This window comes from Callorhinchus milii, unplaced genomic scaffold (assembly GCF_018977255.1).
Source record: "Callorhinchus milii isolate IMCB2004 unplaced genomic scaffold, IMCB_Cmil_1.0 Scaffold16, whole genome shotgun sequence".
Taxonomy (NCBI): Eukaryota; Metazoa; Chordata; class Chondrichthyes; order Chimaeriformes; family Callorhinchidae; genus Callorhinchus; species Callorhinchus milii.
The window spans coordinates 10,927,580-11,052,519 of record NW_024704757.1 but is presented as its reverse complement, the minus strand read 5'-3'; the positions used below and the strand labels follow the sequence as shown (position 1 = coordinate 11,052,519).

Sequence of the window (124,940 nt, the reverse complement as noted above, 5' to 3'; positions counted from 1 at the left end):
AAGGAATCACATTAAAATTCTAATCCAAAGTGTAGGATTATTTATTTTTTACTTTGGGATTGGGGAAATGGAGAACAACAACATTATATTTGTATAGCGCCTTTCACGTCGGGAGGACGTCCCAAGGCGCTAACGAGTGAGCTTTGTAGAAGGGTGAGCTTAAAATAGAGGTGTACGATGTGATTGTCTCCAGTAAGTGATCGGGTTTTTAGACTGTACATGGAGGCTGAGTAAGTAAGAAAATGTAATCTTAGCAGGCCTCATTTCTGCTGCTGGCAAACATATAAATAGTGTTGAATAAATGCTGTACTTCATTCTTTACTGCTACTCAGCATGTGCTCCATTTTTCAGTTAGAGGGGCACACAAACCTCTGCTGCACTCTACTGGTTAAATTACTTCCATTGTAGACATAAACACAAAGTACACAGCAATAGACCATGGGCAGCAATCGTAAAACACGACATTTATGCAAATGAGCAGGAGTTGAAATAAGTAACGGACGGTAAAGCACAAGGAAAAAAAACACGAGTATCTAACAGCAACTTATACAACAAAACAAGATTTGATAATGGGGTTGAATCTGAGACTGTCAAAAACTGGATTTGTTGAGTTAATTACAACTTTGTGAATATCACAACACGGTTGATCTCAAATCCCAACAAAGTTCTACAAAAAAGACTGGCAAGGAATCAACTTTTGGATTTTCAGTTGGAAGATTTATCTGAGACTCTTGTTTTATAGCTTATTATGGAGTTTGTGCTCCACATATTCCTTCTGCCCTTGCTCTTAATTTAACTGCTCTTGCATAACTTGAATAAAAGGTGTCCTAAAAGCTAGAATAACTTTACTAATAATTTAGAAATTCTATATCTTTTTAAGGCTTGATTTTTGAGTTAATCCGCTAGATTCTGCACTGCTGTAGTGTTTATTTGAACATACCAATGTGCTCCGTGAAGTTCTCCGCATTCGGTACAGGTGGACGCTCGAACACTTTTCCCTACAAAAAAAAAGGCTGGAGATTATGCTTTGATTTATTGCAGAACAAGCTTTGAAATTCACAGCACTTCAATTACCATCCAGTAGAGAAAATAGGCTGACAATTCAGGTGTATAAGTTCTGATAAGTGTCAGAACTGAAATGGTGGGTATATTTTCCCATTCCCTGCTATAGATTTCCACATTTGTTATGGTTCAGCTCTGAACAGTTATTACTTCAATTGGTGAACACTGAGGAGTATAGACCAGTTGCAGGGCTGATTTGCTTGTTATGTTCAGGCTTAATGGGTTTGACAAGATAATAAGCAACCTTTTCCCCTAGTGGATCAAACAGTGCTAAAGGTTATGACCTTAATGCTAAACTGATTAGGACTGAGGCAAGGGTGATTTTTTTCTTGCAGAGAATTTGGCCCAGAAAGCCATTGTTGAGACACTGATTGAGGGATACAAGGAGATAGCTAGATATTTGGAAAGTACAACTATTAAATGAGGTGGGAAAAAGGGACAGAGGGGTTGGAGGAAGGTATAGTTTGTAGTGCCATGAAATGTACAATGCAGAACAGAATCAATGGGCCAAATGGTCTTCCCTTCCTAATTTTTTTATGTGCCCTATTTTAAATGCCCTACATCATACAGAAATACATAGTTCAAGTTTTCTACTAACAGAATATACTAAATTTTAATCGCTGCATTCATTCCATCTCTCTCCCCAATCTGAATATTTCAAGCTCTCCTCACACCATAATAAAACTCCATTACAGGTGGTACAGTCATCATAGACACAGAAGGCTATTCAGCCTGTCAAGCCTGTTTAATCATTCGATTACAGATCTTTTAATCAGAGTGCATAGTTCTATATGAAAATCTAAAAACAAACCTCAGACTGGTATATATCCTGAAGAGAAATCTTATATTACAGCCATTAGCTGATTTGATTGGAGTGATTGAAGGGATACAATTTCCGCTCTATTGAACTACTCCAATCATGTCTGTACATCAGTTACTATTTATGAAATAAGATTAGTTCTTCAAGGGAGATTATGAAACCATATTTGTATCTGACAGGAAGAGATGGAGGAGCAGCACCTTGTATTGGACAAACATTGCCCTTCTACTCAGCTCTTCTCATCACACAATCTGTGAGGTAACATGAAGCTTCCAAACATGTTTTCAATACTAAAGCTAGACCAGGCACATTTTCAAAACTAAAACACAGGAAAGTTATTCACAGAAGGGAACTGCTGGCCCATCATATCTGGACCACTACTGCCTGTTTTACTAAATCACTTTTTTTTCTAATCCCACTGTGAAGAATTTCCCCATACTTAATGTTTTAATAAACGTAACTCCTTTTGAGATACTTTAATTGTTAATGTCCTGCCTTGCCCAAACTTGGTTTGAAGTGGTTCGTTGTGACAGCTAATTACAGGGTTTGGCCTTTGGTACAACCGTTGCTTGATACTGACATGATCGCCTGGAGTTGGCCAATATCCTGAGCTTGCTAGGGTTTCAAAATCAGTTTAGTCATCACAGAAAATAGGTCTGCATTCCTGTGGGAGCTTAACTGTAACCGAAAACCTTCTATCCAGAAATGGACATGAAGCATACTTGCAACCCAGAGAAGTTAATCAAACACAGCTAAGTGAAGCTAAGTCACCCCAACACAATGGAGCTGCACACTGGGATAAACAGCACAGAGTGGGAGAAAATATCCCGAGTATTTAAAATACTACAGCTTCAGTACATCCCTGTACCAATTTTTAAACAGAAAATGCAAGAAAATCACACAATGGTTGATAGCATAATAGACAAATGTTCAACACCATGAGCCAAAGGTCTTACAGTTTGTTCTAGGTTTAAAGGTTGTGGCATAATCAACAATTTCCTCAGCTAGCAAGAAGACCCTCGTGTTTATCATACAGACTGTCCCAGAGCGTTAGTCAAAGGATTCAGTGAACATACGAATTCAGGAAAGAACAGGGAAGTAGGACTAGAGCAAATAGGTCCAGTAAGGATTACCAGAACCCAGATACGATGAACTGAATGGCTTCCTTCAGTGCTGTGAGTAGCTTGGTAATGAGGCAACCTACTACCCAAGGCCACTTATTCTTTTCCATTCGAATCTGATGGTGACCTCAGACTGCTAATACAGGCAAAGGCTACTTTTTTAGAAACAATATAAGAGCTAGGGAGAGGGTATAGCACAGATTTACGAGAAAGTGTGAACACACGTTCATATATCCATAGTTTGCTTTATACCTGATTGGCATGCAGAGAAGGAAGACCAGTCAGCCTGGCTCAACAATAGGACTTGGAGGGGCAGACCAGTCACTGGGTAGGTCAGAGTTTCTTCCCACTTTGCTCTTTCCCACTTTGCTCTATTAATCCTGAAAGCCAAAGGCCTAATGGGTAGGGTGTGTGACAAATGTGAACCATGAGTATCCAAATCAGAGTATCCAAATCAAATTGAGGGTTCCACATATGCAATCTATCTGTCAGCTGGTAAATTTTCCTACAATTGGTTGTCATACAGAAGAAATACACTAGAATTTACCTGCTCAAATTCTGGCAAAGGTTGTTGGACTGATCTTGTCTGCCACACAGTGACATCCTGCAGCTTCTGAGGGCTCTCACTGTCTGAGGGATTAGCAGAAATCCCACTGTTTAATGGTTTCCATCCATGCATGTTGTCCAACTTTCTCTTCACAGGCTCACCACTTTCTTCTAGATTCTCTACACTGTTCCTCTTATATAATAGATTTACTAAAATATTTCTGCTGGGATGCAGCTGCCCTTTATTATGAAACTCTGCATCATAAAAACGATTTCTCTCTCTAGATGCTCTAGATGAGGAAAGTGTAGGTGACCCACTCATAATGGGCAAGTTTCCATCAGGCTCCATTAAACGGTTCTGGGAATTCCCTCCTGCAACTTCCCTGCTGCTATCCAGCATTCTCAAAGTATGTTGACTGTTCAGAGCAGAAAGCAATGTATCAGGTTTGAGGTTTGTATTTACTAAACCCGTAGTCATTCTTGCAATATAAGTGGAATTGACAGAGTCTCTTTCTTCTCTATCTTTACAACTGGATTCACTCGAACTGGAGTCATTGAGAAAGGAAAGGACACTCTCATCGCTGCCTGAAAATTCTTCACCTGATGTAAATCTGCTGCTCTGAGTGAGGAATGAAGGTGTTGAGCTAAGCTCATCTGTACCTGAGGAAGTATCATCTTGCTCTGTGCATTGGCTGGAACATAAAGGCATTGTTGAGCATTTAATGGTCCTCTGGGGTGTTAATATACAAGTGTTATCCATTGAAGTTTCTAAATCACTAACTCTTTGCCTGATCTGATCCTCAGAATGCTTAAGGTTGTCAAAACACAAACTTCCATTACCATCTGGGCTTATGCCAATCGAAGAGATGACTTGGCGCCCACTTCCACACTGTTTTTCTTTGTCTGAGGATAAAGACAACTTCAGATCTATGTTGGTTTCACTAGCTTTACTCCCACTGGCTGAATCAGGGGACGTTGACAATTTAGAGAATTGTGGCAGCTGAGTGGTGGAGTGAATTCCCTTTGTAGTGTTGCTTTCTAATTTGTCACTGTCCAGCTGATTGATTTGCTGAAATCTTTGCACTGAACTATCTGACTGGCTCCCATCAGATTCCTGTAGGCACAGGGAGCTGCTACTTGACTGCAGTGCTGAGTAAGGCTCCCCTCTTTCTGGGCTGTCCATAATGTGAGCTAGCTGTAAAAGTGAGTCAGATTCATTAGCAAATCAGTGGTTACAACACTTGCACTGAGCTAAACCTCCAGCCTCTAATCAATCCTATTTTACAAGACAGATTACCTGCATTGTAAAGTATTTATTGTACAAAATGAGGCAATCTCTACAACCACTAAGACAAGCATTTCTATAAAGAAGGTAATCAAGCTTTATTCTTCATTTCAGCATCCTCAAATCCATAAAATAAGCTCACAAAGTCATGTTGTTCCAATCCTTGCAATGTATTGAGGCTGCCAAAATGAAAATTGCTATAATTGGGAAGTCCAGAGGGAATGCTTTCCATTCTTCCTTGTAAGACACAACAACACTGGACTGGATCAGCAGTGAGGAGCCACGTCGCAGACTGCCAGCAACATGAGGATTCCTTGCCATGGGTAAAATATTAAATGTTATTTTTTCCTCTTTGGAAAATTCACACGAAGATCTTGTATTTGTATAGCTTAAAGGTGCTAACCCTCTGTAAACTATACAAACACAAGCATCTTCAGTATAGAGCACATCGATTCAGAAGACATCTACAATAGTATTACTGGATTCCTAATGGGATGCTAAAGGCATTGAATATCTTCCAGTTAAATCATTGACATTTACTCAACTTTTTCCCTGATAGTTTGTACAGTATGTGAAAAATGTGAATCCCTCCCACTCATAGGCTAAACTTTAAGGTCACCACTGAGTCTATGAGGATTTTCAAGACTCTGGTGTTATCTAGAAAATTATTAAGAATTTGGAATGGAAGCATGCAAGGTTGGAATTGGATTAGATTAGGTGGCACATAACACCAGCAGAGACTTCATGAGCTAAATTGGCCGTTTCTTTATTGTAACGTTCTATGTATGATTTTATGAAATGAACATCTACTAGACAACTGGGCAATAGGGGATAGACCAAGAATCCTTCAAGAAATAGATGACACTTTGACTGATATACAGAATCAAAGAACGTAACAGTACAGAAATTGGTGAACAACATCTTGCATCAATTCAGAAGCTCAGCATGAAATACCAGTGTTGAAGCTCCATTTCTCAGTGCTCTTCTTACAAAACATCTTACCAGAAAGTATAATTGTTTAAAACTCAACCTTTTATATGCTAAAGTTGGAAAGTATAATTGAAGCCAATTTGCTGAAGGAGGATATAAGACCATGCACTAGGTATGGGAAGACTTGGTCTTTCCTTTCCCCCTCCCTAGTTATAATTTTTCCTAGCTATTAGAAGGATCAAATTCATAAGACAATACAGTTCCCTCCAAACGACCGCTGTCTACTAATTTGAGAGAAGGAAAAATTAATGATGGAAATACTATTAATGGTCCCTAGAGCACTTCTAGTGATCAACCCCTTTCTCCTCACTAATATTGTATTTCCAATGAGCTTCAAATATGATCCGGGTGTCAGGTCAAAACTCTGATACCGGTTTGGAAGTGATCACTTTTTCGCTAAATAAGTTTAGCTGTGCTGAGTTAGATTCCCTGATGTTCAAGGCAAGCTTCCTTTTTATACTTTTATAATAATAATAATCCTTGCATTTGATATAGCACCTTTCACGTCGGGAGGACGTCCCAAAGCGCTTCACAGAACACACTGTAAAGTGAATTGACTGTATATTTGTGGGCGAACGAGGCAGCCAATTGCGCACAGCAATGTCCCACAAACAGTCGTAGATTGAAAATGACCAATTTATTATTGTTTTTGGTTTTGGAGGATTATTATTAGGCTCTGTGTGGAGTAAGGAAACTTGCCCAAGGTTTCGCCCTCTGCCTGGAATTGAACTCAGGTCTCTCACTTGCAAAGCGAGTGCTCTAACCACTGAGCTATAGGACTCCACAATAGTTATAGTTGCAACTCCAGTAGCAAAACACATACACAAGCAATTTGACTCCAATTCAATTCCAACCTGAGCTGTTCAAAGTCATTGGGAATGTAGAAATGCAAGTCTCATACATTTCCCTCCTCCCCTGCAGTTTCTCAATAGTCTTTGCTCATCTTAATGGCTGGTTTACTTAACGCTTCCTGTTTACCTTTCTCTTATTTAAATCAGTTCTTTCTAAAACGGAATTGTTGGACCTGTCAGTTAAACTTTCTTCATCCCAGTAGAGGTGATAGTACTGCTTGTCTGCTCCCTCACACTGAAGTGAACCGAGTTCCTCATCCTCCACCTCAAAATCCCAGTCCTCTGTGACTCGGGTCTGATTCATTATCTCAGCTTTCGTCAATGGAAGAATCATAAGTGTAACGGCAACATTCTTATCCTGCAAACAGATGAAGCTACACATTTAGAATTGAAGCAAATATACTGTATTGTTCTAACTTATGCTAACTGATACTATCCCCACTCTTCATTCACTCTCTTCTTACACAGTGATGTACTAATTTATCTTTTTACATTGAAGATTTGTCCATTTCCAAGCATAATAAGTCTAAGAACAGAGGTTATTTTAAATTGGGCTACAATGTTCACAGCTGGTGGAAAAAGAGTGGCCAAACTGGAAGTCAGTGGAAGAAATCCCTGGGAGTGCCATACATTTCAATTCCCTGTGTCAGACAGTGTCACATGGAGCAACAGAAAAGATTTTCATTAAAAACACAAAAGATTGGGAATCAGATTTTGGATAAAAGCTTGATGTATGAAATGGCTTATTTGGACCACCGAGTTCTCTCCCACACACTCATTACTCCCACACCTCACAAAACTTTAACTTCCAGTACCTCTGAAAATCAAGTTTAAGATTTTGTCCTGGTCGTTGGAGCTCTTTCCCCAAATCTCTTTGTATTGCTCTTACTTTATCTGGCTTTAAAACATATCGCTAATACCTGTGCTTTGGTCAACATTTTCAAATTCCTCTTTCTTTCCTCCCTTTTGAGGATCTCCACCATCTTTGAGAAGTGCTTTAAGAGGTTCATCCTTAGCGAAAGGGCTCTATATAAGCGAAAGTTATTTTCTTCAATTCCCTCCATGATCTTCCTCCATCCTACTTGTGTAATATTCTCTAGCCATCAATTCCAGCTCTGCTCTTCCAACTGGCCTATTGCTCATTATTATTATTCCCTACTCCCTTCGCTCTACCAGTAACTGAGACTTCAACTACCATGCATGCCCCTGTCCTCATTTGTCAATCACTTTGAAATATTCTTTTCTATTTCTTTTACATGAAAGTCTCCACATAAGCCTTAGTTGTATATGATAAACGGCTGATTAAGAGCATGTGAAGACTGTAACATAATCTTTTGGTTGTAGTTCTTGTCGTCTGCACTTCAAAATCCCTTGATTATGTTACAGTCTCACAACATTCACAACCAACTGCAACTCTAAGTTTAGCACAGTGGGGTCTGTTTCAATACTTAGTTTTTACCCTGTGCCAAATCAGACTCTGGTATTTTGAAGCTCACAATACAATAACAGCTTACATTTATATAGCACTACTCACGCTGGGTTGCATCCCAGAGCGCTCCAGAAACGCCATCATAGACCATTTCAGTAATGCATTCAGTCCATCATTCCCAAGCCATTTTGTTTCCCCACTGAAGCTTTATAACTTTTTTCTAATATAACAGTCAAATCAAATACAACACATGGAACTGTTTTAAATGGCATTCTGGATGATTCAATTTTGAATCAAAGGAATAATTTCCCCTATCTTGACTTTTTCAGGATTGGAAGTCCACTGTCCAGATGTTTTACGGAGAGAAAATTAAATTTGACTGATCAGCAGTCAGCCACTCAAGTAATCATCACTCCATACAACAACACAACTGCAAATTTCTTTGCAATGGCTAGCACTATTACAAAACATACATTTGGTAGCCACTTATAATTCCTACTCTAGAATGTCAAGCAGCATCAATGATGACAGATATGGGAAAGCAGGTGTACTAAGCTATCAAAATAATCTAATGGAATCCTAAGAGGAATCTGGGAACCCTTGCAATATTATGGGTACATTTGGAAGAATTACCTGCATCACATCTACTGCATCATATTATATTGATCTTACCTTCGACCTGGCCATAAGCTCTTTAAATGCCCTCCTCACCTGAAAGCAGGGCATTTTGAAGGCACCGACACCATTAATCTGCTGTCACCTAGAGTCAGGTCCTCTATCTTCAGCGACACTGTGCAATGTGTCGTTGCCCCCAAAGATATGGCAGTAGAAATTTGCTTTGTTTATTGCTGCTTCACACTTAAGGTGTGCGCTGAGTCAATTAACACCTCTAATTCTGATTCAGGTTCCCGCTTGGGAAATTGTATCCATTCTACAGCGTACTTGTGTTTCATATTCTTACTTCCTATATATAGAAGCTTGCATTCATCTGCATCGATACCATCTCTTTGGGGAAATGACACATCACCTCTCCAATGTCACATGAAGTGGACTTTGTCATGAACCAGGTAACCCTCACTAAATCCACTGGTCTGAACTGTAAAGTCCAAATATTGCATTTGAATTCACTGGAATAGACTGTAGTTGCAAGAGATGAAGTGAGAGGGAAAGAGATGGAAGTACCCTTCCCATTTAGTCAGGCTCTAACACTGCTGAAACGCTCCCCTACGTGGAGGGCCCTACATAAGTGCAAGTTGTTGTCGTTAGTATTCAGTTTACACAAAAAAAGTGTTGCTTTCCTGACTGAAGACATTTTACTGGCAGATGTCTGGTAAGTGCTGCAAATAGAAGAGTCCAACTCTTGGCATAGGCTGCAGTTAATCCAGTGCGATCACTTATAGCAACTACTCACTTACTGCATGAGTCAATAAGTTTTTTTTTAAAAAAAAGACTAATGTCGGATACCAAGACTGTGTAACGCGAGTACAGGACGGGATTGGAATAAGGTGTGTGAAACACAATTGTTTTAACTTAAGTTTAACCCATAGTAATTTTGTCGCCGCCTTGTCTGGGCGCCCATGACCTCACCGAGTGCATCAAACCTCAGAGGAAATAACTTTTTTTTTTAAACAGTTCGACGACCGATGCGTTTGGCCAACGAAACCCGGTCCAGGGCAGCCCTTAAAAAGTCATATCAAATCAGTCCTCTCTCCCTCCATCGTCAGTTGTGTTCCCAAAGTGAAAGCAGTAACAACACGCCAGAACAGATCTCAATTTCAACGACCGTTCGCACTTCATCACTTCCTCCAAAGGAGAAGAGGCGAAGGTGAACTCAAATAAATTCAGGTCCAATTAAACGGATTTATTTCACGAATCGCCACGTTTCGACAGTCGGTTCGTACAACTGCGCCTTTGCGCCCACCGGCCGTGTGGCTGCACTGTGGACCACCAGAGGATCCCCAGTCATATCCGAAAGCAAATCAACGGGGTCACAGAACATGAGGGCTCTCCCCCCGCCATACCCACCCCACTCAGCGCGGCCTTGCCGACAGGCCAGACCGCGCCCGGTACCTGGGCTCTGGGGTGGCTCCTGGGGTTGGCCTCCCCCCTCCTGTCACGCTGGGGTTGCTCCTCAGAGGCCGAGCACGACGCTGGACTGTCGGACGTGGGTGTCTCGGAGCTCAACACGGCTCCCAGCCTCTCCAGCGACTTCTCGATGTCTTCCAGGGTCAGCTCCAGATAGCGGGCGGCCGTTTGGGGCTCGGCGCGGCTGGGGCTCGAGGGCTCCTGGCTCCGCTCACTGACCTTACCGATGCTCTGGCATTCCGGGTCAGGCTTCCTGAGAGACAGGATGGCCACCATGATAGCGAGGAGGGTGAAGCACAAGGAGACCACCCATACCTCGTCCATCGCTACCGAAGGCAGCGCAGTGCGCGGGCTCTCTGCCCGCACCACGTGCCTCCCAACCTGCAGCACCTGACTCCACTCGCCCCACCCACACACGCCGCGGCAGCCAACCAATCACACTCACCTGACCCCGTCCGCAGCCAATCATGTGCCAGTACCTCGACGTCCGCCTCGCCATCGCCTGGCGTCCGCTCAGGAGGCGGCGCGCGCCGCGTGCACTGGCCAACCGCCGAGCCTCGCGCTGCCTTCAAACTGCGCGCAGGCGCACTCGGTCCCCGGTCGGCGTTCACACCCGGCGTGGCGGAGGGGCTTCCGGGGGTGTGACGCCGTGTTCTCGGGGCTCTCTGCAGCAGTGACATAAGTGAGCTGCCCCCAACGACAACAACAACAACAACCACGACGACGCTCTCGGGCCTCTCCGTGTCGGGAGGACGTCCCAATGCACAGATGTAGGTGGGTGGGTGGGGAGCAAGAACAACATGGAGGGCTTTGAAGGTGAGGACCAGGACCTTGAGCTGTATCCTGTGTGTGAAGTCAGGCGAGGGCGGGGGTGATAGGGCCGCAGAGCCTGGCGCCGGAGAGGACACGGGCTGCACCATTCTGGATGAGGAGGCCAACGAGCAAAGGGGTTCGCAAAAGTCAAGCCGCCAATGTTATGGATTTTGGTGGCCTGCGGTGTGAGGCAGCGGCGGAGCCGGGAGATGCCGCGGAGGTGGGGGGAAAGGCAGAGTGGGTAATGGCATGGATGTGGGGTAGAAAAGGGGGATCAGGGGAGCTTTGGTCTTGTTGACTTTCAACTGATGAAGATTAGCTCTCATCCAGGCCTTGGTGTCTGATAGACATTCTGTCAGTGGTCCTGGAGTCAAGGGTGGAGGAGGCAGAGAGTTACAGTTGGATGTCATCATGTGGACATGTGGAAGTTGACCCCCTATCTGGAGATGATGTCACCAAGAGGGAGCATATAGATATCGAAGAGGAGGTGACCAAGGACAGAGTCATGAGGAATGCCACAGGAGGTGGTGCGGTGGCTAGAGGAGAAACCGTTTTGGAGATGACGTGGAAGCAATGTGAGAGGGAAGATCTGAACCAGTCAAGGACAGAGCCGTTGCAGGTTGAGGTGAGAGGAGAGGCGATGGATGAGGATAGAGTGGTCAATGGTGTCGAAGGCAGCAGAGAGGACGAGGAGGCAGTGGGAGCCCTGGTCGCAGATGGACAGAATGTAATTTGTCATTTTGACCAGGGCTGTTTCTGTGCTGTGGGCGGCACGGAACCCGATTGGAAGGGTTCGTGAAGGGAGTGGCGGGAGAGGAAGGAGCGAAGCTGGGAATCAACAACTTGTTTCAGACCTTGGAAAGGAAAGGGAGTTTGGATATGGGGTGAATAGTTTGAGAGCAGTGATGGGTCCAGGGAGGGTATTTTAAGGATAGGAGTGATGACGGACGTTTTTAATGGGGTGGAAACATTACCAGTGGACAGGGAGAGGTTTATGATGTCTGTGAGTAGAGGGGCAAGGAGGTGGAGCTGAGAGGTAAGGAGAGGGGTAGGAATGGGGTCGAGGGAGCAAGTGGTCAGTTTTATGCGGGTATAGTGGTGGTGAGAGAGGAGTGGGAGACAGGTTCGAAGGTGTGGAAGGAGGGTTGGTTAGGAGCCAGGGTGAGAAGGAGAGATGGGAAAGGGACAGTAGACGGATGGGCAGAGGCAGCTGAGCAGACCCCCCAACTTTGGATTCGAGGAAGTCCAGCATCGCCTCACAGTTGGCATTGGAGGTGAGGATGGCGAGGCGTGAGAGGGTGGGTGGAGGAGCCGGTTGGTGATGGAGAAGAGGAGCCTGGGGCTGTCCTTGGCCTCCAAGATTGTCTTGGAGTAAAATGACGATTTAGCAGAGGCGAGGGTGGAGTGGTGGGTTTTGATAAGGTCCAGCCAGATCTGCCGATTGGACCGTTAAGTTCGTTTTAAGCCAGGTGTGTTCAGCAGCACGCATTTGTGCTTTAAGGGAGAGGAGGTGGCTGGTGTACCATGGTGACTTACGTGAGTAGGTGATGATTCGGGAAGTGAGGGGAGCAAAGGAATCGAGAGTGGAGGAGAGGGTGCTGTGGAGAAGATTGACTGAGGAGGATAGGTCATTGCGGGAGGGAGCCTAGAGAGTAAGAAGTCCAGATTATTCCAAGGCAGCCGAGAGGGAGGGGTGGGAAATTTTTTTCCTGGGGCGGTAGGAGATGGAGGTGGGTTGGGTGGTGTTGGGGAGGGGGATTGAGGAGTTAAGGGAAATGAAGTGATGGTCTGAGATCGCTTTGTTGATGACAGCGAGATAATAATAATATAATCCTTGCATTTGACATAGCGCTTTTCACGTCTTCTCGACGTCTCAAAGCACTTCACAGAATATGCTGTAAAGTGAATTGACCGTATATTTGTGGGCGAAACGCGGCAGCCAGTTGCGCACAGCAGTGTCCCACAAACAATCGTGGATTGAAAATGACAGATTTTTTATTGTTTTGTTTTGGAGGGATTATTATTACGTGTGTGGAGTAAGGAACCTTGCCCAAGGTTTCGCCCTCTGCCTGGAATTGAACCCAGGTGTCTCGCCTACAAGGCGAGTGCTCTAACCACTGAGCTACAGGACTCCACAGAGATCCGAGACGGTGAGGTCCTGAATGATCACCAGGTCGAGGAGGTGACCGCGGACGTGAGTGGCGGAGTGGATGTGGAGGGAGCGGTTGAGGGACGAGATAAGGGAGGAGAAGTCAGCAGAGGTAGAGCAGGAGAGGGTGGTGAAGGTTGAAGTCACCTAGGATGAGGCGTTCAGAGCAGAGGGGGAGAGAAGATAGGAAGGTGGAGATGCCAGGGAGGAAGGTGGGGGAGGACTTGGGGGCGGCGATATATAAGGAAAATTTTGAGGAAAGGTTGGAGTGGTGATAAAGGGTAAAGTGCTCAAAGGAGGGGAAGGTTCCAGAGGAGTAAGCGGATAGGCCGAACGGGGATCGGGAGATGAGAGCCACCCTGCCACCACGGTGGTTAGGTCGTGGGGTATGATGGAAGGTGTAGCCGGTTAGTGTGGCCTCTGTCAGGGGCAAGGTGTCACCTGGAATGATCCAGGTTTCAGTGACGGTGAGAATGTTCATGTTTTCGTCGACAATGAGATCTTGGATAGTGAGTGTCTTATTGTAGAGGGAGCGGACATTTTGTCCGCAATGAGGTCTGGGATAGTGAGTGCCTTATTGGAGAGGGAGCGCCGATGCGGACAGGACAGTTAGTGGCGGAATTTCAGGGCGAGAGTGGGGCAGTGGAGGACTGACAGGGAGGGTGGGGATGTAGATGAGGGAGGAGAGGTTGGTCCCCGTGGTCAGGGACTGATGGGCCTTGCAGTGAGAATGGGGGATAGGGCTGTCAGAGTGGCTGTTGTTGGACAGCCAGCAGCGTCTGCCACGGAGGGCCTGATGAAGGAGTCGCAGGCTAGAGCAGAGGGAGGCTGTGGGACAGTCGAGCAGGGATAGGAGTCGGGGAGGGTGGTGGGAGAGGAGGACCGAGTGAGAGTAATGGAGGGTAGAGGACAGGGGTGGGAGCAGGAGTTGTTTAAACTTTCCATTGCAATTGATTGAAGAGGATCTTAACACCAGAGGGCAGCATCAACCCATCTTTGAGGGTTGCAGCTATTTGTCCCTCATTTGTCAGTGTTCCAAAAAATACACTTCCTCAATTAGATTAAAAAATTACATTTCTTCACCATTGTTTTTAGCACTGAACAGTCTACAAATTAGTGGCAAGTTGATCTCAGGTGATAAGTGCATAATAATTGGTTTCAAGAGGGAAAACTCAGTCAGGATTCCCCTCCTGGAATCATAGAATATGTTAGTAAGAACAAAAAGTGGTAACTCAGCCCATAGCTACCCAGTGATATACCCCCACCAACCCCTGCAAAACTAGGTGTGAATGGGCTTTGGGTAAAGATAGAATCAGTCTCATCTGTGTTATCCTCACAGTCGAATATCCAGTCTTATGTATGAATGTGGGCCACTAGGATGAAATACTAGGATGAAATACTCATGGCTACCTTACACTTAGGGAACAAGAAGAGGATGGAAGAGATTTGGAAGTGAAAACATTATTTAATGATTTAACACCATTCAAATAAATACCAGATCTAAATACCAGTATTAATATTAAAATTGGTCATTCACTTCATGGCTATTTGTGAGGTGTTGCTGTGTATAAACTGGCTGCTAAGTTACACAGTCAGTACACTTTACAGAAACTTTGTGAAGTGCTTTGAGACATTTTCCATGTTGCAGGCGCTGCATCAAATGCAACAATTTCTATCATCATTACACTAAGATACACTTCTAGATACAGGGTTGTGAGAATTTGCACGATGGGAGTGTGTCCCAACATCTTGGGATGTCCTCCTGATGTGAAAGGTGCTACATATGTTATATATGTATATGTTATATGTATATATATATGCAATTTGTTGTTGTTGATGGCATTGTAAGGGCATTAAGGAGTCTGCCAATAATCGAACAAACTGGTGGAAGATGTTGACTAACCTCCTCTTGTTCCTATGAAACATTTGTGATAATGGCAGAAATTCATCTTTGGGTAGACATGAGAGTGGAATAATCAATATTGCTCTCAGAGTAAAATGTGCCTCATGATCCTGACCCGAATGTGTGCAATAGGCACACACAGCAAGATACACAGCTCAAGGGCACACAAGAAGTCTCTGAAGAAAGGTGAACTGTGGGTGTCCGCAATTCTTTTACTGATGTATTGATTAATGCCCTGTCAAACGTGGAACTGTTGTGACAAGATGCATTTATGAATCATGATCAGGGAGGAATTGATAATTGAACAGAACCTCACGCTTTAATGTAGAATAGTTTTAGAAGTCCCATGCTGCTATTTCTGTCTCTGCTTCGCTTCCTTTTTATTTTTATTTCATCTTCTGATGCTTAATTTCTTCTTTCAGTCTCTTGATTTTCTTATCATCCTTCTCTCTCTTTTGTTTCTTTGACTCTCTTAATTCCTTCCCCCTTTCACTTTCTTTGAGTAGCCTGGCTCTGACTCTCTTCCTCTCTTCCAGTCTCTCTATTGCTTTCAGTGCCTGGTTCTGATATTGGATATAGCCTCTAGATTGAATTCTGACCTCCTAGTGTAGGTCTCTCATAAATTTATTTTATCAACGATCCACAGCTATATCTGAGTTGGTAATAAAATTACTGGGCAGCAAGACAGAACCTTGAAGACCACAAACCTATAAAAATCTACAACCCATCAGGATTCATACCACCCCTGACAAATCATTCCATATTCTGATTAACATGTAAGAGAAAAAAAATCTAACTTATCGTTTCCCACTCCCAATTTTAGTCTTCATGCCCTGATCTCATATCACACGCCAGCATCAATAGTTCCTCACAATTTATCCTCTCAAACCTTCTCAATATCTCAAAAAATCTCTCTCACATCATTGCTAGACTTTCTTTGCTCCAATGGAGAAGTTTTAATCTATTCACCTTTTTCTTGAGACACAGTCTGACAGTGTGTTCCCCAAACTGTGAACATTTAAACCCTTATCTAGTTTTGATGGCCTCATGTTGAATTTTCCTCAATCTTGATTTGGAAGCCAGTTTCTGTAGTTCTGAAAGGTTGTTGCTCAATGCAACCAACTGAATGAATGAGATTGGTTCAAATCATCCTTTCAATATGGGTGTAGTATGAAGATTTTTCCTACTGTGAATTAAACCATGGAATTCAGTGTTAAAAAGCGTTTGGAGCCTGGATCAGCCACATCTGCTGTTCATGACCATGCTCCAATGGACCTGTGAGCTGCTGTGATAGTGTAAACCACAAAGTGATGTTGGTTAGAGACAACAACACAGTTACATTTGTATAGCGCCTTTCATGTTGGGAGGACGTCCCAAGGCACTGGACAGTCAGTATTTCGGACATCCATTACAGCCTTCTGCTCAACCAAAATAACCTTCCCAATGCTCATATCTGCAATATGTTAATCAAATTAAACCCCATGAAATTCTGTACACAAATTACAGAAAAGTCAATTATTTTTAAAATCATATTATTCTCTCTTCTGCCCCAATCACTGCATTCAAATCATGCTCCAATTAGAAACAAAATTAATAAATGGGTAATAAATCTATAAAATCTGACAATAATATGGGAAGCAAAATGCCTTGCCTTAATCATAATCCTGGCATTTGGCTTCTGGTCACATTTTGTTTGTAGCACTGTTTATTTCAATCATTGACTGATTGTTTGCTTATCCAGCTGTCTTTTCTTCTGTCTCTACATGTCCCTATCTGTCTGAAGCTTGTATCTGTGTCTCTCTGTATCTGTCTCCTCTGCCTTTCTACCAATCTGACTCTTCCTCTCTCTGTCTCTTGTTTATCAGTCTCTGTGTTACTGACTCCTTGTCTCTAGCTGTCACTGTATCTGCCTCTCTGTAGGTCTTTGTATGTTGTCTCTACCTGTCTCTGTGTCTCTTTAGGTCTATGTGTCTCTTCCTCTCTATTTTTCTCTTATTTGCCCCTAACAGGACTTTGTGTTCTCTCTATTGTTTTCCTTTGTGTCTCTATCTATAAATCTTTGATTACCATCTGTCTATCTAGCGTTTCGCCCACAAAATATACAGCCAATTCACTGTACAGTATATTCTGTGATTGCTTTGAGACATCTTGAAGAAGTGATAAGGCGCTATATCAAATGCAAGGTTATTATTATTTATTATCTCGTCGTGATAAGTGTCAGGTACCTGAAGAACTAGGATTAGCTTCAGACCTGACAGTGGTCTGAGGTCTGAAGGCGATCTATTTGTCAGGCACAGCCATGACCTAGGATTTGTGCAGATTTGCAACCGTGCGTCATGGGGTGAACATGACGACAGCTCAGATTCTCGCAATGAACGGTGACTCTAGTTTGCCATCAATGGATCCAAACCATGGATTCCTTGATACCGGAACAGTTCATAGCAACAGCATCTGTCAAAGAGCCATAAGGATGTCCTAAACATGATCTGCACTCACTGCATCATAACAATCTACAGTGAAGCCATCTTGTGTTTGAGCAGAGATCTATATGTTACAGTAAAGTTGTGAAACCAGGGATTTTCAGTCCAGGGATTTCTTCCGGGATTTTGAGAGCGATATTATAATAATAATAATAATCCTTGTATTTGATATAGCGCTTTTCACGTCGGGAGGACGTCCCAAAGCGCTTCAAATTGGATAGTGTCTATATATTAAATGAGTATCAGAAAGTGTATTCAGAGTTTGTTTGTGTATTAATAAAGCTGGATATCAGGGAATATCCATGTATTAATGCAACTGGATATCAGGAAGTGTTCGTTTATTAATAGAATTGGATATCAGGGAATGTCTGTGTATTAATGCAACTGGATAAGGGATGTGTTCTTGTGAAGGGTTGGTCACATCTAACCAATTTGATAGAATTATTTTAAAGGCTACATAGATGATAGATCGAAGAGTATCCATGGGGATGTCATTTACGCATAGTTAAAGTAAATTTGATAAAGTCCTGCACAAGTGGTTACTGGCTAAAATTAAGGCACTTCATGAATTCTGGAAGGATGAGGTTAAATGGGCTGAATAGCCTTCCTCAACCAATCTCTCTTATGATCCTGTTGCATGGAATTGTAATTCGCCCACAAAATACACAGTCAATTCATTTTACAATATATTCCGTGAAGTGCTTCAAGAAGTCTCAATAACGTGAAAAGACGCTCTATCAAAATGCAAGGATTATTATTGAATTGGAAATTGGGATGCAGAAGGCACAGGGTTGCAATAAAAGGGACTATCCCTGATTGGCCAGCTTTGACAAGGGGGTTGCTTGTGCTGGGGACCCAGCTGCTCATCCTATAAATAAATGACCTGGATATAGAAATACAGGGGAGTTTTTCCAAGTTTGCAGATGATGCTAAGCTAGGAAAAATACTGAACAGTGAAGAAGAGAGAAGTAATCTGCAAAAAGGTATAGATAGATTTAACAGATACGCAGAATTATATCATGTAGCAGATATAGTTCAAGTTGGCAAAGTGAAGAGGCACCTGGCAAAGCAGATTAGCAGTTTTGCTATTGCAATAGTACTGTTTTTTTGCCCCACAGAATACCCTCTCACTTGGACTCTGCCTTTGACTCTCCCCATCTTCGACTCTTGGTTTTTGATTTTCTCTCTCGCTCTGATTCTTTCCACCTGTCTCTAACTCTTTCTCTTTCTCCCTTTCTCTGACTCTATTTAATTCAGCGCTTCATTTGATTGCTAAATTGTATAACTAAACTCCACCTCAGTTTTTAAAAAAATGGTCACTTCAATCCATGACTGTTTGTGGGACACTGCTGTGAGCTATCGGCTCTGCATTTCACCCACAAAATATACAGTCAATTCACTTTACAATATATTCTGTGAAGCACTTTGAGATGTCTTGAAGACATGATAAAGCACTATATCAAATACAAGGATTATTATTATAGATGTACTATGGAAAATTCCTGTCTGGTTACTTGCTGAAGTTCAGGAGATTGAGGGGTGATCTGATTGAGGGAATAAAGTAAATAGAGAACAATTCCACTCTAGTTGGTGAATGCAGGACAACAAAGACATAACATTAAAAGATGAGCTACACCAGTCAAAAGGGAGTCCAGAAAGATGTCTTTACACCGTGCATGATAATAATGTGAAGCAGAGTCTCAGAGGCCATAAATACTGAGGCGATTGTAGGATGTTAAAGATTATGGAGAAAAGACTGGCGGGTTTGATATGTTGAATGTCTACTTTTCCTATGTTTTAATAGAACTGAGACAGAAGAAGGAGGCTCAAATCCATGCTGGAGACAGATGGAGGCAGGAAGTACAAGTGACTTTGATGGGCAGACAGACCAACCAGTGTTACCACTCCCACAGGTACAGGGATCACCCCGGCAGTAAGATAGAGACGTCTTGTGGCTGTGTCACAGGTGGCAATGGCATGAAGCCATCATGTAACATGTTGCCTCTGTGGAATAGAGTAAGGGCTGGAGGAGGCACACAGTCACAGGTTACTAGTGAGTAAAGCACTGAGGGTCTGTGAGGTTTTGGGGAGAGTTCTCTGTGCCACAGGAGTTCAGTGTAAGTGAAGGCTGTAGAGTTGGTTGTGAAAGATCAATGCCAATAGATGGTCATGGCGCTATAGTGTTCCCAAGTAAAAGCTAGCACCACTCTCCAGGGAGCACCTATGACCCCTCTCAAAGAAACACGTGACCTATTATTAACATTTCATTGGAAATTCAACAAAAAATCCATACAGTCATTAAAGTATAACACAGCTTGCAGGCTAGTGAAGAAGAGAGGCAGGAAATTGGCTGGAGAGGGAGAGAATAGTTGACTGCACCCGATGAGTGGAGGTAACACAGGCCTACAGTTAGCAAGTTACCATCACCTGCTAGATCTGGGCAGGACAGGGATCAGCTCTCTCCCCATCACTGTGCATTATCTGTCCTCCTACAATGGGCACTGCCATGCTGTTACTTTAATAACAGGTCAGATTACACTTCAGTTAATGTATATAAGAGGATATTCGGAAAAGAAAAAAACAAATGATAATTTTTTTGTTCGTGATTTTACAGACTATTTTGCATGGGTGGATTGTACAGTGCAGGGATGACCTTTACCATGTTAAAAATCAGATCAAACAGCTGTGCAGAACATGGTGGATTCTAATCTATTTTTTCTGTGTGTGTTGATTTTTAATATAGGTTTACAGATAGAGTGAGGGGAGCCTGATAGAAGTGAAAGATAATTGTATATAAATGAGTGAGAGGACGACTCTACACGGTGCTCCACATAGAATAGATTCGGGTCCAGGTGAGGGAAGATTAACATTCATATTTGGCCCTGGAGGGGGTGCAGCACAAGTTCACCAGAATGTTACTAGGCCTAAAAGGGTTAAGTTATGGGGAAAGGCTGTGTAAACTTGGATTGTATTCCCTTGAGTTTAGAAGGTTGTGGGGTGATTTGATTGAGGTATTTAAGATGATAAAGGGATTTGATAGGGTAGAAACAGAGAAGCTATTTCCTCCAGTGGGAGAATCCAAAACAAGGGGACAGAGTCTTAAAATTAGAACCAGGCTATTTAAGAGTGAAATCAGGAAGCATTTTTTCACTCAAAGGGTGGTAGAAATCTGGAATTTTCTCCCCCAAAAGGCCGTGGATGCTGGATCCATCCATACTTTCAAGAGGGAGGTTGATAGATTTTTGGTAAATCAGGGTATTAAGGGATGTGGGAAGAAAGCGGGAAATTGGAACTGAAAGGATTAGTTGAGGTACAGATCAGCCATGATCTAATTAAATGGCGGAGCAGGCTCAAAGGGCTGAATGGCCTACTCCTGTTCCTATGTTCCTATCATTGAAATGACAAAATAGGAGTAGCCCTTTGAACCCATCAAATATAAACTGATGCTAGTTCATCCACTGGAACTAACGACAGCACTCTAATCCTAAAATGTCATCTTGGCTCAGTTGGTCATGCTGTCCTCTGGGTCAGAAGGTCGTGAGTTCAGGCCCCATGTTTGGACTCTGATCTGAGACTAGGCTGACACTCAACTTCGGCACTGGAGGAACTGTTGCATTTAATATTTCATCCAAAGAAGCTGCTGTCTTTGGATGAAATATGAAATCAATGCACTGTCTAATTGTTGAAGATCCTATGACACTATTTAAAAAGAGAAGGGAGTTTCTCCTGATGTCTTGGCCAACAATCCATAAAAGTCGGTCATTCATTTCATGGCTGCTTGTGAGACTGGGATATGTGCAAATTTCCTGCTGTATTTGACGACAAATATACAGTCACTACACTTGATAGAAATTTCCTATAAATTGTATTGAACATGTTTTAACATTATAGGTCCTATATCAAATGCAAAATTTATTATTAATCGCTCTGTACAAAGCAGTTAGTGTGTGATCATAAGTGCTCCGGGTTGCTCCCCCGTGTGAAGGGCGCTATATAAATACACGTTGTTGTTGATATTGAATACCCAGGGAGATGGTGGAGGCAGACTGTGTCAGTAAACGCAAGAGGCAGTTAAACTTCTGTTTGGTGATTGATACTGGATTAGAAAACAGTGGGTTCAAACTTCATGTTGGGTCTGAGCTCCAAATTTTCTTTCTCAGTCACCAGAACCACCTCAATCTAACCTCCAAAATCTTTTTAAGGTTTAATAACAATTTCTTGGAAGTTGTTAAAATTTCTAACTGTGCCTCACTGAAGTTCTGAACACCAGAAGGTTCCTGATAATCGCCAATGGTTGCAGAAACCATCCGCTGGTAACATTCTGCCTCAGTTCTTGTCTAATTTTAGAACTTTCACATTCTTCTACTAAGTGGGACAGCAGGAAACTGCCCCAGTGACAAATTCCTGCCGCATGCTGTGGTCTTGAAGGTATAACTCACGTCCCAGGATTGAGCTAAGATCTGGGTCCCCGCAGTGAATACATTACACAAACGAGATCCCATTGAACAGAGCACAGGTTCAATATTCCCTGTCCCCCGAGCTCTGTAACACTTCCCATTCTCGCTGCTGTGATGAATGAAATGTCTCCGACTGAAAGTACAAAAGATGCTATTTGCAGACTGCGGGTCAGTTTTAGTTGCCTCAGTGTAATGCAGTGAAACGAGTCCAGGTGTGTCACACAAGCTGCTTTTCACTGGTGCCATTAATGATTTTTCCTTAATTCTTCTGGCAGCACTGAATGTCCCGGGGAACACTTCCATAGACTTCACACAGTCTGCAACACCTCACCTGAGTGCCACTGTTCAATTGTAATTCTGGTAATGAATGTAAGCTTATTCGACTGTGGGCATGTTTGTATATGGTTGGGGGGAGAGAGAAAGATAGCCTGGATCTGTCTCACCTAATGTCGAAATGCCACCTTCCTGTGAAGTGAGATGGGTTGGATAGTTATCAGGATAGTTTGGAGCTGGAATAGAGGAGGAATATGATAGTGGTATTTAAGATAGTGAAGGAGCATGACAGGATAGATAAAAGTAAATCCTTTATTTGGGTAATTGGGGACAAAGGAGCATAATAATAATAAATAATAATCCTTGCATTTGATATAGCCTCTTATCATGTCAGAAGGATGTCTCAAAGCAGGAATTACTGCGAAATGGAGAGACTGTGTATTTGTCAGCATTAATTTGCGGACAGCAACGTTGCACTGACAAATTTTATTTGGGGGATTTTTTGGCTGGGACACCAGGAGGAACTCCCTTCTCTTTTAGAATAGTGCTGTGGTATCTGACATCCACCTGAACAATCTGAGGTAGAAGATGGGAAATCGGTTTTATGTCTCATCTGATGGACAGAACACAGTCGCTGGGATGTTAACCAAAACATTAGGGGAGAGGTTAGGATTGTTTTTCCATTAAAAAGGTTGTAAGGGTGAGGAATTCATTCCCACAAGCGACCATTGCGATTGGATCAATAACATTGTTCAAGAGGGAACCAGTGAAGCACCTCAGCAGTAAAATCAGTTAAGGATGTGGGAAGAGAGGTGGAAAGTGGGATGAATAAACCTGGCAGCAATTTAGAAAAACAAAGAGCAGTGGCCCAGATAGGATGAGCTGTTTCTGTGCTAAAATATACTATGATCTTAGGCTGATCGTTTCTCCTTCCTAAATTCCATTCCAAACCAGGCTTAAATTCTCAGTCTGTCTTCTACCTGTGGAGCTACCAGTGTTTATCTGACATGTAATTTAATGTGACAGTGACATTGTCAGTAACTTAATGTGGACAGTGACCGATGTTGATATGAAATGAATTGTCTCTCTCCCACATGCACTGCAAGTGAGTTCCTCCATTGACACTCTGTCCCCATGTACAGTGGCCAGGGTACAGTCATACTCCCCGATCACATTACGGCTGTTTCATCAGCAGCTGCCTCTCCTCACATTACAGGACTGAGGCAGGGATGTGAGTGATAGGGAGGGTGGGTTTCTCCCTGTGCTGTTACCGGATACATGTTTAAAATAATAAAGGGATTCGATAGGTGTAGCTACAGAGAAACTATTTCCTCTGGTGGGGAATCCAGAGCAAAAGGGCGTAATCGTAAAATTAGAGCTAGGCCATTTAGGAATGTAGTCAGGAAGCATTTTTTCACACAAAAGGTAGTGGAAATCTGGAACTTTCTCCCCAAAATTCTGTGGGTATTGGATCCATTCAAAATGTTCAAGACTGAGGTGGATATATTTTCGTTAGATAAGGGTATCAAGGGATCCGGGGTAAAGACGGGTAATTGGAGTTGAGGTACAGATCTAATAGAATGGTGGAACAGGCTTGAGAGGCTAAATCGTCTACTCCTGTTCCTATGTTCTTCCTAAATACATTCTCCATCAGAAGTGCTCTGTCCTAACAGGAACAACAACTTGAATTCATACAGGCCCCTTCACGTGTAGCGACTCAAGAGTGCTGAAGCAGTAAGAGGCTTCTAAGACAGCAGGAGGATGGGAATCAACCTTTGTCTCCCAGTGAGGGGATGGGTAGTGAGACTTACCATCTTCCTTAGTTGCCTCTTTTTATATTTCCTCCAGTGCTGGGTTGTATTATAAGTACATTGAATGGACATCCTCCCGACGTGAAAGGCGCTATACAAAATGTAATCTTGTTGTTGTTGGAGTGAGCAGTATTGTGTGATAGTTTTGTGAACCGTGCTGGGGAACAGATCAAAGTTATTTGGTGGGTTGTTACAGCTCGTTTCAGAGATACAAGGAGAATTGGTTTGCTACAGCAGCAAAGGTGCCATGCATTGAGCCTTTGAACAGCAGGAGCTGGAGAGAAAGCACATGTAGGATCCACAGACATTGACAGGCTGGACAGCAGGAAGACACAGCAAAGTTACACACAGCGGGGAATTAGAACCAATTGGCAGCAACTGTTCTCCAATAACAAGCTCCTTATAAATAATTCTAAGATGGTTAATGTGAGCCAAATCTGTACAGGCAAACAGCAAACAGGCATCACACGGCAACGTCAATTACGCACAATTATACGCATCTGACTTTAAACAGTGTTAATAAGCCAGTGAATTAGTCGGTGGGGGGTGGGGGGGAAATGCATCAGCACATTGTGTGCAGCCTGGTACATATGGATATAATGTGTCTCCACGTGTGAGTATATCTGTACATGTGACAGTGTATATGCTTGCCAGTGAGTCTTTATGTCACTGTACTTGCATTCTTTATGTGTGTGTGTGCGTGTGTGCACGCATGCGTGTAAGTATATGTTTGCATTTTGGCATGTGTGTGCCTGTCAAGGTGTGTAGATGTCAGGGTGTGCATCAGTGTGCGTGCATGTCAGTGTGCATCTGTCAGCATGCGTGAGAGTCAAAAGTATATGCATGCCAACCTGTCCGTACATCAAGATGTATCTGTCAGTAGGTTTGCATGTCAGTGCGTCTCCGTGGAACTGTAGTAAGGGCAGCTTCCAAATTAAAACTGAATTTACGAATTTTGGAAAATTCTCCACTAACTTAAATTTGAAGACAACGGTCTTGCAGGTAAATTTTGAGCAATCTGTGAGGTGAGATTGAGTGAGTCTGGGTCATTGCTGGGACAGAGCTGAGAGTGGCCTGATTTCATGAATAGTTAGCTAGACACGGTAATAAACAGCTTCTCTCTGCACATCCATCTCTGTCACAACATAGAATAAACTACAGAGAAATGACTTCCTGCAGAGCAGCTGAACACATAAATGCAAAGTTGCTCATGTGATACAGCAATGTCCCGCTCACTACTCCCAGCACCGCCTGACCCCCCCACTTGAGAAGCACTTTTCTGGGGGTCTCTGTTTAAGTGAAAGAATGAAGGCTCGGAGCCTTGAGAAAGATGTCACTGCAACCTCTCCCCATCTGTGCCCTTCGTTGAAGGACAAAACTGAAAGCTCTGGAAGTGACTCTGACTGAACTGGGTCATATGTTCTCTCGCTGCTTGAAAGTTTATAAAGCAGAACATAACGCATCTGTAGAGAGCACCAGCCTCGACTCCAGTGCAGGGTCTGGACAAGCTGCCTACACACACACACACATCATGCAATGGAAGTTGGCGAGCCTCCACTTCTAGATGGAGAGTTCACAGCACAGAAGAAGGAGGCCATTCAGTCCATGGTAGTTATTTTCTTACCCCACCCATTCCCACTGGAGCGATTTAGTCTAGTCACATTCCCTTTGCTCTTGCACTGATCCAGCAAGGAAGTATGGCTCAGCATTTTCCCACTGGCACACAGGGGCGGATATGCTTTGCATCTTTAATGTATTATTTTATGGTAATAATAACCCTTGCATTTAATAAAGCGCCTTATCACGTCGACGAGACGTCTCAAAGCGCTTCACAGAATATACTGTAAAGTGGATTGACTGTATTTCACGGGCGAAAATCATTTGCTGAATCGCTGGTACAGTGAGAAGCTGGGTATGTTTGTATCACAGAATACCCAAGGCTGTTTGTGTACTCAAACATTTATTGTTTTTTGCTATCCGCATGAAGCTTTGGCCCTTTTCAGACTGACATTCGAGTGACCTTTATGTGGAAACAGCCTGGAATCCTTTCACGTGAAGTCCTCCCCCAGGATCCCGGTTGTTGCCTTCTCTCTCCGGAAGCTCCCTCTCTGCTGCAGGCCGTGTTCATCCTTGTTCTGACGAGACCCAATGTCAGATTCCGCTGACAGGAGCGATCACTCCTCCCCTTCATACACCATCACTGGAAACTCAAACACAGGGGCAGCTGAGTTCATCCAACTGGGAGGTAATACAGCCTGTGGCTGAGCTGCCGCACGTGTGGTCAGATAATGAAAACACACTCTGACACCACCCCCCCACACACACACACACACACTCACCCTGTAGTTCTGTAAAATAAAATTAAGTTTATCTATAACATTTCAGTTTTAATTTGCAGTAATGAGCTTTAATCTTTTCAAATGTTATGATCGTCCTTTCACAGCCTTTTAACGATCAATTCCCAAGCTCCCTCCGGGTCATCGCTGAGCACAACAGGTCACTGCTGAGGAGGTCTGGTTCGCTCACGCTCTAAAAAAATCCCTATGTTTGATATAACGGCCGTATAATGTTGAAACGTCTCAAAGTGCTTTACAAGTACTGTAGTCACTATCAAGTTAGACTGGACAATGCACTTGTAGGCAAATTTAGCAGCACACAGAACAGTCCTGCAATGAGGTGGGTGTCATATTAATCTGGAGGACTGCTGGGCAGAATACTAAAATGCTCATTTTTAATAGCGTCACAGAATCTGTAACATCCATCAGAAGAGGCAGATAGGCCCTCGGTTTAACGTCTGTTCTGAAGTACAGCATTTAAGTATCTGCATCTCAGCAAAGAAGCATTGGTACAGTATTATTGTACAGCACTCAGCTTTGTCACACACACAGTGCACTGAACCAAACTCCATTGGTTCCTAACAACTCAGAGGATTCATCTTAAGATCCTCATCCTAGTTTTCAAATCTCTTCACAATCTCACCTCACCTTACATATGCCATCTCCTCCTGCAGGACTGTATTCCAACCCATGCCCCTGCTCTTTCAATTCTGGTTTATTCCTCTCTCCTCATTCTCTTCATCCCACCATCGGTCTCTGATCTGCACTCACCCTGTCCTTGCTTCCAGAACCACATTGCTTTGCTGCTTCTTTCTCTGCCTTTAAAAATCTCTTCACTACAAATCTCTGACCAGGGCTTTCTCAACATCTTTAAATCTCTTATTGCCTTGCTCTGTATGCATTGCTCCACTTAGCAAGCACTTTGAGATGTTATTTTACACGAAAGCCTCTATATAAATGCAAATTGGTATTATAGCTCATTCATGTAACACCAGAGACCTTCCTTGTTACTCTCCTTTGCACTGCCTCAAGGGCTTAGTTAGAACCCTTATTCTGTGGTGACCATAACTATGCACAGTATTCAGGTACGGCCTGACGAGATACCTTGTACAGCTTGAGCATGCTTTCCAGGGATCTGAACAAAGTTGATTTGGCATCCTATTTGTCTTGGATGCCTTGTACGTTTCACTTGTTTAATGTTAATTACACAATGTTTGTAAATTATTTGAAAATTCTACCAGTAAGCTACTGGGTGAAGCAGTGGGTTCGTCATTGCCTATTCGATCTGAATTGCAATCCAGTCCAGTGCAGACTGAGGGCTGAAAGCCTTCTCTTGTTTGTTGGATGTAACAACCTCTGTAATGTGAGTCTGGACAGTCACAGCTCGTTCCGAGAGTTCTTTGTGTACAACAGTCAGTAGTAGCCTTGATCAGAGCGGCCACAGGCAGCTGATCTCACAAATGGCAATGTCACTGCAGTTCAGCAGCGGAGCGCTCTTCTGATACATTGGGGATAGAGTGAGATATTGGGCTGACCCGTGTCCTTAGTGCTGACCCTGGAGAGGGGAATTCGATCAGCTGGTAAATATAGTGACAATCAGAGACTGACTGACCCCAGGCCTAACACAGGAACGTCTCCTCACTAGCAGGAACACTTGTTTAATGAGCACAAAAATTCATCAAAAGAGGAGCTGCATCGGGCACAGCTGTAGCCTGAGTCAAGGTCAGCCTGCCTTTGCTCAGTTAGCATCTCAGGAGGCTGCTGTCTGTGTGACAGTCAGACCATTAATACAATAGAAGGAATTGTCTCCTTCAAGCACTTGAACTGGCAATTCAGTATAACATTTAGACTGGAGCAGGGAGAGAGAGAGGCAGCGATAAGCCTTTTTACAAGCCCTTGTGACAAATATTGCGGCAAATGGGGCACTGGAGCCAGGTTCCTCTGCTCCGCTTCTGATGCTCCAGCATTAGTGATGTCAGTGGTTGCATAGGCTAATTTACGGTATTTCTTAACGGGATTCTTTAACAAGGAATTTGAGTCATGCAAATGGGGCGGAGGGGGGGAGTTTGTTTGTTTCCCTGTAACCAGAACTGCTTTACTCAGGTCGTGGAATTTTGAAGAGATTACCTATTAAGCAAATCCTGTTAAGAAATACAGCAAATGATAGGACCACAAACGTGATCAAGGAGGATCAATGGATGTATCATTTAAATGGATCAGAAGACATATGATAAGGTGCCACAAAAGAGGTTTCTAGATCAAATTAAGGCAATTTCATGTAAACTTGTGTTATGGATAGAAAATTGGGTAGAAGGTGGGGCAGAAAGTTGGAATAAATTGGTGAGCGATGACAAACGATGTCCCCATGTTGCTAGGCCCTAGCATTTCACCCTATGTATAAGTGACGTGGATATAGGAATAGAGGTAGGGATATTGTATTTCCAAGTTTATTGATGGCACTAAGCTCGGAAATGTCATAATTGTGAAGAGAACACTGTTGAAATTGTACACTTAAAGATTAAGCGAGTGGGTGGAAATCTAGCATGTAGCGTTTGATATTACAAAGTGTGAGGAGTAAACTTTGGTTTGAATGGGAAACATTCTGACTTTGAAAGCAAAAGAGGGAAGGGCTGATGAGCAACATGGTTCAACTACATAAAGTGATATGCACGGAAATAGGTTATTTTGGCCAACAAGTCACTAGTGATTTATGCACATATTGACATAAATCATTAAAAACTGAATTGCTGGTGCAGTGAGCAAGAACATAGAAGCAAGGAAGCTCTAATGCAGGTTTTTAGATGGTAATATTTTGCCTCTGGATCAGAAGTTGTGGGTTTCATGTCGGGGTCTGAGTTCACACTCTCTAGGCTGACATTCCAATGCAGCATTGATGGAGAGCTACATTGTCGGTGGTGCCATCCTTCAAATGAGATGTTAAACTGAGGTGCTTTCCCATGGCTCTTTAACATCCACATACACAGCTGTAAGAAAGTCCGGGGTTTTGGTCCAAAAGCTTGTTAAAGTTGCGGTTTTGAGCAACACATTTCAACATCCTGTTTCTTCTCTTCACGGCTGGGACGCACAGAGCTGATAGTTTCAGTGATCTATCCACTAATAACCTCAAATACCTCTCCTGTGTTGGGTTCCGTAGACATATTATTTAGTTTATATTCCCACTCTCATCACTCAGCATTTGTCCACATTAAATGATATTTATTATCTCCTAATCTACCAACATCCCTCCCAGTTTGCCCAATGTACTTAAAGAAAACCTGTTGTACACATGAGTGACAAGGGAGAAGAGGGGTTTGGAGGAGAGGAATAGGAAGCAATGGAGTTTTGCATGGAGTATAAATACTGGCACACGTCAGCTGGGTCAAATGACCTATTTCCATGCCGAATCACTCTCTGTAACTCCCCAGTGTGGTGTCATCAGCAAATGGCGATCACTGTGTTTCTGTCCCCACTTCCAAACCCACCTTTTACAGAGAACAACACAATTTATTTCAGGGAAGCATATAACCCAGGAAGTAGCGAGTACAGATCAGCTCGGCCCACAAAGTGCCCATTGAATGGATCAGATTCCAGTCTCAAGTAGTGTGTTAGGGTATGGGGGTACTTTCTCCACTCACTCCGTATAGATTTAATGGCAGGAGTCAGACTAGTGTTAAGCTGTAATAAAAAATGGACACTGAGTAGCTCCCATTTCAAACAATCTTTAATGTAGTTTCACAAACACAGATAATTGTACACACACAAAGACACACACACTCACCCTGCACCCAGACTAGGAGGTTCATGGTACTGCAGGCCTGTGCAGTGAGGGTAACTGAATTGAACGATAGCAGTCCAAATGGGGGAGCTTTGCCACCAGCAATGGTGCCTCATAAAGACGGACCACAGCGCTCGTCCCTTAACCCGATACAGGCCCTGCCACTGCTCAGGTCTCTTCCAGTCTAAAGCTTTGTCCCGAACGTGGACAAACACAGCTCACGTCACATACCCTGACAGCACTACGGTACACACAGTTAAATCCAGAATTAATGCATAACGTACACCTGCAATATTTGCCTTATCCTCACTAATAGTCTAGATCTCTACACAAAGTGCTATAAAGTAATTATTCGTTATTCACATCATCACCCATACCCAACACTGCCCCCTCCACATCATCCAACCCCCCCCCCCCAACGCCCATCACTCACTCCCCACATCTCCCCAGTCTGGGAAACTCAGCCTCCCTTTATTTAGTATGCGCTAACCTCACACGTGTAAGAATATAAATCTATTTGTAATATTTTAAATGTACAATTTCTACAATGCTCCTAAAAGCTCCACAAAGCGCACACTCGTCCCGCAAACCCATTGTTAAATATAATTCTACTGCACAAGAATAAACTATTTAAATTTCCCGCTCAGGGCCAATCGGCAGAGAGACAGATCAACCTCCAAATGTGGCTGTACTTTTACTGCAACCGGCACCAGCACTGGTTACAGCACCACAGCTCCTGGGGAAGGTCCCACAGTGAAGTCAGCCACTCACGTGGGCAGCTACACCTGAAACTGACCCACATAACCAACCGGCACCAAGTGAACCGGGAATCATCACCACAATTTCTGGCAGTGCCACTGAAACCGAGAGTTATTCATAATAATAAATAATAATCCTTGTTTGATATATCGCCTTATCACATACTTGAGACATCTCAAAGCACTTCACAGAATATACTGTAAAATGAATTGACTGTATATTTTGTAGGCGAAACGCGCACAGCAGTGTCCCACAAACAGTTGTGGATTGTGGGACCAAATTATTATTATTTATTTTTTGGAGGAATTATTACTCCCAGAAAAGCGATCTGCCAATCGACTAACAACTGGGTTCATACTTACTGCTAGGTAAACAGGCGTGTGGAGGAAAGGAAACTTGCCCAACATTTCGCTCGGCAGAGGAATCCTCTCGCTTGTGAGGCGAGTGCTCTAACCACTAAGCTACAGACCTCCACATTAATACTAGCTAAATACCTTATTAATATCAAGGCTTACCATATTTGTCTAGTTAAGCCTGCCTGCCTCTCCGAGTAAGGTGTTGTTGCAGTGTAATGAGCCCAATAGGCTGGAGGACTGCCTGGCTTTGCTGTGTCAATCCCAGGGAGACTGATACTTATTACAATATTAAGTATTATTCTCCATGAGATCGATCTGGCAAAACCTCAATAATACGTGATAGTATAGATACTAAAGAACATTACTATTGAGCGTTATTGATAACTGGGTGTTATTAATGCTGAACGATTTTGATGTTATTTTTGTCAGGTGCTATTTACAGGGAGGCTGTAACTTGCAGGGAGCACAGTTATTTTCCAGGTCACTGATGCTCAGCATTACGCAGGGCCAGAAATGGTTATTTTGCCACTGACAACCAACAGAAAGATCTCTTAATCTGAACTAAAGGTGCCTTGGTCCCCTCCTTCCCACACCCAGTATGTGTGTTTACCATTAACCAGAACTATAATGGCACCTGGTAACCAGAACGAAAGTGTACGTGGTAACCAGTAATTATCACTAAACCAGCATGTGGTAACCAATACCCAGCATCAAACTAAGTGTAACTGGTACCAACTAGTTCCAGCACAACAAGGAGTATGTTAGCCAGAACCCAGCCGTGTTGTAGCCATTGGTATCAAACTGGCTTTTGGTAACCGGAACTAAACCAGTAATCATTCTGGCTTGTGGTACCTAATCATCAGCACTAACTTGACAAATGGTAATCACTAACCAGGATAAAACAGGAGTCTGTGATCCAGCTTCTAAATGACATGTAAGAACCAGTAATCGCCACAAGGCCAGCATGTGGTAACCAGTAACTACACTAAAATGGTGTCATCGATAACCTGCTATAAAGTGATGTGTGGTAACTAGTGACCACCACCGAGCCAATGCGTAGTAACTATCATACTGTCACCCATCTGGCATGTAGTAATCAGTAACCGACTTATGGTAATCAGTAACAGACATATGTTAACTAGTATCAATCCAGAGAGTGGTACCAGCACAAAAGTAGCATGTGTAACTAATAATTTATACTAAACAAGTTTCTGATAACCAACAACCAGCGACATACTGGCAAATGGTAACTAGTAATAACCTCGCATTTGGTAACCAGTCACCAGCACCAAACTGACGTCCAGCAATTAATAATCAGCAACAACCTGATGTTTGGGACCCAGTAACCAGCACAACATGGTATGTGGTTAATAAGTAACCAATATCAAGCAGATGAATCAGTAACTAGTATCAACCTAGCATGTGGTCACTAATATCCAGCACCAAACCATGTACTGGATCTTCCACCCAGGGCTCCTCCGCCAGGGAGTAACTGAGTAGTAACTGGTTACCAGGCCCAGCGCTGGACATTGCTGGTTACTGGCCTGATCAGGTTACCAGGTTAATCTGCTGCGGTGCAGTGACCTCACATGGCCCGACAGTGCCCGGTCATGGACAGGCCACAGCTGCTTCAGACACAGATCTCTATGGCCGTGGTGACCATCATTCGACCTTTGCCCTTGTCCTTCCTGCTCTCCAATCTGCCCGTGGAGGAAGAGGTGGAGTGTGTGGGGGGCTCAGGGCTGGGGGGCACTGGCCGGACCCCTGAGGATGCGGCCTCGGAGAAGACACTGCGTTTCAGCGGCGTGGCCGCACGTGAGCCCTCGGGCCTGTGAGGAGCGGAGCCCGCGTGGGGTTTACAGCGATAGGAAGGCCGCCTCCTCAACTCCACCATCAAGTCACACTTGAGGAAGTAAAAGACCTCTTTGACTGAGCACCTTTTGTCGGGGTCCAAGGCCAACAGCCTCTGGAACATGCGCAGCGCCATGTCAGTGAAGCGTTTCCACTGGGATGGGAAGCCATTCAGTCGGCCCCGCTGCCAGCGCACAAACTCCTCGTAGAAGGAGTCGGAGGGCAGGGCGGCCTCCCAGGGGAAGTTCCCGGTCAGCATGCAGAAGACCAGCACCCCGAAGGCCCACACGTCGATGCTGCAGTCCACGAGGAAGCCCTCTGCCCTGCTGGCCTGACACACCTCGGGGGCTGTGTAGGGGATGGTGCCGCTGATGCGTTTAACCCGGCAGCCAACCTTCCTGGTCATCCCAAAGTCCGACAGCTTGACTCGCCGACACTCGCGATCGAACAGCAGCACGTTCTCGGGCTTTATGTCCCTGTGCACCAGGCTCTTGCCATGCATGTAGTCAATGGCCAGTCCCAGCTGCTGCACACAGCGCTTGACGGTATCCTCGGGCAACCCCACCTGCATCAACACCAACAACCGTTATTAGCTCTAACCTCGCCCAGCGTGGCTCGCACACTCGCTTCCTCGCGAGCCTTTCTCCACGAGCTGTGTCGCTCACACTCATGGAGCAGTCCTCACATAAGAATCACTAGAGGAAAGAAGATCAAGGTCTATCCAGTTTGCCTTCCACCATCCCACCAGTTGCAGCAGGCAATGTCATGTCCAAAACTATATACTGTGTCCTAAGAAATCTATCTAATTTGCTTTTTGAAAGAATTGACAATTTCTGCTTCCACCGCCTCCCTAAGAACCTGTTCCTTACATTTACCACTCGCTCACTCAAACAATGTTTCCGCAGACACTTCGAATTTACCCCCCTTTAATCGCAGGCCGTGCCCTCATTGTGCAGTGCTCACACCCGCAGCTCAGGCTCACAGTGCCAGTCGTTCCCGCGCCCCTGCCCTCCGCCTTACCTGAGGGGGGATGATATCAAACAGGTCGCCTGCGGGTGCATATTCCTGGGCAAAGGCGTAGCAATCCTCTGTCTCGAAGACCATGTCGAACACCTTGATGATGAAGGGACTGGAGAGGGAGCTGGTCACACTGAACTCTCGTAGGAAACTTTTGAGCTTGGTCTTATTCTTATTCAAGAACTTCAGTGCCATCTTGGTGCCTGTGGACACAGCGACTGTCACAAATTTCATGTCTGATTTCAGCTTAATGAGCCCTCTGGAGCAACTTTGCTTTCCGAACAAATCTGCATCCTCCAGCTGCGCTCACACCTACCTTCTCTCGAGCCCACACAGTGCGCTCTGCACTTCTTTTCAGCGTAATAAACTACCTTGATTACTTTCCGTTGTGAACCCAATTTGCTGAGACGACCCAGACAAAGATGTGCATTGCATTATCTGCTGTGTTTTTTTTCTCCCTCTTTTAGTTGTAGGAAAATTGGTATTTGAATTTAAAATTTAAAAACTGTCACAGTGATTACCCAGGGTGTGTTCCCTCTCCTCCTCCTGTTGTGTGTGACACCCTCACTCTCGAGCAACTATCCTTGGCACATCAACCCCCCAATCACCCACCCACCCCCATTCAAGGCAAACTCCATTCCCATTTGCTGGGGTAATGTGGCTAATGGAGAAACGTGCACTCTAGCTGTTATGGGGTTAATGCTACCGAGATTCATCTTTAGCTGTTACGGGATGAATGCTGTTCAGCTCCAGCTATTACATGGTTAATACCATCAAGCTCTGGCTCTCGCTGTTATTAGTTAATGCTGCCTGACTGGCTACGGCTTCTACAGGGTTAATACCACCCGCCTCCAATGGAGGAATCTTTGACCTACTTTTAGTGTCCAATTCACATCAGGGAAAAACTAGGCTAATTAAGGAGGTGAATTGTGGATCTGATGAATGAGGCAGAGAAAGCGCTGTTTGTGACAGCTGCCCCCCCCCCCCCCCCCACACACACACACACACACACACACTGTGTCTCACATAAGCAGATCATTCGCTGACACCTTCTTTGTTCTGCTTTCAGCCTGTGCTGGAGCGGGCCTGGGGAACAGGCGCCAAGGGGCGGTGTGCTCTCACACACCACTTGCACAATTCTCACACAGCTCTCAAACACACACACACATTGCGCACACAACACATGGACACATACACGTAACACACGTACACACAACACACGCTTCTGATTCTCGGTTACCAGAACACAACAGGAACACTGCCCGCTGTACAGTACTGGGTCAACCTGTAACACTACAGTACAGCTCTGTGTCACACAGCAACCCTGCACAATACAGCACTGGGATCCTGTTGGTTTCTATTAAATTTGCTGCATTATAAGCAGTGGCAAATCTAATTCACTACATTTTTTTGTTGGATCTCAAGAGTATTTGATTAGAAACTAACTTGTTTTTGGTGAGGGGAAACTTGGGATGAAACGTTAAAAACTGAGGTCCCGTCTACCTGTTCAGGTGGATGTTAAAGATCCCATGGAACTATTTGAAAAGAGTTTCTCCCGGTGGCCAACTGACCTGGCCAACAAATTCCCCGAATAAAATTGGTCTTCACACCAAGGCTGTTTGTGGAACCATTCGTACTGTGCACAACTGGCTGCCGTGTTTGCCCACAAAATACACAGTCAAACCACTTTACAGTAAAATGCTGTGAAGTGCTTTGAGTGGTTCAAGTGCTTATTAATCACATTAATGACAAGAACTGTTATTACCTTAAGGTGAGAGTTAGGAGGATAAGAAATGGGATCTGTAAACATTTCTTCACACGAGAATGTGGAATTCAATGTCCCCGGAAACCATGCAGATAGAATCAATTGGGATGTTCAATATGCTTGGAAAATTAGGATATTAAGAATTATGGACCATGTGGAGAAATGGGAAGAAGAAATCTGCCATGATCTAGTAAACTGGGGAGCAGGCTTGACAGGCTGAGTTGTCTTTTCCTGTGTTCCTACCTGCACTTTTATGAATGACCAGCTCCACTCTGCCGTATGTCCCTTTGCCGAGCTCACGGATGAAGTCATAGTGTTTATGAATGTCGGCAGCAGAGAGGCTTCGGACCGCCATCGCCTGCGTCTCCTCCGAGATCCCCGCCCCTCCGCAAGGGCCCCGCTCCGGCAAACACACATTCGTCTTTCCACTGAAACAAACCACAGAGAAGCCATGACCCACATCTCCCATGTCTCAGTCCCACCATCACCCCGTGTCTCAGTCCCACCCTTACCCACCATTTCACTCCTATCGTTAACCTGTTTGTCATTCCTACCATCACCTCACTGTTGCTTATGGGTGCCAGAGTGACTGTAAGCTTTCACTGACCCTCACAACCCAGATTACAGCCTGCCAGTGGCTGGGTTGCACTGGGAGTGAGTGCCACCAATATATTTCCCTCCTCGCATTGTTGAGTTCGCTGCGTTCTGTCTGCACGATCACAGAATCTTCAAACAACTATTTATGACCACTTAAGGAATCATCACGAACAATGTGCATTTATACTGTGCCTTTCGCATAAAAGAAATCTCAAAGCCACAGTCAAGTGTAATGTTGGACACTGAACAGGAAAATAAGGGTTTTAAAGAAGTTGCTCAAAGCATATATTTTTAGGAGGTCTTATAGAATTATAGAAATTTCCATCGCAGAATGAGGCCACTTGGCCTACCTAGCCTGTGCTGACCGTGAAAGGGTTCTTCATTTGGTCCCACTTCTCTGCCTTTCCTTCCATAAACTCTTTATACTTTATTCTACTTATTTTGGATTCTGGCTCAACCACTAGTTTTAATAGGGCATTCCAAATCCCATTGCCCACAACTCTCTGGATATAAAATAAGACTGAAAGATAGTACGGCAAAATGGGGTTTGAAGAGAGTTCCAGAGTCCTGAACCCTCTATTTTCTCTCCTTACAGTTGAATGTCAACCTCTTTTCCTGTTCTCTTCCCTTCTCTCTTTCCCCATATTCTCTTTCCTCTGTCTCTCTCCCTCTCTCGTCCTCTGTGCTTTCCATTGTAAGAACAGTGGCAGCAGCTCTGGTTTGAGGTATCCTACGTGATAAAGTGCTGTATATAAACCACAATCTTTATTGATGTATTTTATAGTGAGCACTGGCTGTGTCCTCCCTACGGCCCGAAATGACGCAGATTTTACGACTGGAGAACTCTTTTAAGCTCAGGTAAAGTTCAAAGTAGTTTGATACATCCTACATACGTAATTCCTAAAAATAACAGAGATTCAGCCAAGATATCAGTGCATGGAAAGGTGGGTTGTGATACTAATAATAACAATCCTTGCATTTGATATAGCTCCTTATCACATCTTCGAGATGTTTTAAAGCACTTCACAGAATATACTGTAAAGTGAATTGACTGTATATTTTGCGGGCAAAACGTGGCAGCCAATTGCTCACAGCAGCGTCCCACAAACAGTCGTGGATTGACTGACCAAATTTTTTTTTTTGAGGGACTATTACCCCCAGAAAAGCAAACTGCCAATCAACTAACAACTAGGTTCCTACTTACTGCTGGGTAAACAGACGTGTGGATTAAGAAAATTTGCCTAAGGGTTCGCCTGGGCTGGGAGGTACTCTCACTTGCGAGGTGAGTGATCTAGCCAATAGGCTACAGGACTCCCTAGTTATACTAGCTAGCAGTTCAGGATGCTAAGCCTGCATGTTATGGAGAGACTGAGTTTAGAGAGGGAACAAGTGAAAGGTCTCAGTGGGTTAACACTGGCGCAGGGTAAACCGCCAGTTGTTTGATAAATGTGCTGAATTTTAGATGCTCCCAGTATAAGCTCGATGACGAAGGAACAGAAGAGAACTGTGCCATCTCCCAAGGGATGGCTCGTCTGAAGCAAAGCCAGGGAGAGTCCACGTCACCCCATTGGTCACCTGACTTGCCTCATTTATTCCTGAAGGATTTTGTGTAGTAAGTGGTTAATGTGGCACCGCCATTTCTCTCTCTCCTCACTGGCCCAATTACACGTCATTGTGAATGTCTGCACATGCTTTACCTAAGAGACTCAGATGGAGGAGCCGAGACCACAGAAACAATGCAGCAAATCAACGGGTCTGGAAACAGTAGGCAGGGAGACAAAGTACGGTGGAAATTATACCCAAATATCGGTGAAATCAAGAGAGAATAGATGGAGAGTGGCAAGGAGAGATGGAGGATCAGATGTCAGTCACTAAATCTTGTATCCAGATCAGGAGTGGGAGGGAAGGAACCTTTTCCTGTGTTTGTAAACACATTTCTCGTGCACAGCTCTCCGGAGACGAGGGAGATTATCCAACTACAGGGCTCCATGCTTTGTAGCAAATGAGGCACAGCATTGTCTATGGCTGGGTCTGGGCGGCTGCTCATTGTGTTATTGCCCACGATAGTGAGAAGCTCGGATAAGGCTCAGGTTGCACAGGTCAGATGTCACTTTTTTCCTGAAGGCTGATTGGTGCTGGCCCCACACACAGAATAGATACGGAGCACATGCACTTTTCCAACCCATAAAGCGAAGTAACCATGGAAACACCCACTCGTCTAGCCCATGAACCGCAATCCTGTTAATCCGGTTTGGATGATTTGGTAACCATGGGAACGGCAGCTAATCCCATGCTTGGACCACAGTCACTGCAGGAACAACCACCGATCAGCCCATGGACTGGTGAGCATGGAAATGGCCACTAATAATAACAATAAGTTACTTACATTTGGTATAGTGTGTCTTTCATGTCAGTGGGTCATCGCAAAGCGCTTCACGGGATAGTTTCCGTGAAGTGTGTTTTGTGGGTATACATGACAGTCAATTTGCACCTAGCAGTGTCCCACAAATAGCCATTTCCATTTTTATGGGGGGGTGCTCTCTTTTCAAATAGCGCCATTAGATATTTAACATCCATCTGAACAGGCAGGTGGTACTTTAGTTTAACATCTTATCCGAAGGACAGCACTTCCAACAATGCAGCACGCCCCCAGCACTGCACTGGAGCATCAGCGTAGCCTATATGAATTCCAACTCCCGATATGGCCTTGAGCCAACAACCTTCTGACTCAGAGACAAGAGTCAGGCTGACACACGCAGTGGAGTGGGAGTGTTAGAAGCTGGTGGAAGAAGTCAAGTTCTGCGAGTGGGATTCTTTAATGAGACACCAGCTTCTAACAATGGGCAGTTTAGGTGCAGCAAACATGAGGTCGTGTATTCACTTTCCTTCAGCTGCAAGCTTCATTCATCAGAAACCGTCTCCATTCTGACCAGAACCGACTCCGCAACTCTGCCATTACACTCAGGCAATAACATTGCAGACGGTGGGAAAAGGAACAGCACCAGCTACGTGGTCCTAGCTAGACAAGCAGTGGGAAGCTTGTCAGACAGTACTTTCAATAGCGGTTTTATCTAGTTAGACTCTAGCAGTATCCCAATGCACGCTCTGGGTCCCCAAGCCTTGGCTCTTGCCTACCTGCGCCTAACACTCTCCGAAATTAGGAAATCAGGATGGATCCCTCCAGGGAGAAAATGTGCATTACATTCCACCAATCTATCTCTGGAATTTCCATGAGTGGGTGGGTGGGATGCATGGAATTCTCGGTTTGGTTTGGATACTCTTAGGCATAGTGATGCATGTGTCAGAGACCTGGCTGACAAAAACAAAACTCAGTTTCACCTCTCACCCTAAGGATGGCATCAAGGTAAGGCTGCCCCTGCACTACAGTGTCGGTCTAGAGGTCAAAGTCCCAACATGCGATTTCAACCCACAACTTTCTAATCCAGAGATGAGTGTTGCCAACTCTGCCAAACTGAGACTGAAGTTTACATTTACATTTACTTTGACTGCATTTCATTTGATCTCAGTGTTTAATACAGAATTAAATACTGCGGGTCAGTGCTTGAATCTTAGTTTTGCCCATTATATATACAGTGAATTCATTGACAGTAATAATAATAATCCTTGTATTTGACGTAGGGCCTTATCACCTCTTCGAGACGTCTCAAAGCACTTCACAGGATATAGTGTAAAGCGCAGTGACTGTGTTTTATGGGAGAAACGTAGCAGCCAATTGCGCAAAGCAGTGTCCTACAAATAGTCATGGATTGAGTGACCAAATTATTTTTTTTTGAAGGAATTATTACCCCCGGAAAAGCGATCCGCCAATCGACTAACAACCGGGTTCCTACATACTGCTAGGTAAGCAGAGGCATGTTAGAGTAAGGAAACTTACAGAATGTTTTGCCCTGCGGGAATCAACCCCAGGTCTCTCGCTTGCGAGGCAACTGCTCTAACCACTGAGCTACAGGACTCTGTGAAGCGCTTTGAGACATCTCAATGATGTGATAAGGCACTATACAAATGCAAACTTTATTATTAGTAGTTTTAGTACCAGAGTCAGTGGGTCATTATGGCCTCAGTCCAGGGTCACAGTCTAGATTGTCAGACCATTCAGTCTCTTTAGTTGGTAGTAATTTGTACATTTGACTGAAGTCCCAGCTCTGGCTCCTGATAACCGTGCACTGACAGGCAGGCAGCGCAACCCACCACTGACGGGGTCTTTACCGTCCTTGGCTGAGCGCTGTTCAGATTCTGAGCCCAGCATCGTTTGAGATGCTCACTGCCAAGGTCGGCACATGCACCAGTAACACAAAGTGTCCGTTCCCACGCTCTGGGAATAATACTGTCCCCAAGACATGCATCCACACGCATTTCTGCCCTGGCAGAAACCCTGCATCGGGCGGGCGCGATCCGCACACAGACTCCAAACTACAGGCTGGGACTGAGCTTCTGCACAGACAAAGACTGAGACTAACAAAGGACTCTCTCTGTCAGACGCCTCTTTGTGTACATCAGCCGCTTCAACTCTCAGCCACTGTGAATGCACAGAGAGGTACAGACAGAACCAACATTAACAGCACCTCCTTTCTGATCGGCTGTTAACACTTCAATGTCAGTCAGTGAGAGACAATGCATTTGATACAGCGTCTTAGCACGTTGTTGAGACGTCTCAAAGCACTTCGCAGAATATCCTGCAAAGTGAATTGACTGCCTGCTTTGTGAGCGAAGCGCGGCGGAGGCCAATTGCGCGCAGCAGTGTCCCACAGACAGTGGGTTGTGAAGCAAATGAATGTGTGAATTAATGCAAAAGAGCGGAATCCAAGAGAGAAGCTTCATGGAATTACAATAATTCCTGTGGGAGGGGGTTGTGCTCCCTGAATCACCGAGTTCAACATCTCTGCCTTTCACTGTATCCAGGGCTCAGTCTCCCCCTCCCCATCACCCCCCCCCCCCCCGGCTGGAGCTCTGAACTGAACCCCAGTCACACACTCACCTGCACGGCTTGGGCACCTGAGCCTCTCCCACCTGCTCCCTTGTCCTCGGAGTCTCTGCCACATGGTCCCTCTCCCTCGCCTCGTCCAGTCTTTCCACTTTATTTCCCAGTTGGAATGTGGGGAGTTTCTTCCCTCTGTTGTTGTTGCTGTGCTGGGGATGGGGGGGTGAGGGGATGGGGGGTGAGGGGATGGGGGGTGAGGGGATGGGGGGTGAGGGGTGAGGGGCTGACAGGACACTTGGCTCCGGCGTGGGTTCAATTTTGCGGAGTCCCAGTATCACATGTCGCTCGGTGTCAGTGGTCAGTCTGTCACTTTCTCTCAGTCTCTGTGTTTCTCTCTCTCTGTGGCTGGTGGTTGTGCAGAGTTCGGACTCTTTGCTCTGGTTACAGTTGCAGAGCCCTTGCAATTGCTGTTCTGTGCTGAGCTGTGCTGGGCTGGGCTGGGCTGGGGGTGCTGGGCTGGGCTGAGCTGTGGGTGCTGAGCTGTGCTGGGCTGAGCTGTGCTGGGCTAAGCTGTGGGTGCTGTGCTGGGCTGGGCTGTGCTGGGCTGGGCTGGGCTGGGCTGGGGGTGCTGTGCTGGGCTGATCTGTGCTGTGCTGAGCTAAGCTGTGGGTGCTGGGCTGGGCTGAGCTGTGCTGGGCTGAGCTGTGCTGTGCTGGGCTAAGCTGTGGGTGCTGAGCTGTGCTGGGCTGTGCTGGGCTGGGCTGAGCTGTGCTGGGCTGTGCTGGTATGACCAGCTTTGCCCTGTGCTGCGCTCACTCTGTGTCTCCGCTCAGTCCCTGTCCAGCGCTTTCAGCTCAAACACACAGTGATCCGAGCGCCGCATCGCTGAGTCCCAGTGCCGCTGCACATTGTGAGCTGCTGATTAATCCCCGCTGGGTCCTAGAGCCCGTGAACTCTCTCTCTCACACACACACTCACACACACACACCCGGGTTCAGCTCTGGAGCCACGTGACAGGTAACTTCAGGCTGAGGACAGAGCTCCCCATTGCTACACCAGTGTCGTCAAGTCGATCAGACATAAAGTCTGTCAGACTGATACCTCTCGTTTTATAATACACGTCCGAGACGCTGTCCGGCGCGTAGAGCCCTATATAAATGCAACTTGTTGTTGTAATAATAATCTCTGCATTTAATATAGTGCCAACAACCTCAAAATTTCTCAAAGCACTTCACAGTGGGGTTTGCTTGAAGTGTAGCAACTATATTCGTAGGCAACTATGGCAGCCGTTTGCACATAGCAAAGCCCTGCAAACAAGCAAGAAGTGAATGATCATTTTCTAAGAAGGATTGCTGGCCAGGACACAGGGAGAAGCACCTGTCTCTTTTTGAATAGCGACACGGAACCTTTAATGCCCATCCTAAAAAGAAGAAAGGACCTCGGTTTAATGTTCCATCTGAAGAACTGCATCTCTGTCAATATAGCGCTACCCCAGTACTGCACTGAAGTGTGAATTTGAAGCGCTGGCTGTCGGAGCATGTCTGCTTCACACTAGTGGGCACATTATTGAGCACAGCACTGACACTGTGTCGGACATGGTATCAAATAATGATAATAATAATAATAATCTTTGCATTTGATATAGTGCCATATCAAGTCGTTGAAACTTCTCAAGGTGCTTCACAGAATATATTGTAAATGGATTGGTGAAACACCCATAACATACACAGTACAGTGCTGGGAGAGTGTTGGGTACAGTATATGGCGTCCTACCCTTAAAGGGACAAGCAATTTACAAATACAAGTTTACATTTTTATAGCGCCTTTGGTGTCAGGAGGACATCCCGAGGCACGTTTTTAGAGGTGATTCAGTGGAAGGGAAAGATGATGATTTCAGGAGTTGAAATCTGATTGATGTAAAGACTCCCGGATGTAAGTGATTTTAATGGAGAGTAAATTGAGGAAGGCATAATCCAAGTTTTTTACACTCTGTTTGATATGGTGGGTGAGCCCAGAAAGGGAGGACACAGAAATGGAATTAGCAAGGCTCGCAAAACCAGAGTGTAGATGAAACATACAGATTTTCAGCATAGATGGAGGCCGTTGTACCTATGCCACTACGGCCCCTGATTTAATAAATTGCCTTTAATTACTAATCCTACTTCCAACTCTTTCCCCATATCATATCCTTTACCATCTCCCCCAATTCCATGTGCGTTCATATTTTTACTGCCTGGGTATCTTATCCAGTTACTTTTGAACAATTTGACCGAACCAGCCTCAAAAGTCTGGGACCGCCCTTGGTATAACTGCATTGGCTCTTGAATCATAAATGGTAATAAAATCCTTGTATTTGATGTCACTGTACGGAAACCGGACAGAAATGTTCAGTCCATCCAATCCGTGCCGGTGTTGTTCTCCGCATGCTGAGCCTAATCCAAATCTCCTGCTTGCTCCCCAAAACCATATCTTTTTTAATTAAGCGTTTGACACAAAATATTCTCTTTTTTTGGGATCAGCCGGGTGTATGACACATGCGGAAACCTTTCACCGTTGCTTAAGAGTATCCAAACCAAACTGAGAATTCCATGCATCCCACCTACACATGGAAATCCTAGAGATAGATTGTTGGAATGGAATGCGCTCTCTCTTCCTGGGGGGTTGCATCCTGCTTACCTAAATCCTTAGGGTTCCCATTGCTGATCACTATCTAGTCAGCCCGGCTGGAAAGTGCACATGGCGTTTTGGACAAAGGCTGCACTGGGGCTGTACCAAAGTTCACACGAGGAGAGCAATTTAGCATCAGTCGACTCTCAGGCGAGCAGGGGGAGGGAATTGCGACAACACAGTATTTACATATTAAAACACGAGTTGTGTTCACACGCTACATCATACGGGGAGATATGCTTGCCGTCCAGAGCACTCTTCATTCACTCTGGATGCACGAGCCACGACGGTAAATCTTGATTGTTCAGACTGCAAGGAAAACAAACTCTCCCCATAGAACGGGCAAGAGGCTGCACATCTTCGCCACTTTGCAGACACCGACCGTAGAGGGCAGTGACCATTGTATGCCAATAACAGGCTCGGTGGCCCGGTATGGTGCACCCTCTGGTGGTGTAATAATCCCACTACGTGTACCAGACCCGTCTGCCTCACAAACTGACCGGCAAGCAAGGACATCTGAATAGATAGAAAAGCCAGGTATTTTTATTCAATGCGTTTAATTTGCTCAAATAAACAAATGTCCTCGATACGGTGACCAGATCTAATCGTTTTGGGAAAAGTCTATCTAGTTATATATTGGAACGTCCTCCTGATGCGAAAGGCGCTAAACGAATGTAATTTTGTATTGGACATCACTTCCACAAGTAGCTATTGAAGCTGGATCAATGGAATCGTTCAGAAGGGTAAAGGAACACCCATTATCTGTTCAAAGGATAAAGACACGAGCAGTAAAACTTTTAAAGGATATGGAGATAGAGCTGGAAAAAGACTATTCAGAAAATCAGGTCAGAGTGGCACAGACATGATGGGCCAAATGGTCCCCTACAATAACCAGGAATATAACATAGCTGCATGGCGTTATTTGACCTGAGGCAGATTTTCAAGATTAAGGGTTATCAAATGGGGTAAACAGTCATCGCTGGCCTGTGTGCTTGGTGCTGTTATTCCAATAACAGCTCACTTCATGTCTGCAGGATCCATTCACTCATTGTGTTTCAGCCTTACTACGTCCCTTCCTCCAAGTAATCCAGAGTATATGGCAAGATACTGACTCTTAGGTCTTTGAATTTCCCCCCTTCTCTAACATCGAGTCTACCTCTGATATCGAATCCTCCTTCTCCACTGCAAAGACTGAAGAAAAATATTCATTTAACAGTTTGTATCCTCCAGCAGAGCAAAATAAAAAAATTGTCATCCATTTCATGCGTTTGTGGGGTATTGCTGCGTGCAATTGTGCTGCCACATTTTCCTACAAATTCAGTCACTCCATTTCACAGTAAATCCTGTGAAGTGCTTTGAGATCTCCTTCTGACGGGATAAGACGTTATACCTAACAATGATTATTATTATTATATATAGGTCTATTTTTAATTTGCCCATCCTTCACCACTTGAAGGAGATATAGTTGAATCAATTTGTAAAGTTTTTTTTAATATTCCCGCTTGGCCTCCATAATTATTTTCTTTGTCTCTTTTTGTTGCTTTCTATAATCTTCCCACCACTCTTTCAAGTTACAAAAGCCTTTTCTTTTTGAAACCGGTTTTCATATGAATCCACATTTGCAGACAATGGTTGGAGACCCTGGTTTTGTTCTGAAGTAAGAGTGACGGTAGTCAAGCAGAAAAAGCAATACATTCATACACTGTAAGTAACAGAAAGGGACTAATATATTGTGTAAGAGCAGTAGGTGGGCTGTGTTCAATACCTGAATGGAATTACTCGTAAACCTGAGACGATTTGTGTAATGCTCGTCTGTAATGTAACATTAATCGTTCGGTGAGCTGCTAGGCATGGATTTCCATTCATTTAGGCTAGTTTTCCAATGGAGCACTCAAAGAGTAATGCTTTTAATTTGGACAGTAAATTTGTGATGCTGTGCAGGTTTGATCCATCAATTAGCCTTTTATGTAGTAAATAAAATCTCACTGGCACTGCAGCAGAGAGGGCAACTCCCTCATTATTAATAATAATCGTTGTATTTGATAGAGTGCCTTATAACATTTTCGAGACGTCTCAAAGTGTAGATAGAGGGATAGAGTTTCAGACTGTGGGGGCAGAGATGCTGAATGCCAATGGTGAGGCGGGGGACCTGAAGGGGGCCGGTGTCCGCCGAGCGGACAGGCTAAATTGGGGTTATGAGGACGGAGAGGTAGTGGGGGAGCAAGACCATGGAGGGCCTTGAAAGTAAGAACAACGGTTTTGTACTCGATTCTCTGAGGAATGGGGAGCCAGTGAAGTCAACATGTTCCAGACTTGTTGCTAGACATTGTAACTGGTTTCTCCCCCTTCAACCCCAACTGAGCATGTCCATGATATTACCCTGTGGACATTCCCTACTCTGTTTGATATTTTGGCTCCCCGGTTGGCTGGCCCTATTCTCCTTTGTTCGGCAATCACTGCTAAATGGCTTGTTAGCTTCCCTAACTACATCCTTGTGGGGATCTGAATTCTCATGTCCCCATCATCTCCCCAGATGGAGCTAGCAACGTGTTGGACCCTGCGTTCAGTAGTAATAATAATAATAAACCTTGCATTTGATATAGCGCCCTATCGCGTTCTTGAGCTGTCTCGAAGCACTTCACAGAATATACTGTAAAGTAGATTGACTGCGTAATTTGTGGGTGAAGCATGGCAGCCAATTGCGCAGAGCAGTGTTCCACAAGCAGTCGTGGGTTTAGCATCCAAATTTTTTTTTTTGGAGATTATTACTTCCGGAAAGCGATCCATAAAATCAGTAAACACAACCCTGGCCATGAAATACGGCTGCACTTAATCTACATTGCAGAAAACAGTCTATCCAGATCCTTACATTCCCAGCTCTCTGAATTTCACACCTTTACTGGATAGAATGCTAGCGGTTCTTCGGTTGTGGATTAATGGATCCCATGTGGAACACTGGTGTTTGAGGGTCTTTTAGCGACTTCTTTTCACTATCATTTAATAACAAGAGTTCAGAGGTTAAGCGCTGCCTGTAGCACTCCCTTGGCCACTTTGCTGTGTGTTGATGGCTCCCAGTTACCTAATAAAGACCACTCTTGGTGGAAACATGATCCAGTCACTTCTTGTTTTTCCTGCCTATTGATTGCAGAGTTCGATCCCTGAGCTCATTCTCTTTGAAATAATGCTTCTTCACTTTATTGATTACAGTGTCTCTGCTCCGCTAATGGAGATGTAAAGTGCACAGCCCCAGCTCCACATTGACTCAACTTAGACTCTTGTTTACTGTGAGTGTGGCTTCAAGCAAAAACTCTGCCTCCTACAGCCTGAAATTCCATCTTGTCTTAGCCCATAAGATCATTTTGTCTCCAAGTTTGAGAGCGCTCAAGATTGTGGGAAATCCTTCAATTCAGTCTCACTTTGTACGCCAGTTTGATAAAGTGCCACACAAGAGACTTGTAAGCAAAATACAAACCCACGGTATTAAAGGGACAGTGGCAGCATGGATACAGAACTGTCTGGGAGACAGAAAGCAGAGAGTGCGGTGGTGAACGGTTGTTATTCTGACTGGAGGGAAGTGCTCAGTAGTAGCCCCCATGGGGTCACTATTGGGACCACTGCTGTTTTTGATCTATATAAGTGACCTGGACTTGGGTACAGGGAGTACAACTACCAAGTTTGCAGATGATTCTAAGCTAGGAAAAGTAGTAAACAGTGAGGAGGATAGTAACGGACTGCAAATGGAAATAGACAGACTGGTAACATGGGCAGACACGGGGCAGATGAAGTTTAATGTGGATAAATGCCAAGTGATGCATTTTGGGAGGAAGAATGAGGAGAGGCGATATAAGCTGATGGTACAATCTTAAAAGGGGGTGAAGGAACAGAGAGACCTGGGGGTTCATTTTAAGTAAATTTTTGAAGGTGGCAGGACAGGTAGATAAAGCTGTTAAAAAAGCATACGGGATACTAGGCTTTATAAAATAGGGGCATAGAATACAAAAGTCAGGAAGTTATAATGAACCTTTATAGAACTGGTTAGACCTCAGCGAGAGACTGTGTTCAGTTCTGGGCACCACATTTCAGGAACGATGTCAAGACATTTGGGAGAATGCAAAGGAGATTTACCAGGAGGGCACCAGGAATGAGGGACGTCAGTTATGAGGAGAGGCTGGAGAAGCCAGGATTATTCTCCTTGGAGCAGAGAAAGTTGAGAGGAGACTTAATAGAAGTTTTCAAAATTATGAGGGGATTCAATAGAGTGAACAAGGAGAAACTATTTCCACTGGCGGGTGGGTCGGTAACCCAAGGACACTGATTTAAAATAGTTTTTGAAAGGAAGAGGGGAGGTGAGGAGAAATTTTTTCACCCAACGAGTGTTCTGATCTGGAATACATTGTCTGAAAGGATGGTGGAAGCTGATTCGATAATAACCTTTAAGAGAGAGTGTGGATAATCATTTGGGGAGGACAAGTTTGTCCTCAGCGGTGACACACTCAGTGTGAACAGCCGTGACACACTCAATGAACACTTCTTCCACCCCGTCCCGCCATATCTCCCCCACTGTAGAGACCCGGCTCCTGTTCTGTGGATGGCCTCACACAATGGGATACCTGCCAGTAGAGATAACTCAGCTGCTTCTGTGCATCTGTTAGCAGCAACTTCACAGCAGCCTGGGACCAGCCCCAACCCTGTGAGGGGATGGCTGGGTCGGTGGTTAGGTAGTGGGAAGATTGAACAAGGGGAGAAAATGGACATTTGAGTTCTTGTGCTAAGTTTCTCGTTGACTGCTGCAAGCACAGCTCTTCCAGCAGAAATCAAGATTAGAACAGAGAACATTTCTCACCACAGAAAACAATCAATCAAATAATAAGATTATTTTTAGATGCTAAAGTGCCTTCTGGAGCCTTAAACCCTGATAGTAAGAACCACAACTAGAACATCTTAGATATTGTGTAATTCTTCCCTTCCAGCACTCCCTGGTCAGGTGCAATGTGGATTAGTACTTAACCAAGAAGTGCCTCCTTGTCTCTGACTTTAACTCTATTGACATCCCCAGTTGCTCCATTCCAGTTCACATAATAATAAAAATAATAATCCTTGCATTTGATATAGTGCCTTATCACATCGTCAAGATGTCTCAAAGCGCCTCACAGAATATACTGTAAAGTGTAGTGACTGTATATTTTGTGAGCAAAACGCGGCAACGAATTGCACACAGCAGTGTCCCACACGCAGTCGTGGATTAAGTGACCAAATCATTATTATTTTTGGAGGAATTATTACCCCCGGAAAGTGAGCCACCAATCGACTATATGATTTATAATTTATTATGATTTATAATTGTATTATGTGGAGTCCTGTAGCTTAGTGGGTAGAGCGCTCGCCTTACAAGCGAGAGACCCGGGTTCAATTCTAGGCAGGGTGAAACCTTGGGCAAGTTTCTTTACTCCACAATGATAATCCCTCAAAAAAAACAATAATAAATTGATTATTTCAATCCATGACTGCTGTGCGCAATTGGCTGCTGCGTTTCGCCCACACATATCCAATCAATTCACTTTACAGTATGTTCAATGAAGCGCTTTGAGACGTCTAAAAGATGTGAAAAGCGCTATATCAAGTGCAAGAATTATTATTATTATCATTACTAGCAAATGGGTTCCTACTTACTAATAGGTAAGCAGAGGCGTTCATGTGTGGAGTATGGAAACTTGCCTAAGGTTTCGCGCCGCCCACAGAACCACAAATGTTGGCTTTGTAAATGGAATGAGTCATTGAGGGGAAGAGAAGTGTTTGACACAGAGGAAGAACTAAGTTTCTTAGAGACAACTGTAGAATGGAAGAATTTTTTTTATGGTCAGCTGGGTGAGCTGAAGATTTGGCAATTTCATGATTGGCTCATTTCACTGAAAGGTGGACATTTTGTGCTTAGATCCAATGCTCCACAAAAGAGGCCCTTGATCATCCTTGCAGGGTTCATGAGGGCACTGGTGATCTCTATTATAGCATGATATTGTGACAAGTATAAGGTCAGACAGATGTATGTTTCACACACAAGGTTTCAGAGCAGTAATGCTCTCCTGCACTTCCTTGTTTCCACAATGCTTCTTGTCTCCTGCAGCAGAATTGGATGAAGATGGCTCCTATGAGGAGATAATGAGGACAGTGTGCAATTTTCAGACTAAAGTACAAAGGTATTGAAGAAGAGCAGAGAGGAGAACTGTATACCCAGCCCACACCAATATTTGCTGAGGACTCAGAAGATTGCTTTTATATGAGGAGATGAATATTTACAGACACTGAATTACATTGGCCTTGAAGCTTCCTCCTCTCTGTCGTTTCGGCAGCCAGTGAGAGTGTAGTCTGCAGACATTCTTAGTCATGTTGGAAACTGAAGTATCTGAAAGCTGTGACTGGCGCTGTTCCCTATTGACTCGATTTAACTCACGGAGACTGAATGTGACTGGAATTGTGGGAAACTCCCACTGCCAGTTTCCCCGAATTTCAGGGGAGGCACATTCCTGGCTTTCCTACCCCACGTGCTGGCACTGACTGATGCCAAGCAGCTCCTTGCCTATCAGACCTGTCACTAGTAACAGGTCCCAGGAATCCCAATGAGCTAATCCGCTGTCAATATTAACGATGATGAGAGTTAATCTCTCATCACCTAATGCATTTTACTCCTCCTGGCTGATTGGCCTGATGGTTGCAATATCTTATTTACTGACCACATCACCACACGGTGTTATTCATCAGGGCTGTATCCTCTCACACTGTAATCCATTTAAAATCATGCAGAAAGTCTTAAAATTCTTAAATTCAGTCTTAATTTAGAAACTGGTTTCCACAGATTTTTTTTAAGAACCGATTTGCTGAGTGAGATTTAATTTAGGGATATTCCAGCATTCTGCACAATCTAAAATTTAAGACCACCAAATTTGAAACTGAAACTGAGATGGTCTAACAATGAGAGGACTAATCTAATGGTTTACCTACCTGCCCGTACCCACCGTTCCTCTGGCTCCGGTCTGCTCCACATCCCCTGCCCCAACCGCCCTACCATCGGTGGCCGGGCCTTCAGCCTCTCAGCCCCGAGGCTCTGGAACTCTATCCCCCAGTGCCTTCGCCGCTTCCTCCCTTTCCTCCTTCAAGACCGGTCTCAAGACCTTTCTCTTTGACCGTGCCTTCAGCTCCCCTCTCGACTCTCTACCCCCTCCTCGCTCCCTCCCTTCCCTCCCCTCACCCTGACCATTTCCCCCCAATGCTCGGGTCCTGACCCAACTGTACAGCGCCGTGGGACGTCCTCCCGACGTGAAAGGCGCTCAATAAATGGAATCTTGTTGTTGTTGTTGTTGTTTGATGAGTCTGAACAGATCATAGAATTAAGGAACACTGTGTGAACTGAATTGTTCATTGGAGAAGAATCAGAGAGGAATATTTGTAATTCAGATCTTCAAAGTGCATGTAAAATGATTATGAGAATATACTTTTATAAGAAAAACTGAAAATCTCCCAAGAGCTCAGTTGCAAAAGTGAATGCCAGCTATGCTATAGACACATAGAGACCCAAAGATCCTAAATTAATTTGCAGGCTGTATATGAGTTAACTGATTACGGCCAGGGTCACAAAGAAATGCTATAATCAGGCCCAGGATTAAGTGGCTCGGTGACATTTTGGATGGTTGATATGATACATTGGAGAGAAGGTAGAATAAACTGAGATTACTCTGAGCCAATAAACCTTTAAGAAAATCTTAGGTGAATCAAAGAATGGTCTGGCACAGAAACTGACCATTCAGCTCAATGAGTTTCCACGTGAGCCAATCTTTTTCCTGCATCTCCAAGTGCTGTAGCTCAGAAATCTCTACACAAAGTGCAGATACTGAATGGGACATGGCAAGGTGAGGGGGAGCGGTTAGATCCATCCATCCTTCTCAATGCCAAATACAGGTCCAGCACATAGGACACTTGTATATGATGGACGTAGTGTAGTGGGTTTCCACGCACAGCTTGACATGGCACACACAAAGGTAGCCATGGGAAATCAGAGCTACGTTGGAGATGCTCCTACTTCCCTTAGCTGAAGACTTGCTTATAAAACGCTGGCGGAGGTGACGTGGAGACGGTGTGAGCGGTAGGATCTGAACCAGTCAGGAACAGAACCACGAAGCTTGAGGTCAGAGGAGCGGCGGCGGCGGCGGCGGAGGAGGATCGAGAGCGTTCATCGGTGTCGGAGGCAGCAGAGACGTCTGAAAGCGCTTCACGGAATAGACCGTATAGTGAACTGACCGGGTACTTTGTGGAGAAAACCCGACAGCCATTGGCGGACGGCGGCGTCTCACAAACAGGTGTGGGTTGAGCGACCAAATCATTATTGTTGTTGTTGTTGTTTGACTTTGGGGCAACAGAATGGGCGCAGACAATGCTGAGCCTCCAAACCCTCACTGTGTTTGTCCTTTTAAGAGGTTTGACTGCAGCAGCCCGACACCACGTGACCTGCCAGGCACCGGGCGGAAGGCGGAGCCTCCAGCCAGTGGCCAATAGAAGCGTAGATTGGGAGCCGGCCAATCGGAGAGCGTGCTCGGAGCCAGCCAATCGGAAGACGGGCTGGGAGCCGGCCAATAGGAGAGTGGGGTGGGAGGGCGGGGTGGGGGGGGCGGTGGCCAATTGGAGAGCGCGCTGGGAGCCGGCCAATGGGCGGGCTGGGATCCGGCGCGATCCGGTCTGATCCGGCTGCTGTCAGCGCGAGGGCGGGGCCGAGCCCCAAGTGCGAACCCGAACCGGAAATGGTGAGCAGGAGCTGGAGGCCCGGCTGCTGAGGCCCGGAGAGCGCCCCGCACACCGGCAGCCGCCCCGCGTCGTCAAAGGGACTGCGCCCGTAGAGTATGCGGAGGACGTTGCAGCGCAGTCATGGTGAGTGTCGCGGGCGGTGCAGCGCAGAGCAGCGCAGCGCAGAGCAGAGACGCGGGGCGGGGGCAGCCGAGGCCTTCTCACCTCCCCGGGCCCTGACCCCTATCACACCCCCTCCCTCCCTCCCCAGGGGCTCCTCAGCACAACCACCGCCCTCCCCCCCCACCCCCCCCGCTGCCCCCCTGCAGCCGGAGCAGCCGCAGCTTTGGGGCTGACTCGCAGCTCCTTTATTTATGTCGAACCAATTCCTGTGGTTCACGTTGGGTGGGGAGGGAGGGAGGAGGGGGCGGCGGCGGCTCTGAGCTGTGTGGCTGTGCCGCGTTCCCCAGGGCACCGCACTCCCCCGAGACCGCAGCGTGTGGGGGGCACCATAGCTCCCGGCGACTGTGTGTGTGTTGGTGTGTGTGTTGGTGTGTGTCTGTCTCACTTCTCGGACTGGATGTTTTCTAATACAAATTTTAAAACCAATCTCTTCCTCACGCACTGCTCCGCCCGAGTTCCACTTTTACTGTTGATGAGAGACCAGATTTCGAAACCTTCATCAGCTCCGCGGACTGCTCCGTGAACCGAGCTTCCCCACCGCTCCAATCCTTTTGAAATCTCCGCCGAGTCTCTTCACAGTCTTATTTTTCCAGTGATCAGAAGGACCCAAATTCATTAAAGTTTTTTTTTTAAAAAAAAACTGGACCTGCCGTTCCCTGGTTGCCCAAAGCCCTCTTTGATGGCCACAAGAAATACTTTCCCTCCGGTGTGGCTGCACACCAAACACTTGCGGCATAATCTTCGTTTATGTCCTATCCCAGCGTTGATTTATTAAAGACTTGTCCTGAGGAAATTGCCTCAATGATTTTTAAATGCGACTCACTCCGCCGCGCCCCCCCCCCTCCCTGTTATTTTGCGATGTATAATTGTTCCATTCAACCACCATGGATTTTATTCCTTGATCACAAACTGCTACAGGTTTACGCGGTGCTGCTCTTGACATTCCATTGCTCAGTTTACTGAAATATCCATTTTTTTTCCCCCCTCTGAATCTGGTTGCGCTCTTGCTCATTATTTGCTCCGTCTTCATTATTAACATCAACTGCAGTGTTTTAAGATCTTGCTTTAAACACCCCTTCCAAATACCCTAAGTGATTGGGTCTCAAGGCCTATACTGGAATGCACTGCACCAAACCCCTGGGACATTAAATATCTTTGGAAATCGGGAAGTTCAAAAAAAAAACTTCCGAAGCCCATGCTGTTGTCCAACACAAAATAAAATAATACACTTGGATTTATGTAATGACCTTCACATAAGAACGCCTCAAGGCACGTATTAGAGATGGAGTAGGGAAGCCAGGAGAAACTCCCTTCACTTTGCAAATAATGGCATGACAACGTTAATGTTCACCTGAACAGACGGGCAGGACCTCATTTCAACAGCTTAACCAAAGACTGGCACCTCCAGCAATGCAGTGTTCCCCCAGCACTGCATTGGAGTGTTAGCCTCAACTTTGAGTTCAGTGTCTGTCCTGGGCTACCTCAGAAAAGCAAGGGTGGAAACTCGGGCTTTCCAGGTTTGTGTGGTTCAGGTTCATCGTTGGAGCTAGTTTTTTATTTTACTAAGTGTTGCCGAGGATGGCCTGACGTTGTGCACAGTGAGCACAAATGTGCACTTTTGTACAGTTCTGTAGAATTGATCCGACACCAATCCTGAGCCGTGGCCATTAATCATATTGATTCAGGCTTTGCAGCAACCAATCTGATTGTTACATTTAACGGCTGGTGCACAATTCACTCATATCAGCTTGTGAAACTGACGCTAATTGAAACCCTCCCCCACGATTTGGGTTTGGTGTTTTCACAGGATTCATTCTATGACCTTTGAAGGGATGTAGACTGCCGTATTTTCATGGCCGCTTTGAAGCAGATAATCTGCTATCCAACTTTCTGCAGTAATTGAATTTTTTTTTATCTCAAAAGATTTCTGTATTTTTCATGCAGTCATTCCAGCAAAAGTATATTTTTCGATAAAGCTGTCCAGTGCTTCAGGTCTGTGCAGTGTGTCCTAAATGTTCTGGCGTTGTTCTTGATATAGGGAAGTGGGGTCAGGCTGAGCATGTCTAGAAGTGGCCTTGAAAATAAGCCAGACCTTGGCCTACTCCACTTGCTGTGATTCATGCAGTGTTTTCACTGTTGCTAACCGTCTGTCCTATTCAGTGCCTAAGATGGTTAGTGGTGTTAGTTATTTCCAAACAGATGGAAAATGTATTTTCTGGTATTTCTGAGGCAAGTCGCCTTTTAATCAAATTTCTTGCTCGGATGTGAAACACGTACCCAGGTCACTCCTAGCCTTAGTTATTGGGGATGTTGCTGTTTGACTGACCAGTGACAATCTTCCTTTAAGAAGGAAAAAGGTAAGAGTAGCCTCTTTGGCCTGAGCTGGCTCCAAAGTGATGCATTTGTCTGGCAATAGAATATCACAATCAAGTCAATCCTCTGTGGCTGTCTCAGAGCTCTGATTTCTGAGCCGGGCTATGGTACTCCCAAGGCATTGATGATGATGAACCAGCAGCCTACCTCATTGGCAGAACTTTCAGGACAGACCTGAGTGTCTTCCCACGTTACTTATAAGCCCAAATTCCTGCTGGTAAGAAGTTCAATGTTTGCAATGGCAAAGTCAGCAATTTTATCTGGTTAAATGTCAGCTGCACCCAAATTCACACTGGGGTTTTCCAGCCTTGGCTTTTGCCAACCTGTGCTTTCCGGGATTTTAGGTACGCAGGGTGCTACCTTGCGATACAAACAGAAACTTCCATCCCTATGTGTAACTCCATCTGATTGGTTTTTGTGTGTGTCAGACACCCAGCTGACCAAAACAAAACTTTATTGTCACCATTGGCTTCATACCTCCCAAGTTACAGTTGTTCTGCTGAGTGTACAGCGGGAGAGAGAAATGATTTTGCATTAATGTTGTATAAAGTAGCTGATTGGAAAGAGAGCATTCATGAGAAATACGCTGGCATGTCACTCCGGAATCTGCTGGTACAGAGGCATCCATACTGTTTTAAGGCATAAGGTGTACTCTTAATAGTCATATTGGTAAGAACAAATATCACTTTCTGAAGGGATTTTTCCCACAGCTGAAATACACCCCATGCAGTGCTCCCTTCACGAGCACATCACTGCAAATTCCAGATGTGTGAGAACCAGGTCAGAACTCAACACAGTGTCCACCACGTTTTATTGTATTGAAGCGTGTGCAGAGAGCAGAAGGTGGCATCCTACACTTTGCGACATTTTCAGTGATGCAGCCTCAACCATTCCATTGATTTATGTGAGATTGCTGTAGGTGACAAAGACCTTAGCAGTGTGGGTTAGTAGTGTCTTGGCTTCCAGCCCAAGGGCAAAACGCCACGTCCCGGGCTCTGAATCCCAGCTCAGTGGCTTAACAGCACGTCAACATGCTGTCAAGACTCACAATAGTGACTTGGATGAGGTTCTGGTGGGGGGGGAAGTTGCTGTGGGCAATGCCGCGAGTAAAAAGGGGTCAGACCTCTTAAGAATTGGAGAAAGGGAAGAAATATATAATGTGGGCGTTTTTCTTGAAAAAGTTACAAAGAACTTAACTACAGTCGCAAACTACAAACTGACCTGATATAGTGGGGTCAGGTGACCAGTAACGATTTGGAAACGAGCAGACTGACTGTTCTGTAATGTTTATTGTAGGAAGCTGTACAGACCTTGAAACAAATTCCCAGCTATATACAGACAAGTGCTGGTGGGGGGGGGAGGGTAATCCTGGTTTGACTAATGCTAGCAAATTTACTTAGGGGTGAGGGGTCGGTTTCCTTGTTAACGAAGTAGAATTATTTCCCTGTTCTTTGTCAAAACTTCTGCCAGCATTGTGCAATCAGAGTTGAAACACAGTGAGCAAGAAAATACACTCAAGCAGTCGAGGACACTGAAATAAACAACACCCAGAGCTGGGAGGGGAGATGTGGTGGACGCAGTGCAGGAATGGGTGGTGGGGGGAAAGGATTGTGATGGCCAGTACTTGGAGGAGTGGGGATGTGCAATCGTAGTGTGTGTTTTTTTGGATTGAAGTGTGGGCAGAGGGTGAAATGCTGTGCTTTGTCATATATGCAGTGATGCAACCTCATCCATTCCATTGATTTACATGAGACTGCTCTAGATGACAAATAGGAAAATGAGAGTAGCTTATGAGGACACTGAAATGTGTAAGAGGTGAGTTTTTTTTCCGAGGGTTCCTATTATAGACTATAATAATAATATTTTTTGATGGACATTTTAAGCACTATAATCCAAATTTGTGGGTAACCCCAATGGAGGTGGAAACCAGTCTGACTCAAGGATTTGGATCTTTTGGGTAGATGAGCCAAAGGTGACAGAGACAGTATCACTGTGGAGAATTAATATATATATTAATCCTTGCATTTGATGTAGCATTTTTTCTCGTCTTTGAGATGTCTCAAAGCGCTTCACAGAATGTACTGTAAAGTGAATTGACTGTATATTTGTGGGCAAAACGCAGCAGCCAATTGCGCTCAGCAGCGACCCACAAACATTTGTGGATTGAGTGACCAAATTATTATTGTGTGTTTCTTTTTTTTCCTTGAGGTATTATCAGACTTGTGGAGTAAGGAGACTTGCCCAAGGTTTCGCCCTGCCGGGAATCAAACCCAGGTCTCTCACTTGCGAGGCGAGTGCTCTGACCACTGAACTACAGGACTCCAATTAACTGGTTCAAGTGGAAGAAAGAAACCAGTAGAGACCAGTGTATGATCTGAACAGCTGTATAGCATTAGTTAGGAGGGAGGTCCAGCTGTTGTGAGTAAACCAAAGGGATAGAGGTTGCTGTTTGGTGTTGGTGAGACTTTTTGGAATTCCCCATCTAGTGTGCACGTCACACAACTTTAGAGATGAGCAACCACAGTGAATCCTTGAACTTTCAGGACGCGAGCGTGTTTGTCCCCTCAAGGTTTCTGATTATTAGGAACCTTAGGTTCTGTGAAAAGTTCAGTAAGTTGTGTTTGTTCCTTTTTGAAAAGAAGAGGCTGCAAAGTGAACTGGTAAAAATTTTCAAGGTTATGTTAACAAATTGAATACATTTCACTGTGGGGAAGGCAGTGTCCTTTGTGCCTGCTGATCAACATATCATCTGCATATCAGAGCTCATCTCCAAGGTTTTCATGTTTTCTGTTAACTTTGTGGAGTCCTCAAGTACATCCAAATCCTGAGTCAGACTGGTTTCCACCCCCATTGGGGTTACCCACAAATTTGGCATGTGTGCCCACATTAGTCTTATCTTGCTTTCCTGATTGGTATGGCTTGAACTGTATCACTTAGCATAATTTGTCACACAAGCTGTGACTTTTTTGTGTGAAAGATATTATGAAAGTTGAATTTTGCTATGATTTTTCACACAATCTGCAGTTTCCCATTGAAAAAAGGGGATAAAAGAGCTTCAGTCTATCCTGTCAATTTTCTCTGATGCTTTGAAGACGTCTGCCTGGACCAACAGCCTTCCTATTAAATTCTTCCAACTGTGGATTGCATTCTTGGTGGGGGGGAGAAATACTTCCCGGTTGTCTGTCCAAAAGTGTCCTTCAAACCTCTGAAACTGTGTCCTTTTGTCCCGCTACCTCAGAGTATCAAAGCCTTGTTCTGGGTTCTCAATTCCATTTGGTAACTTGCATACAGTAGACCTCCACTTATCTTTTCAAAGCTTAATAGTCATAACTTATCTAGTAGTCCTTCCTCATATTTGACCCCTCTACCACTGGGGGCAGCCTCCTTTCCTCATCTCCACTGTCTCTGAGGGTCTGGATGGCCCACTTGTGTAGCTGTGACCTAGACCTTGTGCGTTCAGAAGAGCAGCATTAAAGAATGGTCAATAAATAAAATAAATAAAAATGAGCGCAAAAGCAACTTGCATTGTAATGCCAGTAGTTCTGCATAATAGAGCTGGCTTTGGATGCCCTGTTTCAAAAGCAGTTTGCTGGCTGTGAAGAATTTAGTTCCTTTTTGCGAGTTCTCTATTCTAATAATATTATTAATATACATTATAATAAATATAATTATAATATTCTAATTCTATAGCAATATTCTAGACATTATTTTTCACTTTTAATCTTCAATCTATACATATTCCAATTATTTTCCCGAGTTCTAATTCTTTCATCCCCAGTTACCATAACATGCCGAACTGTGCGGTATTTTCTGCATGAGTGGAAATGGGCACTTTAATTAAATGGATAATGTGTTTTTTCCTTTACTCAAACCCAATATTTAGGGCTACATTCTTCATGTGCTCACCCTGTGCTTGGGTTGTGTTGATATTCATTTCTGCTTGTTCCTGCTCTGTATATTTAAGCTAAGCTTTGAGAGCTGGTGAAGGAAGTGTGCTGGGAACCTTTTCTGATGAGTGCAAGTGTGCTGGGGGCCTGACTGGTGCTGGGGAAAGGGGTTTGCTCGATTAACAGATGGAAAGCTAGAGCACATTCCAATGTGGTGACACTATAGAAATGTCATGAAAGCGTTGTGATGATTCCTGCATTTGGTAAGAGTTTAGTCTGTTTACACATTTCTACACAAATTCCTCTCTTGACATTGTTCAGGCTATTACATGTTTTTATGTAAATTCCTTCCCATTGCTCCCAACTTGGCTGAGATGGGTCAAATAGCACTATTCTGTAGAAAGGGAGAGAATCTGGGAGTACTTTGACTAAAATTTCGTGAATTGCCCCTCGTGTTAATTTGTATGTTGCTTTCTTCGGAGGTTGCCATAATCTGACCCCATGTGTGCTGCTGTGATAAGCATCTGAAATATTAGGTGCATATCTGGTACAACCAGAACAGGCTTGAACAACAGGTTAATACATCTGTAATGTTTTTCACAGGCATCTGAGGAGAGCTCCCTGCAAGCATTGGATAGTCTAATGACAGAGTTTTTCCACAATTGCACAACCAATGAACGGAAAAGGGAGATCGGTGAGTGAGCAGCACCAGTTGGCTGCTTAGTTTTTTAGCCTTTTGGGTCAATGTATTATATACAGTGACGCCGGGGAGTGAATGTCTGAGTCTCTGATATTGCCATGATGAGGAGACCAAGTTCGGTTCTCTCCTGCTGGCCACTGCAAGTCCCCACCCCAGTGGGCCAGCTGAGGACAAGAGCTTGCCAGGGCAACTGCAGGTTGAACTGACTTACAGTTTTATACTTCTGCTGTTAATTGGCTGTTCTGAACTGAAACCACATCCTCATGTAATGTGTGCATTTCTGTTGGACAGTACATAGCTATATTGTCCAAAAAACAGAAAAATTGGAAATCTGCAATAATTCAATCCGTACCTGAGAGAAGTGAAGGTTACGATTTCACACAGACACAATGCAGACTTGTGTGTTGGTTGGTCATGCATTTGTGCTTTCTTGTGACAGACGTTGCCAGTCCCAATCCTCTAGTCTGTGTTCTGTGTGCGCTGCTATTTGAAGTGTAAAAGTCTGTTAATATTTGTGAACCTTTATTCCCAGAGGAGCTGTTAAATAACTTTGCCCAGCAGATCGGAGCATGGCGGCACTGCCTCTACTTCCTTTCCAACACGCGCAACGAATACGTGATGATGTACAGCCTGACCGTGTTCGAGGTGAGTCTGGGACAAGAGGAACTGGTGTTTCCTGAACATGACCGCAGCAATCAGCCAATCCTGGGCAACACTGCATTGGAGTTGTGGGGTGCAGTTGTCCAATCTCGCACATTTAGTTTTACAACAGGAAAAACTCATTGAGGATTGTAACCCATTTCCATTCATCAAAAAGATTCCTAGTGACCGGGTGGTCAGCAGAAAATTGATGAGAGGGAATCTGAGCTGAGTGGTGATGTATACATAGGAGAGAAGCAACATTGGAGCTGAAACTTGGCTGAGATGCATCAAATATATTTTTAAAAATTGCATTTTATATAGTGCCTGTAATGCTGAAATGTCTCAAACTACTTCACAGGTAATTGCTGCCTGTGCCCACTGCTTGTGATAAATTGAAACATGCTACGAGGTGTATATGCAACTCTGAGATCTTTGTTTAGGATTATTTGGTCGGCACTTTATAATCATGGCTTTTTATGTCCATCCAGAACCTCATCAACAAGATGTGGCTGGGTCTCCCGAGCCAGGATAAGATGGAGATCCGCAGCTGCCTGCCCAAGTTGCTCCTGGTACACCACAAGTCCATACCGTATTTCATCCGTAACAAGTTGTGTAAAGTGATCGTGGACATTGGTAGACAGGACTGGCCCATGTTCTATCATGACTTTTTCACGAGCACCCTGCAGGTAAGTCAGCAAAGTGCTCCATTGTTGACTGGTATAAGGACAGCTCTTTTAGCAGTTTTGAGAGTGCAAATAGCTTTTCGCCATTTTTTTGGTCAACTGAGAGTCTGACGGAAGCGGAAACCATCACTATGCTTAAGGATATCCTAACGAGACCCATTACATTTGATATAGCGCCTTTCACACTGAGTTGATGTCTTTTAAAGTGCAGTGACTGTAATTTGTAAGTAAATGCAGCAGCCAGTCTGCACCCAGCAACATTCCACAAACAGCCATGAAGCTCTGCATTTTTCCTGGTATCTGGTCTACAATCCCTTGGATAAAATAGGTCATTCACTTCATGCCTACAAATACAAAAAGTCACTTTACAATAAATCCTGAATCAAATGCAAGGATTATTTTCTAATCATTTGGTGAATTTCCAGCATTTTGGGACATCCTCCCGACGTGAAAGGCGCAAAACAAATGTAATTTTGTTGTTATAATATTGCATCCATTCCAGTTAATTCAGGCGCCTTCTACAACTTCTCTGGGTCTGATTATGTTGAAAACCACTTCAGAGGAGCTGGCCTGCCCGCGGGAGGACCTCAGCGTGGCGCGCAAGGAGGAACTCCGTAAACTGCTGCTGGATCAGGTGCCAACAGTACTGGGGCTTCTCACAGGTCAGTAATTGAAGGGAGGAGATGCCGCCAAGTTTATACCTGTTTGAAACTCTGGACACAGATTGCAGCGGGACTGTGACTGTATGACAGATGAAATATGTTCCATATATATAGACGTGGGTATATATGATACCTGTTACCAAGTAGAGCAGGTCTGCAATATTTAGGGCGCTCAGGAACCTGTCCTGCTGTTGGTGATAGTGATTAATGGGCTGCAATTCCTGTTCAGGTTATGGGGTGTACTGTGTAACGAGAGAGGCTGCCTGTTTATGAGCAAAGTTCCAGTGGAATGAACCTGTGCTCTGAACCTTTGCCCCTAACCTTGAGCCTCTGTCTGGGGTGGAGGCAAAATGTTAGAGCCAAGAAGTTGCTTTCAGGGTAAGGGACTGGTGGTTGGAGCCACAGTTCCTCGGTTCTGGACTGTTGATTGGAGCTGTGCTGGCTTAGTGGCTAGAGTTCTCAGGGATAAGTTTCATTTTATATTTATTTTTGCAGGTATTTTAGAGACCATTTGGGATAAAAACAGTGTTATGGCTGCTACTCCACCTCCCTCCCCAACGTCAGGAGATAGTGGTAGGTACCGCTGGTGTCATTGTAATACTGTGTTGTAAACATGATAATCTTAGGCCGATAGGTTCAAGATGTAGTCCTCTTAACATACTGCTTTGTTATCAAAGATGTAGCTGGTTAAGTGAAGTTATTTAAAATTAAAGGCAGTTTCGTGACATGGAGAGAAATTGGTTGGAAAGAAGGAAGAAAATAGTTGGGATAAAAGGGACATTCTCTGATTGGTCGACAGTGTCAAGTAATGTCCCCCGGGAATCAGGACCGAGCCCCAGCTTTTCACCCTAAATATAAATGACCTGAATATAGGAATAGAAGAGAGTAATTCTAATTGTTGACACAAAGCTGGAAAGTGTAAATTGTGAAGAGCAGAGCAGAAAACTTCAAAGGGACACAGTTACATTAGGTGAGTGGGCAGATGAAGTTTAACATTACAAAAGTTGGAGTACACTTTGGATAGTGGATGGGAATATGATCTTGATCTAAATGGGGATTCAGGGTAGATGAGCAAAGGGATCTCAAAGTTCTAAGTCCATAAATCATTAAAATCTGGTTTGAGGACTGGCTAAATGCTTTGACCGAAGCAAAGGATACTGAAAGGAGATATGATAGACCTTTAATGCAGAAAAGGACATCTTTCCTTTTATTGGAGAAACGGTGACAAGAGGGCACAGTCTCTGGGTACAGAAAAATTGGGGGAAGAGTTTAGAAGGCATTTATTTTGCTCAAGAGAGTTGTCATGATTTGGGATTCTTTACTGCGGGTAACTGATAAACGCTTGAGCCGGAAAAACATTAAGAGATATAGGGAAAGAGCTGAAAAGTGGGATTAATATTAAAAAAGTGATTAGAAAAGCAAGTAGTGAAGGCACAGGGTCGAGATTTCTTTATTTTTTTTCCAATTTGAGGTTTTGAATGATGAAAGGAATGGATGAGCTAGGTCGTGGGCAACGTTTTCCTCTGGCAGAGGAATCCAAAGATAGAGGGCACACTGAATTGTTCCAAACATGAGACACTGGGGGAAAAAATCAATTGTGCACATATATGAGAATTGTGAAATTGTGTGCATGCGTGTGAAGTCACAAGAGACATTGTATGTGTGTGAGAGAAAGAGAGAAAAATGAAGGAAGAAGAGAATCCAAGGAGAATTGCAGAGAAGGGCAAGCACAGTATGGTATCATAACGGCTTTGGAGAATAGTTAAAATTGCTGGCATGTTTTTTTTAAAAAAGGAAATGTGTTATCGTTGTTAGGGTAATTTAATGTACTGTAATCTAAAGTTATACAAGATGTTTTGACTAATACTGACTAATTCAAATGTATCTAGGAAAATTGGGAGGGGTCACCTTACGATTAAGTTTGTCTGATAGTTGGCAAAATAATATAATCTTAAAATGAGCAGGCTTGATGGGCTGAATGACTTCCTCCCTAATCTTTTTAATTAACATACTCGGGATTTACATGCAGGATAAAGTTTTCTGCACACTATCCAATCCAGAATTCCCAGGTGGGGAAGGGGAATTATCTCTTTGTAAATCAGCACTGGTAGAGGAGCAGTCCGCAATCTCACTGGCTCATGGAGGTAGGGATTAATTGGCAGGACATCATAGAAAGGGGATTTTACAAATATCAAGGTTCAAAGTAACAATTGTGCAAAACCAACTACTGGATTCATTATTGTGGCCTGAAAGATCATGGGAGCTGAAAGGACAAATAACCTGACTGTCAAACAGTGGATTTAAATGCACCTCAGATAAATTCCTTTTAATGTTTCCTTATATCCCGTGAAGCGCTTTGAGACATCCCGTTGACATGAAAAAGTGCTGTACCAACCAAGGATTATTACTTGTCAGAGTCGGGACTGGCTTTAATTAGAATAGTGTGTGGCCATTTATGTTGGTAATCTGGATGCATCATTGAATGAAGGGACGAAATGTTAGGGGGCGAGATTGCCATTGCACATGGAAGGCTGTGCGAATGGGGCACGGTGGTCATGTGGCGTTGTAGGGAGACTGACCACGTTTGAGTGTAAACAACCTGAGGCGCATGGCTGACTGATCTGACCTGGCACTCATCCCAGTTAAATTTAGTTTCTTGGCACTATCTATCAGTTTATAAATTCAGCACTGATTTTGGCATCGATTGTGGAGTCTAAACCAGTGCCAAATGGATGAGGACATTTTGATGAAGGCTCGAATGGTTCTGCGTTGGTATCTTTCTAGTTATCCATGGTTTCTCTCCATGCAATGACCTCTAGTATAAAGCATGTTATTGTTCTTTCACTGCTACACAAAGTATAAAATTGGAAGGTTGACTGATAAATGACTGTTCTTTGGAACCAGATGATCCTCACCATGACCCAGCTTTTTTATACACATTGTTTATTTCAATGATACAGAAAATGGGAGAGAACAAATGGGGTTGGGTCCAAATCGAGAACTCCAGTGCTTAAGATTTTAATTAAAACCATCTGATTTAATTCCGCACATCCTGTTTGTACATTTGAGTTCTGGGAAGCCTCATGAATTATCCCGTAACATCTTATCTATGCTGCTGAACAGGTGCATTGTTCCTGAAAGAGGGAGATACTCAATATACAAGCCCGAATGTATGACCAAAGTAATGTTCACTATTGGATGTTCTCTTGTGTGTAATTCACTACCCCCTACCCCTCCCCCCACCAACTCGGGTCCGTAACTCTTGTCTGTTCAGCACCTTGGGACGTCCTCCCGACGTGAAAGGCGCTATACAAATGTAATTTTGTGGTTGTGTGCTACCTTGTCGGGCAACTTTCCTGATGCTTGTCCATCTATGGCCACACTACCTGTTAGAGCTTTGGCTTGCAAGGTTAACCAGAGCTTTTAGGGAAGAATCTCTGCCCCAGGGCCTGGGTATGCCCCTCCAATTCTCACTGATGAGCCACGCAAGCTGATCTGTTATCAGAAGTGTCATGGAGTACTGCAGACCCTTCTGGCTCAGGATTCGGACGACTGAGACCGCCACAGAGAGTTGACTGAATTCTGACATTCTTTTGCCAAACATATCACCTTGGAGGCAGCTCAAGAGGTCAGAAGTTTGAGTATGAAAAATAAACAGAACAGACACTGGGAGCTATTTATTTTCACAGAGAGCAATTAACTATGGAAGTGAGATTGAGGCTGGCATGCTGGGATTATTTAGGAACCTGCGTCTGCTTTAATGCGAAGATAGTTTGTTCAAACCTCTCTTCTGCTGCATAAAATATCAGAGTTTATGTTTTTCAGGAAATGATGCTGATCTTTAACCACTGCATCCTTCCTAGTTTAAAAGGAAGTAGCATTTTGTTTTGAATTTGAAGTCTGTAGCTAAACCAGGAACATTCACAAATTTAAGTAATTTTCATTTTCTCACGACTTTACATAAACCAGTTGCACCAGGCCATGCTCACTAGTAGTCCTGACGTAACTGATTTCAATGAAGGCAGAGATGCAGGATACATCTGGCTTCAGGGAGGGAAAGATCAGCCAGGCTAGGGTGTCTGTCATTTTCGATTCCTATCTGGATACCTCTGTTGGATGGTGCATTTTTATGGGTATTTGTTGAAGATGATGATGCCCTTATGGCCTGTGATGCCCATATGGTCAAGCATCCTGCTTATGCTCACTTTTAGGGCTTTCAAAGTGGACTGGGAACAGACAATATCATGATGTCTAGAATGTACTTGTATTCCTTAGGTGTATGTGTGTGTGGTTCATCAGAAGTGACACTGATCTGTTTGTACCAGACCAATTAACCCAATATGCTCTGTATTTCTCTTGTCTGTGGCATTTCAGTGGTTAGTACAATCTTTTTTTGAACTGTTATACGCTTTGTCTCATAAACTCAATTTGACCCGTTTTCTGGCTCTGTGGTGGTCAAAGCTAATCCATTGTAAAGACCTAGAGAGTCTTGCCTTGGGTTTTCTGTAGTGCTTTGTGTAATCCACTTGAGGTGAAACAAATGGGGAAATGTAGGTAGATTGTCCCAGCGCTTTGGGCTGTCCTCCTGATGTGAAGGGCGCTATGCAAATGTAATTTGTTCGTTGTTGCCTGCATCTCCTTATTTGTTCTTTCAATCTCCACCTATGTTTTTTTCCCCCCTTTCCCTCTGGTAGGTGATTTGCTTAGCAGCCTGTTACAGAGTCCCCACGCTGCCAAATTATTAAACCAGCCAATCCCTATTTTGGACCCTGACAGTGAGTACATTTGCTCGCTAGCGTTGGACTGTCTGGCCCATCTCTTCAGCTGGATCCCACTCTCCACCAGCATCACCCCTACTCTTCTGACCACGATCTTCCACTTTGCTCGATTTGGGTGTGACACGCGTGCCAAGAAACTAGTTGCTGTCAACGGAAATGGCCACAACAACAGCATGACCCAGGAGCGGGGGAGGCTGGGCGTACTCGCCATGGCTTGCATCAACGAGCTTATGTCAAAGAACTGTGTCCCTGTGGAATTTGAGGAGTACCTGTTACGTATGTTCCAGCAAACCTTTTACCTACTGCAGAAAATCACCAAAGAGAACAATGCACGCTCCATCAAGAGCCGACTGGAGGAGCTGGATGAAAGGTAATGGGCTGGGAGAAGACGTGACAGACTGAGATGTACACAACTTCTGCTGTTAATTGCTGCGGTTCTTTTAAGATTAATACCTATGTCATAAGTGACCATTTTAGCCCTAATAAGTGTAGCAGGCAAGTATACTGAGGTAAGGCCAGGTGTGTCATCGTGTTAATGAATGTCGCTAGACCCAAGGTGATGCAGCGTCTTGCTCGACTCCGTTTCTGTGAATATTTAAACTTTCATTTAAGATTTTTTTGGGAAAATTAGTTTCTAATGTGTGTGGGGAGTTAGATTTCGGTATTTTTATGAGGGCCAGCAAAGGGATTGTCAGTTTAGCAGCTCTCGTGCAAGAGAATGAAGTTAGTAACTGGCTGAGAGAGTAATATTCTGCAATAAGCTTCTCAAAGCTAGAATTGTAAGTTTATAATTGACTTTTGGAAAGTGTGGTTTCCACATTCTAAATCTGTGACTTGACAAGTGTACAAGTCCAGACCACATGTTACATACAGTACAGTCCTGCTGAGTCTGAAGCTCTCACCAGCCAAGCAGCTGCCCTGAGATGATCTGTAAATATCCCTACCATCTGAGCAGAGTGCATGTATTCAATATCTATCTAGTGCTGGGGTGTGCAGTAGGTTAAGCTAATGGGAAGTGCAAGTAACATTCAAAGCTTTTTTTTATATTGTATGCTTAGCCGACAGTTTTCCGAGACTGCTAGGACAGTGTAACTTACAGGGATCACTCGATGAGGAGCCCACTCCCTCCTAAGAAAGCAAGAGTGTTGAGAAGATTTGGTTAACCTGGAACTCGCTTTCATCAAGACATTCCCACCCCCTTCTCAAAACACACAACAGCTGAGGGTTATGATGGGGTAATAGGAAGGCTAACCAGAAATGCAAACATACTAATGATCACCAAAAGAAAAAAAAGGGTGACTTTGATTAGTTTTTGCACAGACTTGTTAGAATAACGATCCTTGCATTTTATATAATGGCCATTATATGTTGACGGTGCTAAAGACGATTTCTATTACTTGCTCAGTACAGTTTGGCAGCACTCTCTGGGTCAGAAATTTGTATGCTGGAGTTTCAGCCTAGTCTATGGGCTCAAGGTATATTGGGTATACAAATTCACAATCACTACACCTAACAGTAATAGTAATTACTATAAAGCTGCTTCAGGTATTTCAACTTAAAGTGTGTGATTGCCAGTTTTGTAACTGATTCTTGCAAGGCAAGTGCAAATTTCCTAATTAGCCATTGTACTCCAAATATTTTTGCTTTAAATTTGATTTCATCCCTAGAAACTTCTTCTCCACAAACACTACACTTTATATCTTGTAGAATGCTTTAAGAAGACCTATGAAATGTAAGCGTTATTATCTGAGTTTCTGGTTCCTACGTGAATTCTCCCTGATCTTTCTCGTAGTTATGTGGAAAAATTCACGGACTTCCTGCGCCTCTTTGTAAGTGTCCACCTGCGAAGGATTGAGTCCAACTCCCAGTTCCCTGTAGTGGAGTTTTTGGCACTTCTCTTCAAGTACACATTTCATCAGGTGAGCTCACTACATACAATGTTGTAACACTTTAATCCCTTGTGAAACTGCAGTTCAGTTTGTAAAGTGTCCGACTGGAACAATTGTGCTGATACCTCTGTGATGTGCATACGTTGTTTGTTTGAAGCTATTTTTGAGGGTAGGTTTAGTTTTGCAATGCTCCTTGAGTTGTATGGGAATATAACGGTCAATGGGTTTGATTTGACATGTCAGCTTGGTTCAATAGGTAGGAGCTCTTGTCTCTGAGTGAGGAGTTGTGGGTTCAGGTCCCTTGTTGGAACTTGAGCTTGCTATGTGATTCTTCAGTACACTACTGGGGTAGTGCTGCTTTGTCAGAGGTTACTGTTCTTTGGATAATAATCTATGTATAGAAATGGTTGTTAAAGAGGGCAGTTTGACTGCTGCCCTGGCCGCAATCCTGAATCTTAATTGGTCGTTTACCTCTTGGGTGTTTATGGGACTTTTTAGTGTCTTATCGAAACGTCTCAAAGTGTTTCGCACTCAAACTCCTCTATTGTTTCAGCCCAGTCACGAGGGTTACTTCTCCTGCCTCGACATCTGGACCATATTCTTGGATTATCTAACCAGTAAAATCAAGAGCCGTCTCGCAGACAGGGATGAGGTGCTCAACAGGTCAGTCTCTGCACCTACAGCTTTCTTCATGCTTCCGTATGTGCGGTGTACTTTGGGTCACATTACGGTAGTCTCCTATATGTAGTTAAACTTATGTAAAAATCCTTGCATTTGAGATAGCACCTTTCATATCAAAAACATTGAAAAGCACTTCACAGGGTTTACTGTAAAGAGCATGACTGTGCATTTTGTGGTCGAACGCCTACGAAATAGTATTGCTAATTATGGCCCTAGTTGCTGCCCCATCAAAGCCCCAAAACAAGAAATGGCACCCAACGACCAGGCCCTTGCAGGTAACATGAGCTTGGTCATGTTTGGTTTTACAGTGAAACAACATAGTGTTGTGGACTGTTCGTCTTGAGATGATGTTATATCTGGGAACTGCAGTGATGCAGAGTTTCAGAATGTATTGTCTAGATGCTGCAGTGATGCAATATTGATTGAAAAACATTCAACACATCTTTCATAATAGGAAATCGGTTAGTTACTCGTGTCAACCTAGAAATTGCACAGTTGAGTGTGACAATTGGAATGCAAGAAGTGTGAGTTGTGCAAATTGTATCCAGAGTAAGTTCTGCCGCATACAGAACTAGTTCATTGTGTGTGTGAGGATGTCAGATTGTGGTGTATGAGTAAGCAGTGACTTGAGATTGTACTTCCTGTCCTTGCTACGTGCTGCTGGGCCTTGCACTATGTTTTGGCACCGAGCTTCCCGCACACACTTGTCAGGCCTGAACTCTGAAAATGTCCTTGATGAAACATGCAGCCAGAAATGACTTCCCAATCAATCCAGAGCCAATGACATAGTGTATGACCGTATTTTCCTGCAATTACTTGTTGAATCCCATTTAGTGTCTTTTATATAGGGCTAAAGAGACCCCTCTTATCTGGTTATTTCTCCTAACTCATTCCTCTAACACTAGAAATCACGTTGTTGCTATCCTCTGTACTGCCTTCCAAGAATTGAGATACCTGGAGTGTTGCATAAATTGCCAGAGTTAATTTGATTCTCTTTGGGAGGGGGGAACTAATTGTTAAGAAACTACACTGTTTGAAAGCTATATTATATATATATGTGTTCTGTGAAGCGCTTTGGGACATCCTCCTGACGTGAAAAGCGTGATATCAAATGCAAGGATTATTATTATTATTATATCTGCTATCTGGGATATCCAGCTGTTTCCTACCCTCGCAAATAATGTATAAAATGAATGGGCTGGCAACTGGCACGTGAACCCATTTTCTGCACGTTAGGAAGCCAGAGATACTGGGCTCTTTAGACATCCTGTGATTGGATCGCAGATAAACCTGATATCGCTAAATGACAGATGATCAATGGAAGAGGCTGCTGTAAATCAGACTTGCTTCAAGTTGGTCTTACTCCAACTATGATTCCAGCATGTAGCCAGTGAGTAGAGCAGAACAAGAACAATTCCAGCAATTTTCCTTAACATTCCCATGTGGTGAGCCAACATCACAGCTCTGAGACTCTGTTTAGTGCATTCCTTCGAGGTAGGAGTGAGGAAGGCATTGACGGTGGTGAGTTTTTAATTTGTTTTAAGTCGTCGGCTTTTTCCTCCGCCCCCATAAATGCTCTGCTGATGGCTGCTTCTCCCCCTTTCCCCAAGGTACAAAGACGCGCTTGTTCGTCTGCTGACTGAGGTTTTGCATCGAATCCAGTTCCGTTATAACCAGGCCCAGCTGGAAGAACTGGATGATGAGACCCTGGATGATGACGTAAGTGCTACAACAACAACTTGCATTTATATGGTGCCCCTCCTGCAGGGTAGCGTCCCAGAGCACTTAATGCTAAACTTGGTTTTCTTGCGGAGAGACTGAGAACTAGCGCTAAACGTTTACAAAGTCTTGGCTCTAGAAGCGGCGACACATCTTATTAATGCAATTGCCGAATGAAAGCAGTGTTGTGAAGTGGCTACGGTTAGCAACACTTTATTCATGGCTTGTTTCTGTTTTGTCCTGATCCCACTGCTCGACACTTGTGGTTGCTGTGCTGCTGAATATAGTGACTGAAGTCACCCAAGCTTGTTGCTTCAGTCTACTCCAGCACAGTAAAGCTAGAATCTAGCTGTACAAAATGGCAGGCCTCAAGAGTAGCAAAAGGATATTTTAAACTAGAAGGAACAAGTGACAAAAAAAACTGATCTCTTCTATTGTCCCTTTGATTTCTGCGAATGTTCTGTGCTTGGAGACCAAGGTTTGATAAACATTCACCAGCCATAGACTCGCTGCTGGAAGTTGCTCATACATTGGACAGGCTCAGTGTGATGCTCGTACTGTCAGATAATCTCACTCGCCATCAAGTCGCACACAATGGACACTCAGCCAAGCCTAAGTGCTGCAGGCTGAGACAAATTGCAGCCCTGACTGCTGCCCCAGGTGACATTAGTAACTCAGCACAGGATTGGAAGATGAGACTTTAGGGGTCTGTGTGGCACAGTGCCACTCAACCATTGGAAAGTTCCACATCAGGTTCTTTGAGATGAACATACTCGTGAAATTGACAGCGTTCAGATTTATAGTCACAAGTTCCCCAAGTCATCCATATTACCTTCGGCAGTGTAGCTTTTGGAGCATTGAGTGGGTGTCGGCAAGTAATTTCTTCAATGCAGGTTTTGACATGTGGCAGCCTATGGCAATAGGTTAGATCAGGCATCACATGACAGAGGTGTGGAATGACAAAGTATGTGGTTTTAGGGTTAGATTCCAGCACTACCCCCAATGCACACTCTGGGGTCCCTAAGGCTTGGTTCTTGTCAACCTGCACCTAATAATTTCCAGAATTAGGTAAGCAAGATGTGTCCCTCCAGGGAGAGTGTGCTTTCCATTCCATGTGTAGGTGGGATACTTGGAATTCTCAGTTTGATTCGGATACTCTTAAGCATGGTGATGGGTTTTGCTTGTGTCAGACACCCTGCCACTTAGCCAAGGTGCAGCAGACTAGCACCTGTGGCACTCAACCCCATCCAAAGCCCAAATGCCTCAGAAGAGTCGCCTCACCTCCTTCACAGCACATCTCAAGTCATTCGTCTTCATCTGCGCCTTTGGTCACCCTCCTATCCCTAACCTCCCTGCCCTCCACCTCGCCTGATCCCAACCTTCTGCTCCGGTCCAAATCCCTGACTGTCCAGCGCCTTGGGACGTCCTCCCAATGTGAAAGGCGCTATACAAATGTAATTTATTGTTGACATTTTCGGGGAGAAAAAGTTATGGTGACCATTTGTTGCTGTGCGCTCTCTATGCTTGCATCCGGGACAGTTTCCCAAGCTTTCATTTTGATCATATCCCTCCAGCAACAGACGGAGTGGCAGCGCTACCTGCGGCAGAGCCTTGAGGTGGTGGCCAAAGTGATGGAGCTCCTCCCCTCACATGCGTTCTCTACGATAGTAAGTACAACTCATTCCACAAGCCTTGCCTTAAAGATGATCATTGCAATATATTCACCACTGTTCTTTGTTTGGGAGAATTGAGCACTTGTAAAGCTGGATTTAAATGCTAGAACATCCAGTGAGCAGTTTGCACTATATCTCAGAGAACTTATTCCATTCCTTGTCTCATCTCTTCACAGTTTCCCATTCTACAGGATAACCTTGATGTTTATCTGGGATTGCAGCAGTTCGTAGTCACCTCAGGGCAAGGTAAGTCAGTGGGGACAAGAAACACCGTGTGAACAGCTAACCAGAAAGTAAACACAGAGGTTCAAAACTTCCTAAATAAATGAAATAAGCTATATTGTAGCCATTTTAAGTGATCACTTTCAAGCATCGTGACTATTCTTGGAGGCGAAAGAGGCATTCATTTACAACATGGCATTCCCACAAGTATTCTTGTTGGAAATGACCAATTAATCTGGTGCATTATTGGCCAGAACTCCAGAGGAAACTTCTTTCTCTTTTTCAATCGTGTAACGGAAGATGTATTGAGGTGTTAATTTCACATTGAAACAAACGGAAATGACTGGGGATATGGATTACACTGAAGATAGGAAGGGATGGAGCAGTGTGGGTTATACTGAGGGGAAGGTTGGAGTGTGAGGGTTGATTAATGCTGTCGCCTTCAGTCCACAGGTTGAACATCACAGCAGAGAATGACTGCAGGCGCTTGCACTGTTCACTGCGGGATCTCAGCTCGCTGCTCCAGGCCAGTGGCCGTTTGGCTGAGTATTTTATTGGGGACGTCTTTGCTGGCAGGTTCAATGATGCTCTGAGAGTGGTGGAAAGGTAAACCCTCTGTTAACTCACTATGTGACTTGTTGACTTGTGTGACATCTTTTGTGCAACAAATGTACTCGCTACCTACAGATTATTCCACTCCGTTTACACTGACTAGTAGTAGGCTGGTGGTGCGTGTGTGATTTCTAATTACTGGAAAAGCAGGAAACCCATGGAGTTGCTAGATCCCTGAACTGTTTTGTGCCAGTTTGTAACCATTGTCTGAAGAAGTTGTTCATACAGTTTGGCTACTTTTTGACTCTACATATATTCTACAGTTAGAGCAGGCAACCTCAGGAAAGGTGTTCAAATTGTTTCATGACCCAGCTGCGAGGAGATTCCTAAACCTACCACCTGCAGCCTCTCCGCTGTTCTACTTCTGATCTTCCTGTGACTCTTTTTCAGGCTAGTGGAAATGACACTATACGGATCCCAGATCAAGCTGTATGACATGGAAACAGCAGTGCCATCGGTACTGAAGCCAGATTTGATTGATGTGTAAGTCCACGGCACTTGGCTATTTGTCAGACAGGTGGGGTGGGTGGCTATGTGACTTTTGGGAAGGGGGTCATGTAGGGGGCCTGTGTGATGGTCGCTGGGGTGGGGGAGCTTAACATGTGCCAGTTGGGGTAGTGGAGAAGCTATGTGACTGTTGGGGGATGGGGGGGACTCGTGATGATTTGGGGCGGTTTAATGTGCGACATTTAAAGAACGTGTAACAGGACTGGGGCTAAACATTGCTCACTGATCCTGTGGTTTCCCTCCCTCTCTTTCAGTCATGCTCAGTCACTGGCAGCACTGCAAGCCTACTCACACTGGTTAGCTCAGTTCTACAGTGAAGTTCAGCGCCAAAATCCTGAGCAGTTTGTGTCGCTCATTTCCACTGCCATGGAGGCCACTGCTCCCCTCATCAGCTCTAAGGTTTGTCACTGCTTCTCTGGGAAACTGGAAAATCATAGAATTCTACAGCACAAAAAGAGGCCATTCGGCCCATCGAGTGTGTGCCGGCTCTTTGAATAGAGCAATAATATCAATCCCACTTCCCAGCCCTTTCTCTATAACCCTGCAAACCTGTCCTCCTCAAATACCCATCCACCGCGTTTTTAAAAGTAGTTATCGAATCGGCCTCGACCACCCTTTCAGGGAAAATAAACTTTTTTTTAAAATCTAGAAGCGCTATGGGATGTTTGCCTGAATGAGAGGCCCTATGTAAATGCAAGTTGCTGTTGTTCTGGAAACTTTCAACACCATTCAGCCCATTGTCTGTATTTTGTTCCCGATATATATCTATTTTATTCCCCACAGATGCCTTATTCTGAATTCCACTTTCCATCTTGTTCCCTATTTCCATTAATATTGTTTACTTTTCAATTTATCCATTTTCCTTTGGATTGATTTGGAGACTGAGGGGGAGTAGGGAGGCTTTTGTACAAGTGGTCAATGACCATTATTTTGTAACCCACCAACTTTTCCCCTCTGAGAGCCTGATGGAGTTTCGACTTATTGGGGTTTGGTTTGAGGTGGGTTCCAGTCTACCAGGGGTGGGGTGGGAGACCAGTTGCGAGACAGACCTACAACAGTGACGAGTGATATTTATATCGCGTCTTCCACGTCAGAAGGACTTCCTAGGTGGTGTGGGGAGGAGGCACGGAATGGGTTTGAGGCAGGGGAACTTGTATTAATTTGCTTGTGACTGCAGGTGCCAGAGAAGCTGCTGCTGTCAGCGTGCCATTTGCTGGTGTCGTTAGCCACGACCGTGCGGCCAGTGTTTCTGGTCAGGATCCGGGCCATCCAGAAGGTCTTTGATAGGATCACGGATGGCTCTGCTCGACAGCTCCCTCCAGAGGTCAGTATGGGAGGCTGCATTGTAAGCGTACAGATAACCTGTTAAATCTTGCTTCTAATCACCGTAACTGAGATGCATTGCACTTGGGTGGTGGGGGAGAGGGGAGTTTCAGGGATTGGCATCAGAGTTCAGGCTTGGCATTGTGTGCTTCTCACCTGGTGTGAGCTATGTGGGTCATTCATCTGCTGCTACAATGGGTGTGTAAACTGTGGTGAAGGGGCTCATCCTTGCAAAGCATCTGTCCGTGTATGTTGCTGGGTAAATTCAATGTTTAATCTCAGACCTGTTTCCCCTGGCAGGCGAGGGTGCTGGTTTGCAGGGCCTTGTCCAACATGCTGCTTCTACCGTGGCCGAACCTTCCCGAGAGCGATCAGCAGTGGGGGAACCGCTCCACCAATCACGCCAACCTCATCTCCACCCTGACCAGAGAATACCGGCAGCTCAAGGCCAGCGCAGACCTCTCACAGAGTAAAGTGGGGCTGCAGGACCGTGAGTACCTTACCCACATTTCGTGCTGGACTTGAGTTCTCCCGGTGTAAACTATAGTCCACTGCCGATGAAAGCCCAGTCAGTCTGGCTCATCAATAACACTTCAAAGGGCAGACCAGTTGCTGGAGGCAGGGATTCTTCCCCCTCAGCTCCTGCTAACCCTGCAAGCCACAGCCCTAATGGGTTGGGTGGTCCCAGCTCGACAAGCAGCGAGAAAGCTTTTAACGGCAAGCTATATGGTTTCAACTGGTTAAACTCCCAACAGTTCCTTAATGCATATTCTGGGGTCCTCAAGCCTTGTCTCTTGCGCTAATACTCAGGATGTGTCCGTCCAGGGACAAGCACATTCCATTCCAATACATGTGTAGGTGTGGGGGGCAGCGAACTCTGGTTTGGATACTTTTAAGCGTGGTGATGGGTTTTCTTATGCGTCAAGACACCCAACGATAAAATTGGGCTAAAGGCCCTGCTTGTAATATCACAGCAACATCTTCCAGCACTGCAGCTGGGACCAGCCATTGCTGAGCAGACTTAATTGTCGATGTAACTTGCAGGTTCGCTCTGTTTAGCAGCTCTAGTTAGTTACACATGTGGTACTGGTTCTCAAGTGATCGAATTGTCCCTGTTTTGCATGTAACGTGCCATCTCCACGTTCTCCTCTCTGCGTTTTAGCCAAAATGCTGGTGCAGCAGACACTGAGTATCCTGAAGTACATTGTGGAGAATATCTCTGGAGAGGTGACCAAATCCAGGCAGATCTGCTACCAGTCGCTTCAGGAGTCAGTGCAGATCTCCCTTGCGCTTTTCCCCATCTTCATTCACCACCCTGGTAAGTGAGATTTCAATATGTTCTGTGCTAGAGTGTAAAAGCCTGAGCTGCAGGCTGTGAGGAGTCCTTGGAGCAACGGTAATTGTTGGTTGAGGTCAGACTAGAATCTGCCTGAAGAACCCCTAGATTTGCCCCGGTGGGTGGGGAGAGGAGCCTGGCTGCCTGTGGACCTCATTCTGCTCCTCCTGTTCTCAGAAATTCTATCCTGGAGCTGCTCCACCTCGTCCTCTCCCTGCCCGGCTTTAAAGCCAGCCTTAAGGCCCATCTTTCTGATTGCTTTTGGTTCTCTTTCCTTTCCCCATATCCCACTGTGGTTGTACAGTCAGTAGCTTGAAGTGCTTTGCGATGTCCTCCCGATGTAAAAGGTGCTGTATAAATGTAAACTGTTGCTCTGGTCTCTTACCTTCCCCTGTCTTTCAGGTGTAATGGACGAGATGCTGAGCTTTTTCCTCACTCTGTTCCAAGGCCTGAGGGTGCAGATGGGTGTCCCGTTCACAGAGCAAGTCATCCAGACGTTCCTCAACATGTTCACTAGGTAAACCGTCCATTACTCACACTATTATCCAGCAGTCTTAAGTGTGACTGGCTTCTCAGGTCAGTTGTGCTGTTGTTGATGTATGGGTAGCATACATTTACATGTGACTTTTCTTACACATGGGTAAAGTGCATTTACCTGAGTTGGAGCGGTGCTGTTTGGAGGCTGAGGACACAGTCATGTTACAAGGGAGACTGCGTACTGATGACATGACTGGTCCAATGATTGAGTGTGCTGTATCCTCCCCTTGTTATGCAGGGAACAGTTGGCAGAGAGTATTTTACACGAGGACAGTGGAGGCTGCCGTGTGGTGGAGAAGTTCCTGAAGATCCTGCAGGTGGTGGTGCAGGAGCCAGGACAAGCTTTCAAACCCTTCCTCCCCAGCATCATCTCCCTGTGTATGGAGCAGGTCTACCCCATTGTGGCCGAGGTACGTACACTCGAAGTACTGCCAACAGCAAACTGCAGCTTCTTAGTGTTGCTGTTATAGACATGCTCAGTGTTGTGTCTTGTCCACTCCATCCTGCCAGCCCTTCCAGTGATCTGGTGAGTGATTTGAAGTCACTCCTGTTTCAAAACAGCCCTCACATGCCTGCCAGCTTTCCTCACCTACAATAGCTGCTGGCAGCACCAGTTTTCCAGATCGAAATTACCTGAAACTCAAGCCATACCACAAATGAGAATACATTAGACTCTTAGAATTCGAGAAGCTGGTGAGAAGCAAGATCATAAATCATCTCTTTACACTGAGGGTTTTTCCATTTTTCCATACCCTTACTTCCTATGTTGCTATTGTTTAAACAGCCCAATCAATTCTGCCTCTATGACCTTCTGTGACAGTGCATACCACATTCTCATAACCCTAAGTGCGTATAAAGAAATGATTGTGATCTTGCAACAAAGCAGTTTATCTCTAATTCTAAATTTTGTTTTGGATCCTCTTTTACCAGAGGACAGTATTAACACATGAGGGTGGATGAGAATTTGAACACAGCATCACAAAAAGGTTTAGCGCCGACTGCTGCTTTAAAGTGGCGAGCACCAAACCAGTGCCACTTTCTATAGAAATGAATCGAACAATACAGAGAAGAGGACTGATGCATCGGGCTTCTGTGTGTACCTGCCAAATTCACACACCACAAAACAACTTTTATATTGTGCCCCTCATGCAAGCTAGTGTCCCAGAACAATTGAACGCACTGGAGCTAGATTTAAGCTGGTGGGTCTGCACACCCTGCGATGAGTTGCTTTATTCAGGTATTATAGGCTACTGACTAGCCTTATTCAATGCAGAGCAACTTCATATCCCCTTTGGGTAGGTCTTGTTGTAGTGTATTGTTTGGGGTTACACCTACTCAGGTGAAGCCATGTCAGGGTGGGGGGGTTCTACTCTAACGTCAGTGCTATTGCTCTCTTGTCCTGCAGCGCCCCTCGCCTGACGTGAAGATGGAGCTCTTTGAGCTACTTTTTCAGATCCTGCACCATAACTGGCGATTCTTTTTCAAGTCCTCCATCCTGGCCAGTGTGCAGCGTGGAGCAGCTGAGGAGCCCATGGAGAACGAGGTGCACTTTATTGCCATTATGCAGGTAAACTTCCATCTGTCTTCCTCCACACTGAATAATATAATAATACTTACATTTGAGAGTGTGCCTTTCACATTGGAAGGACGTCCCAAGGCACTGGACAGTCAGGGATTTGGACCCGAGCAGGGGTGGGGATGTTCTGGGGTAAGGGAGGATAGGAGGGTGGCTGAAGGCACAGTCAAAAAGGAGGGTCTTGAGGCTCACCTTGGAGGAAGCACGGGAGGGAGCAAGGTAAAGGGAATGTGCGATGGAGTTCCAAATGGTGGGGGCGTAGAGGCTGAAGGCCCAACCGCTGATGGTACTGTTAAGGTGGAATGACTATTCTGTGTGCAAGCTTAGCCTGTTGTATAATAAAGGAGCAGATAAAGTGATATGTTGGGTCACCATCAAATACCAAGTGCTCATAGGTGCGTGGGTGGGTAGCTTGTGCCACTTGGTTGGTCTTCGCTTCATGCCTGTGTTTCCCTCACGCAGTAAGATCATGTTGTTGCTCAGCTGTGAGGCAGCAATTCAGTGCAAATGCACTGAACATGTTACACAAATGACTGTATTGAAGGTATTGGTCAGAGTGAAATGCTAAAGCCAGCACACTGCACCCGGTATCTGTTCTGCTCTTCCAGGCTTTTGGCCAGTCTTTCTTGCAACCGGACATTCAGATCTTCAAGCAGAACCTACTGCATCTGGAGACCCTCAACACCAAACACAAGTTGTACCACAAGGTGAGTTCCTTCCACCACTCGCAAGTGTGCGCGATCACTGCACCCTGCCTACGATGCATGTCATACCTTCCCCGCGTACACCACACTTGTCCCACCTCTGATCCAACAAGGAAATAGACCTGAGCATGTAGCTCTTCTACACTGGATATCCAACTAGATTCTGAGCAACACTTTAGAACGGGGGGGGAAATGTTGCCTTTTTTGTATCCTCAGTCACCTTTCTCTCTGTGTTTCTTGACACACCTTAGACAAAAACATGGAGAGGGTGAGTTGTTCTGGAGCTTAATGTCATTTTTCCTTTTTCCAGAAAATTTTCCGTACAACAATGCTGTTCCAGTTTATCAATGTGCTGCTACAAGTGCTAGTGCACAAGTCGCATGATCTGCTCCAGGAAGACATCGGCATTGCCGTGTACAACATGGCTTCTGTGGACTTCAGCAGCTTTTACACTGTGTTTTTGCCCCATTTCTTGGGCTGTTGTGATGGCATCGACTCCAATCAGAGGACTGTACTCGGCAGGAACTTCAAAATGGACAGGGTTAGTTATTCCCAAGAGCTGGAATCGCACAAGGCAACAAGTACAAAGTGGATGTAACCCTAAACCAATGTCTGGGCCTCTCAGGTTAAAAAGCCCATGTCTGCATGTCCTGTTTGCAGTAGAGGTTTGTCAGTGAAAGTCGCAGGTGTGCTGGGTAAATGTGATGTTGTAGACACTGTTTAGTAACTGTGCCGTGTTGGGTGTAAGTATACTCTGCACATGACAAGTAGGTCTCAAAACATCTCTACATCTATATCAAATACAGTTTGCATTACTGTCCGCATGTTCTGGAAGCTCAGAGTGGCTCTGATTCCTGAGAATTCTTTTAAGGTATCTGACTGCTAGTGCTCCCTCATCCAGATTCACCAAAAAAAACAGATTTGCTGATTTATCTCGCACCAAATTACCACTGAACCATTAATTCACACTTTTACCTCACAACGTGGCTTTGTAAATGCGCTCCTCACCGGCCTTTCCAGTTCTGCCATTCATAAATGCCAGCCAACACAGAATTCCCATCACCAGCATCCTTGCTGCACTAATAATAACAATAATAATCCTTGCATTTGATATAGCGCTTTTCACGTCTTCTAGATGTCTCAAAGCGCTTCACAGAATATACTGTAAAGTGAATTGACTGTATATTTGTGGGCGATGCACATCACCCCAGTCGTCACCACGCTCGGCTGGCTCCCAATGGATCAATGCTGTGAGGCACGTTTACCAGGCAGCATTCACACTGCCATCTTTCAATTGCCGGATGCAAACCCAAATATTTCCTTTCAATGTACTCCACTCCTTATCAGAAGCTACATTCCTAGTAAACAAGGTCGAGGCTGTGGTGTTTTCCCTCAATTCCTGTAGCCCTCCACAGTAACCCTTACGAGTGCTCAGACATTATCCTAAGTGAAGGGTGCTATATAAATTCAAGTTGGTTTATCTTCTGATCATACACCATCTTTAATGTCAGATTCTCTTTTTTCATCATGAAGTTGTTTGATTTTTTTTTAAAAAAGTTGTTTTTTTTACTTTTGGGACACACACGCACATACTACAATCCTGGTGATCGATGTGCAAATCGCACACTCACAGGTGACTTCTAAACATTGAGATGGTGCACCAATGACCTCAGCTCAGCACCGCGGGTATGTGAAGTGCACTCCTGTCTGAGTGCATCACAGCACCGCAAAGGCTCCCATTTGTTACCCCTGATCTGAAAATGAAGGAGCTGTTTGGAAGTGTGCTGTGAGCTTTGTGTGGTCTCTGTTCACCTATAACACGGGTATAAAATGCAAGTATAGGCAGTGTTTTGCAGTATTTCATTGAATTCACTCAATTTTTAGCGTCACGTTTTATTTGCAAGAATAATATTTATCATTATTTATTCAAAAAGAATGTTCATCGTGAGCTTTTTCTCCCAATTCTTACATAAGAACTTAAGAATTAGGACCAGGAGTAGGCCATTCGGCCCCTCGTGCCTGCCCTGCCATTTGATAAGATCATGGCTGATCTTCTGTTACGATCTACCAATATCAGCAGATTCCATAGTATGTACATCTTGTTTTGGGGGGAATCACAGAAACAGCTGTGTAGCAGGAAGATCCATACAGGTTGTATCCAGTGTCGCAGGATAGTGCTCCTCTGGTTTAACACACTCTACTGATGCAATCAGCGTACGGGGAAGAGAAGAGGAGAATCTTGCACTATGCAGTGCTCTCCCATTTAGCCCACTGTTCGGGTGCAGCAGTAAGCAAACACAGATGCTTCCACAGCCATGTCAGTTTTGAGCTCTTGATCAAAAGGTTTCAATTTGATACATATAGTATGGGGTCATTCATCCAATCTAGTGTGTGCTGGTGTTTTTCTCTAATTCCACTCTCCTACTTCTATATCACTCTGATTCGAGTGAGAAGTGCGTGAAACAAAATGTTTAAAACAATTCTCTGCGTCCTGAAATTGTATTTGATGCTTTACTCTACAAACTGAAGCATTGTTACTGTAGTTCTTATGAAAAGCTTAGTTTATATGCTTAAATTAACTGTCGCTCTCTTTCTCTTGCACTAGGATCTGCCTTCATTTACACAGAGTGTGCACAGGCTGGTGAATGACCTGCGTTACTACAGGCTTTGTAACGGCAGTTTACCTCCGGGAACCATCAAGCTATAGCCCCTCTGTGCCAACTCATGCCTTTCCCTCGTCCTGTCGCCAGGCTGTCGGTGTAACCTGCTAGTCGGACCCTCGGTATGATGCTGCAGCAATGTCTGTGTCTTTGTCCGGCAGGAATCACTGGTTGTATTCAGTATCTTTGACATGATGCCGATAATCATGTGGCCAACACTGAATAGACGTCGAACGTTTGCACCTTCGCATCATTCCGGTCTCTTGCCCTTTTCATTGGAGTGACAAGACTTCACCAGGCAGCGCTCCTGTTCAGCACCCCAGCGTGCGCTCTTCTGTGTGGTTTTGGCTCGATCAGGTCTGCTCTGTGTAAGTGGGCACTCAAAACGGAGGTCATATCATTCCTGTGTGATAGATACCAAGGCACCTGCTTAATGGACAAAGTGATTGCATTGTACAATGCACTGAAGTCCATCGATTATTTTTTTTTTCAAATCTCATTTAAATATGCTGGATTTTTTTAATTAACACAGATTTTAAGTTTGATAAGATGTATTTGTTTTAGAATGTTTTCGTTAGACTTCCACTCATTTCCCCCCCCACACCACCACCCCACAGCCCCCCCCCCACCCCCGCGTCTCCTGCAATCGACTGTCCTTGCTCCTCTCGTGTGCGTCACGACCCACTCCTAAAATATTAAGCGCTTTAAAAGGCACAAGTGCTGGAGGCTGCTTTTAAAAAGTCAGGCTGAGACATCACAAGTACCAGACTGAAAAGGAGGAAAATTTAAAACATGAGGAAAGGGTAGGAACGCAAAAAATGTAATGTTCCTTTTCTTCCCCTTTTACACTCTGACTTCTCCATTCAAGACTTGCTCTTGTGGCCCGTTGGGTTATGCCTTCTGTTAACCAGGGCACGACAGAAGAAAGCGCTCTGCCCAGACTCTTTGTGCTGCAGCTCCTCTGTGCCAGCCAGTTGTATCTTTCTAGAGCAGAGACTGCTGCCGCCTGTCTCCAGCTGTGCTGCCCCTGCTCTGGGAACCTTTTGCTGAATGTATTCTACAACTGCACATTAGTTGTCTACTGATCTAGAAACGTGGGCTTGGCTGTCACGTGTCTACATTTTATGGGTGTGCGAGGGGAAAGAGAAAACGGAGACCAGGACTTTGTCACCTAGGTTGAGGTGTAAGCAGTGGCCTGTATGTTGGGTGAATGTGGAGTGGACTTGTGGCTGTCCCTCGCTCAAGTTCCTGATCTCTGGGCTGACTGGAGCAGCGCTGGTGACTGCTCCTCACCTGACTGCGCTGCAGTTAGAAGCACAGAACACGTGGACTGAGAGTGTTGAGTGGGAATGAAGCTGCAACTCTACTGAGTTACGTTTTCAGAGAAACACATCTCTGCTGTCTTCTGGTACTTCATTAGTGAGACCTCAGGTCCTGCTTCAGACCTTACCAGCTTCAAGACATTGCTGCCTCGTTAATAGCTCTCATTTTCTACCAGGTAATCTGGTTTAAATGATTTTGATTAGTGTTCAATTCAATTCCTCCCCATGTTCTGTATTTTTTGCAGCAGCCTCACTCATGATGGTTCCCACCTGCTCTATCCAGTCAGATCCAGCATCACTCGCAGGAACATTTCATATCGATTTTCAGTTTGCACTTTCTTTTGTTATTGCTTTCTAGTCTCTTGACTCCTGACCTTGACTCTTTAGGGAGATCTGACTGTATTCGTCAAATGTAAGCCTGAATGCAGAGCCAAATTGCGTTGCAAATCATTTCATTGTGTCTGAAAAGCTGCACGTTTTATTTTTACGCCCCATTGAAGGGAGTGGTCCTTGTGTGTGTCGCTATCTGGAACTTTACTGTGAATTGCCACCAATTGGTCCCGTGCCTAATCCCCAAGCAAATTGGTGACGTGTGCGGTTGAATTGCTGAGATGAATGTAAGGAGAGTGCATGTACTCAGTTTAAGCTGTTCCGTATCTGCTCACATCACCATGGCAACTATTAGTGCAGCTCTTTTGTTTTCTTGAGTTGAAGGTAAATCGGCAGGTAACATGTTTAGCAGGTTGACTGCATTCCTACGGAGAACGCACTTTTTGCAAATCCCTGCAACTCGGACAGTTTCAGCTCTGGCCGTGAGTGGATGGATGTGAATGCACGTGTGTGTCGCAGTGCACCTCCCGGTAACGCTCGCAGACACGCTTCTGGTCCAGCGTGGCCTTTTGAGTTTAAGCGCTTGACTCCCATCATTGGGTTCGCCGTCAGCTGATCTATTCGTACGGTTGATTCTCACCTCGAAGAGCACATGAATAAAATGAACTTTTATTAAAGAAAGATTTTTCTAGGGTTTGCCGCCTACTACACCTATAATAATTAATCCTTTTGTTTGATATAGCGCCTTATCACGTTGTTGAGATGTCTCAAAGCTGAATGAAGCACAGAGCTGCAGGTAGCAATGAGTCAGGTTACATTCTGCGGAATGTATTTGATTAACTCTGCAGTGACTCCAATTGAAGATACTCCCCACCCTGTAGATAAGTGGAAGTCTAGTGTTTGTGCTCCAGCCTACTGTTGGATGGACACATGAACTCTTCTAGAATCAGGGGCAGCCGCCAGTTGCTGTAAGCCGTGCTGGTTGCCCATTGCTTGGGAGGTAGTGTAGCCCTGCACTTTCCAAAACTTTAATCCATTTCCCCCCTCCCCCCCCATCCACCACCACCACTGAGTCCTCCCTTGGCTTCTCAAGGCTCTACTTCTTTGTTCAACTGGGAGAACAAAATGACCTGCTAGTCTCTTTCCCCCCCCCACCCCATGGCCATTTCAGTGCTGCTGCACCACCAGCTAACAGAATGTGACCAGCCCGTTTCAGAGTACTGCAGCGCTGGTGTTGATTGACCTCCGCAATCGGATGCTCAATGCCATTTTGAAGGTTGGAAGTTTTCTGACGCTGAGGCTTGCTGGAGCTTTGCTACGTATTTCTTCAGAATTGACTCAAAACGAAAGCTCGCTGCTTTTACCCATCATAGAACCACTCTGTGGTATGGAACGCTCTGTGTTCTCTGTACATAAAAAGAGTTGTTGCCCCCACCCCCCTCCCCTCCCCACCCCCCATGCGAAAATAAATGTGACAAATACCACAGAGTAGCACTGTTGGTCACACCACTGTATCCATGTGGCTTTGACCAGCTTATGCCTGTGACTTTTGAAGGTGTGTTTACAGTTGTACTGAACGCCTGCAATTATACAGTCTCTTTGGGATGAGGACCATGGCTGCCCCTGGGAGCTCTGTGGCAGACAAATGATCCCATTGAGTGTTTATTTTGTTAGAATTGTGGAAATATTTTATGTAAAGGCCGATTGATGTCCATGCATTCTAACAGGTTCCAGCTTTGACCAGGACTGTATCAGTGTTTCTGGATGTAAATATATGAGACTCTGTATTGTGCCTGAAAACACTTACATGAGAAGTGTATTAAACCTACACACTGGTTTTTAATAGTTGTGTTGCTACCATTGGTTCTGTGGCATTCCACAGCCACGACTTGTCTTTTAATAACTTGCGTTTTTTTTTCAAAATTGTTTGTGTAGATACGAATTTTTTAAATAAATATTGAACCTAATCCATAGTCTATGGCTTTAGAGGGAATCGTGAACATGGGATGGAAGGAAGACTTTGGACTGACTTACATTAAGCGGCTGAGGGTACTCTTGAACGTTGAGACCAAACGGGGCAAAGGACCTTCGTTCCAACGTCTCACAAACCTGGGAATCCTTCGGTTTGGGGGTCCCACTTCTCAGAGCAAAATTGCACTTTGCTGGGAAGCCGATAAGGCGACTTGGTGTCAGGTATATGATGTGATAAGGTGCTATATAATAATAACAAGGATTATTATCATCCGAGTTAAGGTACAACAGGAGTTCTCAGCTTCCAGCAGTTCCAGCAAAACCATGTTACCCCCACACACCCCCTCTGGGGGCCCGAAAGCCTTGGCTCTCGCCGACCCTGTGCCTAATACTGTCTGGAAGTAGGTAATCGGGGGGAGTGGGGGGAGGAGAGTGCGCATTCCCACCATTTATCTCCGGAATTTCCGGGCGTGGGTGGGAATTGCACGGAAGCCGCGGCTCGGTCTGGATCCGCCGGTGCCGGGTTTCCGCCTCCGTCCGACCGTCCGTCCGTCCGACCGACCGACGGGAAAATCCCGACGTGGGCCGCGATCGGCGACGCAACGGGAACCGTTCTCTGGATCTCACCGCCGGCCCCGGGGTCCGGGCGTGGCCTCCGTGCCGGCCCGAGGGCGGCGTCTCGCGCTGGACCGCGGTCGGGGACCCGGGTAAAGCGACTCGATTTCCCCTCCGGCGTGAACGGACCAGGACCGGACCCCGACCGGGGGGCGGGGGGGGTCGGGTCGGGCTCTCCCTTCACCGCCCGCTATGGCTATTCCGCCGTCTCCGCCCGAAACACGCGGCCGCTCCGCGATCATCATCATCACCACCACCATCATCATCATCACATGGAAGGGTGGGGCGGGTCCGCGCAGTGACTGCGGACCCCCTCCCACTCACTCACTGATCCCGACTCCGCCCTCCAACTCACAACCCGGACCGGGAGTCACACCGAGAGAGAGAGAGAGAGAGAGACCCGCAGCAGTGGGGAGGGGGGGACTGAGCTGTGGGTGTGGGGGGGTGTGGGGGGGGGGGGAGGGGGGGTATCAGTCGCCATGACCCTGCGGCTCGGGCTCGGGCTGGTGGTGCGGGCGGCCCCCCGGGCGGGGCTCAGGCCCGCGGGCCCCGACACCGGACACCGCTACAGCAGCTCCGGTAGGTACCGGGAGGGGAGGGGGTGTGGGGGGGGAGAGGGGGTGACGGGGGGGGGGAGGGGGGTGTGGGGGGAGAGGGGGTGTGGGGGTGTGGGGAGGGGGTGACGGGGGGGGGGTGACGGGGGGGGAGGGGGTGTGGGGGGGGAGAGGGGGTGACGGAGGGTCTCTGTTTGAAGGCGCAACAATAATAATGATAATAAATGCGGTGATGACGGAGACGTTTCAGAGCCCCAAAAGGGTTTTTTTTTGCGCTCAAAAAAGTTGGGGCCAAACTTTTTTTTTTTTTCTTTTCTTTTTTTGGTTCTCTTTGCGAACTTCCAACTTCCCTCCGCGGCCCCGAGAGCGCGTCTGTGGGGGGAGAGGGGGAGTGGGGGAGAGAGAGGGGGGGAGGGGGGGGAGGGGGAGAGTAGGGGGGAGAGAGGGGGGTGAGGGGGGGGGAGGGGGGGGGAGGGGGAGAGAGGGGGGGAGGGGGGGGGGAGTGGGGGGGGGAGGGGGAGAGTAGGGGGGAGAGAGGGGGGGAGGGGGGGGGAGGGGGGAGTGGGGGGGGGAGTGGGGGGGAGAGGGGGGGAGTGGGGGGTGAGGGGGGGAGAGAGGGGTTATCACTCAGACTTTGCGGTTTGTTGGCTGAGGGTCAGGGGCTGAGGGTCAGGGGCTGAGCCCCGAAAATCGCCATCAAATTCACCCCCAAAAAAGCGCTGAGAGAGAGAGAGAGAGGAGAGAGAGGCCGTGATGGCGGGGGTTTGCTTTGTGCTGTTTTTCTCTCTCTCTCTCTCTCTCTCTCTGTGACTCTCAGCACTCGCCCCTGTGGTGGTGGTGGTGATGGTAGTAGTGATGGTAGTGGTGGTAGTGGTGGTGGTGGTGGTGATGGACTTGCACTTAATAATAATAATAATCCTCGCGTCTGACACAGCGCCTTATCGCGTCTGCGAAGGGCTTCGCAGAAGGCACTGCGGTCGCTGCGTATTTTTTTGTTTGAGCTCTAAGTTACTGTGTAAGTTATAGGAAATTCAACGGTCTCTTTGGGCAGATGTACGACTTAGACGATTATGTGATTCGTGCAGAGCAGACCTGTGCGCGCTTCACTGGAGTCGTGAATTCTTATTTTAAGGACTGTTCTGGGTTTGCTGCAGAGCAGTAGCGAGTGAGGGACACAGTAGTGTGGGTGTTACTGTACATCGTAACACTCGTATGGTTACACCCGGCTCAATCAGTAGCGCTCTTGCCTTTGACTCAGAAGGTTGTGGATTCAAGCTCCTAATCAGCCCTCTTTATCCGAAGGTGGACACGACTGATAATCCAGCTCTACGCTGGAGTTGACCGGCTTTCTCATTGGCTGACGCTCCAGTTTAGGGCTCGATGATCAGAAGTGCCCTTCTTCCTATAAGACCTTAAACCAAGATCCCATCCACCTGTTCAGGTGGACTTTACAGATCGCATCGTGTTATTCAGAAAGTGAAAGGGAGTTTCACCCGGTGTCCTGGTCAGCAATCCCCCAAATAAAACTGGTCATTCACTTTGTGGCTGTTTGTGGAACTTTGCTGTGTGCAAATTGGCTGCCTCATTCACTTACAAAATACACAGTCACTGCACTTTACAGTATATGCTGTAAAGCGCTTTTAGACCTTCTCCCGACATGAAAGGCATTAATATCAAATGTAAGGAATGTTTTTTAGTTACACAGGAACATAATAATGCAGTACTGTGGCCAAACGTTACAGTGGAACCAGCTCATCTCCAAGGAGTCTCTGCTTACCTCCCTCTCACCCCAAGGAGGATAGTCAACGCAGCAAAATACAGTAATGACATTAGTGCAGTGACATAGTATAACAGTGACATGGTAACAGTAATAATGACATACTAACACTTTTAATACAGTACAATATAGTTATGCATTAATAGTCCCAATTGAAGTAAGATAGTAGTTACATGGCGAAAGATTTACTTGGTGAAAAGTTTCCTTACAACAACAAAAAGATTTAATCTATAGAGCGTCTTTCACGTCGGGAGGACGTCCCAAGGCGCTGGACAGTTGGGTCAGGACCCGAGCATTGGGGGGAAATGGTCAGGGTGAGAGGAGGGAAGGGAGGGAGCGAGGAAGGGGTAGAGAGTCGAGAGGGGAGCTGAAGGCACAGTCAAAGAGAAAGGTCTTGAGACCGGCCTTGAAGGAGGAAAGGGAGGAAGCGGCGAAGGCACTGGGGGATAGAGTTCCAGATCCTCGGGGCTGAGAGGCCGAAGGTCCGGCCACCGATGGTAGGGCGGTTGGGGCGGGGGGTGTGGAGCAGACCGGAGCCGGAGGAACGGAGGGTACGGGCGGGTGAGTAGGGGGATAGTAGGTCGGAGAGGTAGGAGGGAGCGAGGCCGTGAATGGCCTTGTAGGTGAGGGTGAGGATCTTGAATTCGAACCTTACTCCACACGCCTCTGTTTGCCGAGCAGTAAGTAGGAACCCGGCTATGGTCGATTCGCAGAGCTCTTTTCCGGGGATGATAATTCCTTGAAAAAAATAATGATAATAAATTGGTCGCTTCAATCCACGACTGTTTGTGGGACGCTGCCGTGCGCAGTCGATTTTGCCAACAAAATATCCAGTCAGTTCACTTTACAGTATATCATGTGAAATGCTTTGAGACATCTTGAAGACGTGATAAGGCGCAGTATCAAATGCAAAGATTATTTATAACATTATTTACACTAACAATCGCACAGTGTCAGTAACATAATAGTTATGCAATAACGGTAATACAGTAACGTATTAAGTAACGCTTCCTGAGCTGCTGTTTTGTACCTTATGCGCTGACCACTATGCTACAGGACTCCACGAGAATGTTAACAGTCATCCTTTTTTTGGGGGGGTCTTAATTTACTAAAAATGGAACCACGCTTTTAAAATTCCATTCATATTTTTAATGCAATTAAAATAATCCAATTTGACATAATTCAATATTATGTAATGAACCGTGTGCGCTGTAGCACAGTGCCCCACTGTATACCGTGAGTTGCCAGAAACCCGGAGCAGAATGTGGCCTATTTTTTTAGAAGACAGACCGGATCTTGTACACTTTGGGAAGTCAGAATTGCTGAGTTTGCTGATCTCAATCCCTTTGTTGTGGCATAATTTTGACATTTTAAAGCACTGAAGCATACTGTACTTACGCTGCTGCTTGTTACTGGTTCCAGTGGGTGTACGCTGTGGTGTTTGCGTTCCTGGTGAGTGGGCAGAGTTTCTGCTCTGAGCCTAATGACTAACGAGCTCACTTCTCAATGACGTTTGCTATCTCCCAGTTCATTGGTTAACGATGGTAGTTGATAATAATAATAATAATAATCCTCGCATTTGATATAGCGCTTTTCACGTCGGGAGGACGTCCCAAAGCGCTTCACAGATCACACTGTAAAGTGAATTGACTGTATATTTGTGGGCGAACGCGGCAGCCAATTGCGCACAGCAATGTCCCACAAACAGTCGTAGATTGAAAATGACCAATTTATTATTGTTTTTGGTTTTGGAGGGATTATTAGAACAAAACCGGCAGCTCCTCTGCAAACCAGATTAGAAACGAAACAGGAGACGGTGAGGCGTCCCGTCAGCCGGGCTGATGGTAACTATTAGCACAGTTGTCAAAATTGTCCAGAGATAACATCTTGACGAGGCGTGCCCTATCTCTGACGTCCAGATCCCTCCTAACCCTCAGCAGGCTCTGGCCTGCTTCACGTCCTGCCTTGCCTGCCCCACCATTGACGAGCCGGCCTTCTGCCATTCTGCCCTCACCCTCTGGAACTCCATCCTGCAGTCCCTCCACCTCACCCCCTCCCTTGCCTCCTTCAAGATCTGTCTCATTGATTGTCCAGTGTCTCGGGACCTCCTCCCAACGTGAAAGGCGCTATACAAATGTGAGTTTGTTGTTGTTGAGAAAAGTTCGGGTGTAGTTACGTATTCCATATACAAACACTACCAGAAAGGTCCAAGCTGTTGAAATTCCCTCTATGATGTCCAGATCTTTACTACAAAGAACAAGTTCATCAAGGCACTTATTTAGGGTGTCAACCTGGCTCAATTGGTAGCACTCTCGTCTCTTGAGTTGGAAGGTTGTGGCGGCTTAAAGCCTCACATCAGGACTTTAAAGTGAAATATATAAATGACCTGAATATAGGAACAGAAGAGCAAATCTCCCCGGTTTGGTGAAGCTGGGAATTGTCAGGAAGAGAGGACAGTGGAAATTCGAAAAAGACAGAGATTATGTGAATGGGCAAAACTCTGGCAGATAGTGTTTAACATTGCAGTGTAAGGAGGAGCACATTTTGGCACAAAGAATATTGGGAAGGAATATGTTCTATGAGGAAGCAGGAGGAGAGGTAGATTAGTGGTTAGAGCACTTGCCTCTCAAGCAAGAGACCTGGGTTCGATTCCCGGCAGGGTGAATCCTTGGGCAAGTTTCCTTACTCCAGACACCTGATAATAATCGCTCAAAAAAGACTAATAATAAATTGGTCATTTCAAACCATGACTGTTTGTGGGACACTGCTGTGTGCAATTGGCTGCCGCATTTCACCCACAAGTATACGGTCAATTCACTTTACAGTCTATTCTGTGAAGCGCTTTGAGACGTCGAGAAGACGTGAAAATTGCTGTATCAAATGCAAGAATAATTATTATTAAACAACTCCTAACGGGAGGTGCAGGGATGCATTTACTCACTGCTTCTTATTCAGTCTGTAAACTCTTCTCACCCCTCAGGACTCCTTGGGATTCAGGAACGGACGCTGGTTGCTGTGAAACCAGATGGAGTCCAGAGGCGGCTGGTGGGAGAAATAATCCATCGCTTTGAACAGCGAGGATTTCAGCTGATCGGAATGAAGCTGGTGCAGGTAGGAAGGATGCTGCACTTATCCTCACTAACCAGCATGTTACCAGGGATGAGTGGGTCTTGAAGCTGAGATCATAACATTTAAAGGGGGGAATTGAATTACTGTTTGAAGAGAAACAATGTAAAAGGATAGAGGGAAAAAAATAAGGATTAGATTTAGGAACAGAGACACAGGAGTAGGCCAGTCATCCCCTCAAGTCTTTTCCACCATTCTGTTAGATCATGACTCATCTGTACCCCAACTCGAATTACCTGCCTTTGCCCCATATAACAATCATATTAATATTACGTAACAAAAATCTATCCACCTCAGTCTTTAAAATTTGAATGGATCCAGCATCCACGTCCTTTTGGGGGAGATAGTTCCAGATTTCCACTACTATTAAAGTAACTCACTGAAGTGGAGTAGCGCACGCCCCTCCCCTCCTCTGTTGTAATTCCCTGTATTTCTACATAAAATGTTACTGTCAGCACCGCTCGAGAAACAGATCCTGAACTCCCTCCTTCTGCTCCTGTTCGTCTACCACTTTTTTTTTTACATTGAAAATGCTGAGAGATGCAGACCGTGAATTACACCTTGACCCCTCGCTAAAAATGATCAGGCAAAATGTGTCTTGTTATATCAGTTTTGTATTTCTGTTCAGCAGTAACATGTGTACTGCATACTGAGACAGTTCTATCATCCCTTATATGTACACCCACATTCTTCCACGACGCCAGGTACTATCAATTACTATTTAAGTTAAAGCAAATTGGGAAGCTTCAGTCAATGAGAGGTTTATTTTACACCTCTGTGACCGAGGCTGAACCTGTTTGTGTATTCCCTCCTTTGATTTATACAGAGAGCTCAAGAAAGCACGGTTAAGTTTGCTCAACAGAATTTTACTGTAGCTTCGATGAAATCCACAACCCTCAGCATTAAACCTTAAACAACATGATAAATATTGACAAACAACAAACATTAATCACACTTAAACTACACAGCCTAGCAGCTACTGGCAATAAAGTTAATGTAAAAGTGCATGAAGAACCAACGCCTGACTTAACTCCTCGTTAATCGTCAGAGCACGTACCTTCGCTGTTATCAGGTAGAAAAATAGTGACCACGAGCACGTGACGCTCATTCATTTATGGGCATTATTCAGCCAATCCCCAAATTAACCATTTGTATAACACCAATTACTTGATGTAATTTGTGCCTTTTTATGATCCTCCCCTTAGTTGCCCAATAGGAGACACGTACACTTCCGATCCTTCATTTGTATACTAGAATGGTAAATTACCCGCCCATTTGTTGCAATCGACGCTAAAATCAGACTTGTTGACACCGTAAGTATCAAAAACGTTAAATACATTTTTAAAAAAGTGTATTTATTTTACGCACAAAAAAATGCGTGTAAAAAAACACATTTTTCCATACATTTAAAAATCTAAAGGTGTAAATTTGAATGGATCCAGCATCCGCAACCTTTTGGGGAAGAGAGGATGACTCAATATATTTAAACCACAGACAGGCATAGAAAACAAAAGGGATGACCACGACAATACCTATTTCAGTCAAATGTCTTCCTGTCCTGTCTTCATCAATATGTAGCTACTCAGGAGTTGCGGGTGTACTGTGCAGCTGATACTGTACACTAGACTGCTTGTTGCACCTCTCACCGGCTCCAGTGAACCAGAAACAAGCGAAGATGCAGGCAGTGAGGTGTTGGAGAGTGGCCCGACTACAAGGCATTGGCTGATTTACTTACTTATTCATTATAGGCTCCAAAGGAAGTGCTTTCAGAGCATTATCATGATCTGCAGGAGAAGCCTTTCTACCCAGCGCTGATCAACTACATGAGTTCAGGCCCCATCGTGGCTATGGTGAGGACTGGGCTGTGGGGAGCGTGTGGAGATGGTATGGCTGTTAGGATCTTCTGATCTGCAGATCTAGTGATGGTTGGGCTGTGGGTGTGGGCAGAATGTGGCTGTTTTCTGTCAGCAGGGAATCTGACATGCAAAAACCCATCATGATGCAGAAAATATACCAAACAAAACTCCACATATGTATGGTTTCTGTTTGGTACGAAGTTCACCTTCTTCCACAGAGAGACACACCTGCTTACCCAATCCCACTATTACCACAAGTTGACTTGAACCAAGGATTTGAGCTCCTACGTGAATAGTGGGTACTGCTGAACATAAATCAGTTGCAACCACACAGCCTACTGTTGTGGTGTGGTGAGCTTCCAGCTGTACGCTCAGCTAGGACTACCCAACCTGTTTATACGGTTATCAAGAAGCGAGTGGGTATAATTCCATCCCTCAGTGACCGATCTGCTCCTCCAAGTCTCTTAATCATCCACAAATATACCTTCTCGTATTGTGGACCTGCCTGGCATAGGAACTGGACTACCAAGACCACTCCAGGGATCAAGCTGATTGAGATCTTTCATTGTCAGGCACATCATTTTGTTGCCAAGGGAGCCCCAAAGTGTCCCCGCTTACCACGGCCCAGGATTGAGCAAGTCTGTGCCTCTGGTGAGCATGAGGTGATAACACCTGACGTCTTAAGTCATGAAAGCTTCACCTCTGGTGTCCTCTCACTTTCTCCCAACCCTAGGGCTCACTCCCCCCACCCACCCCCACATTCACTCCCACACTCATTGACTCCTTCTCCCCCCACCCTCTCACGAGCTCACCCTGCCCCGTCCAGTACTCACTTCCTCTTCTCCCCCCCCCCCCCCCCTCCCACACACACTCTGTTACCTTGAGGTTGTCTCCTGCTTTTACTGTGACTGCTCCTCAGGTCTGGGAAGGTCACAACGTTGTAAGAATGTCTCGGGCGATGGTGGGAGACACCAATCCTGCAGAGGCACGTCCTGGCACCATCCGCGGGGACCTCTGTGCCCACATCAGCAGGTAGGTGCCGGTAACACGCCGGCATTGCTTCAACAACAACTTGCATTTATATAGCGCCCCTCACGCAGGGAGTGTCCCAGAGTCCTTGGCTCATTCTCAGCATCGTACAGTGGGTAGGCTGCAGTTACAGTGTTGTCTGGTTCTGGGTGCCTTGCCTCAGAAAATGTCACGTTCATAGAGACAAAGGGTACAGTAGAGATTGGGATGATACCAAAGATACGAGACTTGAATTATGAGAAGAAACCAGAGAAACGAGTTCAGAAGTTTCATTTACACAGAGGATAACTTGCATTTGTACACTGCCACTGACTAAAAACAGTGGCTGAAGCAGAATTGCTTTTAACAGAGAATTAGATAAAACATCTGAAAAGGAAAAGGAAAAATCTAGAAAAGTGTGGAGGGAAAACACACATAAGCCAAAAGAGGTATGATGGGCTGAAAAGCTACCAGCTATCCTGAAAGAAATCTACAGCACTCCCACACTGGCTATTTCATCATTTGGTCCATGATTATCTGTGTTGATGCTCACTCCCCTGCTAGAGTTACCTGATCTTAATCCATTCCTCTTCTCTCTACGTGCTCCTATAATCTTTCTTACAGCAAAAACGCTCTCAACTTTTCAAGTCTCTCCACATTCACTGTAACACATCATCACTAACAATAATACTTGCTTTTGATTTAATAATAATAATCCTTGCATTTGATATAGCCCTTTCACGTGTACTAGACGTCTCAAAGCGCTTCACAGAACAGACTGTAAAGTGAATGGACTGTATATTTGTGGACGAAATGCAGCAGCCAATTGCGCACAGCAGTGTCCCACAAACAGTCGTGGATTGAAATGACCAATTTATTATTAGTCTTTTTTGAGGGATTATTATCAGACGTCTTGCAAAGCGAGTGCTCTAACCACTGAGCTACAGGACTTTAGAGCCTTAATACGTCTAAAGGTCTCAAAGCACTTTTTTTTTTTTCCCTGTAAAGTGAACGCAGCAGCCTATTGTGCACAGTAATAATCTTGCAAACTGCTGTGAAGTAAATGACAATTTATTTTTCCACATGGGTACTGTTGGCAAGGACACTGGGGGAAACTTCCTTTTCTTTTCCAATAGTGCCATGACATCTTGAACAGGATGAGATAGATGTTGGTTTAACATCTCATCCGAAGGACGGTATCTTTAATTTTCTCAGAACCGCAGGTGCTACCAGCAGACCCAGACTAACCCCTAAAGCCACTTTACAGTATATTCTGTGAAGCGCTTGGAGACGTCTCAATGACTTGATAAGGCACTATATCAAATGCAAGGAATATTATTATTGTTATATTATGCCTGCTATGATCCCAGTGGATCTCCACTGCGTTCTTTCCATGTTGTCCTATCTATAAGGTGTATCCCTCTACAGCCTAAACAATGTCTTGTACAAATGTAACATTATCTCTGTTCTTATACTCAATACTCCCTATTTATAGAAGCTAGAATCCCATGTGCTCTTTAACTTTAACCAGTTTGCATCTGTACTCCCAAGGTCTCTGTTCTCCAGCCCATTAAAAATGATTACCAGATAGGGTGCATTTCCTTTTTGTCTGACAACCTGAAAAACTGCTTCGTTTGACAGAAACGCCATCCACGCCAGCGACTCTTTTGAAGTAGCCAAGAAGGAGATCAGTCTGTGGTTCAGTGACCAGGAACTGATAGAATGGCAGTCCTGTATACACAGTAACCTCTACAACATGTAGAGTATTCTGGAGCCCAACACTCCGAAGAACTCTTACTACCTCCCGTGGTGTTTCCTGGTAAATGAATCTCCTGTTCAAATGCTGTCGTGTCTGAAGACTCACTGTCCACATTAATTAATATAATCCCACTTTCCATCAGTGTGGAAATGGCTGCCTTGTTTGAACCTGAAAACTAATGGGAGTGGTTGTGAATTCCTATGTGGTGCTTACTCCAGGCTGGTGCCAGTGTATCATGATATTCTTGTAGGATACAATCCTTCATTAAAGTGATTTTCATGTTCAGGTCGTGACAAGTTTGCTTGTATTAGGAATTTGTTGCTGATCTGCAACTCTGGAAGTTTGCTTATCAACCTTGTTCCAAAATATCTAATCATGGTGTGGTACAGAGCTGCCGAGGTCTATCATGGTACGGTCGCAGTCTCCTGGTGGCTCACTATTGGCCTGGGAACAGACTGTCCACCATTCACACAGTCACCAGGAGAGGAATTTGCAACAGATTTACACACTACAACTTGCATTTATATAGCGTCCCTCACGTGGAGTAGCACCTCTACACTCGAGAAAGGAGTGTATGCTTTATCTACTTTGATACACAATCATTCCTTGTTACGATTAAGGACACTGACATGTTAATCTGTTGCTGAGGATGAGCTGCCTTGCTAAAATCAAACAGTTTGTTAAAGCAGGATGGAGAACCACATCAGTGTAGCTCTGATCTTGACCAATACAACCCTGATCTAACCCAGACTCCCAGCCACTGGTTGGTGCACAGTCGTACCAGTATTGTGGTTCACAATATTTGCTTCCTTCAGCACTTTGGGGCTTCCTTCTGATATCAAAGGTGCTATATAAATGTAATTTTGTTGTTGTTGTTCCTTTCATTCACCCCACCTCCCCCACCATCAAATGTGTGAAACCTTTTCCAGACATGACTCACAAGTTTAGTGCAGTCAACTTGCAACAACAAGAAATTACATTTATATAGTACCTTTCACGTTGGAAGAACATCCCAAGGCACTCGATTCAAACAGTGAAGTAACCTTACAGCAGAGCTGTATTACCTTGGAAGAGAAAGAAACCTGGCAAGATTTAAAGTTGGGAAGAACATTAAAAACAGTTACATCTCAGGAACTGAGGGAAGTAATGTCCTGGTTGATGTTTCTAGCAGTTCCGTATATCTTGGAATAGCAGGATTGGGAGGACAATAAATGTTTTCCCAAGATTCAGAAAAGGAGCATCAGTGGGGAACAAACTGGGACTGACAGGCCAATCACTAACATAGGTGGGGAAGATACGGGGAACATTATGAGACGTATATTCTACGATTTCAAATTAATCGAAAGAAGCAATATATACTCTCTTACAAACCACCTGGAATTGGATGAGGAGGTAACCGAACAAATGGATTAAGAAGATCCAGTTAATGTAAAGTTAAAAGCTCGTGGAATAAATACTCTGATACCCTGAGCCCCAGTGTAGTGTGTGTGTAAAAAAAACTGATTCCTCATTTATCAGGACCTTTCCTGGCTTTATTGAAGATGCAGAACTTATACACAAAATGGTACAAATACAATGTGGACCTAACTACTGAGAAATACAAAAATCAGAAGCAACTGGATAAGCCACCGGACCCTGGGCTCCTGTGGAACATTTCCTCCTGAAGAACTAACAAATTTGGCAATCCGTGATCTTGTTGATTCGTATCATTGCCAGCTTTGAAGTGGATCAGCCACAATGTGTGATTGTGCTCCAGCACACAAGATAATCCGAGCTTCCAGCGTTACACCCACAATCGTTAATCAGACTTCCTGAAGCCACAGACTGTGAACGGTAGATACTGCTCCAGCACTTCACACTGGTGCCCAGGCAAGATATAAACTAAATTTAAAAAATAACTGTAGGAGGTGAAACACTACAGGTGCCAGCTGATCACTATCATCAGCGATGACAGCAGCAATCATCGCTGGCAGTGCCATGTGATGGACTATCTCCAATAGTCTGATTTAGATCATCCAACACCCAGCCACTGGCTTATTACCCCCCTCCCTCCCCAAATGCACACATTAGGTGTGAACACGTTAAAGCCCCACCCCCCTAACCTAACCACCACCCAAGTAAAGTAACACAATCTGAACAGTGAGATGGGACGTTTGCTGAAATTCAGTCGCGTTAAGTTTCCGTTTCAAGATGTTTCAGAAAAGAAAGAACAAACAAACAAACACACGGTTTCACAGTCTCTTATCGGGAGGAGTTGGAGCTGGACCGGCTGCGGTGACGTCGACGTCCTGGCGATCGGGATCGGGAACGCCTGCGGACAGGAGACCGTCGCCTCGGTGACCGGGACCTGCAACAGATCAAACAGTGTTATGTTAACAGAGCTGTGCATTACATTTCTACAGCGCCTTTCATGTCAGGAGGACGTCCCGGGTGCATTAAATCGGGAACCTGCCCCCCCACTCCAAACAACGGTGTCGTTTCAGGAATATGCCCCACACCCAGCAAACCACACCAATCCAGAACCTGCCCCCAGCCCAGCAACCACCAGCAATGCTCAAAACCAGAAGGGCTCAGTGGTGTTGTGGTGTCAAACCCACTATCTGCCTGAACCAATCAACGCCATTACTCTCGTTTCCAAAGGACTATTTCCACTGACCTTCTCCTCATGCGTGGCGGGGTCCTGCGCCACATGGGGGGAGGTGGTGGCATCCTGCGTGGAGGCGTCATTCTTCGCGGCGGAGGCCGGGGGCGCGGGGCTAACACCGCTGTAGCTGTCACTTCCTGTCCGTCAATCTGACCTGCAGGGGAGAGAAAATAGGTGGAACACGAATGAGGCAGGAACTGAAGAGACAGACACAACCCTACACAAAGCACTCGCTTACTGAACAGCCACCCTGACACTCCAGGAGCCTGGAGTGTACAGGATTAGGTCATAATAATAATAATAATAATCCTTGCATTTGATATAGCGCTTTTCACATCGGGAGGACGTCCCAAAGCGCTTCACAGAACACACTGTAAAGTGAATTGACTGTATATTTGTGGGCGAACGCGGCAGCCAATTGCGCACAGCAATGTCCCACAAACAGTCGTAGATTGAAAATGACCAATTTATTATTGTTTTTGGTTTTGGAGGGATTATTATTAGGTGTGTGGAGTAAGGAAACTTGCCCAAGGTTTCGCCCTCTGCCTGGAATTGAACTCAGGTCTCTCACTTGCAAAGCGAGTGCTCTAACCACTGAGCTACAGGACTCCACATGACCTCTGACTGCTGCATTCACCTACAAACAGACAGTCACCGCACTTAACAGCAAATACTGCGAAATGCTTTGAAGATGTTGAGACACCGGGGATAAGGTGTATATTAAATGGAAGGTTTATTAACACCCTCTTGCCAATGTACCTGTAGAAATACAATCATTTTAGTAAATTTCATAGTAACAGAATAGTTATTAATAATGTTGTGGCTTCTTTTTCTGGGTGGGCAGGGTAGAGAAAGAGACCTGCAAAACAGAATGTGCACCAAGAGCAACTACTTACACTTCACTACAACAATCTAAGCACTGAATATTGCAACTGTCACCTTTTATTCAGCACTCTGCACATCCCCCGTAAATGCCAGATGTTAAACGGGGGTATTGACGCTCACTGCACCCTTGTGTAAAGGTCTTTATCGAGTAGCTCACAGGCACCTCAGTGTTGTCCATTACCTCCATCCATGTGCTTGAGAGCTTTCTCTGAGTCATCCGGGTTCTCAAACTCCACGTAGGCGTAGCCCTTAGAGAGGTGTGGGTGCATACGATCCAACGGCATGTCAATCAGTTTGATCTTCCCGTAGGAAGCGAAGATCTCCATGATGTGTTCCTGCAGCAATGGGACAAACGAGTCAGAAACCTAGCAGGTAGTTCATTGTACCACGGTGTCCAATTTTCTGCAGCTAATGGGCAAGCAAGATTACCACACTCGAATAACATGGGCCCAGAGCACACGGCAGACTCGCCAGCAATCCTTTTGGAAAAGGAAGTCGTATTTCAGCACTGAGTAAGTTAAATGTGTTGGAAATCAATGAGGACTGCACCGGTTAGGTTTAAGAAGAAAAAGTCAAACTCCAGCACTGAGGGAGACAGAAAGTCAAACATGACCACCTGAATTTGAGACATTCAATCCACAGCATCACAGAGTGTGCTCAGGAACTCCGGTTTCATTTAAGATTGAGCCAAGCTACAGAAAATATTGTTGTGTTATCTATTGTAATAGTTAACAGCCCTGTTGCTGAATATTTTATTCTAATTTTAGCTGAAATATTATCCATAATTCCATAGCTGCACCAGGCTCCTGGAGCCCACCAACCTCATCCTCCACCAGCTCCCATTCCTCAGCAAATTAACTTCAAAGATCCGGATCCTATTAACTTTAAATGTCACTGGCCCTGACCAGCTGGGATTTATAAATACACTCGCAAAGAACCGAGGCAGCACCTTGGTGACGTTCCTGGTTAGCCGGCCAATGTGCACTTTGGTGGGTCGGGGAGCTGGGCTTTTCTTCCGTTCCTTGTCATCCCGTTTTGGAGACTTCGATCTGCCAACACAGCAAGTGACAGGATAAGTGCTGCATCACTGCAGCGCTGCACTACACACAGTGAATTCCTATCACATGATCTACTGCAGTTAGTCAAAAGTACCGGGAATTATTTACACTAAAAAAAAATCTATCGATCTCAGTCTTGAATATGTTCAATGACTGAGCACCCACAGCTTTCTAGGGTAGAGAATTCCATAAATTCACTACCCTCTGAGTGAAGAAATGTTTCCTCAACTCTGTTCTAAAAGGCTGACTTTAATCCTGAGACTATGACCCCTAGTTTTAAATTCTCCAACCAGGGAAACAGTCTCACAATATCTACCCTGTCAAGACCCTTAAGAATCTTATAGGTTTCTATAAGATCACCTTTAATTCTTCTATCTTCTAGAAAATATAGGCCTAGTCTACTCAACCTTTCCTCGTAGGTCAACCCCCTCATCCCAGGACCAATCTAGTGAACCTACGTTGCACCCACTCTAAGGCGAGTATATCCTTTCTTAGATAAGGAGACCAAAACTGCACACAATATTCTAGGTGCAGTCTCACCAAGGCCCTATACAATTGCAGAAAGACTTTCCTACTCGTGTACTCTAACCCCTTTGCAATAAACGCTAACATGCTATTAGCTTTTCTAATTGCCTGCTGTACCTGCATACTAACTTTCTGTGATTGTTGTACAAGGACACCTAAATCCCTCCGATTACTAACACTACTTAGGCTCTCCCCCTCTAGAAAATAATCTGCTTTTCTATTTTTTCTACCTGGATGAATAACTTCACACTTGCCCACATTATACTCCATCTGCCATCTTCTTGCCCACTCACTTAACCTGTCTAAATTCCTTTGCACCCTCCTTGTGTCCTCCTCACAGCTTACTTTCCCACCCAGCTTTGTATCGTCCGCAAATTTAGATACATTAAGGTCTATTTCCTCATCTAAGTCATTGAAGTAAACTGGAAACAGTTGAGGCTCAAGCACTGATCCTTGCGGCACTCCGCTAGTCACAACCTGCCAATCTGATAAGGACCCGTTTACCCCTACACTCTGTTTTCTGCCTGTTAACCACTCTTCGATCCATGCTAATATATTACCCTTAATTCCATGAGCCCTAATCTTAAGTAACAACCTTTTATGTGCCACCTTGTTGAATGCCTTCTGAAAATCTAAATACACTATATCCGCTGGTTCCCCCCTATCTAACCTGCTAGTTACATCTTCAAAACCCTCTATAAGATTTGTTGAACACGATTTCCCTCTCGTAAAATCCCCAAATCTTATTTTGACTTTCTAAGTGCCCCATGACGAGGTCCCTCCCCTCACCCTGACCATTTCCCCCCTGCTCGGGTCCCGACCCAACTGTCCAGGGCATTAGGATGTCCTCCCGACGTGAAAGGCGCTCTATAAATGAAATCTTGTTGTTGTTGTTCCTAATTATAGACTCTAGAATTTTCCCTACGACTGATTTCAGACTAACTGGTCTACATTTCCCTATTTTTTCTCTCCCACATTTCTTAAATAACGACCTTACGTTTGCGACCTTTAAATCAACAGGAACCTGGGAATCCAGGGAATTTTGGAAGATCAAAAACAGTGCATCTACTATCTCTGCAGCCAAACCCGAGGATGCAGGTCATCAGGTCCAGGGGATTTATTGGTTTTTAGTCCCATCAATTTCTCTAGTACTATTACTTTACTGATATTAATTTCTTTATTAAGTTCCTCACGAACATTAGTCTCTTGGTTCCCCACTATTTTTGGTAAGTTTTTAGTATCTTCTAACGTGAAGAGAGAAGCAAAATATTTGCCATTTCTTTATTCCCCATTATAAATTCTCCTGTCTCTGCCTGTAAAGGGACACATGTTTACGTTTGTTAACCTCTTCCTCCTTATAAACTTGTAAAAGCTCTTACAATCTGTCTTTATATCTCTAGCTAGTTTACTCTCATATTCCATTTTCTCCGTCTTAATCAGTTTCTTGGTTATCCTTTGATGTTCTCTAAATCCCTCCCAATGCTCAGATTTACAGCTCTTTTTGGCAATATTATAGGCCTCTTCTTTTAATTTTATACTTTCCTTAACTTCTCTAGTTAGCCATGGTTGAACCATTTTTCCCATGGAATTTTTATTTCTCAAAGGAATATGTGTCCGCTGGAAATTATATATCTTTGACCGTTTGCCATTGCTTGTCTACTGTCATATCTTTTAATCTACTTTCCCAGTCTATTTTAGCCAAATCGTCCCTCATACCTGCAAAGTTGGCTTTAAGTTTAAGACCCTTGTTTCAGACTTAACTAATCACGTTTAAACTTAATATTAAATTTCATCATATTATGGTCACTCTGCCCTAAAAGAGCTGATCTTCAAGATTACTGATTAGCCCTGCTTCGTTACACAATACAAGATCTTGGAGAGCCTGTTCCCTGGTTGGTTCCTCAGCATATTGTTCTAGAAAACTATCTCTAATGCATTCCATAAACTCATCCTCTAATTTACTTTTGCCAATTTGGTTTTCCCTGTCTATTTGAAGATTAAAATCATTATTATTGTATTACCCTTGTTACATGCTCCTCTAATTTCCAGATTAATACTTTGCCCAATACTGTAACTGCTGTTTGGGGGTCTATAAAATACTCCCACTGGTGTTTTCTGCCCCTTGTTGCTTCTTAGTTCCACCCATACTGATTCTACATCCTGATTTTCTGACATAAAATCATTTCCCTCTACTGTTTCTATCTCATCCTTTATTAACACCACCCCCCTCGTTTTCCATATTGTCTATCTTTCCTATACGTCAGATACCCTGGAATGTTTAGCTCTCAACCTTGCTCTCCCTATAACCACATTTCAGTAATGGCTACTAGATCGTACCAATTTATCTCTATTTGTGCCATTAATTCATCTATCTTGTTACGAATGCTTTGTGCATTCAGGTATAGCACCTTTAATTTTAACTTTTTACTATTTCCCCTACTCATTAATGCTCTATTTTCTTTGTTAAACTCTTTGTCCCTACTTGACACACTCAGTTCTTGATCTCACAAGTTGCTACTCTGCTCTACAGCCTTGACTTTTCTTATTTGTTTTGTGAGGGTTACATTTAACCGTAACCCTCCGCCCACCCCCACTATTAGTTTAAAGCTCTATCTACCTCCCTAGTTATTCGTTTTGCCAGGACACTGGTCCCAGCCCAGTTTAAGTGGAGCCCACCCTGATGGAAGAGCTCCCTCTTTCCCCAATACTGGTGCCAGTGGCCCATAAAATGAAACCCCTGCCTCCTACACCACTCTTTCAGCCATACATTTAACCCTTTAATCTGCTTGTCCCTGTACCAATTTGCGCATGGCTCAGGTAGTAATCCCGAGATTATTACCTTAGAGATTCTGCTTATTAATTTCATCCCTAGCTCATTAAACTCCCTCATCAGATTGTTATATATCTGCACACAAAATAACACAAAACTTTGGGGGATTAAGGAAAAAATATATAAATTAGAAAGTAACAGAACAATGCAGCAATGTCCCACATATAGCCTTGAAGTGAATGAACTATTTTACCTTGGAGTTATTTTGACATGATGAGACACGCATCGTATCACATGCAAGGATTATTAATTATTAAGCCTATCAAACCAGGCTCCTGAGAGTTCCACATAAATATGGAAATTTCAAACACTGGTATTTTACTTGTCCAGTTAGGACCACTGTACCAATTAGGGTTTTGGCTTGCAGGATTAACAGGAGTCTAATGGGAAGAATCCCAACCCCTGGTGACTAGCCTGCTCGTCCAAGTGCCACTAGTTGTCAGGCTTAGTCCATCAACAACAGTGCCTCGGAGTACTGCTGATCTGACTCATTCAAGAACCAGATTATTGGAACGCCACAGAAGACTGCTTCTATTCTGTTGCCAGGCTGAGCCAGGTTGACATAACAGACACAAACAATGTAAAACAATGACTGACTTGGAGCGGGTTCGCCTCCTGTTGGTGTGTCTGCGGCGGGATGGGCTTGGAGATCCAGAGGAGGTGCTGGAGCTGGAGCTACGGGAACTGCTGGAACTTCCAGACCGACTGGAGGCTGAGGAGGAACTAGACCCACTGCTGGAGGCCGAGGTGGAGCTGGATCCGGAACTGGAACTGGAACTAGACAGGGAACAATGGAGTAGTTACAAGATGTAAGCCATTAACATGTATCAACATCACAGCAAGCCCAAATCTCAGGCCAATTGCTAGTCAACAAAGTGTCCTAAAAGTTCCTATCAGAGTGACCCCAGGTATGAAAGCAAGAACTGCATCCAGGGTTACCTCTCAAATAGCAAACCTATTAGTGAAGAAAGCAGACCTGAACTTTCAGCGACTGGTAAGTCAAATAAAATACGTATGACCCTATTGGGTCGATTTTAGTACCAATCTTACTATTAAAGATATTATAAAATAAAATTGTACTGCAAACAGTGCCTTGTTTGAGAATATTTAGGAACGGAGGGTGAGGATTTACAGAGGGTCCATTTTGTCACAATTTTGCTCCAGACCTGCTGGTGCTGCTCCCTGTCGAGGCACTCCTTCTCTTTCGAGTCTTGTCTCGACCGCGCTCCTTCTCACTCGAGTCCTTGGTACTCGATTTATCCTTGGTTCTCTCTTTGGATTTCTCCTGGGTGTGCTCTTTACGCTTGGTTGGTGAGGGAGCCCTGATGGAATAAAAAGGATGTTGAGTGCTTGAGGCCAGGACACACAGAATTGAAGGTGACAGAGTAGAATCGTACTTCGCCCAAGCCTACGTGGGACAACTGAGACTCCGAGAGAGTGCTAGGAAAGCTCAAAGGTTAATTCCAATTCGAGGGAAGAGCAGGTAGAGCCACTTCAGCAACACTACCTCAACAGCCACCCAACTTCTGTCAAACAGCCCACAGCACCACGTGCATAAATGTGTTGAAATCCATACAAAAACAAAGTGGCCCACACCAATTGATAGATCCATCAACTACCAATCTCATGGATACCTGGCCTGGTTTGTGCACATTGTCCTTTCAGGGTTCAGTTGTCACTTTTTGAACATGCGATAATATCCACACTCTAGCTACATGCTCAGACACGTATGACCCCAGGTCCCACGTCACTTTTATTTGCAATGCAAGCAATGATCTAAAGAACAGTTTCTCTCAAAGCCTAAAGCCCTTTTTCATTTAGTTAGCCTCGGATGTAGCCACAATATAAAGGATGGGATTGCCATGTTCGCATTTCAAAAATATACAGACCATGACCAGGAACAGTTGACTCTATAACTGCCAGTTGATTCCATGACGCTTTCACTTAAACTACCCAATAGCAGCAACACTGTGCACACCGTGCTTCCCATAGAGACAGAAAAGAACAAGTAAAACCTTCCTGAACACGATCAGCCTGGTTGATCAACAAATACAGTACATTATAAGAACTCTTTACATTTTCCTATTTAACACTGCTAGGTCCAGTACAGCACAGATTAGATACTATATAAGTTCTCCTTTAACTGTCCCTTCCAGCATGAATTAGATATGTAGGGACACCCTCTCTACACTGTCCAACCAGTAGAAGTGCAGGGAAAAGGAATGGGCACATTTGAGTTCCTGAATCACATTGCAGGAGAAGAAGAGGAATACAGGCTGTTGTTGAATTGGCTGACCCTGAGATCCACAGACATCCGGCCGTAATGCCACACTTTCATATTATCACAGCCATCGTATCCAAGGCCTCCGGAACCTCGAACATAGTACAATTGGTACAAAGAATTGGGAGGGTCAGGCATTTCAAGAATCAGCAGCATGCAGCTGGCATGACCCTCAGTAAAGCCAGTCTGAACTTCTCTGTACCAAAGTATTCTCTGGGATCCCACCCTCTTTACAAATAACACACAAGATCAAGGCATCAATACATTTACTTACAAGTAGATCAGATTACCTTATTTTTACATCTCATTTTTACCAGCGCAGAGTACAATACCCACAGCTATGCTGCCTGTACATTGACAATTGTCAACAACCTTCCATTTAACATTAAAATTGAATTCATTTTAGGGCTAAAATAAGGAACATCTGTTCCAAGATGTTCTATCTCACAGCACACACCCTACACCTACTCTGTGGAGTCCTGTAGCTCAGTGGTTAGAGCACTCGCCTTGCAAGCGAGACACCTGGGTTCAATTCCAGGCAGAGGGCGAAACCTTGGGCAAGTTTCCTTACTCCACACACCTAATAATAATCCCTCCAAAAAATAAAACAATAATAAATTGGTCATTTTCAATCCATGTCTGTTTGTGGGACGCTGCTGTGCACAATTGGCTGCCGCGTTTCGCCCACAAATATATGGTCAATTCACTTTACAGTATATTCTGTGAAGCGCTTTGAGAAGCCGAGAAAATGTGAAAAGCGCTGTACCAAATGCAAGGATTATTATATTATATTATTAAATTCACATTCCACACTGCATATACCCTAATAGTACTGGCTCACACCCACAGCTCATTGACAATACAAAAACAACAGTAAACATGACTGATCAGGCAGTAGATGTAGGTTTACAAATGCCTGTTCAGACACACGGGAAGGGTTGATGCATCAGCAGCCTGGCTAAAGGCCATATTGTAGGGATTTGAATTCATGATTTGTTTTGCTACGTACAAACAATCCTTAGTCAATTATGTAATTAAATGCATTAGCCCATGGTAAGGAATAAAGAAAAATACCATGGAAGTAAGATGGGTGTGGGGGAGCCTTCCCAGTAAAGCACTTTCATCAATTAACCCAATTCTAACCAAGCAGCCACTGAACCCAACATTCCTTAGGCTGCTCCTGGGCACCAATCTGATGCACATCAAAAGCTCTGCTCTGTATCATCCTGTACGTCAGTCAGAGAGCAGTGAGAGGCCAGGCTCAATGCGCACCTGGGCACACAATACAACAGGACCCAGTATGAGTTCCGACCGGAGCAATAAGGAATCTGTAAATGTATGTGCATTTTTACAGCGCACAAATTTGGATGAGTTTCCTTTGCAACCCAAAGAAAAACAAATTCAAGGCACTACACTCTCTGTCCCCAATCCCCTCCAAACAGCTAGTTCAGTATTTCCTACTGATTTTGGGGGCACAATAAGCCTTCCAACCCCTGGATTTCCATTATTTTAATCAGATGGGGGGCCCCATAATGTGGTTGAGCTACGACTGAAGCTTAACCAGCTAAAAACACATAAAACTCAACTTCTCAAGTCTCTTCATTAATCCTCTCATTCTTAACATTTGTTCTTCCTATAAGAGGATGCCCAACATTACGCACACAAAAATAATCATTGCATTTGATATACATCAGGTGAACATTTGGCAGCGCTCTGAAACATTATCCTATGTGAAGGGCGCTGCTATATAAATGCACGTCGTCGTTGTTGTCGTCGTTCCAAAGCGTTTCACAGGATTAACTGTGCAGTGTACAACAACAACAAGATTTCATTTATTGAGCGCCTTTCACGTCGGGAGGACGTCCCAAGGCCCTGGACAGTTGGGTCGGGACCCGAGCATTGGGGGGAAATGGTCAGGGTAAGGGGGGGGAGGGAAGGGAGCGAGGAGGGGGTAGAGAGTCGAGAGGGGAGCTGAAGGCTCGGTCAAAGAGAAAGGTCTTGAGACCGGCCTTGAAGGAGGAAAGGGAGGAAGCGGCGAAGGCACTGGGGATGGAGTTCCAGAGCCTCGGGTCTGAGAGGCTGAAGGCCCGGCCACCGCTGGTAGGGCGGTTGGGGCGGGGGATGTGGAGCAGACCGGAGCCAGAGGAACGGAGGGTACGGGCGGGTAAGTAAAAGTGTAGCGACTATGCACTTGAAGGCTCCCAACTAACGTTCTTAAACCCGTGCAGCGTTACTCCCTCGCTTTTGGTAATCGGCGCGTATCGCCCACAAAAACGGTCGCACTAAAAGCCAGTGAGAGGGGCTCTGAAACGTCTTCCCGCCACGCAAGGCGCTGAGAACCAAACGTGAGGCTTGTTGTCGTCGTCGCGGTCGTGGCGGCGGCGGCGCCGGTCTCCAGACGCGATGACGGAAGGATTGTTTGGGGCACGTTTCTCGGGTTGAAAAACGTGAAGAAAAAGCTGAGGCGTCAGTCTGTCTGTCCGCCTGAACTCCCGCCTGTGACCCCCCCCCCACACACCCTTTACAGTCTGTGGCCGCGTCAAATATTATTAGGGAGAAATAAATGAATGTGTTGTTATGTCTTATGAGGGGAGGGGGGGAGGGGGGGGGGGAGGGGGGGTGGCGGCTCTGCTTCGACCGTCGGTCTCGTGTGGCTTTCACAACCCCCCCCCGGGCCTAACCCAGGCCCCGGCCTCGGCCTGTCCTATCCTCTCAGGAGCCACACTCAAGGCCCCGGAATCACCCCGTCCGCCGGTCCTTGAGAGCCGCGGCCGCCATCTTCCTCCCCTCCCATTTGATTCCCGCCCACCCCCCCCCCCCCCGAGTAGGCCTCAGGCTCTGGCCAGGCCTCTGGCGGGTCTCTGTTCCGATGCCGCCCCCCTCCTCCCCCCTCACACCGCACAAATAATAATAATAATAATAATAATAGGCCTCGGGCGCGGCCCCCGGTAGCGGGCAGTCGGGTTTTCGCGGCTGCTCGGGTGGTTTCGGGGCGCGGATGGAGGCGGATCGCAGTGCCCCGCGACTTACATTGCGCCCCGTCTTCGTGCCGCTCGCGCTTCTCCCGCCGGTCCCAACGGTCACCCTCTCCCCTCCCCCTCCCCCACACCTCAGCCCAGCACCAGCGTGCGCGCGCACCCCCGCAAACGCGGAAGTACAAAAACAAAGCCGCCGCCGGAGGGCGCTGTTGCGCAGGAGAGGAAGAGAAGGGGTTGTTGTTCAAGGGATCAGTAGTCAATGATAATAATAATAATAATAATAATAATAATAATCCTTGCGTTGGATATAGCGCTTTTCACGTCGGGAGGACGTCCCAAAGCGCTTCACAGAACGCACTGCGAAGTGAATCGACTGTATATTTGTGGGCGAAACGCGGCAGCCGATTGCGCACCGCGATGTCCCACAAACAGTCGTGGATTGAAAACGACCCAATTTATTATTGGTTTTTGGAGGGATTATTATTATTAGGCTCTGTGTGGAGTAAGGAAACTTGCCCAAGGTTTCGCCCTCTGCCTGGATTGAACTCAGGTCTCTCGCTTGCAAAGCGAGCGCTCTAACCACTGAGCTACAGGACTCCAGAGAAGCTACAGAGAAGGGATTGTTGTAAACTGAGGGATCAGTAGTAAAATAACAAATAATAATAATCCTTGCATTTTGATATAGCGCTTTTCACGCCTGGAGGACGTCCCAAAGCGCTTCACAGAACACACTGTAAAGTGAATCGACTGCATATTTGTGGGCGAACGCGGCAGCCAATTGCGCTCAGCAATGTCCCACAAACAGTGGTGGATTGAAAATGACCAATTTATTATTGTTTTGTTTTGAAGGGGTTACTATTAGGCTCTGTGTGGAGTAAGGAAACTTGCCCAAGTTTAAACATCCTGCACTACCAATAGAAGAAGCAGCTCGGCTGCCCCTCTGTGTTCTTTCACTCTGAAGACAGAGCGCTCTGACATTCACAAACAGCTCCATCTCATTCTCCACTCAAAAACCCCCTCACCAAGGTCCCACGCGAACCACGTGCTCCCTTCCAGCCAATCACACCGTTATCCCTCACCAAGATGGCGGAGGCGCGACGTCCCGCCCCCCTCCCGCACAAACCACGTGTCACCACTACACAGCCAATCACAGACTGCTTTCCCCCCCCTTACCAATATGGCGGCCCCCTGTGGTGGCGGGATCAGCCGGGGAGGGAGGGTGAAGGCCGCTTCAGTTGGGAGCGGCTCCGCTTCACCAGCAGCGAGAGAAGGTCCTGAGGTCAGTGTGCGGGAGAGAGGAGCGGTAACGTGTCTGTCTGTCATTCCAGTCCGTCAGTCTGTCTTTGTGGTCTCTTCGGGCCTGTGAGCGAGTGGGTGTGAGGTGTCAGTCAGTCAGTCAGTCAGTCACACTCTCCCCTCTGGTCAGAAGGTGTTGGGGAGGGGTCCACGTCGTGACTTTGAGCTCACAGTCCAGGCTGACCCTCCAGGTCCTCGGTCCATGTCGGAAGGTGGTAGGAAGGAGCAGTTGTGTTTATACAATATTCCCCCTCTGGTTATGTTTTTTTTACTACTATGAGCAGAAAGTGGGATTGTGGTCATAATGTTGCACAGTCCTCACAAATCGCGTGTTTCCGGGCGCAGTTGGGCTGCCGGGTTTCGTCCACAAAATGCACAGTCACTCCACTTTGCAGTATATTCTGTGAGACGCTTTGAGGCATCTGACAGACGTGATACGGTGGCTGTAACAAATGCAAGGATTATTATTGTTGTTTAAATTCCTACTCTTCCGTCGTTTCTTCTTGCTTGTTAGGGTTAGTGTAAACCATGGAGCCGGAACATTTGGAAGTGCGTTGTGCGGTCCGACAGGCACTCAATACACTCTCATCCTCCAAGGACAGGGCAGAAATCACACACACCCTCCAGTGCATCAAGCGGTATCTGGGGGGAGCGGAAAGTGACATCCCCCTGCGGCAGAGGGAGGAGTTCGTGAATGTGCACTATTCCAGGTTCCTCCACGGGTTGATCGGCAGTCTCAGTGCTGACTGCTTGGAGCAGCAACAGTTGTTCGATGAATTGTTTCTTGAAGGACCCGCTGACCAGGCGTTCCTTGTGCTACTGGACACCATCACATCCACCAGGTGACCCTCCTGTCAATATTGATGACCAAAACTTATTCTACAAATGGGTATAAATGTGGAGTCCTGTAATTCAGTGGTTAGAGCACTCACCTCGCAAGCGAGGGACCTGGATTCTATTCCCAGCAGGGTGAAATGTTGGGCAAGTTTCCTTACTCCACACGCCTCTGTTTACCTGGCAGTAAGTAGGAACCCTACTGTTGTTAGTAGATTGGTGGATCACTTTTCCAGGGATAATAATTTCTAAAAAAAAGTAATAATTTGATCATTCAATCCACGACTGTTTGTGGGACACCGCTGTGCGCAATTGACTGCCACGCTTCACCCACAAAATATACAGTCAATTCACTTTACAGTATATTCTGTGAAGTGCTTTGAGACGTCTAAGAAGACGTGAAAAGCGCTATATCAAATGCAAGGATTATTATTACTATAAAAGCAAGAAAGACCCCATCCTTCAGGGTGTTTGCCCCCTCCCTTGTCTCCTTCAAGGCCTAACTCAAGACTTCCTCTTTGACCACGCCTTCGGTCACCCTCCTATCCCTGTCCTCTATCCCTCCTGATCCTAACCCCCAGTTCAGGTCCAAATCCTTGACTGTCCAGCTCCTTGGGATGTCCACCCTCTGCCACTGTAGCAAAGAGCTTGATCACTGAAAGCAGATAGATTAACACCTCTCAGGAGCTAGTCACAGCTTGCTCAACTGAGGGGCCATGAGAGTCAGGGAGTGAATTGAGTCTCAAGTGAATTGAGACCCAAAGATAAAAGAACCAATACAAAAGTATGAAGATTCAGGTGTGTTTGAATGTTGTTTGCTGGTACAGCTCGAGTCCCCAGCAGACCCGGTGTGTGAATGTCTTGGAACGCTTCCTGCGGGATGGCCGGATGACGGAGATGATCTGGGAATTCTGTCAGACACAGGATGGACCGAGCCCCTCCAACTTGCACCAGGCGATCCTCAGCAAGACGGTTTCTCTCCCAGATCACTTGGCAAACAAGCTGCAAAGCAGCAACCGTCCGGCCTTCTACCCAAATCGTTACTTTCCACTGCTGGCTCAGCAGATGCTCTTAGCCCTGCGGAGGCTGTGTAACCGGCTCAAAGGTGAGGCAGGGCAGCCTGAAACATGGATTCAGAAGAGTGGATTGGGTGGGGTGCATGAGGCGGTGGAGATGATGGACGGAGACAATGGTGGCGGAGGTTGGGGATCGGGCATTGGCAGTCAAGACTTCAGCCTTTCTGCCCCATCCTTTGGAAATCCATCCCCGAATCACTCCACCTCGTCCCTTCCCTTGTCTCATTGAAGGTCTGTCTCAAGATCTTCTTCTTTGACCATGCCTTCCGCCACACTTTCACCCCCATTCCCGCTACCTTCCAACCCCTTTGACTTCAATCCCCAGCTCGGGGCAAACCCTTAACTGTCCAATGCCTTGGGACGTCCTCCTGAGATGAAAGGCGCTACATAAATGTAATAAATTGTTATTGTTGTGGAGGGCATAGATCGTCCTTATGACTAATTCTGCATTCTTTTTCCCTCTGTCTGGCAGGTGGAAAGGACTGTTCCCTCTGCTTTATGTCTCAGCTCCTGGGGAAGCTTTGTGTGCAGGGACATGGCGGTGAGTGTTGGTGCTGCAGTCAGTATGCAGTGTACGCAGGACCTCACGGGGAGGAGCTCAGGTCAGACCTGACCTTGCAAAGCTCAGTTCAGTTTCTTGTCCTTATTCTCAGTAATATCTTTGTCCTCCACGTTGTCTACTTTGGACAGTATTGCTGACAGTGTGGCACGTGGAGAGATGTGTGGGGACAGGAAGTGGGAAGTCCACTGAAACCATTGGTGCCTGCGCTGTGTTGTTTCTTACTCGAGCTGTCCTGATCCCTGCTGCTTCTCCACATTAATGGAAAGTGAGGCTTATTGATGGGCTCAGATACAGCTCAGTGACGCTCTGTTGCTGGTATCTATATTGCACCACGTAGTTCATTCATCCTCTGAGCCATTGAGGAGGAGTTGTGAACCATTCCCCGTTATGGTCTACGATTGACTTGTCCTGGGGGGATGAGTGTTGGGTGCGGAAAGCAGAAAGCATCGAGTGCAGTGCACATCAGCAGCTCAGTGGATCCCAGTCCTGATATTGGCATAGCTCGGATCCAGATATTAATGGCTCTGCTGTGTCACCTCCAAATTGTCCGTTCCGTGGCTTGGGGGTTCAACTGATGTCAAGGTTCATCAGGGGTTGTATGTGTGTGTTCGTATCCAGGGTATTTGCATGTTCCCTGAAAGCTCTGCTCTCTCTGACTCTCCCGTATTCCCTCAGATGCTGTTCTGCAGGTGCTGCTGCCCCCTTTGACGTCTCTGACTCAGTCGGATTACATTTGGCAGAGGATCTGTTGGCGATTGGTGGAGAATGTTCCAGATCGATGGATGGAGAGTGTGATTTCTGGGCTGGTGTGCTTGGCGGCAGGGTGAGTGAGAAGCCACTCACAACAGCGAGACTGCAGCTCCAGCTCTGTCTTAGAAACATAGAAACAGGAGTAGGCCATTTAGCCCACAAGCCTATTTCACCATTCTATAAGATCATGGCTGATCTGTACCTCAAATCCAATTACCCACCCTTGCCCCGTCAGGACAGATGTGTAGTGTGTGTCTGAACAGACAGGGACCTAATGTGTCATCACAGATGGAGGGAGGGCGGTGTATGTCTGTTTGGAACAGTTTCCATTCCACCTTTTTACTCTCCAAGGAAGCTTCCAAGTCCCAGCTCAGGTGATCGTGGTCGGGGTGTATGGCAACGGGAGAATCCCCGCTGAGCCCAAATATTCCTCATGCACTGTCCAGCAGTGAGAATGACTTAAATGTGAATCCTGGCTTTTTTTTTCATCCTTTCTCTTCAATAGCCCTGAGATTCGGTTACTCCCCTCTACCCCCCTCCCCACCCCCCTAAGGTTTCCCAGGATGAAAACAGCTGATCTTTAAATTGATTTTTTTTTCTTCTTTCCCCCACAGGCCAGAGGTGCTGTGTCGGGTGCTTGGCAGCATTGTGCTGAAGAATAAGAAAGCTCAGTTTGTTGTAACCCATAAACTGCTGCTCCTACAGTTCAGCTACCAGGTGAGGCCTTCATAAAGGATAGGCGAGCATTGGTACAGAGATTCAAAGCAAGGACTGAGTCTCAATACTGTGGGCAGTGTGAGAGCCGGAGTGGAGGGGAGGGGGTCATGCAGGAAAGGAAAGAGCCAAGCCGGGAAGCCACAACTCATTCCAGTACCTTGGAGAGGAAAGGCAGATTGGAGAAGGGAAGGTGGTTAGGGAGCAGGGATGTAGCCATTGTGAGGCCCCCCTCCCCCCCCCCACACACACTTAGGTATCTATCTGTAGATGTGTAACACACGTGTCTGTAGGTGTGTAACGTATTGTGTGGAATGTCAACACTACACTAATCTATTCTGATTGCTGCAGACTGCTGTGCTCCAAAGCCTCCTGGGATACCTGGCAGGAGAGACTGGGCGACGGCATTTACTGATCAAGGTAAAGCTTCCTGTACACGGGTCACAGAGAGAGAGAGTGAGACCACACTGACTGACCTTGGGTCACTGAGAGAGAGAGAAAATAAGAGGGACACCACATTGACCAAAACTGTTTATTGAGATAGAAAGTGCACGAGTGGAGTTAAGTCTCAGACTCTGGGAGCTGAGGAGATGTAAGGTTTGACAGGTATAAGGCGGGGGGAAAGACAGGGGATTCCCTGCACAGATAGCTCATACTGAAAGCTGGTATAGACACGAGAGCCAAAATAGTTGCTTTTCAATTCTGAATGGTGCACAATGACTGGGACACTGGCTGAGAGACAGATTGACGGCACTTACAACAACATTACATTTATAAAACGCCTTTCATGTCGGGAGGACGTCCCAAGGTGCTGGACAGACAGAGTTACGGATCCGAGCTGGGGGATCCGTAACTTACTGATCAGGGTAAAGCTTCCTGATTTACAGTTTGTGATGCTAGGTGCTGAAGCAGCTGATGGAGACCTGGAGTAACCGCAGCGCTGTCCGGCACACGCCAGTGGAGCAGCAGCTGTACATTACCAAAGCCATCCTCATTAGCCTGGCACACCTCCGAGACTCAGAGCTACAGGAGCACAGAGCAGGTATGGGCACACCATCATAATGAGCGCTGTGGGGCGTGTGTGTGTGTGTGTGTTTGGTGGGGAGGTTTACTGAATCCCATTACTACCACAGCACTCTTGCTCTCACACTGCACACTCGGGCACTCAGACTCACTATCTCCGGTAATGTTTCGCACACTCCTTCTCAAATGACTCTCTCTGGTACTCACTCATTCTTGCACTCTTGCTGTTGCTCACGCGTACACTTCTCTAGCAATGCTCTTGCTCTCACTGGCTTGTTTATACCCTCTGCCAGCTCGTGTTTTTGCTTTTGTGTGTGTGTGTGTGGGGGGGGGGGTGGACAAGACTGTATGGGGAGGGTGGGTGTTAGTGTCGGCTTTATGGTCACAGTGAAGTTGGGTGAGTTCCATTGTGTATTCTCACAGTGACTGTTGGTCAGGGCTATAGAGGGTGTGTGTGGTTGTGTGTGTGTGTGGGTGGTATGTGAGGTCAGGGGTGTGTATGGTGTATTCTCACAGGGATTGTGTGGCAGAGCTACTGGCTGCAATGATGAGTGGGATGGAATGTCACCTGGACAGTAACCTGCCTCGTGTGCGACGTCTCGGCATGCTGCTGGCTCAGAGTCTCAGCCCCAGGATCTGCCCCAGCGAACAACCCCTCAGCTTCCAGGTACAATGTAAGCGCTCATCTTCTGGGGGACATTAATATGTGGTGAGGAGGGAGAGGGCTAGTTACTCTTTGTTTTGATCAGCCAGGTGTCCCGACAGGTTTGTGGAAACCTGTCACAAAACGAACCGAACTGAGAGTTCCATTCATTCCCACCGCACCTCACTCTGCAGACACATGGGAATTCCAGAGACGTTTATTGGAATGGAATGCGCACTCTCTCCCTGGATGGACCCAACCTGTTTAACAAATTCTAGAGCGTATTAGGCGCAGGTTGGCAAGAGCCATGGCTCGGGAACCCCAGAGTGTACGTTGGGGTAACCGCCTGAGACTAACCAGCTAAAACACGCATAGCTTACCATTGAGAGCACTGCCTGGCAAGCATCCTGATGCTTGTCCAGCTAGGTCCACCCTACCCACTAGGGCTTTGGCTTGCAGGATTCGTGGCAGATAGTCCCTGTCCCAAGTGACTGGTTTGCCCTTCCAAGTCCTGCCCATGAGCCAGCTGGGCTGTGCTGTCATCAACAGTACCCTGGAGTACTGGGGACCCACCTGGCTCAGGAACTGGACTATCAAGACAGCCGTAGAGGGTATATGGAGGGAGCACTAACTTGCCATTGCTCTGTGACTTTCAGTACGAGGAAGATGAGGAAACAAAAGAATTGCAGTCTCTCTTAATACTGAGACCGCAGTCTTCCTGGAAGAGCACTCAGCAGGAGCAGAGGTACTGAGCACTTGTGTTCGAGCTGCCGAAATCAGCAGCAACAATAGTCAGGTTTCCGCTGCTTTAGATATTGATCACATCACTTACGCCACAGATGGACATGCACACGGCTGCGCGCAATTGGCTGCCGTTTTCGCCCACAAAAATGTACAGTCAATTCACTTTACAGTATATTCTGTGAAGCACTTTGAGACGTCTCAAAGACGTGATATGGCGCTATATCAAATGCAGGGATTATTATTATTATTGAGATTACCTCTTAGTGGGCCCCGGCTTCTTAATAAACTGAAATCTCACAGAAGTTTCTCAGCCTTTAACTGAACAATGATCTCTCCACATTGTGGCTTGTGTTGTACCAACCTCTTCAGACGCGAGTAAATGCAGTTCCTTCATCCACTTTGACACAGTCTCATCCATTCTACAGTGGTGCTGGGTGTGAGCCGGCCAGGGACATCGAGGAGCAGTGTGCAGGGCTAGCTCCCCCCGGCCTGCCCTCGCAGGACCCAGAGTCTGACTCCGAGCTCGACAGGTTAGTAATCAGGAGAACAAGGGAAGACTTTCCTCTTTCACTGCACGTTCGGTCATTTGACCTCCCACCACCGCCCTTGGCCCTTAGCTCCTACTCCTCCAAAAGCCAGCCTCCAGCTCGGGTGCAACCCCCTAAACTATCCAGCAGCACCTTGGGACGTCCTGTCGATATGAAGGATGCTGTATAAATACAATTTGTTGTTGTGATTGTTGTTGAGATGATTGAGGCCATGCAGCTTTCCTTACACCTGATCAGCAACAACGTACAGAGGTCACTCACGAACCTCAAACTCCATTGTGGTGGGAGAGAGAGAGTCTTCCGGGGGAGTTGTGGATGGATTACTCCGGGGATTTCCATGGGGCTGTTGCTCTGGGGTTGCTGTGTTGGGTGTGGAGGAGACTGTGAGCTGTTTGCATTCCTCTTAGTGATGATGAACTCATCCCATACGATATGTCGGGTGACCGGGAGCTACAGAAGTGCAAAGCCCCAGCCTACATCAGTGGCTGCGTGGAAGGTAAGTCACCAGCCATGGGGAGGGAGAGGGGTCTGCGACTGAATACAGGACCAGCTCTGGTCAGGTGCCATTAACTGAGGATGAAATACATAATAATAATTGCATTTGATATAGCGCCTTATCACATCTTTGAGAAGTCTCAAAACGCTTGCCCTTTGGGCAGATTTGGTGGTTATTTGCCAGGTCGGCGGGGCCTGTCGGTTCATATACTCTGTACGTTTTACAGTCCTGATGAATTGCGAAGATCCTGAGCAAATTGAGGCCACTCTGAACACTGTGGAGAGTCTGATCAGGAAAACTCCCGCTGCAACCAAAGAGGTAAAAGCAGTTGATATCAAGGCGTGTGGGGCAGGTGCTGTGGCGTGTGAATAAATTGAATATATTACACTTGCGGATAGGAGTTTATCAGGGGAGGGTGGTGTGTCTGGAAGGGGGATTTGTGGTGTTTGTTTTGGTGGTTGGTTATTGCAGGGTGTGTAAATCTGTCTGCCTGTGTTACAGCTCAGTCTACATTTAGCGAGGCTGCTGCTACATCTTGATGACAAGTACAACATTGAGGGCTTTGTGTCTCTGCGTCAGCGAGCGATGGTGGGGCTGCTTGTGGTGGACACCATTGCTGTAAGTACAGCGACAATGCCGGTGACTCCACAGTGAGTCAGGGACCCCTTCCTGCGTCACGTCACATGCTTTGGAGCCTCGCTACAAAACATGCTGGGTACAGGGTGCGAGCAGGCTGGCTGTGCAGGGATCCCCCCGGGGACTGGCTAACCTATTGATCTCAGACGCAGCGAGAGGGGTGAAGTCATTCACTGGGTCCCAGCCAGCAAATCTGGCCAGTGTTGTGTGCGGGGAGGTGGGTGGGATTATTGTGAATCGCTGTGAAACATTTACACAGAGTGAGCACGTCATGATGGGTGTGTCCCTGTGTTACAGGTCGCTCAGTACCTTACTCAGCAGTTTTACGCAGTAAACTACAGCTTGTGCCAGCGGCTGGACATCTTGGATGTAAGTACTTGTTACTGACCTTTTTAGCAATAATTATATTGAAAGGATGATTTGAGTCAATCTCAGCCAATATGCCTCGAAACTCTGAAACACTCTCCTTCAATCCCTCCGCCTTGCCCCTTCCTTCCTCATCTTCAGGTCACGCCTGAAGACCTTCCCCTTTGTCCGGGCTTACTTACTGTCAAGCGCTCTGCGACGCTACCTTGCGTGGGAGGTGCTATTTATAAATGCAAGTTGTTGTTGAGCGAGTCAGCAGTCAAGTTGATGATCGTGTTTGAATTCAATCAGGTTCTGGCATTGGCTGCACAGGAACTATCGCAGCCTGGCACAGAAAGCAAAGCAGCACCTGCACCTCTGCTCGATTGTGGGAGAGGAGGTGGTGGAGCAGCGCTGCCTGTACCTCACGCCCAGCACTGGCGGAGGATAGTGGATGAGCGGATAAAGAGCAAGACCCGGCGCTTCGCTCAAGTAAGTCCTGATACTCAGCAGCTGTGAGTGGCTAAAAACGGATCTCTGCTCAGCAGTGAAGCAGCCATCACAGTGTGTGAGTTTCCCGTGTGCAGTGTGTGTGAGCCCCAGTTGTAGTGTGTGGGAGGGGTGGGGTACAGTGGGACCTATGCCTGGACTGTGATGGGCTGTGTATTTCTCAGGGAGTCTCCAGGCCAGAAGCCATTGCTGCTCCAAACCGATATGGCCCCGTCGCTGCTCACTTCTTCTTTCCTCTGATCAGCAACTATGACAGGTATGTGTGTGTGTGGGGGGGGGTCGGGGCAGAGGGTCTGGATGATGGACAGGGGCAGGTGACCGGGGGCTGAATGGGTGGTGGGAGGTGATTTGAGAGAGGGCTTAAGCCGGGCTGCAGAGCAGGAGAGCGACGTGTGCTGTGCTCCGCAGGCCCCAGACCAGCTTTGACTTTCTTGGCGAGCAGCCGCTGATGATGGGACGCCTGATCCACACACTGGGAATCCTCATGTACTTCGCTGTGAATACACCGGTTGGTACAAGCGCTCACTCCCACAACGCTTACTACCTGCGGCTTCCCATCTGTTGTCTTCTGGCCGGTCATTCTTGGGCCACTGCTGTTTAACATGTTTTTTTCTGTACGAGACCAGTGCAATGTCCAGCAGCTTTAAGGTGGAAAGGCCAGTCCCTGGGAAGGCAGGAGGTGAGGGGTACTGGGAGGGTGAAGATTAGCTCAAAGGTTGACACTCAACAAAGCTCCTGCCTTTGTCACAGCAAAATCTCTGGACTGGATCCATCTCTCCCTGTTGGTTCCTTGTGACTCTTTCCAAGGTGGTGGCTGTTTCGGTCTCGGGCTGTGTTTGGATGCACAGTGATGGTTTGTAGTTTGGGTGTGTGCGCTGTGTGTGTGTGTGTGTGTTAGCTGTATATGACTAGTGACCTGTTCTCTGTGTCCTCTCTCTAGATTGCTATTCACATGGGCAAATCACTCCTGGATTTTATCTGGACTGTTCGGTACCATACAGATACGTAAGTACAACATGGGCGTTGGCGCTGGGGGGTGGGGGGGTGGTGTGCGGTGGTTCAGCACTTAATCCTGTCACGTTTCTCTCCCCCCTCCCTCCCACCACCGCCATCGCTACGGTGACACATGTGTTACCAGGTGACTCCCACACAGACCCCACGTTTTGCGGAGGTTCATTACTCTGTGACCGAAGAGTTTTCCAGACCTGCCATTGGAGGACAGTTGGTGTCGAGAGCGCCCTCAGGTGGCAGCAGCTGGTAGTGCTCGGTCTGGCACTCAGGCCGTGTCCATTGCGGTTCAGAACTGTCAGATGTAGGACTTTGACTGAGACGCAGCCCCCTCGGGTGAATACCCAATTGACTTTCGCTATAAGTGACTCCCTCATGGATAGTGGCAGTTTAGGAGAGGTTCCAGCCGTAGACAACGGAACCATCCCCCAAGTAGCTACCTCCAACGCCTACCTGCTATGTGTCTGTTTCAGGCACGTTTGGCTCTCCCCCTGTGGCTCTCGAGTCTGATTCCGTTGCTGTTGGTCCTTTACAGATATGTCCGCCAGGGAATCCTCTTTGCTGTTTCCTCACTGCTACTGAGCGTGCCCAGCGAGGGTCTCCTGTCTGAGGTGCTGGATGAGGTCCTGGAACTGAGATGCTGGCTGGCAGGTGAGTGCTTCCCTGGCAGGTGCTGTGTACCCGTGGCTGGGTCTCCCTGGTACGTGTGCATATACACAGCGAGTAGGTATAGAGCGTGAGCCTAACAGGGCCCTGAACAATGCCGCACTCCTCGTCCCTTTCCCTAATATCAAGGTAGTGTGATGGCTGCCCTCACTCAGCACACTGACCTGCAGAACCGGCCATTCAATACTGCTGTACTCTGGGCCTGAGCATAACTACTGTATTGTCCTGGGAAAGGCCATGAAGATCCACAAGCCCATCCGACTCACATCTGCAGTTTTCTACCTCTCACCAATCCCTTCTCCAGTGCTAGAGAGGTCTGTTGGGGTGCTGCTGCAGTGAGTGTTATTGGTGGAGCATAGGGAATGTGAAGACAGGCAGTGAATGGAGGCATGTAAATATGTCACAGTGTGAGATACGGACAGCAGATGTGAGTCAGGGAATATGCTAATTTAATGACTGGAAATAGCTGTTGTGTTCAATTCCGTTTAAGAGGATATTCAGAGTCTTAGCCAACGTCAGCAGGTAAAATGATTAGGATTCTGGAGCCACAGCAGGAGCCCTATAACCTGCCAATTCCTCTAGTTGATGTCCAACATATGCTGTAAACTAAACTGGTTGTGTTGTGTGGAGACAGTTTATACCTCACATGTGGTGTCACAAGCACCAGATTGGTTCACTGATGAGGTCTGAGATGTAGCCTGGCCTTTGAATAATAATCTTTGCATTTGATATAGCACCTTATCGTGTCATTGCGCTTCACAGAATATACACTAAAGTGAATTGAATCTGAAAAACCGATTGTTACAGCACAGTACAGAGTCCCTCACAACTCAGAATCATGCTGTGTTACGGCATAGAAACCGGCCATTCAGCCGATCAAGTCTGTGCTGGCGTTTTTCTCCACAAGAGTTACCTAATCTAATCCTACACTCCCGCTTGCTTCCCCTATATACCCTTTAACATTGCCTCCTCTTCAAGCATTTTCCAATTCCTTTTTTTTAAATGTGGACTCTGCCTCATATGTAGTATGTGAGACAATTCCACAAACCATCTTCTGGGTAAAGGTAATATTTTCTAACCTCCCTTTTAATTAAATGTGTGTCCTCTCATTACTGACTCACTGTCTGTCCTATCAAAGCCTTCCTAATCTTGATTAGGTCTATTGGGTCACCCCTTAAACTTCTCAGCTCTTTTTAAAAAAAACTTCTCAAATCTTTTCATAACCGAAATCCCTCATCTCAGGGAACATCCTTGAGAATGTTTGTGTTTCCCAGCGGGATTCCTAAATAAAGAATTTGAATTGCAAATGGTGTACATCCTTCCTGATATAAATCCGTGCAATCCACTTCCTGAGCAGAAGTTAGTTTATTTTTTTTAAACAAATCCTGTTGAGAATTACAGCAAATTAAAATTCAGTGTCTCCGTCTCTCTCTCCCTCTCAGACGTTGCTGAGAAAGATGCAGATGGAGATTGCCGGAGGTTGGCTGTGCAGAGTCTTCTTTTACTAGAAAACATCAGACAGAAACTGGGAATCTGTCTGGAATAGTTGGAGCAGTGAAGCTAGAAGACATGTCTCTGGGTGTGGCTGCTTCTCGTTTACAAAGCAAAATGTTTTGTGACCCAGAAAATCGGTTGCGCTCGCCAGTCTCGACGGCTACAGAGCAGGATCTCCAAGGCGGTACAGAGTGTACTTCGCTCCAGTAACAACATGTATATCATCGTCCCAATTCATGGAAGGTCACAGAACTTGAGTAAAGCTGAGACACAGCATCGGAAAAGTGATCGTAACTGCCCATCGCTGGCACTGCCTGACACTAGTGTCCCAGCAGAGGGCAGATGGTTGTGGTGCAGTGCACAGGATATAAAGTTCAATCTGTCAGTGTAACAGAAGCTGTTAAAGCCACTGCAATATGTCACAGATGTAAGATCATGTACACTGATGTACATGAATAGGCTTTCTGTTCACAGCCCTGGTCTAAATGAGCATTTGTGTAATAAACTTTGTGCTATTTTATGAATCTTTGAACTCCCTATGATGTGAGATCTAATCAATTTGTAATATAGCAGCAACAAGTGAGACTGGGACAATAGTTTGATTCACAGAATTCTGTGCTATATGTAACTGCTCCACATGTGATGTTAGTCTTGTGTATATTGCCTGAAAGAGTTGCTGGGTGTGTCTCAGAGCCAAAAAGGGGAAGTAGATTGATTGGGGCCCATGTTGTCCCCGTACTGACTGACTGAAAGGACATCAGCAATGACCTGGGGGACCAGGGAGAAAATAACAAAGCACTGGTAAAGTGACCCAGAGCTGCAGAGTGCAGGGGACGGTATTTCCTGCCGGAGCAGACTGCTTCACTGGACCATGTTACTGCTGGTTCTGAGAATTTTGGGGTGGATCCTTATTTCCAAACTGCCAATGGCAATGACCACAAAACAGAGTTGATTGGGGCAACTATCTCAGGCAGTTCGACCGACCCGTCTCTGCCCTCACAAAGGCAGTACTTGTGATGGGTAAGCTTTCATCACTGGTGCCTGACCCTAGTGTGACGTGAGATGGTGAGTGGCATGCCATGCAAGCTCAATCTGACCCTCCAATTTTGACCAGAAGGGAAGTCTCAGGTGAGCGATCAAGAGGAAGAAATGTGGCTGAGGTTTTCTTTGGGTTGAAAATACTGAGTCAATTGGGACAAATCTACCACTTGGAATCCTATTGATGGGATGGGCAGCCTCATATTGATCACCAAGGCCCCAGAGATCCTCGATCTGCGTGGCTCAGGCAAAGCAACGTTATTGCAATTGCCCACTCACTGGGCATAGCATTGTGAAGCCAGAGATCCCTCTTACTCCCACACCCACCCTCCTTTACTCTCCTCCCCAACCCCATCTTCGCTTACTCCCACCCTACCCCACCCTCCCTTACTCACTTCCCCATCCTCCGTTACTTCCCCCCCCCTCCCCCTTACTCCTCCCACCCCACCTTACTCCCCCACCACCGCAATGGTGAGTGGTCTTATTTTGATGACTTTAAGCAGAGATGGGGTTCCAGAAACAAAGTATTTATTTATTTTGTCTTTATACAAAAGGTAACAGTGCAGTTGTGCTGAATTTATAACTTGATCGCTCTTACCACCCTCAAGGCAATAAAAACAGTAGTCAGTCCATCATCTTGGATTTACACAATGTACACGGAGAGTAGCTTGTACCAGGAACTGTGCTGTCACATGTGTGGCTGTTAACTGTGCAAGGCCATCGTATTCAGCAACAGTTGTTAGTACCTGATGGTGCACTGCGAGTAACAGTGCAACTTGAACAGC

General features: G+C 45.7%; 6 protein-coding genes across 9 annotated transcripts in view; 3 read left to right on the top strand and 3 right to left on the bottom strand.

Moving 5' to 3' along the window:
* The window catches only part of LOC103178760 (dentin sialophosphoprotein-like), a 13,036-nt gene extending 2,442 nt beyond the window's left edge, over positions 1 to 10,594 (bottom strand). The window contains exons 1-3 of one of the 2 annotated variants that reach the window (XM_007893679.2): positions 6,803 to 7,121; positions 3,551 to 4,744; positions 941 to 998 (exon numbers count right to left, since the gene is read on the bottom strand). In XM_007893679.2, coding sequence (XP_007891870.1) covers positions 941 to 998; positions 3,551 to 4,744; positions 6,803 to 7,057 — 1,507 coding nt within the window. In that variant the 5' untranslated portion in view covers positions 7,058 to 7,121. Of the gene's footprint in view, positions 1 to 940; positions 999 to 3,550; positions 4,745 to 6,802; positions 7,122 to 10,174 lie in introns of those variants that run through there. The other variant, XM_007893680.2, reaches the window with a different exon arrangement.
* A 20,785-nt stretch (positions 10,595 to 31,379) lies between these two features.
* sbk1 (SH3 domain binding kinase 1) lies at positions 31,380 to 42,889 on the bottom strand. Its single transcript, XM_007893674.2, has 5 exons — positions 42,848 to 42,889; positions 41,528 to 41,679; positions 36,178 to 36,362; positions 34,173 to 34,372; positions 31,380 to 33,717 (listed from the first exon to the last, which is right to left on the bottom strand). Exons 1-5 carry the CDS (start codon positions 42,887 to 42,889, stop codon positions 32,932 to 32,934), a joined length of 1,365 nt encoding a protein of 454 aa, XP_007891865.2. The 3' UTR covers positions 31,380 to 32,931.
* Positions 38,850 to 82,506, top strand: xpo6 (exportin 6). Of its 2 annotated transcripts, none has more exons than XM_007893677.2 (24): positions 38,850 to 38,873; positions 59,953 to 60,043; positions 60,582 to 60,694; positions 61,180 to 61,377; positions 61,877 to 62,036; positions 62,532 to 62,609; positions 66,731 to 67,184; positions 68,607 to 68,733; positions 69,257 to 69,366; positions 70,995 to 71,103; positions 72,678 to 72,770; positions 72,953 to 73,022; positions 73,445 to 73,604; positions 74,001 to 74,093; positions 74,372 to 74,516; positions 75,295 to 75,441; positions 75,741 to 75,930; positions 76,603 to 76,758; positions 77,179 to 77,293; positions 77,552 to 77,723; positions 78,719 to 78,880; positions 79,498 to 79,596; positions 79,904 to 80,134; positions 82,199 to 82,506. In XM_007893677.2, the coding sequence occupies exons 2-24, from the start codon at positions 59,992 to 59,994 to the stop codon at positions 82,298 to 82,300; spliced, it is 3,336 nt and encodes a 1,111-aa protein (XP_007891868.1). In that variant the 5' UTR covers positions 38,850 to 38,873; positions 59,953 to 59,991; the 3' UTR covers positions 82,301 to 82,506. The 2 variants fall into 2 exon arrangements, with proteins under 2 accessions (XP_007891868.1, XP_007891866.1); XM_007893675.2 differs by lacking the exon at positions 38,850 to 38,873 and adding an exon at positions 52,909 to 53,050.
* A 4,439-nt stretch (positions 82,507 to 86,945) lies between these two features.
* On the top strand, positions 86,946 to 96,856 carry nme4 (NME/NM23 nucleoside diphosphate kinase 4). 2 transcript variants are annotated; one of them, XM_042340975.1, is made up of 6 exons: positions 86,946 to 87,070; positions 91,803 to 91,933; positions 93,697 to 93,798; positions 94,377 to 94,455; positions 94,724 to 94,836; positions 96,454 to 96,557. In XM_042340975.1, the coding sequence occupies exons 1-6, from the start codon at positions 86,971 to 86,973 to the stop codon at positions 96,481 to 96,483; spliced, it is 555 nt and encodes a 184-aa protein (XP_042196909.1). In that variant the 5' UTR covers positions 86,946 to 86,970; the 3' UTR covers positions 96,484 to 96,557. The 2 variants fall into 2 exon arrangements, with proteins under 2 accessions (XP_042196909.1, XP_042196908.1); XM_042340974.1 differs by lacking the exon at positions 94,377 to 94,455 and having other exon boundaries at positions 96,454 to 96,856.
* A 1,225-nt stretch (positions 96,857 to 98,081) lies between these two features.
* On the bottom strand, positions 98,082 to 109,931 carry LOC103178755 (RNA-binding protein with serine-rich domain 1). Its single transcript, XM_007893671.2, has 7 exons — positions 109,825 to 109,931; positions 105,680 to 105,835; positions 105,111 to 105,290; positions 101,050 to 101,149; positions 100,282 to 100,435; positions 99,228 to 99,369; positions 98,082 to 98,918 (listed from the first exon to the last, which is right to left on the bottom strand). Coding segments are annotated over exons 1-7 (840 nt in total). The 5' UTR covers positions 109,827 to 109,931; the 3' UTR covers positions 98,082 to 98,812.
* A 1,015-nt stretch (positions 109,932 to 110,946) lies between these two features.
* On the top strand, positions 110,947 to 124,503 carry telo2 (TEL2, telomere maintenance 2, homolog (S. cerevisiae)). Its single transcript, XM_007893670.2, has 21 exons — positions 110,947 to 111,051; positions 111,583 to 111,910; positions 112,730 to 113,007; positions 113,451 to 113,519; positions 114,216 to 114,363; positions 114,905 to 115,007; positions 115,356 to 115,424; positions 115,905 to 116,046; positions 116,558 to 116,694; positions 117,327 to 117,415; positions 117,840 to 117,944; positions 118,370 to 118,458; positions 118,685 to 118,776; positions 118,960 to 119,076; positions 119,392 to 119,463; positions 119,752 to 119,931; positions 120,114 to 120,205; positions 120,358 to 120,457; positions 120,890 to 120,954; positions 121,493 to 121,608; positions 123,066 to 124,503. Exons 2-21 carry the CDS (start codon positions 111,597 to 111,599, stop codon positions 123,167 to 123,169), a joined length of 2,481 nt encoding a protein of 826 aa, XP_007891861.2. The 5' UTR covers positions 110,947 to 111,051; positions 111,583 to 111,596; the 3' UTR covers positions 123,170 to 124,503.
* The last annotated feature ends 437 nt before the right edge of the window (positions 124,504 to 124,940 follow it).

Coding starts and splice junctions, on each gene's coding strand:
- sbk1 (XM_007893674.2), bottom strand. CDS start 42,889: ATGGGCATTAAAGGTTCCGTGTCGCTATTCAAAAAGAGACAG. Junction 36,363..41,527: donor CAGGTGCCCAAGCCGTGCAG/GTGAGTGTGTGA, acceptor GGTTTGTTTCAG/TGGAAAGACGAATGTGTGTT. Junction 34,373..36,177: donor GGTCATTCATAAAAGTGCAG/GTAGGAACACAG, acceptor CTGTGTCCACAG/GCACCAAGATGGCACTGAAG.
- xpo6 (XM_007893675.2), top strand. Junction 60,695..61,179: donor ACAGCCTGACCGTGTTCGAG/GTGAGTCTGGGA, acceptor ATGTCCATCCAG/AACCTCATCAACAAGATGTG. Junction 62,037..62,531: donor AGTACTGGGGCTTCTCACAG/GTCAGTAATTGA, acceptor TTATTTTTGCAG/GTATTTTAGAGACCATTTGG.
- nme4 (XM_042340974.1), top strand. CDS start 86,971: ATGACCCTGCGGCTCGGGCTCGGGCTGGTGGTGCGGGCGGCCCCCCGG. Junction 87,071..91,802: donor ACACCGCTACAGCAGCTCCG/GTAGGTACCGGG, acceptor CTCACCCCTCAG/GACTCCTTGGGATTCAGGAA. Junction 91,934..93,696: donor TCGGAATGAAGCTGGTGCAG/GTAGGAAGGATG, acceptor TATTCATTATAG/GCTCCAAAGGAAGTGCTTTC.
- LOC103178755 (XM_007893671.2), bottom strand. Junction 105,291..105,679: donor ACAGGGAGCAGCACCAGCAG/GTCTGGAGCAAA, acceptor TTCCCTGTCTAG/TTCCAGTTCCAGTTCCGGAT. Junction 100,436..101,049: donor TAACCAGGAACGTCACCAAG/GTGCTGCCTCGG, acceptor CCATTGCTGCAG/GAACACATCATGGAGATCTT.
- telo2 (XM_007893670.2), top strand. CDS start 111,597: ATGGAGCCGGAACATTTGGAAGTGCGTTGTGCGGTCCGACAGGCACTC. Junction 117,416..117,839: donor AGCACTCAGCAGGAGCAGAG/GTACTGAGCACT, acceptor TCCATTCTACAG/TGGTGCTGGGTGTGAGCCGG. Junction 120,206..120,357: donor CTGATCAGCAACTATGACAG/GTATGTGTGTGT, acceptor TGTGCTCCGCAG/GCCCCAGACCAGCTTTGACT.